Source organism: Daucus carota, chromosome 2, assembly GCF_001625215.2.
Source record: "Daucus carota subsp. sativus chromosome 2, DH1 v3.0, whole genome shotgun sequence".
Classification (NCBI taxonomy): Eukaryota; Viridiplantae; Streptophyta; class Magnoliopsida; order Apiales; family Apiaceae; genus Daucus; species Daucus carota.
In genome coordinates this window covers 37,046,834-37,168,655 of record NC_030382.2, presented here as the reverse complement: position 1 = coordinate 37,168,655, position 121,822 = coordinate 37,046,834, and the positions used below count along the sequence as shown (strand labels likewise).

General features: G+C 33.0%; 13 protein-coding genes across 20 annotated transcripts; 5 read left to right on the top strand and 8 right to left on the bottom strand.

The window, feature by feature from the left end:
• Positions 1 to 5,164: 5,164 nt before the first annotated feature.
• LOC108210233 (receptor-like serine/threonine-protein kinase NCRK) lies at positions 5,165 to 9,316 on the top strand. Of its 6 annotated transcripts, XM_017381532.2 has the most exons (12): positions 5,256 to 5,397; positions 5,690 to 5,740; positions 5,821 to 5,863; positions 6,104 to 6,234; positions 6,417 to 6,530; positions 6,730 to 6,843; positions 7,088 to 7,357; positions 7,440 to 7,681; positions 7,764 to 8,060; positions 8,138 to 8,374; positions 8,480 to 8,707; positions 8,794 to 9,316. In XM_017381532.2, the coding sequence occupies exons 4-12, from the start codon at positions 6,165 to 6,167 to the stop codon at positions 9,079 to 9,081; spliced, it is 1,860 nt and encodes a 619-aa protein (XP_017237021.1). In that variant the 5' UTR covers positions 5,256 to 5,397; positions 5,690 to 5,740; positions 5,821 to 5,863; positions 6,104 to 6,164; the 3' UTR covers positions 9,082 to 9,316. The 6 variants fall into 6 exon arrangements, with proteins under 6 accessions (XP_063943420.1, XP_063943417.1, XP_017237020.1 ...); XM_064087347.1 differs by having other exon boundaries at positions 5,192 to 5,397; positions 5,690 to 5,863; XM_017381533.2 differs by having other exon boundaries at positions 5,241 to 5,397; positions 5,690 to 5,863; positions 8,836 to 9,316.
• Positions 9,317 to 9,620: 304 nt separating this feature from the next.
• LOC108208797 (homeobox-leucine zipper protein REVOLUTA) lies at positions 9,621 to 17,939 on the bottom strand. Its single transcript, XM_017379328.2, has 18 exons — positions 16,914 to 17,939; positions 16,487 to 16,646; positions 15,936 to 16,018; positions 15,690 to 15,780; positions 15,507 to 15,602; positions 15,271 to 15,384; positions 15,098 to 15,181; positions 14,413 to 14,568; positions 14,264 to 14,338; positions 13,065 to 13,171; positions 12,756 to 12,939; positions 12,165 to 12,353; positions 11,720 to 11,800; positions 11,498 to 11,632; positions 10,634 to 10,968; positions 10,365 to 10,470; positions 10,127 to 10,276; positions 9,621 to 9,947 (listed from the first exon to the last, which is right to left on the bottom strand). The coding sequence occupies exons 1-18, from the start codon at positions 17,138 to 17,140 to the stop codon at positions 9,798 to 9,800; spliced, it is 2,523 nt and encodes an 840-aa protein (XP_017234817.1). The 5' UTR covers positions 17,141 to 17,939; the 3' UTR covers positions 9,621 to 9,797.
• Positions 17,940 to 18,621: 682 nt separating this feature from the next.
• LOC108208798 (probable cyclic nucleotide-gated ion channel 16) lies at positions 18,622 to 21,746 on the bottom strand. The gene is made up of 6 exons (XM_017379329.2): positions 21,047 to 21,746; positions 20,726 to 20,938; positions 20,293 to 20,606; positions 20,095 to 20,206; positions 19,771 to 20,007; positions 18,622 to 19,540 (listed from the first exon to the last, which is right to left on the bottom strand). Exons 1-6 carry the CDS (start codon positions 21,530 to 21,532, stop codon positions 18,791 to 18,793), a joined length of 2,112 nt encoding a protein of 703 aa, XP_017234818.1. The 5' UTR covers positions 21,533 to 21,746; the 3' UTR covers positions 18,622 to 18,790.
• A 4,028-nt stretch (positions 21,747 to 25,774) lies between these two features.
• Positions 25,775 to 40,285, bottom strand: LOC108208799 (vacuolar fusion protein MON1 homolog). 2 transcript variants are annotated; one of them, XM_017379332.2, is made up of 15 exons: positions 39,584 to 40,236; positions 38,624 to 38,703; positions 38,442 to 38,513; positions 38,307 to 38,346; positions 37,679 to 37,780; positions 35,969 to 36,090; positions 34,982 to 35,114; positions 34,802 to 34,893; positions 33,898 to 33,979; positions 33,646 to 33,710; positions 33,150 to 33,443; positions 32,979 to 33,070; positions 30,334 to 30,398; positions 27,229 to 27,337; positions 25,775 to 25,915 (listed from the first exon to the last, which is right to left on the bottom strand). In XM_017379332.2, the coding sequence occupies exons 1-14, from the start codon at positions 40,106 to 40,108 to the stop codon at positions 27,242 to 27,244; spliced, it is 1,860 nt and encodes a 619-aa protein (XP_017234821.1). In that variant the 5' UTR covers positions 40,109 to 40,236; the 3' UTR covers positions 25,775 to 25,915; positions 27,229 to 27,241. The 2 variants fall into 2 exon arrangements, with proteins under 2 accessions (XP_017234821.1, XP_017234819.1); XM_017379330.2 differs by lacking the exon at positions 25,775 to 25,915 and having other exon boundaries at positions 26,982 to 27,337; positions 39,584 to 40,285.
• Positions 40,286 to 44,136: 3,851 nt separating this feature from the next.
• Positions 44,137 to 50,381, top strand: LOC108206316 (uncharacterized). The gene is made up of 7 exons (XM_017376574.2): positions 44,137 to 44,368; positions 46,928 to 47,055; positions 47,353 to 47,389; positions 49,096 to 49,169; positions 49,262 to 49,355; positions 49,506 to 49,588; positions 50,064 to 50,381. The coding sequence occupies exons 2-7, from the start codon at positions 46,984 to 46,986 to the stop codon at positions 50,229 to 50,231; spliced, it is 528 nt and encodes a 175-aa protein (XP_017232063.1). The 5' UTR covers positions 44,137 to 44,368; positions 46,928 to 46,983; the 3' UTR covers positions 50,232 to 50,381.
• A 3,442-nt stretch (positions 50,382 to 53,823) lies between these two features.
• Positions 53,824 to 55,843, top strand: LOC108209932 (aquaporin PIP2-2). Its single transcript, XM_017381149.2, has 4 exons — positions 53,824 to 54,341; positions 54,781 to 55,076; positions 55,169 to 55,309; positions 55,414 to 55,843. The coding sequence occupies exons 1-4, from the start codon at positions 54,047 to 54,049 to the stop codon at positions 55,525 to 55,527; spliced, it is 846 nt and encodes a 281-aa protein (XP_017236638.1). The 5' UTR covers positions 53,824 to 54,046; the 3' UTR covers positions 55,528 to 55,843.
• A 6,325-nt stretch (positions 55,844 to 62,168) lies between these two features.
• On the top strand, positions 62,169 to 62,648 carry LOC108207976 (vegetative cell wall protein gp1). Its single transcript, XM_017378442.2, has one exon. It carries the CDS (start codon positions 62,169 to 62,171, stop codon positions 62,646 to 62,648), a length of 480 nt encoding a protein of 159 aa, XP_017233931.1.
• Positions 62,649 to 65,552: 2,904 nt separating this feature from the next.
• LOC108209472 (4-hydroxy-3-methylbut-2-en-1-yl diphosphate synthase (ferredoxin), chloroplastic) lies at positions 65,553 to 73,817 on the bottom strand. 2 transcript variants are annotated; one of them, XM_017380392.2, is made up of 20 exons: positions 73,606 to 73,817; positions 72,590 to 72,821; positions 71,789 to 71,946; positions 71,212 to 71,318; positions 71,029 to 71,129; positions 70,873 to 70,949; positions 70,465 to 70,584; positions 70,151 to 70,381; positions 69,833 to 69,949; positions 69,653 to 69,727; positions 69,489 to 69,566; positions 69,283 to 69,342; positions 69,122 to 69,184; positions 68,811 to 68,955; positions 68,581 to 68,719; positions 67,853 to 67,930; positions 67,619 to 67,778; positions 67,437 to 67,535; positions 67,218 to 67,322; positions 65,553 to 65,906 (listed from the first exon to the last, which is right to left on the bottom strand). In XM_017380392.2, exons 2-20 carry the CDS (start codon positions 72,789 to 72,791, stop codon positions 65,802 to 65,804), a joined length of 2,220 nt encoding a protein of 739 aa, XP_017235881.1. In that variant the 5' UTR covers positions 72,792 to 72,821; positions 73,606 to 73,817; the 3' UTR covers positions 65,553 to 65,801. The 2 variants fall into 2 exon arrangements, with proteins under 2 accessions (XP_017235881.1, XP_017235882.1); XM_017380393.2 differs by having other exon boundaries at positions 73,554 to 73,668.
• A 1,138-nt stretch (positions 73,818 to 74,955) lies between these two features.
• LOC108205716 (ruvB-like protein 1) lies at positions 74,956 to 79,960 on the bottom strand. Its single transcript, XM_017375753.2, has 12 exons — positions 79,787 to 79,960; positions 78,236 to 78,424; positions 77,616 to 77,747; positions 77,355 to 77,504; positions 76,998 to 77,153; positions 76,428 to 76,562; positions 76,264 to 76,329; positions 76,076 to 76,182; positions 75,630 to 75,729; positions 75,421 to 75,512; positions 75,277 to 75,346; positions 74,956 to 75,163 (listed from the first exon to the last, which is right to left on the bottom strand). The coding sequence occupies exons 1-12, from the start codon at positions 79,865 to 79,867 to the stop codon at positions 75,074 to 75,076; spliced, it is 1,368 nt and encodes a 455-aa protein (XP_017231242.1). The 5' UTR covers positions 79,868 to 79,960; the 3' UTR covers positions 74,956 to 75,073.
• A 719-nt stretch (positions 79,961 to 80,679) lies between these two features.
• Positions 80,680 to 85,905, bottom strand: LOC108206167 (uncharacterized). The gene is made up of 5 exons (XM_017376379.1): positions 85,757 to 85,905; positions 84,153 to 84,384; positions 83,182 to 83,357; positions 82,513 to 82,804; positions 80,680 to 81,000 (listed from the first exon to the last, which is right to left on the bottom strand). Exons 2-5 carry the CDS (start codon positions 84,308 to 84,310, stop codon positions 80,934 to 80,936), a joined length of 693 nt encoding a protein of 230 aa, XP_017231868.1. The 5' UTR covers positions 84,311 to 84,384; positions 85,757 to 85,905; the 3' UTR covers positions 80,680 to 80,933.
• A 2,682-nt stretch (positions 85,906 to 88,587) lies between these two features.
• On the bottom strand, positions 88,588 to 94,684 carry LOC108205632 (serine/threonine-protein kinase GRIK2). The gene is made up of 13 exons (XM_017375619.2): positions 94,497 to 94,684; positions 94,071 to 94,271; positions 93,553 to 93,936; positions 92,608 to 92,682; positions 92,490 to 92,534; positions 91,919 to 91,993; positions 91,587 to 91,674; positions 91,319 to 91,443; positions 90,391 to 90,486; positions 89,683 to 89,749; positions 89,450 to 89,565; positions 89,239 to 89,317; positions 88,588 to 89,140 (listed from the first exon to the last, which is right to left on the bottom strand). The coding sequence occupies exons 3-13, from the start codon at positions 93,901 to 93,903 to the stop codon at positions 89,013 to 89,015; spliced, it is 1,245 nt and encodes a 414-aa protein (XP_017231108.1). The 5' UTR covers positions 93,904 to 93,936; positions 94,071 to 94,271; positions 94,497 to 94,684; the 3' UTR covers positions 88,588 to 89,012.
• A 9,773-nt stretch (positions 94,685 to 104,457) lies between these two features.
• On the top strand, positions 104,458 to 111,861 carry LOC108205951 (probable pyridoxal 5'-phosphate synthase subunit PDX2). Its single transcript, XM_017376085.2, has 7 exons — positions 104,458 to 104,670; positions 104,757 to 104,884; positions 105,235 to 105,322; positions 105,402 to 105,475; positions 105,966 to 106,136; positions 111,327 to 111,427; positions 111,501 to 111,861. The coding sequence occupies exons 1-7, from the start codon at positions 104,514 to 104,516 to the stop codon at positions 111,622 to 111,624; spliced, it is 843 nt and encodes a 280-aa protein (XP_017231574.1). The 5' UTR covers positions 104,458 to 104,513; the 3' UTR covers positions 111,625 to 111,861.
• A 3,769-nt stretch (positions 111,862 to 115,630) lies between these two features.
• LOC108209722 (zinc finger protein BALDIBIS) lies at positions 115,631 to 118,369 on the bottom strand. The gene is made up of 3 exons (XM_017380786.2): positions 117,895 to 118,369; positions 117,292 to 117,691; positions 115,631 to 116,958 (listed from the first exon to the last, which is right to left on the bottom strand). The coding sequence occupies exons 1-3, from the start codon at positions 118,028 to 118,030 to the stop codon at positions 116,067 to 116,069; spliced, it is 1,428 nt and encodes a 475-aa protein (XP_017236275.1). The 5' UTR covers positions 118,031 to 118,369; the 3' UTR covers positions 115,631 to 116,066.
• Positions 118,370 to 121,822: the final 3,453 nt, after the last annotated feature.

The following is a 121,822-nucleotide window of genomic DNA, read 5'->3' as shown; positions in this document are numbered from 1 at the left end:
CTAACACACACTTCTAAAGTATCCGTTATAATTTTGCGCGGATACATACTTTTTCTTTCCACGGAAATTACAGATCTGATGATAATGGGGCTGTGTGTTAGATAAAACCTACCTGACAATCGGTTGTCAGACACCAAAACCCATTTTATCTGGAGTCTCTTTTTTTTTTTAGTGTTTCCTCCCTCTAAACTCCCTAGTCTGACGTGGCTTTCTAACGGTTTTATCTGGTAAAAAATCCCCAAATTTTTTTATTTGATTTATTTTGTTTGATAATATTTCTCTTCGAGGAAGGATTTCTATCTTTTTAATTAGAATTGGTTTGTTTTCCTAGATCTACAAATTGGTTGGCTCACTTTTTCTTCGGTTCAAAGTTCAAACGGAGCTTAAAAATTCGAAAATTAATCATATATTTTGTGGTTTCGAGTTTCAGATTTAGCTTTTTTTTTTTTTAATTTTTATTTGTTTTAGGTTTGTTTTTATTTCGGTTTTTGACTAATATTTTGAGATTGTTTCTCTCATGTGGTGAGAAGTTGTTTCCGCTTCTTCACTATAAGCGGGTGTCATGATTTCGTAGAAAAATTTTGTATGAAATCGCAATTCTGATTGATAACTTAAATGATAACTCATCAGGACATAATGATAAAAGTTCTAGTAATTCAATAAGAATGTATGAAGTGAAACTTTTTTTTTTTAATATATACATTATCTTTTTTTTTTTGAAAAAAAGGAGATAATTCAATAAATAATGGTCATACGGCATCTACAAGAATGATCGAGTTGAACAAACATAGAAAAAGTTAACATGCCTGTCTTCATACCCAAGATGAGACAAATAAGCGATGTTGAAATTGACGATGGTACATGTACAGATCCTTGCTCTGTGTTCACCATCTTTTCCAAAAACTCCGTTTGAGCTATCGACCATAAATGCAATTCCCGAAAAGCTTTATCTATGAATCCAAACCACTCTCACAAAAGGAGAGAAAAATCACACACTCTCACCAGGGAGAGAAATCAAACTATAATCAAAACAAACTAAAACAATTAGATCTGCACCACGACGCTTAGGAGATAATCGATCCACTCACAAATCCAAAAAGGCCTCTGGAAGCGAATAAGAACGAAAATCGAAAGTTTCGATAATATAGATCTAAGAAAACTTTCCCCGAAGATGGAGATTTATTAAGAAACTCAATGAAAAAGCAAGAACAATCAAAAACTAGCAATCAAACGAAAAGATTTGGGGCTTTCCACCGGAAACCGATGGAAGCCCCGTCGGAGATGAAAAGAGGAGGCGGTTAGAAAGAAGAGAGAAAAAGAAAACTAGGGTTGTAATATATATACATTATCTTTAAAATATCGTTTCGTTTTTTTACAGAAATAGACAATTATAATTAACTATTTGTTCAACGCGAACATTGATGTGAACACCGTATTACTTTTTCTTATTAGAATAACATCTTCGTTTTAAGGAAAAAGATCTTGCACTCCAACAAGACTATAATTGTCGAATATTTTTTGACAAAAATTATATATTCGTGACACTCATTTTTATAAAGTCTTTTTACATTGTTTAACCTATATTTTAAGCCTTATGTAAAATAAGTTTTATAACTTATTCTTAAAATATTTTTTTACGAATAAATTTTAAATATTAAAAATTTATTTAGATTTTTTTATCCCGAAATGATTTGTATATATTTATTTTTGAAAAAATAATGCTGAGCCTTGTTTTACGTATACATCTTACTGAGACATGGAAGTAACATATTTTTGTACATCTTATGAGACAAGGAAGTAACATATTTTTGTTATAACATAATAAATGACGATAAATTTTTGTGAGTCTCTATCACCTCGATACATATGGAGAGATCGACTAACATTATAGATAAAAATTTATTTTTAAGTGATGAAATTTTAGGGATCCTTTATACATTTTATTTTTGATATGAATTTTGATCTTCAGTATTAAAATTGCTAGGAGTTTTCCGATATTAGAAATGCTGAGCCTAAATGAGTCAAATATTTGTGAGCTATTTATTTATGATGATTAAGATAGTTGAATTTAGTTCGATAATAATCAAAACGAGCTCGGCTATTGCGTCTTCATTTGTTTATAGAGTTTATATATTATAAATATAGGGAATTGATAAATAAGCTCCAAATTTTACTATTTAAGCTCCATTTCAATTTTTTGTTTTACCCGAATAGCATAATCACCTATAATATGGATGAAACATTGGTAGAAAGCATGAGTAAATGTGGTATAAAATATGGAATTGGAGCTTAAATAGTAAAATGTGGAGCTTATTTATCAATTCCCTAAATATATTATTATAATAAATATTTAATATTTTAAATAATTTTATATATTATATTATATTGAACTCGAGCCAAATTCATCATATTCGAATTTGAATTTTTTTCACGAAAATTATTAAACTTTATCGAGGTGAGATTGAAGTATAAAAATTAAAATTCATGAATCAAACAAACTCAGACTTGGTTAGATGGTCCATCTACATGTTTCCATTCGTTTGGATGTATATGTATGATTCTTTCGTCGGTATATGAATTAATTATATGCTCCTCTTTGACTAAAAGACAGCATCTTTACAAAAAGCATAACTCCAAAGATACATAGCATAGCATAGCACCTAACTCAGTTAGGCGTGTGCACGGGTCGGTTCGGTTTCTACCTAAAACCGTTACCGAACCGTATATTTCGGTTCGGTTTTAAGGATAAAACCGTAACCGTTACCAAACCGTTATATCAATTTGGTTTGATTACGATTTTTTCGGTTTAATTTTTCGATTTTTCAGCTCGGTTTCGATTTTTCGATTTTTTATGCTCAATCCTAACCTCAGTGTTCTTAATCACTGTTGGTTTTGTTGATAAACCAACTACTAAATTATATTAAAAACCAACATTTTTAAAATTGATCATAAATATCATAGTTAATGAAGATTTTTAATATATATTATATGTAATCATGGATATTCAATATCAAACTTTAACGAATCTGATCATATCAAATTCATGCATCATGTTATTAGGAGCTTGTTTGAGCGCTTTAAGTTATTTTCGACTTTAAACTATAAAATGTATGTTTGTTTAATAAATAAGAAATCAGATTAAAGTTAGAAATAAGCTATAAACTGACTTAGAGTCAAAAGCTGGTTTGAGATAAAACATTTTTGGTCACTAATTTTTTTTTAAAAAAATTGATAAAAATTACTCATAAGACATATTCCCTGTGTCCCATTCAATTTTATACGTTTCTTTTCAACTACTCGACACACATTTAATTGCTTTTATAAAATATAGTTTCGTGACTTATTTTTGAGATTTTTTTTTCTGAATAAACTTTTTTATCTGAGATTTTTTTTCTAAATAATTATAATTGAATATTAATTTTTAAATATAGGTGAAAATTCAGATTAAATAATACCAAATTAATTTAAGTAATTAAATATACAAATTTAATATCCCAATATTATAATGCATTTTTTATAATTCAGATTAAATACACTCGAATTTTGGGAATGAAGAAAAACTCATATAACCCTGAATTTTTATACACCTCTTCAATTGATTAATTTCATTTTATATTGATATATGTAACTGAATTTATTGTCTCTGCATCCCACTTTTTTGTGTTCCAGTTAAAATCCACATATATTCTATTATAATAAATAAGTTTAATGACTGTTTCAAAAAAAAAAGTTTAATGACAAAATTAACCTATCATAAATCGAACTAAGAGAGAAGAAATAGTCAATAGATAATGTCTTAAAATCTATAATTAATAGCATAAAATATAAATGTCAGAATTTGTGGTCCTTATGATTTACATTTTTAAAACTTAACAAACCGACAGTTTATTACTATCAGTCTAAAGTTGCAGATACATGGCCCAATCAATTAATAAAGGCTTCATTATATTTTACATTTTCCTACTTACTAAATATAATTAAGATCCATCTTTAATATAATATAAAACGAAAAGGCCCATGACTATTTATTTGCCAGCTAAATATAGGGATCATATTATTTAATTTAACTGGAAAATTGATTATCTGCAGTTAGTTGACTTGATCCAACGCCCAGGATTTGATCATACAATCACCAGTCCCTCTGGTGCCGACAACCGACACAGAGATGATGGGTCACAAAACAGTGTACAGTTATCAAAATACTATAAAGTCTTCTGTTAACGTTAAATATTTCAAAAAGATAAAGCACACTGCACTTACATACCCTGTGTCATTGTCTTTCTTAACGTAAATATTTTCCTATTTTAGAATTTTAATACGATTCATTTCTATTCATATTCGATCGGAAGTGTTGGAATATACCTTAAAAATTTATTTTTAGATTTTTTCGTAACATCTTAATATTTTAGATAGACTAATTTCAGCATGGTATCAAAATTAGATTTGACGGAGGTCTCAATTTTTATAGTATAAAATTTATGTAAGACCTTCATGTAATATTTTAAGATTTTATATGTACTCAACTGAAAGAGTCTCATATAAAATATCTACGATATATTTCAGAAATATCATGTTTATAGTTATATAATGTCTTTATACGTGAACTCGAGATAAAATGAAGAAAAGATGCCTTGAACTGTGTACAAACAATGTATTTACTACTCTTTCCGTTTTTTAATACTTTTCATGTTTCCTTTTATCATGTTTGCCAACGCACACTTTTGATCGTTAATATCTTTAACTTCGTTTTAGTATTAAATATAAAAATTTCACTGTATTAAAGCACTCATGAATACGAATCCAACAAGATCACTTATGACTATATTTAGTCTTATAGATCAGACGTAAATTAGTAATTTGTCTCATGTTATGAAGAGTCCCGACATTTCAAACGAGAAAAGTAAATGGAAACGGAGGGAGTACAATTTTCCAAAATAAGTAAAATGAGGGAGATAAAAATGATTGCAGAGCATAAAGCTGTGCACTGATAAAGCAGAATCAAGTTCTTGAAAAAGCTGGATTTTTCGTACTGCTGCTAAATTAGTTGGTTAAGGGGTCACTATCAAATTTGTGGGTAGGTAGGGTAGCTTTCTTTGTGGTTGAAGTATGATTAAAAATTATAATTAAATTATTATATATGCACCTGATCATTTCCATTTAATTTAATTGTCTGTGTGTGACTGTGTGTGTGGCACTACTGTCTTGGCTTTTAACATGTAACGGATTCTCATTTCTAGAGTGCTGCCAATAATAAAGAATTATTCTTGACAGGAGTGACAAAAAACAAAGCAAGATCTTTTTGTACTTTGCTCTGCTTCTGGTCTCACTACACTGCCAATGCTGCAAGGTTTTTACAGCTCTTAGCTTGAGTTGTTCTTAACCAGAAGATTTTTCAGAGTAAGTTTACAGATGGTGCTAGTTTTTATGCGTTGCTTAACTTTTAGCTTGTTAAGTAACCCGCTCGTTTAAAATCTTAAGGTGTCGGAGTAATGTCTAACGCGATCTTATACTTCGACACATATATGAATGGAGACCTGTTTTTGGTTAAAGTTTTTGTATTCAATTTTGAATGTTGTTGATGTATCACTCACTGTCTTGTGTCAATTAAAAATTTTTCGACGAAAAATGTTATATATTCATTAGGTCATATATTGCTTACAAGTTATAAGTTCCTATCAACATGTTGCAGATTTGGATGGATAATTTAGGCTAAAGACATACGCTTAGTTGAAGAAAAAAGGTCTACATCTCCCTCTTTTGGCTAAGCTCGTCGAAAACTTAAATCTAAAACTTCGCTTTAAGAAGTAATTTTTTCTTCAGAGAATTGCTCTTCTTGTATGTGAAAGTAGGAGTTAAACAACAGGTACACTTCACATACTATAAAGCCGATTTTCGCATTTCTGTTCCTGATTATGTTTTGCTAATTTTCTTAATTTATACATGGTATTTTTCACCAACAAGTCACTGCAGAAAGTCTTTTTGAATGATATGATATGCCAGACTTCTTGCTTTTCTTTGTTAGCTGAACTATTCGTGGTTTTTTTAACTTGAGGAAATCGCTGTCTCCCTTCTATTGCCTGATATGTGATGGAATTTTTTGTAGGTTTCTCCTGTCAAATTCTTGGTCATGCAATGCCGTACTTACTCAAATTAAGCCGGTGGATATGAAGTTCAGAGTGGAATTCCTTGTTGCCTGTCTTCTTAGCTTCATTTTAATTCAGCCTAGTATTTCTGGTTAGTACCAAACTGTGTTTTTGTGTATCAGAATATTTTCTAATTGCAGTATTATTTCAGCGATTTCTTCCAATACTGTTCCAACTGATTAGTGAAAATAGGAAAGATTCAAGCTTCTTGGTAGACTGAGATTGCTGTTCTAACTAGTAGAATGACACTAATTATAACTTTCTCTGTCGCAGAAGAACTTTCTGATGCATCTGAAACCAAGTGGGCGTGTACTTGTTCAGCTCATGAAGGCAACAACAGCTTAGCTGTTTTGACTAATTGTGCTCCCTCATGTGATTGCACTCCTGGTATACTTCTCCTTCTGCATAGCATCTCATGTAGACGTTTTCCACTATCGTTACCATTCTCTTTTATTCTGGATACCTATAAGTGAGATGGTGTGAGAGAATGCATACATCAAGTGCTAACTGAAATTGAAAAGGAAATTTGTAATTTTGTTTATTAATTCGTGTACTTTATTAGCAAACTTTGTTTATTTTTATCCAGTTGTGAAAGATTCAAGTGTGGGTAAATGGGTTTGCATCTGTGCTGCTGATAAACTACCTAGAGTGACGAATGATCATGATGCCTTCTGCTTTACTTCGTGCAATTGCAAGTCAGGTATTCTTATATTACGCCACCTTGAAGCATTACTGATTAGCGATTTAAGATTTTATGTTCTAACTATAATGGTACTCCCTGTTGAAATATAACATAAGATTCATTTGGGGTCTTCCTCTAACACCTTAAGATTTTAGATGGACTGGTTCTTAACATAGTATCAGAGCTCAGGTTCACGGGAGTTTTCTATTATTCAGATATATATAGTGAAGCTAGTAAACGAATATCTCTTGCTTCTCTGCAGGCTCTGCTAAGGACACAGAGTTTCCAAAGAGAAGAGTGTCCAGCAAAGTAGTTGTGATCATTCTCTTGCTATGTGTTGCACTGACAACTCTCGCCATAATTGGTTCGGTCATGTGGTATTTTTATAGAAAGGAGAAATGTTCAGAAAGATCCGTCTTCTCTTCTGACAAGGATTCAACTTATAACAGTACAACCAACCTGATAAGCCACAGAGCTTATTCAATGCCAGAATTCAAAGTCTATATAAGCTCCCCTGTCAATCCTGTTGTAGGTATATATATGGAATTATAATTGGCTGTTGTGCTTTTTTCTTATGTAGAAAATGCAACAAGTTTTGAATTACTGCTGTGCAGGATGCATGCAGAGGGCTTCATTCTTATTCAGAAGCAAGGACGGAAAGATACCCGGGACACTTCTGCAGTTTTCATATGCAGAATTGGAGAATGCAACAAATAAGTTCTCTGAATCGAATTTAATAGGAATGGGAGGAAGCAGCTATGTTTATTGCGGTCATCTCAAAGATGGCGGAACAGTTGCAATCAAGCGGATGAAAGCTCAAGAAGGGCCTAATGCAGAATCTGATTTTCTGACAGAGGTGCTGGCTCAATCTGCCTTCTATATCAGAAGCTTTTTATTTCTTAAGGAAATGTAATGATTTTTTGTATTTGTGCTGTCAGATTGAACTTATATCGAGACTCCACCACTGTCATGTGGTGCCTTTGCTTGGCTTCTGCTCAGAAAATCAAGGAAAGCGCGTGGAAAGGCTACTGGTATTCGAGTACATGCCCAATGGAAATCTCAGAGATTATTTAGACGGAGCTTCAGGAAAATGCCTTGACTGGGGTATAAGGGTAGCCATTGCCCTCGGAGCTGCTAAAGGTCTGGAGTATCTCCACGAAGCAGCTGCTCCCAAAATTTTGCATAGGGATGTCAAATCTACCAACATTTTATTGGATGAAAACCACAGAGCCAAGGTAAAGAGGCGTATATTTCATTTTGTTTTTAAGAATGGTCAGTCGCAGAAATTTAAAAAATTTTGGTATATTTGCAGATAACCGATCTAGGTATGGCCAAGCGTTGGATCAATGATGGTGTACCTAGCTGTTCAAGTTCTCCAGCCAGAATGCAAGGGACTTTCGGCTACTTTGCACCCGAGTATGCAATTGTAGGAAGAGCTTCTCTGAAGTCGGATGTTTTTAGCTTTGGAGTTGTCCTCCTTGAATTGATAACTGGTCGGCATCCCATTCATAAATTACCCGAGAAGGGGGAAGAAAGCCTTGTCATATGGGTATGGAAACTTGTTTAAATTCTTAAATACTTATGGCCTAAGGGCTCAGCTTTCTTGATCATATGAAATATAAGTTATAACATCGTGACCACGACCTCATTTTAGGCGACTCCTCGGCTGCTAGATAGCAGAAAAGTGATTCTAGAGCTGCCTGATCCACATCTACAAGGTATATATCCAGAAGAAGAGATGCAGATCATGGCTTACCTAGCAAAGGAGTGCTTGCTGTTGGATCCAGACTCTCGACCAACAATGAGCGAGGTGGTTCAAATCCTGTCAACTATTGCCCCAGAAAAATCTCGAAGGAGAAACTATTCTATAAATCTTTTTCAGGTATAACAACATAGATCTCAAATGACATGCTTACATAACTGCTGAGAAGTGTCCATGTTAAATGTGTTAGTTTATGTATCTGTCAGAGCTCCTCTAGCCGCGGCCTAACACATGAGCCTGTCAACCAGGTGCCTCACAATCTACATGAGGATGTTCTTGAGGCTGAGGAGCTTGGACTCATCACATCTGATAGGTGGTCACCGCGGAGTTCACTTCCCGTCAATGTTTCCCATACTCTCTGTGTTGTGAACAAAGAGATATTAACAGACACTGGTTCTCTGCGTTCAAGTCTGCAATCACAGGACGAGGAGAAGGTAGATTTAACTGAACCCCGGTTCGAAACCTTCAGCTGCTCCAGTGTGAGACTCTCGTGATCATGAGTATCCAACTCGAAATAAAAGAATTGCTGCAGAAGTGGCTCCATGTTCATTGTTTTCTTGGAGGATCAAGCCGCGAAGAATGCCAATGTGATTAAGATTTGTCAGTTCATTTTGTTCAACATACAATTAAGATTTTGACCTTGTGAACTTGAATGCTTCCTTCTGTATATGTAAATTTGGGTATTACTTGGACAAAAGTACATGATGTAGAGTCTTGATTCCAGCTCAACTACAAGGTATATAGTAGGATCATCCACATATGCAAGTGTACATCAACTAATTCAGGGGCGTTTTGGTTCATGAGTGGAAATGAAAAAATCCGGAATTAGAATAAAGGATATGAGAAAGGGTAATCCAAACACCAAATGGGTTTAAGGTTCCGATTCAGGTTAACCAGACTCATTAACCATGAACCAGTCTCCTGCGATCCACATAACCCACATCTTGTTAAGTAAGATCAACTTCTGGTGAAGAGGCAACCTAAACTCTACTGAGACGGATGATAAACTACTAGATTTAAATTACTCATATACTGACCACTAAACGGATCTCATAAAACCGAATATTAAAGAACTGAAAACCTCCCTGCAAATATTAATAATTACAAAACTTCGTTACTAGATCCATTTTTCTTCCCCGTTCGCAAATACTCTAATATACTCTACTTAAGCTCTGGCCTATCCAACATGAAAATAAAATGATACAGATGGTCACACGAAAGACCAGTTCACAAAAGAGAATGCAAGGCAGTGGACGGTGTTCTCTTCAGCGGCTAGGACCTTCCAAGCTATGGCTTGTTCGAACGAAACATGGCGTCCCATTGTTGACATGCAGATCCCACCGGGCAAGTAGGCACAACCCTGAGAATAATTACAGATGACTTCAATCTCATAAACTCTTGTAACAGAAACAATTGCACTGGTTAATTTATTATCTATCACCGCCTAGAGAAGTAGAAGGTTTTAGTGTTTACTAGCTATCATCTGGGTAATAAGTTAAACTTCATAACACACAAGAACAGAGCGGAACTTATCATTACCTGCTGCATAATCTTGGCAAATTCAGAATTGAAAGCCTTGCGACCAGTGTCATCAAAGATCTTATCTAGAGTAATATCCTGTAGAGCCACTAATGTGGTCTCCAGCATGTCCAAACCTGCTTGATTAGCAAATATGAAGACTGGCAAAGACTGCAACACAGGAAAGGAAAGATGAGTACACATTTTAAACAGAACATATTTCATCTTAAAAACAATACTGTGGCAGCAAGTTCCAAACCTTCAACGAGCAGCACAATATAGCATCAGGATGATGCCAAAGATTTTTTAGCGAGGTATCACCGCCTACAGAATCAGAACTTAGCAAATCTGTCCCGAGATGGTACCTGAGAAAAAAGATTACACAAGGGTGGAATGAAACAGAGGAGAAAACCTCATCACGAGTGGGACTGAATCTACAAGGAATTAAAGTAAAACTCCCTAGTTTACGTAACGTGGATTAAGCATGCATTTCATCTTAACAATACGAGGTGCATGACTATAGTTTACCTATGGCTCTGGCAGATCCAGTTGGCTAGTGTTTGAGCTTCTGGAGCACCAGGAGACACTGTTGGACCTGCTGTAAGGCTCATTCCTGATGGAGATATGGCCATGGCAACCCTTTGCACAGACGATACCACACTCCGGACGTACTGTCGAGCCATTGTGGCAACATTTTCTGGTTGATTGTTCTCATAAGGAAATTGAAATGCAATAGTTAGCACCGATCGCATATTGTAGCATGCAGAAGAGTCACTGGCAGCATGGTTAGCTGCAGGACCCACTTCAAGACTGGAAGCCAAATCCAGGGTACGATTTGTAGTTATACTGTCCTGCACATCACCCTGAGAAACAGACTTGTTATAGGTCTTCAGCAAAAAAGATATACAACTGCTTGTATGGATGTAACAATGTCAGATCAAGAGTGTTCATTTAAAATGCAACTGGTTCATATTTCAGATGCACTAGGAAAAGCCAATTTAATTTAAAACAACCTGCACATGTTGCAGTTCAATAAGACTACAGTAACCTTGAAGGAAGAAACTGAGCACAAAAGCATAGTGGTGATGTAAAATCAGTCATCATGCACACGACTATCAGTCTGAAGCAGGATTTAAGACAAGCTACTGTTATGGTTTCGTTTGCTCAAACAATTCTAACCACATAAATACACACATCAAAACAAAATTACTCAGCAAGCAAAAAATCTCCTATACGAAGCACTAGGTAGATCTGGCACAAAGATAGATGAGTCGGTCTGTCAAGCTAAAGTCCTTCAAACTCTCCCATGACATGTAACAATACGTTATAAATACACAAATCTTTGACCGAAATAATACAACAAGAGATGCTGAGAACAAGTTATAACTCAACTGATTTTGATTCAAGAGGAATAATGCGAAAACCAGAAGGGAGAAGGGGAGCATCGTCAGGAAACATTTCATCGATTGGAGCAAAAACAAGTTCAGAGCAGGCTCCAACAGCATTCTCATCAACTCCACAACATAGCTACAGAAGAGAAGATGTCAGCATATCTCAACATCCTCTGCAGAGGTGTCAAAAAAAAACCATGTAACCATAAGCATATTGCAGTACCTGCAAGAGATGGATGTCCCTTGACATAAAACTATCTTCTTGACCCAGAGGATGACCTTCAAGTCGGATCACTTCAAGCATCTAGGACACAAAACAAAAGATATAATATAGCATTGCACTTGATGTATGATATGTGAGAGAGATAAAAAGAAGTAGTAGTTTCTCGCTTTCAAAAAGGTACAACCACAAATTAGAAGTAAGGTTCCTTTATATAGAACTCATCGAGTTCCAATATATTTTTAGCAGTAAAAACTTAAAGGATAAACTGTAGGAAATACATGCACCAAACACATATGTTGTGCGTAAATAATATAATTTAGAGGACGAGAATAGATGTTTGCCCTCCAAGGAGATATATTAATTTCTCTTCTCATTGTTTCTGGGGTACAACAATGTCTAACGTGTATCGTAAAAGAACAGGAGAAGAATGCAATAAAGAGCATACCTCTTCATGTTCAATTGTTTGACCAAGAGGCATAATAATCTGGTTTCCTGTAAAACGGGTTGGCCTCATTTCAGGATATGCATAAGAGCTGCCTTTAAGCGAAGCAGCAGAATATGCATCAATATTGAAGTCAGCCCACTCTGACCGATGTTCTCTTAGAAAGCGCACCAACACTGCAGGAGGGACATTCTGACGGGAAAAGAAGCGACACATAAGACCTCTATATATGCAACAAAAGCCATATTCTATTATTTGAAATAGTCTACTTCAAGAATGTTGCATATTGACCACATGACACCGAAGTTGTACCCAAAGCTCTCAAACATACTAAAACACGATATATAAACACAATATATATTTGAAAGTGACCCATTCTTACTACCAATTGCAAGCAGAATCATTGGAGTGTTCATTCATCATGAGGATGAATACTGTATCATATATCACCTGATAGACTATATCTAAGAGTAGCTACCACCATTATCTGAGAGTAGCTACTACCATGACCAAACATAAACTTTGGGATGACTTGTCTTAAGAATGAAACCAAACAAAGTTCTGCAGTTATATCACTGTGAGACCGTGACTCACCTGGAGCAGCATTGACGCTTTTGCACAGAGAACGCCTCCGACCAAGGAAAGTGAACTAGACAGATCAGAAGTACTGACTAGGTTTTTCGCTGAATTCACTGCAACAATCACATCTTCAGAACCTTCACAGTTTATCACTGACCAACCATCATCATTGAACCCATTGATAGCTTCATTGAATCCTCTAGATGATTGCAAAGCAGAACAAAGATAAATACTATATTCAAGGGATCTGAATTTACTACTTTGAATTGTAGCACTTTAAAAACAACTCAATACGATCAAAATTTTTTGAAAAATAACAATTACCTGCTTAATCGTTGGCTAAAAGTCCGAAGAACAGCTGGTTGCCTCCCCATACCATATATTACCTCACCGCTGGTCTCCTGGGCTATTTGTCTGATATAGCGCAATGCCTACAAAGGAAAGGATAAATTCGTCTCATCAAATATTCTAACTTTAGAAGGTTCATTATTCGTATAATATGTCGTACTGCGTTCTCACTCACTTACAAATGGTCCGTGTCAAGGTTCTATTGTTCTTCTGGTTTAATTTAGTTTTAATCTGATCTCTTGGCTTTTAATGACCACCTAACTATCTATTACATATATATATATATTCTGTTTTTAGTTGGCTTTTCCTTTCGAAGAGGAGTACTTCAGAAGCCACGACAACTTAAAACAAGCATTAAGCTCGTGGGCACCCAACATTTTCTTTTTTCCCTGTGCACACTGCACAGAACAAAGGGACAAACGTCGTCGTTACAATTGTAGAAGGGGCGCGTAGCAATTAATGAGCAATGTATGTGCATTAGGCACATGCTACGATTTCACAGTTCGGTACGCAATGCGCGCTTTCTTCCTCACAAAAATACCAAATTAAAAAACTGGGTGCCCTGTCTTATAACAAATGTTAATAAACAAAGATAAAAAAACAAATGAAAACATGAATCTTCGTCAGGTGTCTTAACTTCACACACTGAAACCATGTCACACTAAAATCAAATCAACGGTAGAGATATTTGGCAACACAAACTGGAGCATTTATAAGGTGTGTCGTCAATTTATTGTTCCCGAAAGCTAAAGGGGGGTAAACAACTTTTTACATCTCACGCAATGCGTGGTTTTTGAACAACAAAAAAAAAAGTAAAACAAAATCGGCCGCCTCACTTCTTATAAAAAGAAAAAAGAAAAAATAACTATAGATATGAATAAATCAAAACATATATCTTTTACAAGGTGCCTTAAACTTACCAGACTGAATCCATGTCGGATTGGAATCAGATAACATTCAACAGTAGCAGATATTTTTGGCCACACAGACTAGAGCATCTATGATATGTGCTGTCAACTTAATAGTTCCCAAAATTGCAAGGGCAATAAACAAATTTGCACACACTTCTTCCATTAATAAACTACATGTCATATGTTTGCAAGATATTTCATTTAGAAGCATGGAATGACTAATGAAGCTGAAAAAATTTGTATATAATAAAAATTTTCACTCACCGTGATTGTCATCCTCTGCGCCACGACTTTTGACGATTCATAAAGCGGACGTAACACCTCTGGTACAGTCCAAGCCTGAAAAGGCAAGTAAGTGAGAAAATTATTTGCAAACAAGAAAAATGAACAAGCAAATCTTTTGGGAACCTAACCTGGAGATTTAAGTGATCGACAATATGAATGATTGATCCGCCACCATCACATGGACGAACCAAATAACCACTTGGAAGCATTTCACCTCTGACAAACTGAGCAGAAGCTGCTGCCTGTGGACCAGCACCAGACCCAGAAAGTGATCTCTCGCACACCTAGTGAAAGTATGGCAAAGAGTACATATATTAATTCTCATCATATATAAGATCTGCACCCTACACAAATTTTTAGAACCCAATATTAAAGACAAAACAGTTAAATGGAATCCTAAGCTAAAGGTGAGCAAAAGCACAATTGAAACAGCTGCCTCTGAATATGAGTAGAATAGCTGCCAAGCAACTTGTACAGCAGCACCTTCACATCGAACTTGATTAAATCAAGTTGACTCTAGCATCATATCTTAACAAATCCTGAAATTCTGTAAGATATAATCCCTGGTTCGAACCAAAATGACAGTCATACATACCACTTTGAGATCAACATCTGGACTAAAAGGCCCAAAGCTAATAATAAGGTAAGTAATTGTAATGATCAAAGGGTCCTTTTTATTCCATAAAAAAGGGGGAGAAACAATTCAAGCTCCTTAAATATACATATACAAGTAATACTCTGTCCAAAACCTTTTCAGCAGAAAGATGCAAAATGGTATTGAAAGAACTTTTCTAGGTAATTAAAGTTGCATACCACAATGCTTCCATTGTCTAAACTTGTGGTGTATCTGAGGGTCCAAAGATCCCGTGCAGGAGCCAGTGTGGTCGGAGCATATATCTGAAAGAATGTAAAAGTTCATTTATTAGACAGAAGAATAACCATATACTAGAAATTAAAAAAAGGTACGATATAAATAAACTGCTAACCTGTGTGTACAACAGTTCAATTGTTCCTCCATTTCCAGTAGGTAACATAGTAAATACTTCATGCCTCCGACAGTCACGGAACCAAGCTGGACGATCTTTGAGGATTTCCACAATCTGTAAGAGTAAAAAGATCAATAGGTGACATCATTACTGATCATCTTAGTACAACATTAGCATGCACTTAAACATGTGTAAAAAGAGATTATTGTGATTAGTAAATAAACCTTTCTGCGTACCTTTGTAGGCTCTAAGCTTACTAAACCACAGGCTCTAGCTGCCACTCCACTGCAAGTATGTGATATAGCAAAGATGCCAACTGAATCCGGACCAGGCTGATAAGAATAAAGATGATTACTTAAATGGTAAAAGTCAGAGGCAAAATTCAACTAACTACACATGTTTCATATCAGAATCAAGACCTTCATCCCAGGCATCTGGACCCAATCGACAGCAGTTCCTGTAGCCTTCGAAAGGAACTCTGTCAAGGTCTCCTCTGCGATCGATAGGAGTCTGCTTAAAACATCAATTTAAAAGAACAACATAAGTTATTTTTTTTTGACAAAACAACATAAGTTATTAGTATCATAGAATATACAATCTTATCTACAGAAATAAAAAACCTAGAAGAGAACCAAAGAAGTCAGGCAATTAATGTACAAAATTACCCAGCAGGGTTGTTCGCGTCCCTGAGAGAATGTTGAGGGGTAACCGCGGACTCACAACTTAAATCAGTAGTTACAGACGGTACCTGCATCAGTATTTCAACAAAATCTAATAACTGAACACATACAATGTCAGAATTATATAGTACTACATATAGACAGCCCTTTGGCAACAATATTTTACATTAAAGAAGACACGATTCTGCTAGTAACTTGTTATCAGACAACAAAAATTTGCATATTGACAAAATTTTACTCTAAAAGTATAAAATATGTGTGGTAATAGAAAACAATTATAATGAAAAACAAGATTTCAAAATTCGTAATAACACTGACGAAAACCACTTGAACATGTCATTCAGCTACAAGAATATATTCATAATATCTAAAACATCACTTATCTGAATGCAGCTAAGCTTATGCTGAAAAACACACACAAAAGGTTCTAATCTACTACTTATATGTTTTCTACTGTTAACCTAATGAGGGCAATTACCAGAAACAGAAAATTTTGAAAGATAAAATATAATTTATAACCGGAAAATTTAACATACAGTGTGCAATTGTTGCCGCATATATCCATTTTCACACACTAGCTGCGAAACTTGCTTCTGCAGGCGATCATTTTCCTCCATCAACAGCTTGTTCATAGCACTCAATTTTCTATTTACTGTTTGAAGTCTCGAAGACTCCTTCCTCTGCTTCTCCCGACACCTACATAATCAAAAACAGCAACTTTTTTAAAATTCCACCTACTCTTTATAATCCTTGTTCCAAATCAGATAAACAATTCCAATTAAACAAACACAGATCTTCAATTTCCAACAACCCAGTCGAAAAACATAATCATGAATCTCAATCACGACTAACATGTGCATAAATTACCATAACCAAAAACACAAAAAGAAAAAGCCAAATCAAATGACATAAAACAATAAAAAAAAAAATTCAATTCTCGTAATTGTGTATGTATGTATATACCTTCGATTCTGGAACCAAACTTTGATCTGCTTTGGTTCGATATTAGCCAGAATAGGACATTCCCGGATCAATTGCTGGCGACGCATCGAGCTCGGTTTAGGACACTCCATGTAAACCCTTTCAAGAGCTTCAACTTGCTCAGCTGTGTATCTAACATACTTGCCATTATCCAAATGCTTAGTAATACTACCCTCATTACTTTCCCCATGAGCAACATCCATGGCCATTCAACTCAATTCCCAAATCAGAGAAAAAAACCACCCAAGAAAAAAAAAAGCAGAGAAAATATAGCAGAGATCAACACACACATACACACATAAAAAAGGCACAAGAGGCAATAAATAGACCACAGAAATATAGAAAACAAGAGGCGGTGGATGGATAAAAACAAGAAATATGTAAGTATAGCTGTATGTATGAATAAAGATTGGATTTTTATGCAGGGGTTAGCAAGAAGTAACGGTTGCAAGTGATATCATGATGAAGAAGATCAAAGGGTAGTGAGTAAATCAAGCGAGAAGAAACAAAATCAGTTACTTTCTTTTCTACTTAAAATTGGGTAAAAAGTAGAACCAACAAAGTCATTTGCTATAAATACAAGTGCTAGTGATGTAAGAGTGTGTGTATATCCAAGAAGTACACTGAAAACAGTGCAGAGATTAAGGGGTCGTGCTCCAAGAAGTTCCAAAATAAAGAAGATATGCAAAAATGAAGAAGGGGTTATTTTTATTTATTTATATTAATTTGTGGTTTGGTTTTCTTTTTGAGAGAGAGAGAGAAGTGGAGGTGGGGAAGAGCATTAAGTATAGTGGATCTTAGTTAGAAAGAGAGAAGACCCAAGTAAGAAAATTCAAGAATAGGGGGCATGCTCATGCTGGAGTCGAAGTGGAGGATGGGAGAGAGAGAGAGAGAAGGATTTTCGAGAGAGAGATGGGGATGTTTGTAAACAAACAGCAGAGAGAGATGATTTTTTTTGGACAGGAGAGAGAGAGAGATGATGACTGGTACTCGTTGTCATTTTTATTTTATTTTTTAACAATGACTGTGCAATATACTTGTTAAATAAGTTTTTTAGTGGAACTGTGGAAGAGAGAAATGTACTGGCGCAGTTTAAGTTCCATAAAATAATTTTATTCAAAATAAATTTCCATAAATTAATTAATATACGAAAAATATCAGATACCTTAAAAATTATTTTAATTTTTTTCTTAAAATTTAGTAATAATATTTTATTAATTCACTCATATTAATAATGATGATATGCAAATAAGTTACCCAATTAAATTAATTATTTGTTTATTACGTTATTCAATAAAAAAGTTTGTGACAGAATTTGGAGTACATAACATTATTATTGATTCAGTGATAACTGGAAATTGATTTATATCTACTGAGATATTATAAAATATTCTCAATAAGAGATTTCTTTAGGACTAATTTTAAAATAAAATTTAATGCATTATATGTACATATGAAATTATTTTTTACCAAATGTAATCAATCATAATATTAAATATCTTAAATTCTGTATCAATTTTTTGTTAAATGACACGATAGTTTCATTGTTATTAATATGAATGAAACCGATCAGAATCATTTTAAACCCCTAACATTTTTTTAAACTTATGTGTCTACATTACATTAAAATCTCAGATTCTTTCATGAAATATACATGCATTTGGTTTCTTTCCGATCAACTCTCGACAGTAGACATCTAATAAAATTAAATATATTATTGTGCCAAAAATCCTTAGACAAATCTCTGATAATTTTTACCTATGTACAACAACAAAATTATGCCCGAATCTTACAACATCGATAAATTTACATGTATGCGTAATAACTGATCGAATCTCTTGACGCACCCTAATAACTGATCAATCATACCCTCCTGCAGAAAAATCAGGCTCATCAGGCTTAAACATCTTGGGCATCTTCAAGCTGGGGTCATCAGGATTAACCCTGGCAAGCTTCTGGTCAACCCCTCTTCTAGTGTTCGTAGCAAATTGTGAAGCCAGGATCGTAGCTCCAAGATGCTGCTCGTTTCTATGATCCTTTGATGAGCCTTCACTTTGTTCACCTTCAAAGTCATGATTCTTCGCAGACTCTGCCATGTATTTATAGTACAAGCTCTCTTTTTTCATGAGCTCCTCTGTTAAGACCTTCCTCTTGTACCGTCTCCACGCGACTTGGATGAAACAAGTCCCCCAAGTCCTCCACTGGTGCGAGTAGTATCTGAAAGCATGCTGGATTTTCTTGCTGTGGAGACGCTTGAATTGTTTTGCGACGAATTTGAGGTCTTCTGCTCGTAATGCGAAGGCTTCGACTTCGGTTAGGCACTTGACGGTTCGGGTTGAGGAGGGGAGGTGGTCTGATGAGGGGACTAAGGCCCAGGTTAGGAGTTCTTCTCCGCAGAAGTCACCGGGTTTGATTGTGATGGAGTTGAAGAATCCGGAGCGGCCACCGTTTGTTGTGGAGCTTTCTAGTTGGCCTCTGATTATGAAGAGCATTTCGTTTACTGGATCATCTTCGCGGATAATGTAGGTGTCTTTCGTGTTCAGTGAGGGGACCAGGTGTTCGCATATTGCATCCAAGAGTTGATCGTCCAATTGTGAGAAGAAAGACACCTATGTAATACACGACACGAGTAAGCACGCACTAACTACTTTTTACTTGGACAGAAGTTTTTAATTAACAGAGATTTTCTGCATACAGGGGTGCATCATTATTAATGAGATTGGAGTTAGCAGAAATCCACCAACTAACTAAAAAGTGGTTGTTAGTGTCTGTCGGTTGGTATACCGTACAAAATCCGTTTTTTGAATTTTTAGCCGTGTTATATATGAAATGGACTCACTTGGCGGACGAGGGCAAGACAGAGATGCCTTTGGATACCACGTTTAAGATCCAAAGGCAAAGATTTTACGATCTCTTCCTCATCAACTCCTCTTGTAGCTAGCCACTGATATTGAATGAATCGCCTGACACGATCTTGCAGCTCCTCGGGTAATTGACGGTGCCTCATCCATTCCTCTGTATCACTTCTCCTTACACGCCATTGTTCAAGTCTCGCGCTTGTGGATTGCATATAGGCCTTCATAATTAAGCACATTGGCGCGAAATAAGTTACAAATTATCAACTTAAAGCCTAAGTTTATGAAGTTTTGCTTGACTGAATTACCTGCATGTTGCCAATCAACAACGCGAAGAGAACCAAACCGGCAATACAAATAAAACTACTAAACAGATTCTCCCCTTTGTAAGTACCTGTCATTAAACCCTGACCATATGAACTGCATATCGAGAATCGATTTCAGTGATCATCATAATGGCTGAAACTAATTCATCATCGGAGAAGAGAAAACTAAATACTATATACCTGAGATTTTTCAAGCCCCACCAAAGGCAGTAAAAGAGTTTAGGAATAAAATTCTCCGAAGAAACCTCCTCCACAAAGGCCTCAGCAAACATCCCGAACTGAAAATCAATGGAATTTCCGCGAGGATTACAAGTAGTCATGAGCTTAGTGGTCTGTAACCAAGCATCCCGTGCAGGGCCTTCTGCAATTGTACAATCAAGAAATGACAATTCGCAAGACGGAGAGTGTGTGCCATTCCATTCCTTCTTACATTCCTGCTTCCAGCAGGCATACTGTCGCTCAACGGATAGTAGATACCATACGGCTCCAAGAACCTGAACTGACACCAATTTCAAATATTGTTCCAACTTTCTCAATACTGAAAATCGGAAAATTAACAGAGTTGATCCTCATAATAGATGGTTTGCATTAGTACAGATAGAAATTTGCTTACGTGACTTGCTAAAACATAAAGCATAAGATTATAGGCTGCTCCTGCCCAGGAAGTCTGTGCTAGAGACCCCGAGGTTTTAAGTATTTGTCGCGTTAAAGGAAAAATAGACCGAATCCGTGGAATGTACTGCAGCATTATAGCCAGAGACAACGAGTGGTTATCGCGACTAGCCGTATTATGTGTGGTTGCTGGGATCACAAACCAGATCAGGATCTGTCAAAACAAGAACGATTGTTTAACCTTAAGGCTTAAACCAAAACTTTTAAACAAAAAATTTAAAAAAAGGAGGATTTTAAAATTTTCTGAATAAAAGCAGAGTACCTGAGGCAGAGGAAATGAAGCGGCTAGATCAAAAATAAAGTCAGTTTTTAAGTACCGAATGGCAATGCTTCGTGGATCCATGACAAGCTCTCCCCTTCCAAAAACCTTAGAGTCTTTCGCAACATAAGCCAACCGAAACTTCATGGAAATGTGCATAATAGAGAAGATATCAACGACAGAGCGCCAGAAGGTGAGGAGGATCCGCATGGCTAAGTCCATGCTGATGCAGACCGACTCCGCGGTGACAGAAGGAAGCAGAAGGTAGAGAGGGTCCAAGAAAAGAGAGCCAATGCTGGTGAGCAGAAAAAAGTAGTTCCATCTCCTGACCATATCGCTTCTAGGGTCCAGAATTTGCTTCCACCAAGGGGTGGTCTCGCGATCGTAAACTAGCAATGATGGTTTCGGAATGCTTGCCAAGAGCTTTGCTGATTGTTCTAGATGTAGGTTTTTTCTTGCATTCATCTTTAGTGTTTTGTTTCTGAACATTTTAGGATTTTTTTTTTTTAAAATGAAATTGATAAAAGATGGAGTTTGTGAAGATTAAAAGGCCTCAGCAATGTTGCAGCACGCATGCATGTGTTAAGGATTTAAGGTATGCATTATGCATGCATGTTGATAATGAAGAAAATATGAGAACAAGTGATAAAGCTCGGTGGTAATTACATGCAATTCCTATTACAGTTCTTCTTCTGGGATTTGTGGATTGTTAATTGAAGATGAACAAGAAAATGATGGTAGCAGAGAAATATTTGCTTCCACTATTTTTGTGCGTAGCCATCAAATTTTCAGTTGGAAAAAACATCATATTTCTGTTCATATGTATCTGTTGTTTTCGTCATTAAAACTTGCGTATTTGAGTTTTTTTAAATACAATTCATATGATATTGCTAAAAAAAGATGAAATGGGAATTAGTGATCAGTTTTTATTAACTGTGAGTTTGAGCTAATTCCAAAGAAATGATAATCTTAGTCTACCTATACCGTTAATCACATAAATTATTTTATGAACATCTCTAAAATTGATCATCAACAACACCACACCTCTCCTAACGGCTAAAACCAATCCCAAAACGTTAACATGGATCATGGATCATCGATTATTTCTCCTTTTTCATGAAATTATATATTTATATAATTTTAACTTGAAATATATTTTAATATAACTAATCATTAAGTGTTATTTTAAATAAATTATTTTAGAAACAATCATACACCACCGAAAATTTTCTGGACATCTCTACATCGATCGGAAAGAAAGGAAAACGTCAGAAAGGAAAAACGGTGTGCGTCAATTTGTACCATTGACTCACTGTTAGCTCGTACATGATGCTTTTTCCCTTCCTTCCCTTTGTCCCCCGCGTTCCCGTCTGTTTCACATGCTGTAACTTTCAGCGTTCGTTTAGTTTCCAATATTAGTTTTTCTGTCACATACTCCCTTCACCTTTTTTTATTTGTTTATTTTGATTTTTGATCGGTTAAATTGATTATATTTTGGTTGAAATTTACATATATCATATAATTGAAAAAAATAATAAAAATTATACCATTAGAGAATATATTTTGTCTATTTTAATATTTTAATATGCAATTTTCGGTTTTAAAAATAATAAATAGATTCTTCAAAAAAAAATAATGAATGGATTGTTTATAATGTATAGTCAAAAATTGGTCAATTTGACTTCTGAAAAATTAAAATGGACATGTAAAGGGGACGGAGTAGTGTTCTTTCGGTAAGTCTACTGGGAATTATAAAATTTTATTTAGTTGATATTTAGAAATTAATTTATCCTAAAATATAATTTTATGCGAAAAAGAATTCCGCCGCTGCTCCCCCGTTTCTCTGCTCGAGCTGGAGCCACTACTTTTGACAATAAAAAATAAAATAAAACGCCAGTGCTTCCTTAACTCCTCTATGTCCTGGGCTCCATTTCATAATGTCCAAATCACGGCCCACCATCTTCTCATGGGCCATACATGTCCAATCCGGACCCACACACAAACATGGTAGCGTAATTCCATACAATGCACAACATTGCTTTGATTTAGTTAGTGTCTGTGGTTGGATTGCAAGCTGGACCCTACCACCCCTAGCCAGCCCAGACCCATTAATTTACTGACCCGGCCATTCCCATTCATAAATTTACTGCCACATAAATAAATTAAAAAAAATAGATTTTTTTGTCACCGAACTTATTATGTTTTTAGAAACTTGCCACTCAATTAATTTTTTTTTCCTTTTAGTCACTGATGTTAGGTTGAGAATTTTTTTTGCTAGGTTCGGATTCGATTATTACCATTATATTAATTTTTTGTAGTATTATTAAAATATAGTGATAACCTGTAATATTTTGATGATTTGATATATGTCTATCTTTATATATAGTACTTTTATGTACCCAAGATCGTTTATTTTCGGTGATAAGAGTTAAACACGCATTTTACAGTTTCTAAAAGTGTACTCTTATAAATTATTTTATTTTATCTTCCGAATAAAAATTTAGTGTTTGAATTTTTATACGCAAAAAGAAAATCTCATAAATCATCGAAGATTAAGTTTTCCTCTCTATTTATTTATCTTTATCTTGAAAATTATAATAAGATAAAGTTATTAAAAATTATGAGGATAAATTTAAGAGAGATTTTAGGCTGAACTAGGTGATTGAAACTTTAATAGTGAAAGATGATGCATCGTATCACTCAATTAGACTTTATTTTATCATGGAGAGCATAAATTATTTGAAGTCATTGATTCCATACTGATGATTTAATGAATTTCTATAATTCTAATTACGATTTTTCATGATTTTAATATTATATCACCTCATTTTATGTTATTATTACTATATACAAAGATATAAACATACATCATATTATCAAAAAATTATATACTATCACTATGTATTAATGATGCGACAAAAAATTATCACAATACTAATAATCATATCCGAACCTAAGTTAGTGACTAAAGACAAATCTAAACATAACATCAGTGACTAAAAGGAAAAAAAATTTAGTTGAATGACAAGTTTCTAAAAACATAATAATTTCGGTGACAAAAAAATCTATTTTCCCTAAAAAAAACAAGACAGAAAGAAATAAAAAAGCCCAGCATTGCTTGTTTAGCACACTAATGAAATATGTGTGCAGTACACTCTTAATTCTCCCCCCTTTGTTTATATTCATTGGATGGTTTGACAAATCTCTCTCAGTTGTTGAATTGCATAATGCATGTTATGTTGTGTTGTTTTCACAATAAAAGCTCCAAACTACATCTGGATAGAGATGTCACTCTGTTTCATTGGTGGTTAGACTTCTTGTTCGCCCATCTTTAGCTTCCATTCACATTTTCGCACTACCAACCGTGTGTTATAAAACTTCGGTTTTCTTATGTTGTGCCATGAGCACATGCTAAGCGCGAAAATTTTTGTGTTTAGAGATTTTGATTGGTTCTTACTTCTTAATAATGTTGACGACCCCTGCAAATATACCAACCACATCAATCAGAATGATCTAAATACAAAAATTTCCACGCTTAACATGTGCCCATGGCACACACTAGACAAACCCATAAAACTTTACCTTGTTGACTAATCACTTTTAGAAAATGAGTGTAATTTATTTCTTAAAAAAAATGTAAATGTGAAATAGCATACGTATAGATTTTGTTTCACTTTTAAAATAAGGCACATGCATATTTTACCGTTTTGAATTTTATTTCAAGAACGGAATACACACATGCGACTTTATTACAACCTATTACCCATGCATGAATGTGGCGATTAAGTTTTATTATCCCACAAACATTGTTGGTTTGACGTTTATTTTATTTGCTGGATAAGTTATGCAAGTGCTTTTCGGTAAAGTACAAGAAGAGTATGTGTTGTGGATGTAATTACGTCACCATCCATGTTGAAAAGAGCTTATTAGAAAGCTTTGAGCCCGAAGTCACACTAATCAATGTGTGACACATACAATTGTTTATTAGGTAAGAGTCGATTTATATCTATGTCCTCTCAATTATTCACAACTATCTGGATCAGTAATGTAGGTGTATGGATTCAAGTAGCTGAATCTATCCTATCCAGAGCGGCACTAACATATCTTATAATATACATGTACATTATATAGGTGTAACCATCAAATAGCATGACCAAGTTGAGATGATAACCACAAAATCTAAACAAAGCTCAACGGTGCATATTTGACTGTCCATGCAAAGGCGATTGATCTCTCACTAATAAAATGTCAATCCGGTCATAGTCTTTTTCAAAAAGGGAGTCAGTCAAATCATGCCTTCCAAATCTAAAATACATTGATCCAGATACAACTTCTTAATTATTCTCGAAAAATCATGATTTCTTGGTGCATTTGATAAGCATACTTGTCTTTATAAACTGAATTAAAGTTTCCATGCTATTCGACGTGAAACTGAAATGTTATGGTGTAGGTTCGAGTACACACAAGCAGGGTACAGCCATCATAGACGAGCTAAGGGTACAACCATAAGTAAATGATTGGAAGAGGCCAATTATTAGCCTGGCAGGAGAAGATGAACATGATAAATGTAGTACGACGACCAAAGCTAGATAAGCATGAGCCAGACGTAAAAAAGAGGCCAGTGTTATAAACGAAAGACTTGCTATTTACATGTATAGTATTTTTCAAATCTTCAGTACATTGATGTGGAATGTACATCCATCGCCCTTTTGTTGACTTTACGCATAGAGATATCAGGATATTTATGCGTAGATGTCAGGTTGATGCTCAATGCATTGGCTACAAACAATCAGGCACGCCGCATTGAATTCAACTTTGAGCATTTTCTTCAGAAACCAACATGCCGAAAGGGTGAAACTGAAACTGAACAACCTGCAGAGTGTTTGCATATATAAATATAAACGAAGCGGTACTCGTTTGGCCTTATCTACAACGTAAATGCATTTGTTACAAAAATAGAGCCTTCACAATATTGCACTTGGCAGACAATGTTTCAACCAAAATATACATCTATAGTACACCAAATGTCCACCTGCTCTTCTCTCCCACACATCGGAGAATTTCAAATTATATTTTCCGTTGAACTGTTTATCAACTGTCTGTTCCTTTAGAAAACTTAAGTTTAAATACAAGTCATAATCTACTCTTAAAATTGATGTAAAATCTGGAATAAAACATAACCCTAATCTCTTCCGGCTCCGGCTCCCCAGAACACAATCCTACAAAGTATATACAATTTGGTTTATGTCAATATAAGTTCTGTGGAAGGCGCACATTTCCCCTTGTGTTCTTGACAGATCTTATTTAAGCAGACTTATACTCTCAAATCTCAATTCCTCTCCTACATCTAAATTCCTTCAGAAAAAATTCTCACAAATGTTAATCTCCTCCCTCTTCATATTTTTATATTCTTGACCTACATATTATATCATCCAACTAAATGAACTGCCGGAAGCCGGAAGCCGGAAGCCGGAAGCCAGAAGCCACAAGAATCTGATGTTGGTCAAAGTAAACAGAAAACCACTGCACCATCATGCATGATTATTTTATATTACATGAAAGTTGGAACATTAGGTTTTCCACTTCTGCAGCCTAAAGTGACCAGAAATATTAGTGTACAGAGTTGGTGAACATAAAGCTGCCAGATAGTACCCAATTCCACAATAGACAACGCTCAACTTTTTGTTGCCCATAATAAAAAGTGAATATATATTTAAAAATCAATATATTACATGTTTAATATAAGTGTAAAGTATGCAATCTATATCCATCATGAAGTACTGGAGATGGAACGTCATATATCTTAAAATTGAAAGAAGCACAATTCACAAATTGGCCAGTTCGAAATCAAGTAGCCACGCTGCTACTGCTATTACATTCCTTGTTATAATTGAGACTATCCTAGGACAGATTATTTAGTACGAATCATCACAGGATATTATGCAAGCTAATCCTGATTGTACATAAACAATTCAGGTCTTCTATTGCAAAATTGTAGGTTGGCCTCAATGAGGACTCATAAATATACCTAGAGATGGATTACAGACCTAAATACAAGTAAATGTGAAATACATCTGATGGTACAAACATTTAATGAACTAAAAGATTGATATACTACGATTGGCATAAAATTGCCGTGTTAAAATCTTATTCAAAAATCAAAACTAGAATACAAAAACACATACTTTTCTGGGAACGTCACCATGAAAAGGGGCTTGCTCCCAACAAAAAAACTTCATTCTCCACATCTTTGACCCACTGGCAGACCCGGTTGCATGTCTTTATAGCTAGTGCCTACAATCCAAATTCAATAGGGTTTAGCAACACCCAGTTAGAAGTCAAAAGCTACAGAAAAAATTAAGCTCTGGTTTCCCAAGCTAATCGTTCAAAAAACATATCAGTTTTTATCAGAAACAATAAATGGGAATAAAACAGATTATTAAAAACATGTACGTTCTTTTTCATTGTAGAATTTGAAATTTTATAAGTGCAGTCCTTCAAGTAATAAAAGAACTATAAAAACCGTTCCACGTGCTAAGCCAGGGATGTTTCTTCTTTCTATCTTGTTCTGTTCCAATTTTAAACCAGAGATATTCCTCCCAAACACTTCGATTGCATCATTGCAAAAGATGAAACTTGCTGGGAAGTTTTGTGAGTAAAGAATGTGAACCAGAAAAATTGAGTATCACATGAAAGTGAGATGTTCAACCTAAAATTCAGTCATCGGGTAAAAGATAGGATCTTCTGATGTAAAATGATTGATATTCCGATTGACAATTCATTTGATATTCAATGATAATATGCAATGATTGGTAGTTGGCATGATAAATGTTAATATTTTGATTGATAAACTCCGACACTAATTTATGTACAAGTAAAGAAAATTAATTCAGCAGGTGAAATGGTTTTTCCATTTGGAAAGAGATAAATATTGAAATGAAGATGCTCAAATTTTAACCAGAAACCAAGGTATTAGGGCACTGTGGACTGTGCCACTATTGGACCTTGAAATTGAAATATTGATATGGCAACCACCACTATAGGACAGTGTTTACACATAAACTTGTAACTCTACAAATATAGGCTTTTGCTTAAATGGAAGCCAAAATAAAGATTGAAACTAGAAACCCTCTCCCTCTTCCCCAACATTGACCCCATCCCCGCATAAACACAAAGCCCAATTACATATGTATGTATGTATTCTGTTTTTCATTTTCAAATCATCACTCCCTCACTCTGTCTCTCTCTCTCTCTCTCTCTCTCTCTCTCTCTCTCTCTCTCCAGAGTTATATCATCCTTTCTATTTACAATGCACTAGTCATACAAGATATCTAAAGGATTTGAAATGAAGAAGATGCTGAATTTCTGGAAGATATGGTGGAGTTAATTGTGCAATGTGTCAGTTACAAAACCGAAAGGGAGGAATTGTTGGGACAAAATATCTCGGTACAAGTATAAATTGAAAAAAGTTTTGCAGGTTGAGGTTGAGGTAGGCATGAATAAGATATTAGAGTGTGTAAAGACTAAAGAGTGGGTTATCTCTCCAATATCACTCAGTTACATGTATGTGGAGAATCGAGTGATCTCTCGAATATCACCTAGTTATGTGGTCAAGGATTTATCTATAAAAAAATTAATTAGTTATTCTAATTATAAAATCTCGTGGCAGCCTGTATATATATAATTCTATGTATATATTATATACATAAAGAGGAGGCCATACCAGGTTCATAACCGTTACACCACCTCTGCTTGTAATTATGCATTCTCTAGTTAACTCAAATTGGGTTCCTGGAAATTATTGCTCCCATTGGACCATTTGTATGTCCTTTTCCAAATATTAGTTCATGATCATCATCTGATTCTGCCTTTTACTGATTTATGTCCAAGTAAAATTGACTGATCTTCAACTTCTTAACCTTAGTAATTGTCTAATATAATGATAAAAAAACCTGCGAACTGAGGTCGTCATACTCCAACAAACAGCTAAAAACTACAGCAATGAGAATCTTATGCCCTTTGCCCTCCATTTGCAACCATATCATTTTCAATTAACAGGCATCTATGGACAGGTTGGTGGATGATGTCTGTTCTGAAAACCCCCAACCCCCCCCCCCCCCCCCCCCCCCCCCCCAAATAAAAAAAAACACAAACGCACATTCATTTCAATATTAGGTCATCTAAAGTATTTGAGAGGATTCAAGTTCTTGATTCTATTAAATTTTTTGGCGTAATATCATGGATGTTGGAGCTTTTCATAATTCATTAGAAAATGACAAGTCTTTATTGTTAATGTTTTGTATTATCTGTCCTGTTTTCGTATGTGTGATTTTCCAGTAGTGTGGTGTTACAGCATAAATCGAAATTTATGGTGTATCCGGATTTGACAAAAGAAGAATCCAAACTCATTGGCCCAAATGCAACAAATTTTTGGTGATGCACAAAGTCCAACACATGCCCCAAAAGATTATGATTTGCAGATTTTTATCATTTTCATAATAGGATATTTGTTTTGTTTATTAATAGTATTATTCGATAGGTCTTCGATGCTTATGTCTCTTATAGTTAATATTGTTCGGTATGTGTAACCTCCATTCCAATTCTCAGGGTGTTGCAAGTTGGTTCTGATTTTGATGCCAAAGGGTCATTTCTCGTAGGAGTTTAAATTTAATAAAAACTAGCCACAAACTTCAATGTGAGACCAAATCCAAAACAAGTACTGGTTTTTGGTTTATACGAAATTGAAAGATTACCTCAAATCCTATCAAAAATCTGAAATGAAATCCAAAATGTATATATAACATATAGCCACTAATCACTATAAAACTCTGTGGGGGTCGGATAACTTATATAAATTAAAGTCATTTTTCAACCTAGCTATATCTATCGTTTTCATTTGTGCCTGGCTTGCATTCGACTAGATAGCTGCCGACTTCTATTTAACCCCGTAATATCCCTCCAGGGCTTTATTTAACCCAGTTACCATTATATATCTCTCGGTCGGCTTGCTTGATGGGTAGCCAAACCAAAACCCAAAACTACATATATGCATTACGTATTATATATTTCCAACACCCAAGGAGTGGCCTGATAATTCTGAAAAGAATGGTAAAAGTTTTAGAAGAGTTTGAATTTGAGGGTTCAAATCCTGAAAAAGCCAAACATTTCTCGGAAGCCACCTACCAGTGCAAGCACTCAGGTATTTGGGTCTAGTAGGGTGATCCACACAAACCACACCCGGGGTTCACTTGTAAGAACTATAATTACTGTGTATAAAGCAAGAAACATACCTTGTCTGCTAGAGGATCAAATGCTGCATAAAGTTCAAAATCCTGAGTAACCCAACAGAGTAAAACTGCCACATACAGAAATAATATATTAATTTTTAATTAAAATTATTAAAGTGGAAGCAAAGAAACGTATAAGAATTCATATAGAAAAGCAATTAAATTTAGTCCATTAAAGCACAATCTGGGTGTAGGTATCCAAATACACATTCACCACTTCAAGTCCAAGCAAGGTTGTATATGGCCCTAAATTAATAAAGATTCTTCAAGTCACAACCCTATGGTTTGTATCAACAGTATACTATGCTATATGAAGTTATAGTACTAGAACTCTCTAGACAACAAATGAAATTGATTCTAAAATAGCATTACGTTAGCCAAAGATTTTGACCTCTACTAAGGAGGTAAAATAAAGTAAAAATCATGTAAGAAATAATATAAAACCATCAGAATATACAATAAGTACTTTTACATTCCGCCAAGTAGGATTCTAAATGGATAGGAAGACACTTTCTAAAGGTCACAATAGCCACGTTTCTATAAGCGGGGATTGGAATAGTATTTAATTAACTTTTTATGATAAAAGCGTACGGATGGGATATCATGACGGGAAGTCATCATATTATGATTCTCATGTAACTTTATGTTGTAGAGTGCTGGTTTTATAGTAGTAAGTAGTAACACATTTTATATAATATTAACTGTAAAATCTGATTGTATTTTTTTTGTTAATAAATGATCGAATTAAGTCCTAAATTATCTGCAAATGTACACATCTGCTTATATTTATGTTATGTTCACATCCATACCAGTTACTTTTTATATTAAGAGAAAATAGAAGGAAAATGGATGATATATAGGCTGTATCGCTTGTGTTCTACATGGATAATCAATGATGCCAGTTATTCACATATGTTTTGTTGCAAAAAAGCTTTGGAAGCAAAAGTTTGAAAAAACTGCGATTTAAGCTATTATCAAGAAGATAACGAACCTTGGGGAAAAGACTGACCAACTACAGCTGTATTATAATTATACAATAATACTATTTTTGTTGTTTTCAGATCCCTGTCGTTTACTATTACTTTAATTTAAATCAGTAATACTTGATATAAGTTCGATCATTTTTAACTTTCAACTCCAAAAATCTATCTTATTAACTTTTGTTAAAGCATTTTCTAATGATTCAAAATAAGCAACAATTATTGTTGTAGTTTATATATTTTTTAATATATTGATTGGAATGTATTAGGGCCGCGCTCAAGAGAGAACCAATCCTTAAAATAGAATCTTAGAACCACAAAGGTTCTTCTGCAGAACCCAAAATTTCAAATAGTTTTTCACGATCTAAATCTAAATACATGTCTTTTACATCGTTGCATGCGTTCAAATTAATTTCGAGATATAATACATAAACACGACATTTTTTGCATGTGCAATTCTACTGCACCCTAATTAATACTAGGAATAAGGCTAAGGTTCTAAGGGTTCTTAGGCTAGGGACCATAAAATATATGTTCCTCTTAGAACCCTTGGCCTAAGAACCCTTAACCTTATTCCTAGTAGCATAACTCCACATACAAAAAATGTCGTGTTTATGTATTATATTTTAAAATTATTTTTGAACACACACAACGATGCAAAAAACATGTATTTAGATTTAGATCCTATAAATCTATTTAAAATTTAGGGTTTTGCAGCAGAACGTTAATGGTTCTAAGGTTCTATTTTAAGGATTGGTTCTCTCTTGAGCACGACCTTATATTAGTAACAGCTCGAAATTAAAATAGATAATTAACTATATCATATATAATTGTTTATCTAAAAATAATTGTCTTTCTTACTACTAGTATATAAATAAATGAATCATAAAATCGAAAACACATCCTTGCATCAACCCACAAACATAATTTACGCCTTGTCGTACCCAATTTATGTAAATTATCGTGCCACGTACCATATCGACTCACAATCCGTGCACGATGATACATACATTGGAATCTTAGTAAGATGACTAAATAATGTGTACTTAAGGCGTGCTAATAGTAAGGTTTTCCTATAGTACTTGTTATCGCATTACTTCATCAAGCTCAATATTCTCCAAAATTCTCAATAATAATTTATTAATGATCAACTAAACTCCAGAGTTAATTATTTCCTAAAACAGGAGATACTGCCGCGTGCCTAATGATATCTTGCGAGAGTGGTGCCTCTGCTTAATATAGTGCCAGGTGGTGAGATCTAAGAAATCTTAGATAGGGAAAAGATAATTAGTTTATCAAGCAGGTCATCAGGTGTCCAATGAGAGTCTAATGAGTGGCCTGGGTGCAGAGAAAGAAGAAGCCCAGTCAAGAAACGTTTTCTAAGAATTTATATATCCTCAAGACTTTGATTGGCTACAATTAAACGTGTAAGTTGAAGCCTACAACATCAAGTTTCATAGCTTCATAATGGCAGTGACTGAGCCATTGAGAAAATGACATTATGCCATGAGACTGTAAAAGATTCAGACAAAGGACAAGTTTACATCAACTCCGAAGTAATCAACAATTTTGTCATAATAAAATTGTATCATGCTGTCGAAAAACTAGCAGTTCATGTATAAGAAGTACAAGTAAACTTAAGTTTATCTTGGAATATGAGTTCTTTACCATAGTTATTGTCCCTTCTAAACTGGGTTTTGTGCGGACCAAGTTCTCTATCATGCATTGACGTATACAGCTTCTGATATGCTCTATATAATCTGACAAAAAAGACAAGTGACACGATTAACAGAAGCTTCTAGAGAACATTGGGCATAGTGCAAGTCACTATCATGCTACCTTTTCTGTTGTTTAGGAGTATTAATTGGTGATGAGAACTCAGAAGATACATATTGATCCAAATATATACTGCGGTAAATGAAGTGCCAGAGTCCGCAAGGACCACCTAACAGTGCCTTACACCTGTCTGCAGAGTCTGGTGGAGGTCTAGGCTGACCTAAATGAGATGACAAAGATCCAGAACGAGGGGATGGATCAACAGGCAAATCCTCAACATGCATGCCACCATCCAACATCGACCTCTGAGCTTCATTAAGAACATTTGACTTCAGAAGGACCATCTCGATTCGGATCCTATAAAAAGAAGTCAACACTGGACAGTTATAATTAAACGAAGCCTCGCCTTCATACAAATAATTAATCACAAAACAAAACCAGTCGTGAACATGACATTCACGTTTCACATGGAAAATTTAAAATACTTGAAAGAGGATGCAGTGACCATTATATGATTCAGCAATTCATACAGTAGATTGACAAAATCAATTAAATATACCTCCAATCTTTTAGACGATAAAATGCATCTGGATTAGCAGTGAGCAGCATTAAATATGTATCAGCCTGGTACAGAAAACTAAAAAACTTAGTACTTGTATTAATTTGTAAAAATAAGACACTTTCTCCGCACAACAATAATAATAATTATTATTATTATTACTATTATTATTATTATTATTATTATTATAGCTATAATTAAATAAACGCTCATTATGCCTGAGAAGATGATCCTCAAATCCAGCATACTCACATCAAGATAATATACATATGCATATAAAAATGCCATTGGATTGTATCTCGGAAGACAGATTGGGGAGAAAGATTCTGATGTCCTGCAATAAAACAAAATTTATGTAAGATGGACTATCCTATGAGTCATAGATTTTAGAAGGGATTATAAAATAATAAAATTAAGACAGAAATCAATATGGAAAAAAAAATCTTAACATCACCAAGACACACGTCAGACTAACAAATATGTGGGGCTGTACCTGTTCCGCGGTAGAGATAGTAAATTTTAAGATTTAGAGGACCTTCCAGGGAAAATTATGCAATGATATACGCAGCAGATTCGATATTGACCCGGATAAAAATGACAGAAAACAGAAAAGGATAAGTATGAAAGAGCAAGCAAAAAAATCCAACCATCTGAGCGGAAGATAAATTGGTTGGATTTAACAAATAGCAATTATTAGGCTGAAGCTATAATTTTGGACACCATATATACTGGTTCAGATCATTACATATATTTTATGCACTAATCTTCACGGTTTAGATACCATTGAATACAGATACTATCTAATAAAAGACGTACCAAATTCATATTGTACGCAACTGGGAGATAAAGTGGACTTAATTTGTATTTCATCAATAACTGTGTATCCCATAGGAAAAACTATAAAAGCACGGGGATCATGCAAATATTAAGCACGCAGAACCAGCAATTACTACTCACAGATGTGTTTTGGTAGTTAAAATAAATGGGCCATAAAATCAAAATTTGATCATTTACCTTGCTAATACAGTTAATCAAATATTAAAACTGGCTATACTTCTTTATCAATTATCATATAACTTAGAGGTTGTGCTTTTGAAAAAATTCAACATACATTGAAGGAATTTGAAAAATGAGCACTGCACTATATTTTACTTGCCTAAATGATTCAGATGACATCACAAAGTTGGCAAGCAAGAGCATATCATCAGGATGAAGAGATGCTTTTTGTGCCCCAACCAGACTGATGACCTGCATTTGAAAATGAATTCGGAAGATGCTCTAACCCTCAGAATAGCATTAAAACGATTAACAGGGAGTATATAGAAGGGGGGGAAACCTTGTGTTTACACATTAATATTGCGAAGAGGACGCCTGACTCAGCAACATCCTGCAATATGGCACCAGCAGCTTGCCTTGTTGGATAAGCAAGGGGAAGACAAGAGTAGGCATGGAGGAAAGTGGCGGGGTTCCTAAATCAAGTATTAGCTGATCTTCTTAAATACAAAAGTTATTTAATCCCAAAAAACTGGCAATAATAGAACATAATTTGTAATGAGTACACTAGCTGATTTCACCAATATTTGAATCCTATACGTACTAATTGTCTATGATTAATGGGTGTCAGACCCTATGAGACTTAAATTTAAAATTAACAGAGATTAAAATAGCCTATGTAGTGCAAAGGCCTAAGAGACTACATATCATAGATAGAACAACAAAAGACTTTAAGTTTTTTAATATATCACTAATTCAAATAAATTTGTACTTCTGATGTCAACATATTAGGTGGTGACCTGCAACAATCTTGGCTAATTTAGAAAGGACTTTTTTAGCAAGTTTATCTAAAAATAGCTTTAGGTTCTTAACTCTTATACGCTGTTGGCTCGTTCAGAAATAGCCAATGATTGTTCAAATACATTGTCCCTTCGAAAAGGTATTAATTATAATTATATATTCACTAACTGGTCACTGAAAACCGAAAATTAGGGCAGAATCATGTAAATCATTTAACTTGAAGATAAACTTTTGAACAATTATGATTACATCTAGCAGACCCTTAATTAAATTTGTAACTAGCTAGCTTTTAGAAGTTTATAGAGCATGTACACAACAATTGGGGTAAAAAGAAATTGGGATTACAAGGTACCAGAAAACCAAGTCTTGATGTGGTGATATGGCACAAGATTTGTACTACAAAATAATTTTGTTTGGATATTAACTAATAGGAATCGATGCTAATAAAAATGATATAAAATTTATTTGATGTTTTTTTCACATTCAAATATCAAAATAAGGACCACAGCAGTAGAGAAAAGAAACATACCAACTATATGAGTGGATGAGAGAAGAGAATACAGCATCTGTTCCCCCAAGCAAAGGCGTCATATCAAATTTAGGATTCTTCTCGAAGCATCTATTTATAGACTTTGTCAGAATAAGTATCATCTGTATTGATAAAAGTCAAGGCAGTAAGAAACTACCATCCATCTCCTGCATACATGTGTAACTAAAAACATGTCCACTTTCTAGTATAATGAAAGCATTTTGCTATTAAACTTACGCAACATAACAAATCTATTCCAATTCCAGAATAATACACTGCTATACTAAAGATTTAATTCTTTTGAATACAAAACAATTCATTTTTAATTTATTCTATTTGCTCATGTAAAATTTTATTATATTTGGGTTTTTGAAAATTTAGAAACATAGAGGCATGAGCATTGTCATATATGTCATAACACATCCAGGAGGGAACTCAAAGGTTACAAAAGAAGACAGCAAGGACTCGAATATAGCAACACGAGTACGTGGATTCGCCAACATAGAGCCCTGGATGCGGTATGTGGCACAAATTATACATTAATATGTATATACTCTTTTTACATGCATATATAGAATTTGTATATTTTAAGTTTTTTAGCCACTCAACTTCATTAGTAACAACTAACAAGTATTAAAGTTTTGTCCATAATATTTATTTTGGTTGTAAATTGTATTGTTAAACATAATGTTTAGCATGTCAGATTTTAAAAGTATTGAAGTACAAAATGGGTTTAAAATTTAAATCATTGTTTCAGAATTTATCATGGCTGACGTGGCAGGTGTCACGTTAGTACTTGCTGGCGTGGAAGTGACGTCATGCTGACGTTGCAGTGACGTTACAGCCTGGGTGGGCCCCAGTGCTGACGTGGCAGCTTGGGTGGACCCGGGTGCTGACGTGGCAGTGGCGTCTGGGTGGGGTCATATTACTGACGTGGCATTTGGGTAGAAAGTGTAAGTTTTGGAAAATTGATGACAAAACTAGGGGGTGCATATTGTAAGTTTTAAAAAGTAGGAGGAGATATTTGATCATCTGCAAACTAGTTTTTAGGTTTTTAGGCTAATAGTGGTTTGTATTTGAGCATCTCCCTATATATATATGTGTGTGTGTGTGTGTGTGTATTCGAAGGCTTTGAATTTAGGGTTAAAGAATTTAGGATAAAAGCAGATTGGGTAGGGTTTTGGGGTGGGCTGCCTCGTTGGGCTTGTGGCGGACGTGTTGGTGCCCCAAGTCCAGCGCCATTTTGCATATTGACACGCAAACTGACGAGTTAGACACGTACTTAGCCATGTCTCCGAGTGGGCTGCGACATGCATTTGGCATTACTGTAAAATTCAACTCACTTAAAGTTGTCTCTCAGTTAAATGGAGCTTAGATAACCCTTAACAATTTTTATTTGGAGCTCATGGCTTCACAAGCTATGTTTTCATTTTCTTGTACATAATTTTTAAATTACAAAAAAGCCCATATGCTTATGAGGAGCCATCGAGGGGAAAATGTTCTTCACTCATTACTTTAAATTTAGGTTAAGAACGGAGAATAAAAGAAGAATCATAGGTCAGTAATGGGTCCACTTATTATTGGGAAAAGGGTGAGAGGGTTGTAGTGGCTGCAATACCTTATTACTATATATATTTAACTTTACTACTTCAAAAAATGTAAACACTAATTTTAGAAAATGTAAGGAAACATGTGGGAATGAGGGAGTACCTGGCCATAAAGAAGTTCCAGTTGTTCATTGAGAGATTCATGAGGTTCTTCTGTACAGCTTATGCAAACTAGATATATTGGTCCTTTAACAAGAAAAACCACCTGAAATGCGAGGATATTTTAACACATGAGCTTTTATCGGTCAATTTAAAAAACAATACACATATCCAGCCATATACTTTATCCCCAATCCCAATTTGCAGGCACTGTATTCCAAAGACAAAACGAATCACCTTTTACAGATTATCAATTACATATAAACACAAGGCATTTTAAGTTCACAATAACCATTACTGCTTCCTAATAATCCACGTTAAAAATAGAAAATGGCCACTGTTCCTTAAATTAAGCATGCGATGAAAGAACAATAAGAACATCAACTGGGAGCTTCTGGAATTTAATTGATGGCTTCAGTACCTCATAAATTTATTTATAGAAAATCGACACAAATCAGTTGTCACAAAATTTTAAATCAATAGTGTTGCACTGCCCATTTTCAGGAAAAAGGAAAAGTAAATGATGAGGAATACTTTCTGTTTAAAAAAATTTACATAGTTCATTTACTGAAAATAACATATATATGTAGCTTTTTCAAGTTCATTAAAGTATATGCATGATATTAACTGACCTGGTGTTTTCCTGCCCTAACCAACTTCACACGATCACCCCTGAAAAGAGAACAGCATAGGAAACTGAAAATGCATTTTATCTACCTAAAACTCAAAATATAATTTTAAATATTAGCAGGAACTATTGGAAGTACCCATTCTCCACAAAGGAAATGATGGCTTGCAAAGTTGCTGAAAATCCTGCTAGTCTGTGTTCATCTCCATATCTTCAAGTAATTAAAAAAGATACTTATCAAGTTCATTAATCATGAAAAAAATATAGAAACACAAAAACTACATATGTTGGTGCAGAATCTCCCAGAAGAAGATTATAGACCTCGAGTATATTGGTTTTCCAGAATGGCTTAATACAAAGAAATGCTTTTTCCTTTTCCTCCATGATACAGAAGCATCATCCTGCATTTCAGTAATGAATCAGTGACTAAAAGCTGCATCATATACACCATATTAGATAATTTGCCAACCTTATTGATAAGAGATCAAGGGAAGTAGGGAAGAAAAAAAAAGGAAAAACATTCCAAGTTCTAAACACAACAAATTCATTTCAATATGCCAGTATCTTAATAGAGTTGCGGCTTATAACATCTTATCAAAAAGCTAGGTCTAAATGCACAGTGGCCGTGAGAAAAACCCCTACTCTTAGGTTGCCATCACAAATGGAATATAAATGGGGAGAAAGGAATGAGATCGGTACTCTTATTCAGGGAAAATGTTTATATTTTCACTACTTCCCTCATACCTTTCCAAACAATTTAAACTATAAATTTATCCCACCAACTTTGGGAGGAATGCTCCATTCTCCTTCTTCCTTATTTTTCATACAATCTTCACCGTAAAAAATTTCTCATCTCTCATCATTGTCACTAGTTTTTTTACATTCTTTCTTTCTCAATAAATTTTGTTCATAATATTTCATTCCATTCCCTCCTCATTCTGTAATTTCCATTCTCCTGTGGACACAACCTAGTGAAGAAATGTAGAAAGATTCTAATTTTTAATAAATACGGAGTAATACAATTATTGAAGTAATGGAATTGTAATTACAAAACTCCATGCTTAAGTTCCTAGTTCTAATCATGCTTAAACCTTAAGTCCTAAGCTACTTCTATAAAGCACAGTACTATACAAATAGGCACATCAAAAACCCAGCACAATGTTCATTAAACTTCCGCTTAAAACTAACACTGCATTTCTACATAAAAAGTTCTAAAACATATCACTACGTAAATTAACTGAAAAATTAAAACAAAAACATCAGATAGTGAATCAAACTCACTTCATTAACATGTCGTTTCCCTGGAACCCACTCCGAATCCACACTACCCCCAAAAGAGCCACTCCTTATACCTCCCTCACCTTGATCAACCTCATCACCACTAATCTCCTCGATACCGGAACCACTCACACCACTACTACTACTCGTCCCTTTCCCGCCCGCATATCCACTACTACTCGGACTCCCCTGCCCTTCCACTTCCCCTTCCACATCCGAGCTATTCCTCCACAACACTCCTTCCCCTCGCGACACCGAATTCTCGACTTCCACATCGGAACCAGACTTCTCAACTGCTCCTACTTCTTCCACTTGCGAATGCGCATCGGAAGGCAATGTATCACCGATTCCGTGATGAGGAGGTGGAATCGGGGGCTCCGGGAGAGGGGAATTGCGGTGGTTGAGTGAGATTGAGGTTAATTGACCTTCAATTGCGTCGAGAGATTGGTCGATTGAGGTGCTAGGGTTAGGGTTTTGATCGGTGGAGTCGTGCTCTGATGAGGAGGAGTGAGCATCGTCGGATGACATTGGAGTGAAGAGAGTTGTGTGTATGGGGAGAAATCGAAGAAGTGGAAGCAGAGAAGAAGGGTAGTTGAGAGAAGGGAACAAGAATTGGAGTGTGTGGAATTAATATATTCGGGTCAAATAAATGACCGGGTCGGTCTCATCGTAATTGTTCAGCTATATTTGATGGGTCCGGGTCCAACTGTTTTTGTTAAACTGGGAAAAATTCTATAATATTTGATGACTTCGCTGGACCTGGACGGAATAATGATGTTTGTAGCGAAGTTCAGTATGATCGTAGCCGATTGTATTGAAAAATGGGGGGTTGGCCCTAAATAACCAAATTTGGGGTGATAATGCCCCAAATATCAAAATACCCAATAAATGGCCCTCACTAACCATTAGTGACGCACATGGTGTAGCGTCTTGGTTTTTTTTAACCAAAACGCTACATCGTGTAGCGTCTTAAGTTTTGTTTTTTATTAATAAAATAGAAACGCTACTTTCAAAAGCGTTTAGTTTCCGTGGTTTTTGTTCAGAGGGGACATACAACCAAGACGCTAGACTTCTAGCTTTTTTTTTTTTATTATTCATTTAACTAAACACGCTAGTTAAACTTGCGTTCATGTTAGTTTTAAAATCAAATGGTAGCCGCACTAGTGTCTGGCCTATAAGTTTAAAATGCCAAAATTTCTTTTTGTCCTAAACCCTAACCGTCAGTCAATTTAATTTAAAGTATGAACTAATTATTCTATAACACAAACCTAAACTCTAAATGTTAACGATTGTAAATTTATTTATTCCGCCGGCGTCTCGGCTTCAGGGCCTTCGGCCCTTCAGCCTCGCTTAATTAGGGTTTAGGCTCGAGGGAGTAGGGCCTACCGGCCCTACACCCTCAATCCTAAACCCTAACCGTCGGCCAATTTTATATACAGTACAAATTAATCATTCTGCAACCCAAACCTAAACCCTAAATGTTAACGGTTGTAAATTTATTTATTCCGCCGGCGTCTCGGCTTCAGGGCCTTCGGCCCTTCAGCCTCGCATTAATTAGGGTTTAGGCTCGAGGGAGTAGGGCCTACCGGCCCTACTCCCTCCATCCTAAACCCTAACCATCGGCCAATTTAATATACAGTACGAATTAATCATTCTACAACCCAAACCTAAAACCTAAACATTAACGGTTGTAAATTTATTTTTTAAAACTAGTGGCCCTAAATTCTCAATCCTAAACCCTAATTATCGGTCAATTTAATTTCAAATATAAATTAATTGTTTTAAAATCCAAATATGAACCCTAAAATATTAATGACTGTTAATTTACGTTCTAATTATTATTTTATTGGGGGTTATCAAAATTATTTTTAAAAAAGCAAAATGAAACAAAATTAGTAAATCACATATAATAATAAACAACCAATTAATTTTGAAGGAGCTGGCCAATCACATAAAGAAGCACTGTCATATATATTCTCGGGACATCTTGGGCTTGGGCCTAATAAAAAGTAAAACGTTACTTCTTGTAGCGTTTACATCTTTTAAAAAACTGTAAAACGTTACACGAAGTAGCGTTTTAGTACAAGTTCAAGACGCTACTTCAAATACGTCTTTACTTGTTATTCAGGGCCAACTTTTTAAAAATGGTTGTTTTGGGCATTAGTTTGGTTAATCCGGTTATTGAGGGCCTTTTTTCTGAAAAAAATGCCCTCTTCAATACAAATATCACGTTTAATATCCAGAATATCATTTTTCGTTAAAATAGCTCTTGATATTTTTTTTAAAAGAGCTCTCGATATTATTTATTATTGTATATGTAGGTATATTTTAAACAAACAGCAACATGCTATAACGTTTTTCGTCTTCTAAAAAATAAAAAGGCTAGAACACGGTTGGATAACTCAAGTGGTTCAGAACTTCTTTTCTGTCTTTCCAGAACCTAGGTTCGACCCCGGCTCACCCTAAAATTTTATTAGAACCAGAAGTCACTTGTAAGGCTATAAGTCATATTTGTCTAAAAAAAGGTTATACGAAGTAGTGTTTTCTAGTTTCATGTAGACGCATACGCTACACAAAGTTACGTTTTATTAATAATTTCGGTTTCACATTTGGATTTTGGAATGATTTAAATAAATGTCCTAAACCCTCAAGTCTAAACCCTAATTAATTGTATGTTTTATGGCCGTGAGGCCCTGAAGCCTAAGAACCAATTTAATAAAGTAAATAATTTGAACATAAGTTAATCGTTGTTGATATTTTAAGGTTCATATTTAAATTTTTGAATAATTGGTTTAGGGATGATTAGAGTCTAAAAGCCCTGAACCACTAATAATGGATTTCAGTATCGTGGGGAATCTAGGAACCAGTTTAATATTTATACAACAATAACGGGAATCACTGCATTATATAGCGGTTGGTTTTAAAAGGATAGACAAAATTGCTTATGATGTGAAAACGCTACATGATATAGCGTTTTAATATTTTTACTTTTGTTCAGAACGCTACCTTATGTAGTTTTTTACCCTCAAAGACAAGGCGCCGATTCGTCATTACTGAATGATATTAATAACAATTTATTTAGAAAGTAATATTCGGGATACTAAAGTATAATTTTATGTCGGTTGAGGCCAACACCTGATTATATTAGCATGGATGGAATGATAAATCATTATAATTTTTAAATTAATTTAAAGAGTACTACAATTGTGAAACTAAAGTTTTATCTTTTTATCAATTTAGAAGTTTACAAGAGAACTAGCCTATATCCCATGCCATGCACAGGCGATTTATAGCATTTGTAATTTTATCATATATATTTTAAATTTAACTGGAATACGAACCGATCATACTGACCGAAATATCAAATGCGTTTGCTTAATTGATAATAAACAAAAGTTTATTAAAACACATTAAGATTAAGGAGACTCAAAAAATAATACCGACCGGCTGATAAAACTCGACCGAGTAAAAATTTATTAATATTTCAGTTTTAATAGAATAATATTAATACTAACAATATATAGTATAGTGTGCATAAATAGATAGTATATATCTATGATATTATTTTTAAAGTGATAATATGAAATAACTAAAAATAAGATTAATATACTAAGTTGAAACATATCACCTGTTGTGTATTTATAACCGTATATATAATAATATTATCGATTTTACATATCTGTTGCCTGTGTTATTTTTAGAAAATTCATTATTTCAGTTGGAAATTTGAAAAAATAATGTGTATTAGTTAAAAATGGTAGTTGGTATGTTGTTCAATGTTATTTTTTGAAAATTGAGTTTTTTTTAGTTAAAAAATATAATAACCTTAATTAAAAAGGATAATTGATTGTATAAGTAGGTCCATAACTCGGCTCAAGTACCGACCGACCGACCAAACTTTTAATTTTTCGACTTTAATAGTACAGTATCGATGTAAATTTTTCATGAGTTCACTTAACTTGTGAACGATTCTTTTCCCCTTAATTTAATATTATCTTTTTCAGTTTTATTATATTAATATTATTTATAAATTTGTGATGTTCATATCTTTCTCATAATTTTGACCGTCTTCCGACAGTGTTGTGAAAATTGAGAATCAGACTCAATTGATGAGGTAACGGAACAAATTATTAATTGAAAATTATTCAAATTAATAAAGAATTAATCAGATGATTAATGAAACAATCAAATATTTAATCAATTCAACAAGTTACAAAACAGAAATTAATTGATCAATAACATTTCTGGACTCGCGATTTATACGATCGGCGTATACGAGTTCTTCCTCATGTCCTTATTATAAGGACCCGATGAGTATAATGGAGCTGTTTGGGTTAATTTAAAAGAAGTGACTTATTGTTTATAGTAAAGAAGTGGAGTAGAAGTGAGAAAGAAGTAAGTTAATAAAGTGTTTGGAAAAGAAGTAGAAGCTTGAGAGAGAAATCAGCATTCTCAGCTTCTACTTTTTTACACAAACGGGTCAAGAGGTAGGTTCTCCTTCCCTCAACCAAACAGGTCCAATGTAATTAATCAAGAAAATGTGAAATTAAAAATTTCCTCACCCCTGTTAACCCCTCCTCACGTAAAACAACCATCAACTACCCCTGCCACTCCATTCCATTCAATCTGCTCCTTCTATTCGATTCAACCCCCTACTCTCAATTTGAATAAAATCCACTCCACCGCGCACACTCCACTCCGCTCCGCTGAATTGGATTGCTCTGGTTAGGGCTGTGATTTGCTCTGGTTAGGCTTTGAATAGCTCTGCTCTGCTCGCTAAATTCAAGGGTGAGTCACCGCTTATCCCTCTCCCCCACTCCCATCCCTCTCTCTCCCGTCTCTGAGTTGGTACACAATCAAAAGCAACTTTTTATTCTACATGTATATAAGTTGATGTCTGCAAAGTGTTCGATGATGTAATGCTTCTTAGAATTTAAGATACTAAAATCTGGCGCTATCAATTTCCCTTGCTTATCGCAATTTAATATGTGCATAAACATAGTAATTATCGCAAATTCCCCCTGCTTTGTTCGCAATGCTTGCAGTGTCAATTAAGTACTGATTAATTCATCGTTTCAATTTTTTTGAGGAAATTATATTTTGGGGCGCAACAGATGTTCTCCTCACATAGTCACATGTATACTAATGCCTCTTTCGTTTCCTGTCGCTTGTCTTTATACTGGGACAAGGAGTTTGTCATAGATTATGACTGAAAAAATCATTCCAATGGCGGATAGGCTGTATGATGAGGCTGGTGGGATAACAAAACTCTGAGTGATGTTACGGTCCATTATAGTTAGAGGTGGCAAAATGGTTTTGGTTCTCGTAAAATGGATTTAGTTTGGATAGATGAACCAAAACCATTTTTAAACCATATATGAATAAATGTGGTTATGGTTTTAGTTTGAATTATGGATAAACTAGTTTAATAAATAAAAACAAGTATCATATAATGAACAAAAATTGAAGTGACAATATATGAATAGTATCATATATTTATGTTTGTAGACATATTAACTTGCTGAGAAATTATTAAAAAATATATATAACCTTGGCGTTAATATAATCTGTTTAGTAGCCCAGTAGATTAATAATATGTTTATGCCTTCGAGTTTTTAAAACCCAAATCAATAAAGCCCATCCCCTGTTTCTTTTGTTTAAAACCATACACCCTTCTTTTCGTTTTAAAAATCAGCAAACCCAGTTCCTTTTATTTGTTTTTCTTGCTGTGTGTATTTCTTCTATGCGAGTTAGTTAGTCAAGTCGTCATTTTCGAGTTACTGTTCTGTGTGTTTCTTCGAGTTCTGTTCACCGAGTTGAATGGGTTTGGCTCTGAGTTGCGTCGATCAGTTTGTATGTTTGTTTTGTTTTAATTTGTGTACTGAATCAAGCTGCTGTTTAGTGGCAAAATCCCTCTTCTCCGTTGTGTGTTTGATTTGAGTAGTTCCTGAGTTATGCTACGAGTGTGTAAAGTGTAAACTGAGTCGTTGTTTGCGTAGCTCTTTGAATCTATTTGGCTGTGTAGTTTTTTTGTTTTGTTGTCCGAGTTGTTAGATGGCTGAAGAACAATAGTGTGTGTAAATTGTTAAAATGGGAATTGTGAGTTTATAAGAAATCTTTCAAAAAGAGACACAAATGTGGTTAGATCCATATTCTATGAGAAATGTGAGACTAGAAACCAAACCAAATCCATTTTTCTAAATGTGATTTCATATTGATCTTTGGTTTGGACTAGTTTAATGGTTTTGCAACCATATTGCCACCTCTAATTATAGTGCTTTGTCTGTTCAAGAATGTTCACTTCTGTGCTACACACATACCGAATAGTAGAGAAGTTAGCCAGATTGGAATTGTCTTGAGGATGAGTTTCGGTTCTTCAACTGTAGTCACTGTTGTGCGTTTCCATGGGATTTCTTGTTTGTTTGTTAGGCTGTAGACTGAGGCTACAGGGATAACAGAACTCTGAGTGATCTTGCTGTCCACTGTGGTGCTTTTTCTGATAAAGAATTTTGACGTCTGTGCTACATACATACCGAATGGTAGACAAGTTAGCCAGATTGAGAATGAGTTTTGGTTCCTCAACTGTAGTCCCTGTTGTGTGTTTCCATGGGGTTTCTTGTTTGATTGTTGGGCTCTGCTTGTCCTCAATTATTGCAGCCTTGTCAAGAAATCTAAGGACATTACAAAATTTTCACTCTCCATGTTAAACATAGATGTAGTGTTCCTTAGGAATCCTGAGGTACTTATTCCTTATATAATTGAAGTACGAATTCGAAAGTTTTAGATTTGTATAGTGGGATTTCTTATGCAACTTAAAAAATTAACTTGGCTTACCTAAGACCCTATGTGGGCATAGAAGCCTTACTTTAGTGTTTGTTGATTTAGGGACCTCATGCAATTGATCTGGGCTAGAAGGAAGTGACAGCTTTCTCAGTTATCGGAAACACATCATTAGAGATAGGGAATAAACAGAAACACAACAATAGAATTGAGCTGAAAGACTTTTATTCCTAATAAAGTACATTATTTACTTATTTCGGGGCGTCACTGTTTTTTTCTTCCGTCAAGTGAGTGATTCTTTTAGGGTTTCACGTAATACAATTACATACTGCAAACTTCTAATTAATGAATGGCTATTATCCATGTAATTTGTAATTTATAAAATATATATTACTGATACATCTTTGCTTGATTTTGTGGAGCGTTTTGTACTACACAATAATTGCATATATGTATGATATAGCCCTGTTCAAATGTCGAAGTAGCTCTAGTCAAATGATCTCTTGTGAAGTGTACCGAAAATTTCACATGATGACTCCGCAATTTGTTATGTTTTTTTTTTTCCAGGTGGAACATATTAGAGTCAATTAGGTTTTCAGGTTTTGAGCTTAAAGCGAGAGTGGATGTTTACTAATAATAGGAGACAAGAAGAGCGTACCGGAAAATATGGAACTCCAAGAGTGCAGTATCTTCAAGTATGTTTCATAACTTTTTGGCTTAGTAACATCTGTGTTTACTGTCTTATTATTACAAATGTGGTTGCGCTTCAAGTTTCTCGTTTTTTATCACTAAGAAACGATTTTCTATGTGTGAACTGCGTTTGTCATACAGAGATGTAGGACGACAGTTTGTAAAGTGATTTGCGGAAACAAAATTATACTTACTTTATAATACTACTAAATCAATGTCGTTTTTGTTATTGATTATCATACTTGGACCATGGTAATCACTGGCATGCTTCAATGACATCATCTGTTCCTTTTTTGTACAAGGATTTGGTGACTCAGTTTCAGAATGCTTCAAGTGAAGGTATTTTATGTTAATTCATGACTGTGTATTGTTTGTCATACTGCTCCAGTGAAAATTTTTCAAACTAGATATAAATTTTAAGGTTTGCATCAGATATCAATTGGCAGTATATGTTTTGTAAGATGAAATGTATTTTTCAATGTTTTAAGGATATATCCACTTCGAAAATTGGTTTATAATAATGAATTTGAATAGCCATTTCAGGAGTTTCTTTCTTCTCATATTTTTTACATCTATTAATATATTTTTAAATTAAGGTAGTTAGTTATGGTATCTTTTATATATCACAAACTTGATATATATATAAAAAAAATTAATCTTGGGTTACACTGAAGATCTCCAATTCAAAGTAGCAAAGTACTTAATTCTTCATGTAACTGGCTCTTTACCCTTTGTTATTTGATGACAGCAATCCTGAAAATATATGCCATCTAAGCAGAACCAAAAAAAGAGGAGAACCTTAACAAGATGAAGCACACTAGTGACGAATTTATTTCTTTTGGGGAACTCTCATAAAAAAAAGCCCTATAAAAAGGATATAGAAATCCACTAGGAATTGCTTATGTCCTTTATCTCATCCCTGCTGCAACGATCTTGAAACTGAGAATTTGATAGGCATTTCTGGTTCTTAAGTAGCGTCTAATATTCTTATCACTACCAAATTATACTGGTTGGCGGTCTTAAAATGTACCCTCCTTTATTTTGCTCTGGTTAACCATTTTCTTTAACCGTATATATTCTCAATTTTTAAAGCTTAGCCGTGTATATTCTGTTTTGGTGATTTTTGATATCTCAATGGCAAAGTGGTGTTAGACGTTGTTAGGGTGTGGATTTACAGATTAATTTTTGTAATAAGCACCTCAATGCAAAGCTTCTCATAAGAACCATACTAAGACTGCCAAGAGTGTATAATGTCATTTCAGTTGCTTGGTACAATCTTATTACAACCAAACTTTATTGGCTGGTCATCAGAAATGACCCTCAAGGCCTCAACATCTTCCATTTCTCACTTCTTGTCAGTACTCCATCACTCTCTATATAAATGTACATCTAACACATGCACACCAATGCAAACACACTACACTCACTAGTCACTACATGACTAGCTCGTGCCCCGTGCAATGCACGGACACTTTTTAAATCTTATAAATATTTGTTTCTATTATTCTGATCATATTATATTTTATATAATTTTTCTGTATCTATTCAATAAGAGTATTAGGTTCTAATAGCAGTCGGCTTAACCAAAGCCTCACGACATTTATTTTCTCCCGATTATAAATATGCACCAAGTTATATCTTGTATTCATGAGTATTCAGGCCATGATCTTACTCCTAGGTCCTGACAACCACGGATCATACCATATAAGTCCTTTATGCTAATGATGTATAAAATATAGAGTTTATAGTTACGATATTTGAGTTGCACGAGTATGGCTGAAGGACAGTTCAAAGGACAAAAAAACATCTCCGATGTGATAAACAGTAAACGCAAGACCAGTCTCAGGTGTATATGGCACCATTTGAGCTGGAGCTACTTGGAGATCATACATAGATGGTTCTCCTTGTTGCCTTGCATTCTGTAGCATTTGATTTAAAAGTAAAAGCACATTAGTTAAACTTGTGAGTGCAGAGTATTCCCATTTTGGTCAATATGATTATAACTGGTCCTTTACAAATGTCCTGGTCTACACCTGTGGTTGCAGAGACAAAAGAAAGAATTGCTGCCAATTTAGCGAACTTTGCATATGATCCTTACAATTACACCTATTTACGCCAGGTCAGAACTCCCATGTATGCAGTAATTTACTTTGACAAACATATCTGTCTTTATTTTCTGCTTCATAATAAGGTACTTGTGATTTTAAGCAGCTTAATGTTTTGGAACTTTTCCTAGACTGCATAACAGAGCCCAATGAGAAGCTTGTAGAGTTTGGTGTTGGCGGCATTTGCAATTCTTGTGTTGGTAAGTTACCAATTTGGCCCATTACTTATTCCATGTACTCACTCTACACACTTTTTTAATTACCTATGTCCAAGAATCTGATCTTAATAGTGGACTGGATGCTATCTCTTTTTTTTACATATACCCTACCTTACTAGAGGTTTGTTACAGATCCTTCAAATGCGGCAGTAGTCGCTCAATGCAATGGAATTCCGCTTATCATCAAGTGTTTATCAAGTCCTGTCAGAAATACTGTAAGGGGGTTTAAATTTCGTTTTCATATATGTATAAACTTTGTGCGTCATTATCTTAGTTGTGGTTCAATTTTTAGAATGTAAATGTGGCTCAGTATATGTTATATCATAGGAATTTTCTGTCAGCAAGATTTAAACAAAATGCAAATTATGACATGAGTAGAAACTGCTACTCCGCTAAAGTACTTGATGGAACACCAAAATACCACTGGCAATCTATTATTTAATATACATTGCCCTTGAACCTCCTAGAAAATAGAAAGTCACAGGTCTTCTGCAAGTTGTTAATCAAGTACCTCTCTCAAGTTATTTAATATGCAATGACACTTAACATCTGAATCTTTCATCTGCTTCCAGAATTAATAATGTGGAAATTCAGCATTTTGCTTATATATAGCAAAGAAATTCTATATATGGTTGTGCTGTACAAGTTTGGCATGCTTAAATGGTTAACTGTTTGGAGTTACATTTGTAGGTTAATTATGCTATCGCGGCGCTCTACTATATCTGTGATGAATCAAACCAGGAAAATGTTCTGAAACCAGAAGTGGTGGATGTCGTTAGAAGGTATGCTGCAGCCAGTTCAATTAGTGTGAGCTTCAGAAATCTAGCTCAGGCATTTTTGGACAAGCATGTCCGATAGGCACGGAGACACAAGTGTGAACTAGTTTGAAGCTTGCAAGTATGTCTGTCTTTTAAGTTGAAACTTGTAAGTAAAATTTCATTGGCTGAGAATAGAGGCCATAAAGCTGAAACTCAAACTCCAGTTTCCATCACAAGTATTATTTTCTCATTTTGTGGCAGCTTCATTTTTTTCAAAGTGAACCTTTAATGTTTAAGTATATATTCTCTTGTGTTTGAAAAACTTGACAAATGACACAATCATGAAGATTCTCTCAGTTGCGGGTCGGTGATATCTGTCTTGCTCTTGCTAGCGTCTTCTGGCGCACTCACTCCTTAGTACCCACAGTGGCAAGTGGAGTCTGGAGTGTGTTTTTGGATACAACTTCCACACCCCAAACTACCCCCAAAGTTTGTAGGTTGAATAGAAAAAACACACGATATATTATATAGTATATTTTAATCTACTGGAACAAGTCGAATGCAATGTCATTGTCATAGTTTGGCAGCAAATGCAGAAAATAAACTTCGTTAGAATTGTAAATTTGGGTGCAATTATGCATAAATATGCATAAATGCACATTTGATGTAAAATTTGATACATAGATGCATTTATACATTTTTGGTACCCCACGGTTTATCTCGTATGAGAGAGAAACGATTCATGCTTACAGCATATAGGATTGATACGAAAGTTAAAAAACTAGTTAAAATTTAAAAAAGTTATTAAATTTGGAACTAGTCCGGCATTTGAGTGCAAGTTTTCTAACCCAAAATTATTTTATAGTATATACGATTTTTTTTGTGTAAATTTTATTACCTAAATTGAATTCACTAAAAAGTTACAGTATCTTTTAATAATTATTAATAATATACATTAATGTCTATATATTTTTAAAAAGAAAAACAGTATTAGGCTCTTCAAATATTAGGAATGAAATTTGGAAGATATGTTTTGATGTATGCTTTTTTTTAATTTATTTAATAATGCCTCTCTCTTCCGCAAAAAATAAAGAATATTTTTAACTTCACAAGACGTGAGCACTTTAGTTATTCAAAAAAAGTAAATTAATTTCTAGTTTTCTTTTTATTTTTTACACCTAAGTTCATTCTTCCACTATTTTGTGATGCTGAATTAAGTTGAAAAAATGACTACAAGATTGGAGTTTTAATAGGATTACGAGTTAAGAGTCATATTAAATTACTAAAAATTATTACTAGATAATCTAATTTTTTATTCGATTTGATTATATTACTTAATTGATTTTACGTTTTAATATACTTCCGGGCATGACGTGCATGAACTAAACTTGAGATGACTAATAAATGTTACGCTGTATACCCGAACTTCATACGCAAGAGAATTTTCTTTTGAAATTTTTTGTTTATATATTATACTCGAGTTTTTTCGAAGAGAATAGAAATAGAAAGAAGTTTTCTAATTTTCTTTTCGAATAATATGGGATGACCGGGAAAGAAATTCTTAACTCTCAGATGTATGGAGAATATTTTCCAAAACTTCCTCTCTCGCCTTCTTCACCTAAAAATTTTCGAGCAAAGTGTTACTAATATTGAGTGCATATAAAATGTGTTCATTAAATATTTGGCGGTGCGCATTTCTTTTTGGATTTTATAGAATAGAAGGTCGGTACCTACCTGCTATGACGACGTAACTGTTCGTGACATTGTATAACGAGTAATAATATAATTTTAATGACTTGTAATTAGAACTAATTTAATTTGATAATCGAAAATAAACACTCAAAACCGATAGATATTTGAATAGCTTTGTACTGTAAATACGGGTTGAGAGTAGCTCACTGCTAGAGCTATCCGTTTGTTGTACATGTACGGTAATTAATCCAAGAGCAATTAAAAATAAAATAACAACAATAAAATTGATAAACAAATTTATGCGGATAGAGCGTGATTTTTTTGTTGGCTATATTTCTCATATTTGGTATGTCAACTCACTTTTTAACTAAGGTTTTTATATGGGTGGAGATGATGCCGGTAGTATTTCAAGAGAATAAATATAGGCGGTAGTATTTCACGAGAATAATAATTTAATCCGACAAATATTTGATCCCAAAATTAAAATCAAAATTTATTTAATCTATTTTTTCAATTTTGATTTGAATTAAATCATATTGTCCAAAAATTATTGTTTTGCATCTTATTTGTTAAGTTAGACATGAATTATACAATCACCCCCATCTAAATTAATTTACAAGATTGACCCAAGTACATATATAATCAATCCTCCAATAAAAAGATAATTAATCAAATTAACATGTGTACATGTAAAATGTAAAATTCAAGATGCATGTTCTGACCTGACACGTTATATATGTATAAAATCATATTAAAACTAACAATGATTTTCTGTTCTAAATCTTTCTTCTGAATAGTTTAACCTATCTCTAACTGTATAAAATAAATGTAACACACAGATACAGAGAAAATGTGGATGTATGTTTCTAAAATCTAAACAATGACATATTCGACTATGCATCTTGCTCTTATCATGAATAATCAACCTCCTATAAGATGTATCCAGACGATTTTATCTGTCAAATTTCTCTCTCCATTTGCTCTGTGAAGCTTCTCTAATCATCCAGCATAATGACAACAGTGAGCTACTATTTAATACTGTATTAGTTAATAATTATGATAGCTTTGTGTTTGAATTATGATAGTGATAATATTAACTATTTCGCAGCTATTTTTTTTAAATTTTTGCTTCTGTGCCTAGCAAGAAAGTGATAACGTTCATCACTTAATAAAATACTACTTTTCTGTCCCCTGCATTAATAAAGTACTCTAATTTTAGAAGCTTATAGACTAATCAAAGTTGTTTACTTTTACGTAATTAATCAAGGTATCATTTAAATGGATTGGGACTATACTACTAGATGCATGGCTCCAAAACCGTGATAAATTCTTGCAACAATAATTTGATTATTTTTAAGAATTTACAAAATTCTATATTTTAATCTCCCAATTTCCATATAGGACACATAATGCACAATAAGAAACATAAACTTCAAATAAATTTCCAGAAAAAAAAAAAGAAGAGAAGAGAATTAAATATGAAACTAAACGATATTATGTCGATTCTTTAAACGTAATATAGAATATATAAAAATACACTATCATTTTTTAATTCTTCTTTTCTGAGAGTAAAATTATAAATCATAGAATTTTATTTATAAAAAAAGTTTTGAAGCTATTAAACAAAGTAATTTTATACACTTTAAATTAATGAAAAAAGTCGGAAAAATACGTAGATAACGGAACGGAATATGTATATTACTGACAATTCATCGATTGAAAATAAAGGTGGAGACATAGTGGAGGTCATAATCAGTCAAAGTTTAGCAAAACAAAGTGTGCATGCAAATATTATACTGCAACATAACGAACGCTCACCGCAGGTCCTACTTCCTAGCCCGATAGGCCTCTCTTGGCCACAAAGTTTTGGAACACTTTATACCATGTTTTATGATCTCTTTTTAAACATGACGATTTATTGCAGACCGTTCCGAAATACTTCGATAGCTCATAAAATTGGATTCTTGTTATTATTTGTGGGCGGCATAAAAATAAACATTTATACGCCTCGCTCTTAAATTATTTCCACATTATTCCTCCACTCTTAATCAATCATCACATCATTAACCAAACCTTCACCTCCCCTCCCCCACCTCTCTCTCTCTCTCGATCTCTCTCCACGTCTCTCGACCTATCTCTCTCCCTCTTTAAATACTCCCCCACTCTCTCCTCTTTGCTTCATCTCACAACACTAAATCTCTCTACACTTGCATAAAAATATATATGGGAAAGGACGGAGAAGTGGCGGAGCAGAGTGGGTTCTCGTCCAAGGACTACCATGATCCGCCACCCGCGGCGTTTATCGGCACTGATGAGCTCACCAAATGGTCATTCTACAGGGCTTTGATAGCTGAGTTCATAGCCACCCTTCTCTTCTTGTACATCACTGTTTTGACTGTTATTGGGTACAAGAGCCAGTCTTCTACGGACCAGTGCGGTGGAGTTGGGCTTCTGGGCATAGCGTGGGCCTTCGGTGGCATGATCTTTGTCCTTGTTTACTGCACTGCCGGCATCTCCGGTAACTACATCACTTTTCACTCTTTCTACTTAGATGTTACTTTACATATATATGCTTTTTATACACCAAAAGTTTAGAAATATTATTTCATATAGTAGGATGATACAAATTATTTTAGACAGGAAAATAACGCCATACCATGCCTAAAACTTTGTTAGGATCAGGATTCTAAAAATTCTCGATTTATTTAAAAAATTCGATTATTTTTTAAAAAATTTATCGACTTAGTGATTACACTCTGATTCCACTAAAAAATATTATTTACACAAAAAATCTTCAATATATTTAAGAATTTTAAATTGGTAGGTTAACTGATTAGTTACGAAGAAATATGTACATCGATGAATATAAAGTGCAAATTGTGAATAAAAGGTCCAAGTTAAGATGGTCTTACTATAAATGGAATGTGAGAAATTTATAACAAAGTGATATAATACAGGAGGACACATAAACCCAGCGGTGACATTCGGGTTATTTCTGGCGAGGAAAGTGTCACTAATAAGGGCAGTGATGTATATGGTGGCACAGTGTTTGGGTGCGATCTGTGGGGTAGGGTTGGTGAAGGCCTTCCAAAAGTCTTACTATAACAGGTATGGTGGAGGGGCCAACGAGCTGGCTGATGGTTACAACAAAGGCACTGGCCTAGGTGCCGAAATTATTGGCACTTTTGTTCTTGTCTACACAGTCTTCTCAGCCACGGATCCTAAGCGAAATGCTAGAGATTCCCATGTCCCTGTAAGTAATTCTTCAATTTTTAATAAATATACACTATTATTTTTACTCAATCGAATTTTGTTCTTATAGTATAAATTGTTGGGATTTATTAGGTTCTGGCTCCCCTGCCTATTGGATTCGCGGTGTTCATGGTTCACTTGGCCACAATTCCGATCACTGGGACCGGTATCAACCCTGCTAGGAGTTTCGGAGCTGCAGTTATCTATAACAAAGAGAAAGCCTGGGATGATCAGGTAAAAAAAAATTAGCATATATTATTTTCCAATTTTGATATCAATTTGCATATAATATCATTTGTTCTGTGTCGATTAAATTTTTGACGATTATTTGTTTGCAGTGGATATTCTGGGTCGGACCCTTCATCGGTGCTGCCATAGCTGCATTCTACCACCAGTTCATTCTCAGAGCAGCAGCTGTCAAGGCTCTTGGATCCTTTAGGAGCAATGCCTAATTAATTTAATTATCTTTTCTTAATTCACCAGCAAGGATGGGTTATCGATTAATTGCATTTATCAGTACCCTTAATCAAGGATCGAAGAAGTCTGGTTGAGCAAAATGTGAAATTAATTAGAGAGGGAAAGGCCATGGAATTGTAGATATATGTAATTCATGATATCTATGCTGTATTTTCAGGTTCCGCATGGTGTGTGATCATATTTTATTTTCTTGGCATTTTTAGATTTTCTTTGTTCTCGTGTTAAGTTTTAAATCAAATATTTTGTACTGGGACGGTTGTTCATAAATCAAGAAGATGGTTTGTTGTTTAATGTATCATCTATCTGAGCATTGATGTGTGGTTGCCTAATTTTGGATCAAGCATCTGTCCTTTTTTCTGCTTTCAGACGTAACTATTTATGATTTCAAGTTTCAGACCTCAGTAGCACGCAAACATGATATAACACATTCATGGAGAGAGTTCGAGAATTTAACACGTATTTGGTTCATAATTAACGAGCTCAGTTAACATAATTCAGTTTCATACAATATTAGTCTTTCGATTAATCATTATTACATGGAATAAATCATGCTCTTCCTATACCGATATCTATATTAGAATAAATTTTACTCTTCCTATACCGATATCTGTATTATCCCCATTTTCATTAATTCTTACTTACATACCCTCCATTCTAATTCTCGGCATCAATCCAAACGCTCCATAGTCTCTTCACTGCCATCATGTGATGCCCCAAATACTTCTAGTATAAACGGTGATATTGTTAGAGGTCTTTTTCTTTTAATGGAAGAAATTGTGTTGGGTACGTTGTTCTGAGTTCTGTTGTGTGTCTGTTCATTTGAAGCATTAATCTTATCTTCAATGTAAAGTTGTACCTCGCCTTTGCATGTGCCATGATCTTGGATTTAAGATCGTCTAGCTATATATAAAAGACTTGAAGGCGGGGGATCGAAATCAATGTGCAACAATATACTATTAATCAAGTATACGTTGCCCACATGTAAGTATGTAACTGCAACAACATATTATTACATTGTATTTTTTATATCGAATATAAATGATTTTAGAGACCCTAATACCAAGTATAGACCTTGTTTTGCTGTCATAACTGTGTTCACTAACGAATTGGATTATGTTTTTCATATGAAACTGCCTGATAAATAAATTTTATTTATTTTTTACATTTCTAGATACCTACGGAACTCTAATCGAAAACAGCTCAAAATAGCTTCTTACAAATTAACTTTTTGAATCACAATCATAATTTCAATCCGCTAATTATCAAATATCAAAATTAGAAGATTCTTTGATCAAATCTTTAATACGGTCAAAATCTCTAGTTTCTCTTCAAATATCTAACTTCCGAAGACGCCATTGATTCTTCTGGTTCAGGAAAAAGAAAAGAGCTTATCTTCTGTGTATGGCAAAGGAAAGACGATACTGTATATGTGGTATGAGATGAGTTTCTTGGTGAATGTGATGAATAATAGCAATACAAACCATCTCAGTTGGTTTGTGGTCCTCATAATAAAGCAAAGTACTAAACCTGCGGTGCTATCAAGATGAAAATAATCGAGTTGTCAATACATATAGATGGAGATAGAATGAGATTCCATATGTTACAGGAGATTGGACATGTTACGTGTATATCATTAACGGGAGTTGATGATAATCATTATATAAATGGTAGAATTATATATATATGACATGACTAAACAATTATTGAAAGAATAAAATAAATAATAAATTGAATATCAAAGTACAAATTATACTGGTTTGTACGTTACTCGCGTTTTGGGCGGGATATAAATTACTCTCTCTATTTAAAAAAACCTTTCTCGTTTGAAATGTCGGCACTATTCATAACATAAAACAAATTACTAATTTACGTCTAATTTATAAGATTGAATATAATCATGAATGATCTTTTGGATTCATTTTTATGAGTACGTTAATACGGTGAAATTTTTATATTTAATAAAAAAAATGTGTGTTGGCAAACGTGATAAACACAAACATGAAAAATATTTAGGGACAGGACGGAGCAGTAAACGTAAAGAGCGCAAGTAATGCTGATTGCGGAGACTAGACTACAAATTCAGTTTGAGCAAGCTCGCAAGGTGAACTTATTCCGAGGTTCAAAGATTTTGCTGGCACAAAACACATGGATTAATTATAGAATAGACAGGAATATATTTACGTGCAACACAGAAAAACACTCAATATTTCTAAATATGTCGTCCATAATTTATACTAGAAAGGATAATCTCTGAAAACTAACCAGATGCTGACCGTAGCTCTCTAAGTGTATTTAAAATTTTCCACCACTAAAATACGTGCTCGATACTCGATAGTTCCTTTTGTGCGTCTAGACTCTAGACTTATTTTGTCAGTGTGTTGCATAAAAAAAATTATAGATCAAATTTTTATTTATAAATAAGAATCTGAGAAATTTAAAATCTTACTTCTTCTAATGCTTTTTTATTTAAAAATTGATTTTATAAAAATTTATAAGATCATTAAGAAAAGTTATTTAAATATTCAATTAATAACTTTTGTATCTGATAATTGTATATATTAAAAAAATTGTCTAAACACATAACTAGAAGTTATCTTTCAATTGTAGGTAACTTCTCATTTACGAGTAATAAATAATTTTATAATGTTGAGTCTAACTATCTAGGTCTCTTAAAATCCGTTTTTCTCAATTTAAAATTATGACTTATGACTGAATATGACTTAATTTGATAAGCTGGGAGTTTAAAACGTCTATTAGAATAATTTTAACTTATTAATGACTTATTGACATATTGGTTATTAAATATCAATAATAAAAATAAAAGGGATTTTTGTGTAACTTATCACTCATATGCAATTTTTATTGAAAAAAGTTTACAAAAATTAAGTCACCGTAAAAAATAATTTGAATTAACTTTTGACTTTAATTTAGTTTAAGGTTTATTCATGACTTAAAAATCAATTTCTGACTTATACAGCTTTAATTATATATAACGTTAAAACTCGGTTTAAAGCCGAGACAAACATGCTCTTAATATCATGTAAAATAGTAAATGTAATATTGACTTAACGTGATAAACTGAGAAGTTAGAATATGTGTTCGGATAATTTTGATATATTAATGACTTATGGAGTATTAAAATGTAATAAGAAGCACAAAATATATTATTTTTTTTGCCAAGAGAAACACAAAATATTAAAAAAACTAGATTAGTGAAAAAATATATCAAACTAACTTTTGATTTTAATTTAGTTTATAGTTTAATACATGAATTTTTTTAAAAAAATTAAAATAAGAAACAATTCTAAGCGATAAGGCATACACAAAGTCACAAACACCCTCATTATGGTAGGGTACTCCCTCCGTCTCATAATAGGAGTCGTTTTGACTTTTTACACGTAATTTGAGGTGTAAAAAAACATACTTACACATTTTTTTTTCAAATTTTTTTCTTTGAATAAATATAATGATGTTAAATTTTTATTTGAAAAATAATATATATATATAAATATTTTATGCACATCAAAATACGTATAAAAATTCAAAAGCGACTTGTACCGAGGGAGTAATAAATTTGGCAGAGTTTCCCTTAATACCGTACGTGATTAGAAACGACTTTTGCACATGGGCTTAAATTCGTGGGAGGCATTGGTAGTTCGTAGAGTATATATGCTTTTTGTACCCAATCTTGGGCTTGGCTAATAATCATGAGTGGACGTTTCTAAGGAACTACTGTACTTCGGAAATTAATATAAGCCAAGTTGGGCTTAAGTCCGTTTTGACACCACGCATAATTAAAAGGCAGCTAGGGCACATTAAAATTAGCCCATTATCGTGGAGCTGCATCTTCCCACGCACTCATTTAGCAGACTGCGTTTTAAATTCGTCAATGTTTGAACCGCGCAAAATCTGAATCTTGTCTTCACTCTTCGTTCTTAGATTTTTTTCCCTCAACGAGATGACCATTTTCTTATTCAACCAACTAACCGTTAAAAATGTCATTGCAAAAAAAAATCTATGCAAATTAATATTTTGAATATTCAATCTTCTTACTATTCGTAGATTTAATACATCAACAAGTCCCATTTATTTTTGTTTGAATCCTCCATTTTGCATTTTGAAAACGGTTTCAAGTTATGTATTACTGTAACACACACATATATTAAAATTAACTTTGGATACCCTCTAACAATATCAGTTAAAATGATAAAAAATATTGATCATGTTCCGAGCATCTCCAACCCTCTATAATTTTTAACTAAGATTGATTTATATAACTTATAAATAATAATAAATAATAATTATAGAGATTATTATGTAAAAGAAAATCGACTCAATAAGACATTAGTTGTATCAATGATTTTAGCCGGCTTCTTTTTGTTGACTATATTTGATTAATCTCTAGAGACTTGTGCTAATATTATACATATTATAATATCATATTAAAATAATATATTTCATTTATAACTTAAAATAATAATAACACCCGACAATAAAAGACAACAGTAAATGATTTTAAAATATATCCAATCGAAACAAAAGTGTCTTATAACAAATTTTCTTCAACATCTTCAATATTAAATTTGCTGAATTTGTAATATATTTTGCTTTGATGGTGTTGCCTATATTGATTGACTATATTTTAGAAATTATATGTTGTTATAATTTCAAGTTGTTATAAATAGAATGTATCATTTTAAAATGATAATAAACGATACATAATCGATCTTTATCTTTAGTGATCAATCAAATATTGCCAACGTTTGAGCATCACCAATGATGCTGGTTAAACTGGACATATAAAAAAAATTTGTAAAATTTATTGAATTCGTAAATTTTGCTTTAATTGTACTGATATATTGATTGACTATATTGAAAAAATTATATGTTATTTTATAATATTAAGTTGCTATAGTAGAATGTATCATTTTAAAATGATATGGAATCTTAACTAGTGTAATCAGAGATTAAACAAATATAGTCAATGTTAGAGCATTTTCAGCCGTATTAAATATAAATAGTTGGTTAAATTGAAGACATTACGTAAAACACTGTGCTTGTACCGACTATATTAATGGACTATGTCTTAAAAATGGTATGTAATTATTATATATCAAGTTATTATAAAATGAATATATATTATATTAATATTGTGATAATTGATACTCCTCCGTCCCATTCAATTGTATACTTTTTTTTCTTCACTGCTCGACACACATTTTAAAACTGTTATAAAATATAGTTTTATAACTTATTTCTAAAAATTTCTTTTTTGATTAAAAGTATAAATGTTAAATCTTTACACAGAAAAGAAATCTTTAAATTAAATTGCAGAACTATATTTTGTTAGAAATATTAAAATCCGTGTCATATCATCGTCTCCAAATATATACGGCACTATTGGCCGGCACAGAGGGAATATGGAATTTTGCTCGAGGCTGATGACTGACTCCTTCATTTCGATATAACATGATATACGGTTTTTTTGGGTATATTCATGGACACATACTAAGCGCGCGCGAAATTTTTTAAGTTTAATTAATTTTGATTGATTCTTATATTTTAATATTGATGAACCCTCTGCATATACAACCACACCAATCAAAATATCCCAAATATATAAAATTCCGAGTTTAACATGCGTAGTTATTCTCTTCGTCACAACTAATAGTGTACATTGGGGATGAGGACGTGACACGGATTTTAAAACTTCAATAAGGTACTCCCTCCGTCCCTAAATACTTTTCCTGTTTGTACTTTTCACGTTTGCCAACACACACTTTTGATCGTTAATATCTTTCATTTCGTAGTAGCATTAAATATAAAAACTTCACCGTATTAAAGTACTCGTGAATACGAATCTAACAAGATCACTCATGACTATATTTAGTTTTATAGATTAGATGTAAATTAGTAATTTGTCTCACGTTATGAACAGTACCGACATTACAAATAGGAAAAGAAAAAAGATACGGAGGGAGTATAGTTATGTAACTTATTTTAAAGAATTTTTTGGGGTATAAAAATATAATATTCATATTTTTATACCAAAAAAAGTTTTTTTTTTGAAAATAAGTTATAAAATCATATTTTATAAGAGTCTTAAAATACGTGTCGAGCCGTGAAAAACAAACGTATATAATTGAATGGAACGGAAGGGGTATATTAATCAATTAGGACTGAAATTTAAAAATTATTTTTGATAAATATAGCTTATAATGACGTTATGTTGATCTTTTTAATAAGAAAGTTATTGATCTGATCTCAGCATATCTGCATCATAAATTAACTGTTATGTTACCACTGATAAAATTTGATTCAAAAAGTACAAATTTAAAAATAAACTCAAGTAGTAAGTATATTTTGTGCGAGGTATGTAGTTTTCACTTTTCACCTAATAGTCATCCCTTTCTAACGCAGTAAAAATCTTAATTTCGTTCTTTTCATGATTACTACTGCCGCTATATTACTGCACGCTATATATCATATACAGTGTCCCCATTCACAAACATTACTACAGTCCTAGTAGGATCCCAGATCTACCATCCCATTTCAAAAACTCACATCTCTCTCAAACTTCATCTACACTCCATCTCTCCCAGATCTCTCTCGCACAATGGCGCCTCACACATCTCTACGCAATCTCTCCCTCTCTCTCCTCCTCTCTCTGCTCTTCATCCACTCGACTCTCTCCGCCTCCGATTCTCCCTCTCCCTCTCCACAGCCTGACATCTCCTCTCCCCCCTCTCCTCCTCCATCTCCCCACTCCTCTCCCTCTCCCTCACCGTCTCCTTCATCTCTCCATCACTCACCTCCAGCACCTCCTTCTCCGGCGCCATCGCCGGCCAATTCCACCACTCCTTCTCCCGCACCATCTCCGGTCTCCGACAACGGCGTCAGTCACGAGGATCAGAACGCAGTTGTTCCGAAAACGTCGTCGTCGAGTGGAATGAGCGGCGGACAGAAAGCGGGAGTGGCGTTCGGAGTGATCGCCGGCGCGTGCGTTGTAATCGTCGGTGGAGTGCTGTATAAGAAACGTCAGAATAACATTCGGAGATCTCAATTCGGTTACGCATCGAGAGTCGAAATGATCTAAATCAGAGCTTCATGTATACATACAGGTGACTGTATGTATAGGTATGAGTTTATAAGAGGAGGATAAATACGTATAGATTGGTGAAGATTGATAGAGAATCACGGCGGCTACTGGTTTCATATTCATTCTTTATTGTTGTGTTTGTTTTAATTAGAAGAAGATGATGATGAATATACACTATTGTTAACACTATTGTTATTGCTATTCATACAGATAATGATGATATTGAAATTTACTGTTTTACTGTGCTGAATTTGTGTTTACTCGTTTTTAATTGACCTGTTTTCTGCTCTGTCTTGACTAACACAGTAAGATCTATTTACATTGACTCAAGTTTGACAAAGCTTCGATTGTGCTAATTGTCAAAAATGTCATACTTTGATTTGAGTTCTACTGCTCCCTCTGCTAGTATCATTTTAGCACATTTTTAATTTGATTTATTTATCAAACCGCTAAAATATTTTATGGGTCCTGTTCCTTGACAACCGGTTGTTAGATAAGGGTTATCTAACACACTGTACGGGGGCCGTTGGATTTATATTCCAAGGGCTCAGATTCAATTTTGGGTTTTTAATGTATCCGCGGTTTTTTATAGCGGATACATTAAAATCTCAGATTGGATCTGGGCCTTTGAAATATAGATCTAACGGCCCCCGTACAGTGTGTTAGATAACCCTTTATCTAACAACCGGTTGTCAAGGAACAGGACCCATATTTTATTATAGCATATACTCGGAAGAGTTTGTTCTGTTATCAGTATACCTGAATCATGAGCAATAAGGACGTTAAAAACTACAAGCGAGGAGGGGGATTGAACCTGATATGGGAGTTTCAACCCGATTTCTGATTCGGCACCCTTACTTCAAGAAGCACTGCCCATAGGCCATAAGCATGCAGAAGAATTAGATTGGTTAAATTTTGATTTTGCCCCAAGTTAAATGACCTCGTCGATTTTAGACACGTGTCCTTTGATCATAGTTATATAGTCTACTAGTTCTGTAAAAAAAAAAGGTTATATAATCTACTATTTTTTTGCAAATAAAAGGTTAAATATGAATTTTTATCTATAGAAAAGGATTTAAAAATAAATTCAGTACCATCTCATTAATATAATTTAAATTGCGCGGCGAAAATTACTAACTCATCTTGTGACGGAGGGAACACGATTGCTCACATGTAACCAAATTTATGCCTCTGAAGCGGGTAAATAAACGACGGGTAATCTGCATTAACGTTTTATGTGAATACAACTATACAAGACTACAAGTAGAGTTATTTGAAATTGTAGATAAATGTCTCAGATGGCTATTATATTTCATCCTTTAATACATTCTACCGTTGTCCCATTGAACCATTCATGGTTGTCACTATTCGCGGCCTGCACAAGAGACCATATCCACACTTATTTTTCGAGTTAATTAACTGGTTCCTCACCAAAGTCATCTTTGACCATTCTACCATAAATTCTTTCCCTATTATGGGACACACCACTGTTGAATTTTTTTCTCATACTTGTGTAAATGAAACTTATAATTTCTACATTCCATGCATAAATAAGTCGGCTAAATCTCGCCAACTTTGTTTGATATGGACAATCGTCACTACTCAGTACTAGGGCCCCGGCTGAATCCTCAAGCTACCGGAACCAATCGTATTCTTATAATACAGTAGCAAGTCATTGCCATTTAACTTGATGCAATGGCCTGGAAAACTCTAACAGGTCCCTGCACCAAAGGCAGCAATTGATTTGCTGCAAGTAGAACGCTGCACTTGTATACAAAAAATTTTATGAACTATAGGAGCTAAAATTCATGGTTGCTCAGTGCGTCCTCGTATGAATTTTTAGAGATGAACAGGTCTCTTTGAGACAGACAGGATACATAACTTTTGTGCATGTGAAACATAATTGTTTTCAGTGACTTGAATAAAAGAGAAGAAGCTGAAGTAGCGAACACCGATACTTGACTTGCTTCTGCATTGTGCATTTTTTATACATAAATTTAAGAGATCGATGGCCTCAGGATGACCTCAGATTGTTTTTCTTTGATAGAATGGAGTGTACGTCAATTATCGAGTCGAATAAAATAAATTATAATTGCATGTTCGGGTGAATATACAATTTAAAAATATTTTGAAAATAACAAATATAAATACAAATACTTATTTTTATGCATTTTCGTTAAATTATTGACTCCCGCTTCATCATGTCCCGGTAGAGCAATCATTTGAGTTCTGGATCCTGCGATTTCATAAATTTTTTTATCAATAAATCAAGACTCCCGCTTATAATCAAAAAATGAAAACCTCTCACAAAGAAGAGAAAATAATATGAAAATATAAGTCACAAATCAAAATAAAAACAAACTAAAAACAAATAAAAGCAAAAACTTAGAACTGATAGTCGAAGACTCGAAGCACAACATAGACAATTATTAACTATCGAAGTACCCGATAATCTCCGCTTGAATTGAAATTAAAAAAAAAAAAAACGAAATTTAAAAAACCTATATACGTCTTAATTCTCATTAGAGATTCAATGGATTTTTAAGATATTCGTTACTAATGATATGCATATGCTTTGATTATGACATGTTGATAATTATTTTGCAATCAAAATAATTATTTCAAAAATAACTAATCTTTATATTTGTAGTATTGTTGAATTGATGATTTGATGGGAACTGGCGATGTTAAAAAAATTAGTTGATATGTTGTGTAATCTATTATGACATACCACTAAATTAAGGAGGTATCTTATTTGACAAATTGGACACAAAATTTTAATTCTCCCCTAAGACTTTGAATTCGTCAGGACTGGTCCCGACTCTTGCACCTGCATTCTTTCGTGGCGAAATGTATTTCCGTCAACTCGTCAAGGTTTTAACTATTATACAAACATCATAGTTTCTGAGAAGATCAAAAATATATATTGCTAGTTGCTGAGAAGATCAAAAATATTTCTGTAGTATCCAACAATCATCATGCTACTAAATGAAAGGACATGTAAGCTTTCCTCAAGGACATGTAAGCTTTCCACAATATAGTTTCTCTAAGCTATAGAAAAGCTTTGTAATACAAACAGTAGCATTGAAAATACCATTGTGGCAACCTTTTTTTATTCATGATTTTTAGAATAATACTGCACACTGTATTTTACTCTTCTTCTGCAGCAGGCTCGACCCAGCGGCCATGATCCTTTATTAGCTGTATCAAGGCATCAGTTGCTTGCTCCATTGCAATTGCTCGTTTGACCACCGTCTGAAAATAAAATATAAATTTAGGATCAGACATTTACAGCACTCATATAATACCATTGTTAGAATATGATCCTGGTAAGCCCTCCTCCTAACACCTTAAGGTTTTAGGAGAATTGGTCACTTAACATGGTATCAGAGCCAGGTTCGCGGGAGACTCGAGTTCGACTCCCTGTGACCCCCAATATTCTCAGAATTTGTTAAGGACACGAAGGCAATGTTATGCCCCAATAGATGGGCGCCCGTGATCCACTCTCGACCCATAAATGGGCTTTCGAGTGAGGGGGAATGTTAGAATATGATCCTGGTAAGCCATCATAGGATCTTTCTGATGAGCCTATATATATATATATATATATATATATATATATTAAGAGAGATGGAGACTGCAAAATCATATGCATCAAGATCAGTCAAATTTTTCATGTTTTCTTTTGTGCTAAATAATGATCAGTCAAATTCTAATATGCTATACATTGCCCACTTCTGAGGCATATATTGGAACTAAGAGAACTCATTAGAAAAGGGACATAAAGGGATGACTGAATACAAAAGGAACATAAAAGGCTATATCCAAAATGGTGCTTATGTATCTTGCTAGAAATTAAATAACCTAAAAGCAAAGCCGACCCAACTATTGGACATGCCTTTGGTATTTCCATCATATCCCATCAGTAAAGTAATATAATCTCCAGCATTTAATATCATCAGAAAAACATAGTGAAAGTTTTGGTAACAAGCACTAGCAGAAAATAAAGCTGATCAAGATAATTAAAACGTGATTCTCTCATGGAAGGTGGAAGGAGGCAAGGCAGGATATGACATTGCTCCCACTACTAGGATGCTTAGCAACAGGTTCATAATTATGTTACATTTTTGGGGAATTATCAAGTACCTTTATGCTTTCACGTATATAGGTAAACTTGGTGAAGCTGAAGAAGAATCACCGAATATGAATATATAAATAAAATTTGACCTATTCCTCAGAATTATGACAAGAATAAAAAAGTATGAACAATGACTTGGTGACTGGTGAGACACTGAGACTTGGGGACATCCATCCATTAAGATCCAAACTAATATATTAAATATGATATACCAATCAAAACAACTATATGTGTGAAGCGATATGATCCTCGTAAGCCTATAACCTAATACCTCTAGATTTTTGGAGAATTGGTCACTTAAAATGGTATCGAAGCTATGGTTGTGTAGGGACTAGAAATCAAGTCCCAGTAATCCCCCAATACTCTCGTTTATTGAAATTGTAATATCTGGAGGAACCAACAAGGACTACAGAGCTGTTTCTGCTTACCTTTCCAACATAAAGGTCAATCTTTCCCGGAGCACCACCAACATATCCAAAATCTGCATCAGCCATCTCCCCTGGTCCATTCACAATGCAGCCCATGATTGCAATCTGTAGCGATAAATAGGAAATAGTGAATGACCACACATATATTTGCCTAGATAAAAATAATTGTCGGCTAATCATCATAATTGATTTATCACTGGGGACAAAGATGGTAATTACCGAAACACCAGGCAAGTGGGATGTCCTTTCTCTTATTTCTGCACTTATTTCTTGTAAATCAAATAAAGTCCTCCCGCAAGATGGGCAGGATACATATTCCTGCGGTTCATGTGAAAACAAGGGAGTAAGATGATGATCCTTAGCATCATATTATGCTATTCTTGTTCCATTTTAATACCTACCGTCTTTGTGTTTCGCATTCTGCAACCTTGTAGCAAATTGAAAGAGGTATTTCTAAGAAAATCAAAATCCTGATCTGGAGCTTCTAATAGGATGCCATCTCCAAGACCATCTACTAATAGAGATCCAGCATTCGCGCCAGCGCCTATAACTAAATCATCCCTGCAAAATCATAGAGGGTATTTCAATAAAACTGTATTCACTGCTGCAAGAATTAGTCTGGATTCCATTGTTACCGGTGAATCCCTTTTGGAAACTGTATGTGATGAATCACAGGGAAGTTCAAAGAATTTTCCGAAAGATACTCAAATAGCCTGCCATAATTTAAACAATAAAGTGTCAGGACCTCCAGTTTGGAAGAGCAGATAATTTGGAATTTCAGATATAAAAATAAGTCACAAGACAAATAATTGTATAATATATATAGTCTATCCAAAATAAATTCCGCCCTTCAGACTATCAAAGCATTGAACTAGCAGAAGCCACGTGTTGCCAGTTTAAAATGCATTGCATACACAAAATATAGGTCATTACTTATTACCTCCTTTTATGCCAACTTTAACCAGTCAGCTTAAATTCAAGATAAGATCCATTATTCCACTAGTCCTTTATAGTCATAAGTCAAAGTAATTAGAATTGTGATTATTTTAGTTCGAATACAACATCAAATCTGCTAAAGTTTCATACTTTATATATTAAACATGAGATAGCCATCCAACGCCAATGTAGGATGTGCCTTGAGAAAATTCTTCCACATATTATATCATGACAGTGGGTTCTTAAATTTGTCCCAAACTTGAGTTTGTATGGCTATGAACATATATATTAATCTGTTTAGTATGCCTGTGCAACCATGTTCATATGTCACCTAACTATCAGGCTTGGTGAATGGTAATTTTAATAACCGAACCCCTAATAAGTGAGATTTAGCATTATTATATTGACAAGTCATTAACATCCATACCTCCTGGCTGCTTGTACTCTGCCAACTTTTTCTTCTGTGTGTGGTAGGTCATGGAACAACATGGTAGCATCAATGTCCTTTAGAAATTCCAGCTCTTCAACTGGCTCATCACCACGTACTGAAACAACTATTCGGGTGCCTAACAACACAGTAGTGATAAAGTATTATTGATTGCTATTTATCAATAACTCCACTTGCGGGAGCTTAAAGAGATTAGCTAGAAGGCAGACCTTTGGGCAAAAGTTTGTGTGCACCACTTGATAAATCCTTAAGAGTTGCCAGGACAATAGCATTAGGCAAGGGCTTTATGAGTTGTTCTGACAGAGGAGCAATCACTCCCATGCTTACATCTATTAACCTTTTAAGAGCTAGCCGCTGATGACAGCATAAGGAATAATATCAAGTCAATTAACACTGCAATTTATACAAACAGAATGCACTACTACGATTTATGAAAAGGCACTAATTGCACATGTGTTATCCTTATAATCAGAAACCTTTCATTATAATAAATATCAAATAATTAATGTGGAGTCCTTACAGATTCATTGTCATCTAGTGCTGGAAGCTCCCTCAATAAAATTGAGTCCACAGTTGCAAGGTCCTGAACCAATACCAATGTATTTAATTAGTACGAGCTTATGCTGCGCAAGCAGTAGGTGTGTCGTGTAAAAATTTTGCAATCAAACATAGAAAGCAAACCTTGAATGGCATGCCGACAATGAGTTTTGCGGCTAGTGATCTGTAAAGGAGTTCAGGTGTCTGGACAACAAAAATTCTTTTATGAGGAAGCTCAGAGAGAAAAATTAAAACAATGCCAAACAAAGAGAAATACAGGCAAGATCCAGCATGAAAGTAGTCAATATAAATTTTTGATTAGTATGTATAAAATAACAATGCTATGCTACCTTTATCTGGTCCAAGGAGACAGACATGAGAACAGAGCCATCTCGGTGGAGGGCACCTCTATAATCTACCTCCTCGCCCTGCAATTAAAATCGAACACAAAAATGTAAAACTTCAAAGCCTATTGCTGCCACATGTTAAAATAGTTTCACATCCTTATTCTGACCTCTTGTTGCACTGGAAGTTGACCAGTTCTCCGTTGAAAATCAAAATAATGTCTGTGCTTTTCTTCGAATGGTGCCTAATCAAGCATTTACCAAATTATAATACAATAATATACACTTCTAAGAGGTTTAATTTTAGATTGCTTGATCAGAGAATTCCAAGACATAATTGTTATTCTTACCACGCCTTGCTGCAGATTTGCGGCCCTCATACCAAGATTAGCCAGCCTCCTGCAGGGGTCTATTTCTTCCATCGGAGACTCTGTGAGAGACACCCTGATTGTATCTCCCAGACCATCCTGCATATGAAGTTGGTCATATAAGCGAGATTACAAAATCATGATATTCCACTTGCCACACAGCCTATAACGTTACAAGTCTAAAGAAAAATTTTGACCACATACATTATGATGAACAATTTATTCCTTTTACAGTTACATTAATATATGACTCTGCCTCACTGAATTAGTTAGTATACAGTTTGCCATTTAGAAACCAACCTGAAGAAGTGTTCCAATGCCAATGGCAGATTTCATCCGTCCATCTTCTCCCTCACCAGCTTCAGTAACTCCCAAGTGCAATGGATAATCCCATCCCTGAACATACATTTCAGCTAAAAGTAAACGATAAGCCTGGACCATGACAACTGGGTTGCTTGCTTTCATTGAGAAGACAAAATTATGGAAGTCCAGCTTCCTACAAATTCTCGCGAATTCAAAGGCAGATTCAACCTGTTTTGGATGTAGATGAGTATGGTGTCAATAAATTGAGCACAAATACAAAAGGATAGAGCTCCCAATAAATATCTACTTACCATTCCCCTAGGAGAATCACCATAGTAACTCATTATACGATCTGAAAGACTTCCATGGTTTGTCCCAATTCGCATGGCCCTTCCATATTTTTTACATTTCTCAACCAATGGAGTAAACACCTGTTATTATACAGAGAAAAAAAAATCACTGAGACATGTGCATAAAGTACATGTATCCGCATCATCCATGAGCACGGACTGCATAACTTTATTCCCCTCACACACTGAATCAGTGTTAAAACACAAGCGTTTATATTTCCACAAAACGCATAGTTTATTTTCATTAACTGTGTGCCCCGAGAGGGCCAACTTCTCATAGAGTGCTATTTTGGATAGTTTTTCTTCTATTAATGGTAATTTTCTCAATATAGCATAAGCACATTTTCCTAAAACTGTAAGGGATCTGACCTGCTCGATATGCTCAAGTTCCTTTTGATAGTCATCGTCTGTGTACTCCAGTATTTCAAACTGAGCCCGCCTATCAGCTGGGAGAGCGTTCCAAATTATATTAAGAATAATATAAATTTGTTGCATTTAACAAAAAAAACCTTTGCAGAAATATACCAAAGTTTCCTGGGTTCACACGAATTTTGTCGAAGCATTCAGCAACCCGCATTGCAACAGGAGGGGCAAAATGAATGTCTGCCACCAGAGGGATGTTATAACTGCATAAATAGAATATTAGTGACTCGAATATGATCTTATGGAGTGTATTCATTGAGCAAATATGTAATCAAAAGGGCTTACTTTTTTTGAACAAGAGAATTTTTAATCTCAAAACATGCATCTGCTTCCTTTTTGCCCTGAACTGTTATACGGACTAAATCAGCTCCACTATCAGCTATCCTCATTACCTACATTTCAGAAGTTTTACCTGATAATCAGCATTTTCTTAAAAAAAATTGTGTTAAAGATGAGATATCAAAACATCATTAAATTACTGTATCGATTTTCCTTTTCCCTTTTAGTATGCAGCATCAGGTCATTAATCTAATAAACTAGAAGTTCCATTAATGCAGCACATTTATCGTAACATGTTAGTGCATCTGTGATCAATTACATTTCACCATCTTTACGTCTACCTTTGATAGCTTGTTTCACTCAAATGGGTACAAAGTATGAACATATTAAAAGATATTGGAAACTTGTCGAAAGGGAATAGTGAAATTCAAACAAAAATTGTCAACAAGTACATATGACAAGAATAATCAAGAAGAGAATATATGTAGGACAAAGCTGCTAGCTGAACTTTATTAAGCTAGGAGAGATGTTGGGCATGTTATATTAGAAAAGCTATAGTAAATAAGAAATGGAGATATATAACCTGCTCGACTGTTCCAGCAACATCTTTCGTGTCAGTTGTGGTCATGGTTTGAATTCTTATAGGATGTTCACTGCCAATAGCAACATTTCCAACCATCACTGTGCGTGTTTTTCTCCTTACGGTTTTGTTTGTGGATTCACAATACTTTTGCCGAGGAACTACAATTTTTATATAAAGAAAGCAACTGTAAATGTTTATATTGTACACATGAGGCAAGCAGTATTCAAACTGCTACAATATGTAGAAAAGCACGTTGTAAACAAATATTTGTTGGAAATGCAGCTTCTAACGATGATCAGCAATAACAGTAATTCACATGGTCAACTATGAGAAGGCAAATCCTAGGAGCTAAACATGTGTTGTGAGTTGTGCGATAAGAGTTTTTATGAGTTCAACATTTTGATCACGTGAGGCAGTAATTATTCAACATTTTCTTTTTAAGTTTTCTTCTGTTTGGATGATAAATTATAACCATTTTACTTTCAGAAAACACGCAAACTATTATATATTTTTATAAAAATGACGCTCTCATAACGTTAAAGAAATACCCCCGATTAAAATCCTAATCCATAATGTTTCACGAATAGCATAAACAACAAAACATTAGAAAGGTAAAAAACTGAGCCAGTTACTTGTATATAAAAATAGATACCCAAAGAACAAACTTAGTTAAGTGATAATATATTTAATCAACCACAAAAAAGAGAATGTATGCCTCTATATTCTCCTTGAAAATCTTAGTCACAAAAGATTGTGTTATAACTTTTCTCGAATTGAAAAAAAACTCATAATTAAATATACCTAATAGAGGACTCCCTTCTGATGCAGGCTGAAGTTCGACAATCTCTGACTTGGAGTTCTTAATCACAGAAACCCTAGTTCGGCGAAACCTAACCCTCTGCGAATCAGAAAGTTTAATAAAATCCATACTTTTGGTAAAGCCAGTGACATTATCGTTACTCTTTAGTCCAGTAAATGAAGATGGAACAGATGCTGTCGCCATTTTCTTAACAATCAAACTTCACGCACTGCACTGTAACAATAACAACAGATACAGATTATTCAGTTCCAATTCATCTAAATTTTGAATGTTTGCACAACTAAAACATAGATCATAAATTACAGTTCAATATACTAATATTTATATGATGAACAAAACAATTACAATCAATAAACGGTTTCTAGCTGATCCGCTGATCCGCTGATCCGGAACTCAATTCTTACCAACTTATATTACAAAATTGAGCAACACATCAACTTTCTACACACACACACAATTATCACAAATCTCAAAATGCTCAAACTTAAAATTGAAGCATATGATTCATGAATTACAGTTCAATCTAGAAACTATTATCACCGTAAAAACAAAAGCAACGAATATCAATAATTAGTTTTCTACCTCATCAACATCAGACTGATAACCACACGGAAAATTCAGCAACACATAAACTCGCCGGTTGCCACTTGGCACACACACAACATATCATAATTAACATAAAATAAAATTCAATCCAGTTCCTCTAGATTCTAACACATCGACAACAATATATTACAATTGCAGTCTAATCTACCAACATTTCTACCGCAAAATTGAATATAACTATTCAATTAGTAGCGGCGTAGCTGATCAGAATGCGAGTCATATAAAAGTCAATTCTACAAGCAAATCACACACACACTACTAAATATTCGACAAGTAATTCAAAAATTAATTATAAAAAAAGTTGCAACACAACGAATCGAAACTTAAAATTCAACTAACCGAATGTGTGTGTGTGTGTTTTGAAGATGTGAAACAGGAGGAATGAGCTTACAGGGGATGAAACTGAGAAGCTTGGTGGCGAGAAAAATGAAAAGAATAATAACTGAATTCAAACTGAATTTATAAGAGCTACATAAACAGATTGAAAGAAATGGAAAACGAGAAGAACGTGAAACAAGACAAATGACACTGCTCCAGCATCTTTTTTCTCATTTATGCTTCCTTTTATTCTTGTTATCCGTCTCAATTGGACATTTTTTACCACCGGCCCCACACAGCCTGCTATTGTGAAATACTAATATTGTTCGAGTTGGTAGTATTTCGTATACTAATCTCTTTTAGACGACGGATTTAGATATAAAAAGAGTATATATCACAAGAGTATCCGTTATGCGTATATCTATTTTCTATAATATATATTTGAAATATATAAAAAAAACTTAAAGTATTAAAATATACAATATTCTGACAAGATTTTTCTGAAAAACGGATTAAGCGGCCGCCAAGATGAAATTAAGTCTAAACCGTTTTGATTTGTAACAAGCAGATGATTAAGCGTTTTTAAATTTAAATAGACTATTAAGTGGTCTTAAACGATATAAAACGGTCAAAAAGATCTGAACTTGCTAATTTTTGTTTAATTTGAAGATATTAATTTTTATTATAAAAAAATATAAGGATGCAAGAATAGAAAATCCGTTTAATAATCGTTAATAATATATAGAACAGTTTTGAAAGGAAACGTGAGGGTCAAATGAAAGAATAAATTGGTTAAATATTTAATATGGTCGTAAAATTGCAACTAATAATTTGAGATAGTCAACAACTTACCAACAGATCTCACATTCAGAGAAATTTTAACAACTCGACAAATCGAGAAAAACATGTTGGAGGTTTCATTTTGTCATGCTTGGACAACCCTGTTTTTTAGCACCATTTCTTGGAGAAATCAAGTTTAGATTTTGTTAAAGCTGCTGCTTAGTTGGTAAGATGAAATCAATTGTTGAAAAGTAAACTTTTTATATATTTTTCCTAATTAAAATTAATATTTATTATTTTTCTTAAGTCTTTAATCTTCTATATTCCTTCCGACGACCTTAAAAAGAAAATAAAATTACGTTATTTTCTTTTTCTCATATAAAATTACAATTTCTTTTTCAGGCTTCTTAAAAAGAAAGAAAAAAAAAAAGAGTAGTTGCTTGTCTGTTGAATCATGAATTATCGTGCATAAAACAGTCATAACCAAAAACAATTATTGCATTCGGAGGTTATAGCTGGGCAAGAAAGTGACTGATTGGAAAGAATTAAATACTTCTTAAATATTAACCAACCAGCCCAAAAAATTTCTGAGGGATTTTCAACTACTTTCAAGAGTAGAGGGTAGATTTGGTTTGGTGGCAGCTGCAGAAAAAATGAACCTCCAGATAATACATACTCCTAAATTTACTGAATGTTAGCGTTCATGTTTAAAGCAATGCCATGGGATCAACAAACGATACAATCGATTACAAACACTTTATTCAAGAAATGTATCTATCCTGCTGCTCCTGAAGAAGTCTTGCCGAAGACTTGGCGTCTAGATATAGACTACACACTTCCTCCAGATCCGCCTGCAAAAAATTCATGAAATATATATTGTATACATGTGAGGAATAGATTAGTGAATGATAAGCATAGTATTAGCTCCCACCAAGAATAACAAAAACAATGAAATGCATTGTACCTTGCAAATACCATCTCTGCCGTTCATTTTTGCTACAACACTGGCAGGGGATAACAACTGCACAGCATGCCTGCAATAAAGCAACAGTTGTTTAGAGTTCTAGACATGGGAGAACCCATAACATAACACATGAACAAAGCTAACCTTAATGATGCTTTTTGCCCAATTTCTCCCAGGTAAGCTAAACTTTCTTCATCTATAACCAGTTCTTCGACCTGTGCACGGATAGCAAGAATCTGGCAAAGCAAAGCATAAGTTGTCACTGTCAGGGACTACTCAGGGTGATCCATGATTTATAAAGCAGGTTAAACTTAAACATAGGGAAACATATACGAGAAGCTAATGCTTTATACCTTTATCATATCAGCGGGATCATATGTGTCTGTTCGTATAATTACTAGCCGGTCTAACAAATCCACTGGGATGCCATGAGGGCTACTCATATCCGTTCCCCTGATATTGAACAAACATCATGTTAAAAATTAAAATATACAAACTAAAAGTGCAATGATGCACATGCAGGCTACTTACGAATATGAACACAGTAAAAAAAACTTGTTAGCCTAAGAATTGAAGTTCAAAATCATGGCTTTGCATACCATCCATGTATGTACATCAGGTAACAATTTTTTCAAAATCTAATTTCAGAGCAACACTGGTTACCTGGTGTATGGTAAAGTAAAGTATATAAATAACTACATTGAAGTAGGTCTAAAGCATTATTGTTTTGAGAACGAAAAAAACAATAATAATTAGTTTGTTCTCATTAATATCCATGCTTAGGACAAAAGCTTCATACCTCACAGTACATATTCCTCTATTTGTAGCGAAGATTACTATTGGTGATAATGAGCTCTCCAAAGCCCGGTTTAAGTATGAAAAGCATTCCATATCAAGCATATGTACCTGTATAAAAGATATACATATATTATAGACAAATCATGAGAACATAAAATCACTGGGAAATTAAAGGTACTAGCTGATCACCTCGTCAATAAATAAGACTCCGGGAACAAGCTCTGCTACACCCTCATCAATATACCTATTAACAACCTGCAATGTAAAAAATTCACGATTACAATCTTAAAGTGTCTCTTTGTGAAGCAACCGAAAAGAAGTATACATGTCTCCAAATATCCACAGAATGGTACCTTGTTAATTTCCTGCCGTAATTTTTCAGTGATTTCATTTTTTCTAGGCTTCATCATTTGACCCATAAGAGACAATATATCTTGCCCACCTTGAGGCCGTGCATTTGCTGCATCTAGATCATGTAGTGTAACATCCTGATAAATTGGAAAAGAAAAGGTTAAATGTAACAGAATCATCAATATATTTGGCACCACGTGCTAATTTCAAAGCTATATGAGACCCAACTTACATTATTCTTACAGCTTCTTGATTAATACTCTATTACACTACATGTGGATTCCAATTTAACTCCTTATTCTCAAACTTCTTACCAAACTTACATTATTCTCACAGTTTCTTAATTATACTAATTCGACCCTTCATTGTCAAACTTCTGAGTTTTAAATATTATATTTAGTTATTCCATTGCCACTCATGCATGTCTATACCATGTCTATAAAGATAAGTAACGTCTGGCACTCAGACTAATTATCAACTGATACTTTCTTGAAAAAGTATTCCGTTAATTTGAAGATATGTTTTTTGCAACTAGAATCATAAAAGAGAACCAAGAATATATATGAGAAGACCTGAACTATCTCCTTCTTCTTATGAACCTCTCCTTTAGGCAGTGGAACATACTCTTCTGCCTCTAGGTCAAATTCTGTTGCAAATGCATCGCTCCTACCTACCCTTTTAACTGCCCCACTATTTGCTTCAATGTATACAACATCACCAACAGCTACCTGCAGGTTCTCATTAAGCATTAGAAGTTGACAGTATTATAGAGCCAAAACTGAATCTAATGATAAAGATAGCATTACAAAATGATCTAGAAATACTTTAAATCATAGAATGCCATATCCCCAAAGTTCAGAAGACGTATCAAAGTGTTTAACAGTAAGCAACAGAATCATACATGACATCCAGATAAATGAAGATGTTACCTTCTCTTTAATTATAGCATCATAAATAGTTGGATCCAGCTTCAGTTGCTTGGTTCCCTTGACAGTTTTCAACCCAATAATAACATGACTAATGCTTTTACCATATCCACCAGTCACACTCTCCATCTCCTCTGGGGAGAGTTCAGTCACCTAATTATAGCAAAAATAAATATACATTATATCGCATTATGATCAACAAGACATAAGAAAAGACTTAGTATACCCAAGAAGTAAGGGAACAATGCATGATAAAGAACTTGCCTCTCCTTCATAAACCTCCTTGTTCTCCTTGATACGTAAACCGATGGCACGTCTAAAATTTTCCATCAAAACCTCAGTTTTCTTTACTTCTGATGAATACACTTCTGATCCAACCATTGGACAGAATGGAACCTAAGAGTCACAAGTAGAAAACTTTTTTACAAAAGCCAGCTTCCTTAAGTAAATATTCACTATAAACCTATTTGTTTGCAAAACTTTTCGATTTGACTCAATTTATTCAAAATTCCATATGACCTATTCTTTCTCATTAAAAAAATTACATCGCCCTTTTTCTTGTTAATATATCAATACAAAAATAGTGGTCCCTCCACTAACTATACACCTTTATGATAACATTTCTTTCACTAGCTCTTCACATAAGATGCCACAGGCACTAGAGAGGAAATTAGACAACAGTTTGCAAGTTCCGTAATATGTGGGAAAGTGAAACAATGCAAACTAAATCAAAGCAGAGAATACAAAATTAAGATTCATATCCTGAGGGACAATTGACTTCAGGTGGAAACCACGCAACAAAGTAATATAGCTGAATATGTTGAGAAAAAAAATTTAAACTTGTAACTAGCAATTAAGAACAAAAAATTATATGAAATTTTAACCTTGCTCCCTAGCTCCTGAGATATTCCAAGTGCAAGAGCAGTCTTTCCAGTACCAGGAGGACCAGCAAATAGAAGGGCCCGACCAGCAATCTTCTTTTGGCGTATCATATCAACTACAAGGCCTGAAGCTTCTCTCGCTGCTGACTGGCCAACAAAGCCAGCAGCCAATGGTATTGCCGTTCCATTTGTCTGAAGAAAGAGTCATATAAAAATTAGAAAGTTAAAAACTTTTACAATTTAACCAATTAATCAGTAATCAGCCAAATTATACAAGCTGCAATTGATAAAAACCCAGTAAATTTAATTAGAGTGCTACGATGATTCGATCCGATGTAACAATTCTGCACTCTTGATTAGGTGGTTAAAACACAAAAAAAGGTGTGCACAACTCAAGAACTATTGAGGTATATTATCTAGGACCTTCAGATGTTTTCACAAGTTGACATTTGAATTAGTTCATCAGCTTGGTATAACACGAACGGTTTCTGATAGAAAATTTTGGCACATGTAAAAAGTCGGAGATGAAAGCAGAAGAAGTATTGCAGATTGTAATTGTAACCAAAGGTACAATGTTATAGTGTGTCTTAGTAAACATGCTGTAAACTGGTACGAATTCGGCGATAGAATTTCATCTTCCACTTCTACTATCTATGACACTTTCCTTGACAAAGCCACTAAAACTAGCTTCTGGGCAGGAAGTTAATTATCTTTCCCAACTTTATTAGGGGGAAAATAGTTCGGAGGAGTTAATATTCAAGCATTATCTACATTTCCTTAAAAATCAATTACTTGTGCAATTTGATCAATTGTTGGAGAAGTACATTCTAGTTCTAAGAATGGTTGATGACTTTGCTACACCTGATTTTAATAACTGAATCATAAAAAAAATGGCAAATACTACCGAAAAATAATTATGTACATACATTATAATACCCATTAAACACTTTATTTGATTTTGTTAAGACTTCTTTGCAGTTCCTCGGAAAGTAAAAAATAACAAAAACTTGGAACTTCAAAGCTATTTGAATGACATTTCAAGATCTTTTCCACACATATTGAGCCTTCATGGGAACAGCCATTCCACTTGTCAGGAATAAATTTTTGCGCACATTTTCCCCTTCAAGTGGAACAACAATTTTAACAGCTCATTGTACTTAACAATCTTCTCCCTGCCCTAAAAATTCAAGACACAATCTTGCGACATTTGACTCTACTATCAAACCATCATCCTAAACTCATTTTCACCTAGTCAAATTTTAGTATCTAACTATTGCTCTAGTTATTGACAGTGGGAGTTATTCAAAATTACAAGACTGACATTCAAGCTAACCAAGTGTACAAGTACCAAAACCCTAAACCCCATTTTAGGGTTGAGAGAGAGAGAGAGCGTGGAACGGAGGGGGCGAGAGAGAGAGGGAGGGAGAGGGGGAGAGAGAGCGAGAGAGCGAGAGAGAGAGAGAGAGAGAGAGAGAGAGAGAGAGAGATTTTAAAAACTGTAATCGAAAAATACCAAAAATAATGAGGAATTATAGGTAAACATGAGTTACATACCTCGAGACCAAGGCCTTTGATGTGAGTATGGGTAGCAATTCTTTGCTTCTTTGTTGTAGATTGTACTTCTTCTATCTTCATCTCTCTGTGTCTGTGTATATGTATCGCTGATTAACACTTGTGTGCAGAATGGAGAAGAAGCTCGTTTAGTACTCTTCAGAATAATACTTAAAGGAGGTGAGTACGTTGGCTTGCTGGAGTAGGGCTTAACTCGGATCCGTCTGGGGCCCAAATATTTGTTATTTTCAACGGCTATCGGCCCAACCCATATTGTTTTACCTCATTATAAATTCTCATTTCGGTTTAGGCTCTCCATCTCTTCCTTATTTTTAAAAATATTAATCAAAAAGATATTTTTTAATCAAATTATTTGGTTTAATTATAAATGTATATTACTCTAATATAAAAAGATCTTTAAACAAAATTAAATTCTATAAGATATATAAAAATAGATATTATAAGTTGTCAATGCATGGATTAGAAGATATTATATACTTAAACCAGAGCACTCGAATATTATCTTAAAATTCTTTGAAAATAAAATTATAGTTAATAATATTATTATGTGAGCATTATACTTATATTTTATATAAGAAAGATCGATAATCATTTGAGAGCACGTCATTTGTGAAAAAAATTAACAAAATTTTGGAGACAACAAATTTCTTTTTTTACTCTGAATTTGTTGATCTTGCACTAAACTCTGTTTTTGCAAGTTAGCATGCTGGTGGTAGAAAAAAAAATTCTCTCAAAAAAATAAAAAAAACTTTTGTTTCTATCAGTTTTATGTGGAATACACCCGAAAAATTAAGACTGAACTTGACAGTTGACACATTCACATGAATCATATTCGCATTTTTTCAAACTTTAAATTTAAATTACTAAAAAAACAATTATATAATAATGATATATTATTCATTCCAAAGTTATAAGACAGCCCATTAAAGAAACCTACATAGTACAAACAGAATATGGCTGTATATATAAACCTGAAAATGGAACTTCACAATATAAAAATCATAGATTAAGCTACAATTTTCAAAAGGTGGTAACAAACTAACACTTCTTCCCTGTTTTGAGGATTAGTAGACAATCCTAAAGTAAAGAGATGTATCATCAATTATTAACAAAGCCAGCATTTCTTTATTCAGGTAGCAATTGTGTCCTCTACTAGAGAATGTCTCTGCAAGACTTCAATAGTTTCTACTGCAGCACTGTCAATACAAACACAATGTCAGGAATACATGAAAAGTTAATAAACATGAACCAACAATAAGAGTAAAGAAAAGTAGCTAACGTAGATATATCACAAACCGAACTCTCTTCCATTGTACTCTAATATTAAACAGGCTTCCCAATCAAATGGGTCCAGAGGGATTTATGCATAATGATTCAGACATCAAAGTCTACTAGTTTTAAAGCTATTATGGACTCAACGCAAGAAAAGTGAGTAGGAATAGGTTTGAAAATTCAGGAGTACATATACTGATACGAATGAACGTGGGAGAAATAATGTCATTATATTCAACTTAGAACATTCAACAATCAAGTTTGTTAAAATGAACTTGTAAAGACTGGTTAACCAAACCTATATTTTAGCAAGATTATTAAGTGGTCAAGCTGCTCAATAGCAGAGAGCCCTATTAGCATCTAAATTTTCTAGATACCAAAACATAATACGAAAAGGACTTCGCAATTCGCATATATAACAAATTAACGAACTCTGGCAATTTCAGCATTGTAGATACAGTTCCATTATATTTGCTTAGTATCCTAGATTTCTTCAAATGGATGTGATCGTATCCACTTCCAAAGTCAACAATAATAAAAAAACTCGAACTTAAAAATACAATAATAATTTCAGAACTTTTAATCACAATTATAAATGTTGAAACAAAGACTACTCCCTGCATGATTTAATGAAGAGGATACAGTACCATCATGAAACTCTATACATTAAGAGCATCTCCAACCCAACACCAAAATTGTGTCACTTTTGGTGTAAAAGTCACTCCAATGCAACACCAAAATGGTGTTAAAATTACACCAAATGAATTGGTTGACACCAAATTTGGTGTCAAGTGTTCATTTGGTGTAATTTTTACACCAAATTTGGAGTTTTTAAAAATGCCTACTATACCCTCACACTTATGAGACAAAACAAATTTATTCCTTCTATGTCCCATTACACTTATTTTATCTTATGTTTTTTATTTTTCAATCATAATCATTATAAATTTTCTTCATTTACTATTTAATTCACATTTTTTATTTATTCCAGAATTTCAATAAATTTATATTCTTGTTTAAAAAAATTAAATAATTAAGTTGTTCTCTTGAATTGGTTGATGAATTTATAATTATTTATCCTTGTTTAGTTAACTTGTTAAAATTCTATGTTAAGCAATGATATTGATAATATAAATAATTTGTAAAGTGGAGAATATTCCATTTTATGTGTAAAAAGATTCTTTTTGGTGTAGGATATATGATGTTGATGGGTTGGAGTGAAATATTGAAATGGTGTAATTTTCACACCAAAATGGTGTTAAAATTACACCATTTTGGTGTTATGGGTTGGAGATGGTCTAAGGGAATCTGATCAAGCATCCTCGAGGGTGTGTATTCCTCATTCTTTTTTTAATATACACTATTATGTCAGATAATTTTGTTTAAATCTTCTATACAGAAGAATTATATGTACTCACAGAAATTCAGATGCTTACCTTCCAGGCCTCAGAATTTTGTACTTTCCTATGCTAGTAAGGTCCACAACTGTTGAACCAGCACGCCCAGATGGAAGCACCCCGCCATCATATACGTACGCACAATGTTCCCACAGATTCTGGAAGTCTTTTATGTCTACACTGCTTGGCTTCCCACTAAGATTTGCGCTAGTCAGTGCCAGTGCACTACCAGAACCCCGGGCAATTAACCTAATAAAGTTGCTATCAGGCACTCGAACTCCTATGCTGTTTAATCCAGGATTTAGTGACTTTTCCAAAATACTTGAATCTCCTGTAAAACATCCGAACTCTAACATCTGATCACATAACATAGAAAAGATAACAAGAATATACAAAGTGATGAATCTTTCGAAACTGTACTAATAGTCATGCCGACAAAGGAATAAGTTTTCTACAGAAGTTAGTGATATACTGGGCTTAAAGATAACATACTTGCAAGAAGATGTGACAGACAACACATGCTTACTATCAGTTAACATAGATACTGGGATAATCAGGCACAATACAAGTAAACTTGGATCCAAGTATGAGGCAACTTGAAACAGCAACCTTAAGTTATTTCTCTAGACAGCTAGTTATAGGATGGCCATAATTAATATCATTTCTTAACAATTCTTATATATATGAAGTGTTTGCTAAGGAACAAACCTCGCCTTAAAACCACAGTTACAGGTCCTGGAAGTAAATTATCAAGCAGGCGGGAAGGCAGATGATCTGTTACTGCAAACTTCCCTATGTCCTGTACATCCCCAACACAGATTGCAAGGGGACTTGTATGTTGACGCCCTTTAATCTCATATATCCTATTTACTGCTCCCAAAGAACTGCAATATGCCTCACAATAATATTAACCATTAGAACTATAAGTGATATGAACACAGAATTTTCCAGATATCTTATGTACCACATTTCCGAAAATGAACTAAAACCAAGGGCTGAGTCCAAACCTTAAAAAGTATGCATAAATCACATAATCAATAGTTAGAAAACTATGTTAATTGTAATGTACAAGGAGCATATAATAATGGTGGTGTTTGTTTAAAAAATAAACTCTTACAGGAGATTTCAACTTTTAAGAGGATACCCGTGCGGGAGCAAAGGATTTGGGGGATATAAAATATCTTGATTTGAAAGAGTAAGAAGTTTGTGAAGTATATGGTTTATGATAATGCAATAATCTGACGACCGTTTAGCAAAGACTTATCGCAACGTTTGTGGAATTGAAAGATCGCATGGATGCATATATGTCAACCAGAATGACCTAATAATTTTCTAAATTCACTCCTTACATTACACGTGTTCCAGTGTTCCCCTAAACCAGAAATTAATAAAGAAATATTATAGAAGTTCATTCTTGCAAGCAGTAATTGTGAAATTAGTGGAAACATATGATTTAAAGCATCTTTAAATTACCTAGAGAAACTGTGACCATTCCTCGATATAAATAAAACATACTAAAATATTAATATGCTGATCAGATTAAACCATTAATTACGTGCAGGAATGTAATACATCACAGCACGAGAAACTGAGTTTGAGTTCATGATATATATTCACAGATTATGATAAACAACAATATATTAATTAAAAAAGGTTTCCTAACCAGATAATATGCATACCACGCATCACAAGCAAATCCATAGAGGGTATCAGTAGGAACAGCTATGACCTTGCCAGCTCTAAGGGCTGTAACTGCTTCTTTTGTAAATTCCTCAGTAGCAGGACGCACCAAACCCGGCCCAAGTGGTCCGGCAATTGCTCCACATTTCCATGCCATCTTTCTTCAGTAGTCCCTCTCCCTCAATCCTCAATCAACTCAGCACTTTGTCGGTAATGCAGATCTGGGCACACCTATAACACATATATACATTAGAATTGACAACAGTCGTGTTTAATTTTTCATTCTTGGTTTGCAACTCTTTCAAGAAACCAAATCATTTATATACCATTAACTAATGGAGGATTTTTAATTTTCTTTGGATCCTTATGAGAAATCAAGCCATCTACTAAGCATAAGGTCCAACCACAGTTTTGGTCTAAACAAAATAACACAATGCAGTAAATATATATGAATCATTTTATAAACTATGCAGAAATAAATTCTACATTAAAAGGCAAATGATAATATAGAGAAACCAACATCGACACCAATGGTACCAGCAAACTGTGGTTTCACATCAATATAGATATCACCAGCATAATTTTAGTTTTGAAAGCAAAACAGCATCATTTAATCATTACATTATGTACCAAATTAAAGTCTCCAATTTGTATCAGTAGAATAACATCTATACATTGCACCCTACAACTTACAAGTTTCAAGTTTACACATTGTACAAACACATAGGAGAAAAATTGGAGACTTCTCCATTTGTAAAATAAGAATGCTATTATAGTATAATCCCTTAATGAGGCCACACACTTAATTTAGTAGTAGAGAGTTTCTTGATTAGCTCAGACTTGGTCATTTGTAAAATAAGAATGTTACTACACTAGTCTAATAAGAGACGAGTACTGGAATACATGACCATTTAATTAACATTGATTTAGGATGATTCAATTTTATATATTTCAATTCTCATCCAACATATCTTCTGAGCTTTCTTCCTTCCAAACAGTTCTTCAATCTTCATCCAACAATTCAGTCATGACCAGTACTCTCCGCCTCCGACCATCTACCGATGGCTCAACTATCACAGCCACCGCAAAAATTCTGAGAACGACACCCATATACGCATCCCACGATTGCTAATGAATGAGTATAATGCACTTCAAATGCTTGCTTCAACCAGCGTATTTAGTAGGAACAAAAGGCTACAATTCTAAAATGCAGTAAACCAGGCCACTATCCTCAACCAAGTATTTCAATCAATTCTTCAGCAACATTCCAACTCCCATTAAATAAATCAAAACTACCTCGAACCAAACACTCCCAACTATCCAACTTACAAAAAACAATCACTCTGAACTTTCATCAAACACTTAATTTCACAAATCAAAGCCTTGCTCACAATCCATTATATACATTGCTCAAACTCTAAATTCACAAATTTATCAAGTGGGCATCACTGTTTTAGATAACCATAACTTAATAAGTAAGAAAACACAAATTAATGCAAATAATAATTTCAAAACTGGCATAAAAAAAATATACATAAAAAAATGAATAAAGGAGAGTGTATAGTACTAGAATGGGTAATAAAAGCTGAAGATAAAAGAATACCTGATTCTTGAGGAGACCCAGTTCACAAATGGCTTCTCCGAGACAGTGGGAGTGGCGGCGCAGACAATGGGATAGAGCTTCTTACACACTTTATTCAACTCAAAAGATGTTTTGTCGTTCTGAGAATACAGGGGCGTTTGGGTGAGCTTAAGTGCTTATTGTTTAAAAATTAAAATAAATAAGTGGTTAGAAGTTAGAAGCAAGATAAGACTTATAAGTGATTAAAGTGTTTGGGAAATAAGTAGAAGGCCTGAAACAAAAGCTAGCATTCCTAGCTTTTTATAAGTGCTTCTTGACTTATTACACAAACGGTACGAATAAGTGCTCATAACTTATAATCCAGAAGCTGGACTTATAAGTGCTAGCCAAACACCCACATAGTGTTTTTTAAGTGGCTTTTAGATTTTCTTTTGTTTAAGAAAATCATTGAATATATATTTGATTTTAGAAACGTAAGGAATATTTATTTGAAATAAGCTCTCAAAATTCAAATTATTCTGTTAATAGGTTAGGAAAAACAGACTTTCATAAGGGAAAATGAATCATAACAAATATAAAATTTCATGTTTTAGAAAAAGGAATTAGCTAATTACTTTATTTAATTGATAAGACTAATACAGTAGATTGAGTCAAAACGATACCCACATATTTTTGTTAACAATACCCACATGTTTTTATATTTTATAACAAAGTATAGGTAATTATTTGATAAAAAAAAAAAAAGAAATCTTTGTTGTATAATAAATTAACTTTCTTGTTCTATATTCACTCAACAATTGTAAAATATTTATATATATGGAATTAGCAATAATAAGAAGAAAAAAACAATTTAATTAGGGAAAGAAACACGTTTAATCCTAAATTTTTTTATGTATATAAGATGCTACACTGTCATTTAGTGAAAGATTGTCCGTCCTACAATTTTTCACATCTAGGAAAAAAAGTTTTTTATTTTTTTAGCTAAACGTATACTAGTATCATTCGTATGTTCTATGATAATACTAGTTCAGAATCCGCGCGTTGCGGCGGCCTATAAAAATTATATTAATGATTCAATATTAATATTTGTAAAATTAAATAATTTTGTGGCTGTCTATAAAATATATATTAATGTTTCAAAATTAACATTTGTAGGATAAAATAATTTTTATACTAAAAAAATCTTGATGTAATGCCAATACTAATATATAAAATTGAAAAAATTTAAAACACAACGAATCTTAATTTTATTTGTGTTTTTTTAAAAAATTAATCATATTTTTACATTGTCACCTTCCTCCAATTTTTTTGGATTGATTGTGCACAAAAACATCAAACTTAAATCTTTAAGATAGCGGCCTATAACTACCCTTGCTTTTAACAACCTTTATTTTTTAATACCGTATAAACAACCTTCACTTAAAAGTTGCTTGAACGGAAACAGATTATGCATGCGTAATTTTTTCCTCTATACAAAGTAAATCATATAAAAATTAACAATAAATATATCCGATGAACAAAATAAATATTATAAAAGAATAAGCAACAAACATATATCACTAATAGTTAATTTATTGATATCATCCATCAATATCATGTCAGGATTATATTCTTTTCCCGTGTTTGGATTTGTCGACTCCCACATAGCGGTCTATAACTGTCTTTACTTGCAACAACCTTTATTTTTTTAATACTGGATAAACAGCCTTCACTTATCGTTGTAGAAGAACGGCACCACCGAGCTAGAAATCGAGCAAGAGAACTATCACCTGAAAAAGGTAGTGTTGTGATATTGAAAGAGAGGAGGCTATGTTCAGATGATCCAAAACCCTACAATTTATGGGGTATATATAGGTACAGAGAGACTTGTGTGCTACTTTTTTCCATAATTAAATAATCTAAAACAAAATCAGATTAAATTTTCAAGGTACTATATTCCATAAATAATCTGAAACAAAAATAATCTGAAACAAAATCAGATTAAATTTTCAAGCTACTATATTCCATAAATAATATGAAACAAAATCAGATTCTGAAACTTGCTTCTAATATACCCGAAACTAAAAAAGGTAGTTCTAATTTTTGATATTTTTCATCCAAATATTCTAAAAAATTAGAAAAATAGAACGGAGTGATGTGAGAGGCGCCACCTACACGCCCCTCGCTTCTCCTTTATATAAGTATATTGATTGGCTATATTTGAGAGTTAGTGGTTAACGAATTAAATTAGATATTTTGACTGGCAGATTGAATTAGCAATTTCTTGTAAAACTGTTCGATAAATAATTGTTTGATTAACTTTTTATGACACATACCAAAATCTATAATCTAAAAAACTCTTCAAAGTAACTTTTTAAAAAATTAGCTTTTTAAGACCAAACATTTGTTTCAATCCGTTAACTATCAAACACTAACATTAGCGTATTGAAATAGTCAAACCTCTGGAACACCCGATTCTCTTATTTACCCCACCTCTGACTTCCAAACACGACCATTATATTCTGCAATCTCCTCCGCGGTCCCTAGCCTCCAACCGCACACAGCTAGATTTGAGTAAGGCCTGAAAGTGACAAATTGAGACCTCAACCCTACACATGTAGATTTTTTTGGGTAAGGCCTGCAAGTAACAAACTGAAAGGAACCCTCCAAGATCTCTAACCCTGCACAGATTTGAGTTGGGCCTGACGTAACAAATTGGAAGGAACCGTATACGACTGAAAATGGACAGCAATTCATAACCTGCAAACAGATGGGAATAATATCCGCGTTTTCTGCTGAAAGAAAACGCTTTACTTCATACACTACATACATATTTCATCCAGCCAGCCATTCTGCATTCAATAGTCAATACATTATTTCCTGTGTAAGAATACAAGCACATTTCTTATAGCAACATATCACAGGCCCCAAAAGACAAGGTTGTGTACAAATTACAGTAATCCAATATAAGCATATCCGAAAGTACACTCAAACTAACGCTGTAGCTTTGTACACACTACAAATCAACCAGAATTAGGAGGGAAAAACATTGTATTCTCTAACGGATTCCTTGAAAATTTATCACCTAATAATCTGTTACAACTATATGTGCAAGTGATTATCAATAGAGTCAGCAATCTCACAATGCCAAAACCTCAAGCTTTAACACATCTTTCCGAGTAGCTCAAATTAACCAGGGAAGGAGTAACTGACTGTTGCTATACAAAGAGGATCTAACAAGTTAGTGTGTATCTGTCAGAAACTTTGTACTGCTCAAGCAAAAACTTGGGTTCTGCTCTCATGGCATCATTCCCCTCTGTATACTATTTCGTTCGCACCAACATAGGTATGGTGGGATTGGTCCCTCTTCTGCAACAATCCAAGGATGCTCTGCAACATTTGCTAGCGACATCCGCTGATCTGGATCTGCAAAATGATTTTTATTAAGTGAAACAAAGAAAACAATCTCAAGGGAGAGAGAATCAGTAAAACTAGTTGTCAAGAAAGAAACGCATGAAACAGACCTTTGCAAAGGAGCCCCTGTATTAAATCCTTAAGCAAAGGGTTCATATTATCAGGGAGGAACAGTTCGTTGGAAACAATCTGGATAGAAATGGAAAGATGACTTGGATGAGACTAGGCCACATAATATGAGTGCAGAAGTAATGTAAATCTTTTCATTATAGTCACAAGGACGTTACAGATATATCGACACTGGAACATAGCATTCCTCACCTTGTCATATGTATCATGCAGATTATCTCCAAGAAATGGGTAATTACCCAATACCATACAGTACAAGGTTGCTCCAGCTGCCCAAGTGTCTGCAGCTTTTCCATGATATGTTAAACCTGGAAAATAACAAGGGCAAATGACTACTTTAGTTTGTAATGTATTTGAGACTCCAATACATCTTAGTATTGACTGTTCAATTCCATTTGTATTTCACACAAGGAGTACTGTCGCACCTAAGCAACACTCTGGAGCAGTGAAAACAGGAGTCCCAGGTGAGCGACGAAGCACATCATTGTCATCCTTCATATAACAAGGCTTAATTAGAAGACGAAAACAAGCCTCATGCAATTGTAAACATAAAATTGCGACAACTGAAAGAACATTGACACTGAAAATTTTACTCTATTTCAAAGGAAATTTATACCAAAGCGAGGACCCTTCCTTTTTTCTACTCAGTTGACGCGTTTCTACATAATTCTATCTTACACGTACTGCTAAAGTAACCCTCTCTCAACGGCGTAATGTAATACTAATGTACTATGCCAGAGTGCAGTAAAAGAGAATTAAAATGTCAGTGGATGACCGCGCCAAAACTTTGTAGATCCTCTGTTCAATTTCAGGGGTAGGGGCTCTTTTTCAAAAAACAACACATATCTAGTCTGGTCTAGAAGGTGTGCGTATATTACAACTCTGAGCTCTTAAAATAAGTCGGAAATTCAGAAAATCATGCAATCTAAGCTTAAATTTAGCTATATTTAAAGAAAGAGTAGGCCAATGTTTTTTCAATTAATCATCCGCTCCAAGAGTAAAGCAACTTAGTATATTGTTATTATACTAACAGTTTGCACCTCATAAAAAAATCATGTAACTACTTGAAGTAGATAGCATACTTGATGATTATGCTTAGCACATTAAGCAAAAAACAGAATATAGCTCAGTACCTCAAAAACCTGGCTGACGCCAAAATCAATAATCTTTACTGTACCAGAGCTAGTAATCAATAGATTGTCAGGTTTAATATCACCGTGCACAATATTCTGTAGTCCAAAGCAAAAAAAAAAAACTTTATGACTGGTAAAATGAGACATTATGATAGGTTAACAAACATCGTACAAAAGAATCAGCATATAACAGCTTACTGATCTATATAATAGAATATACAGCAATCAAAATGCATGCCAAACTTGAAAAAATATCAAAAATATAATATTTTCGTGGCATTATCTGAAGGTTTTTATTCAAAGGTGCATTGCAGGAGGCCACAGACAGAAATAGAATATTGAAAGTATAGAATTGTTAGTTTTAAAAGGGGCATCTCAGCCTTCCATCTTTCTAAATTGTTGTTTTATACTTCTGCTAAATGCAATATTGAATGCAAAAAATAGAACTCAAACCATGTAACTGTGTGAATGGAAGTAAATTGAAATTATATATGATATGCATTAGCATATATCAGAGATATAAGAATGCCCATATAAATTGGCACATGTGACCATAGTTTGGAATATTAAGTTACAAAGTACAAACCATTATATTAACGACAAAAAACTACAGTACATATAGGCATGTTGCTAGAATTCAATTTTCAAGCCTATCGTAGGACATAGGAGTTAATTTAAAACCAAATATTAATAAAAATAACCTAGTACACATAAATTTACTATAAACTATTATAAATAGTTGACTTTCATTCTCAAAGTACTACATGTCTAGGAAGTTATTCTGCATAATAATCTTTAAAAAGAGAAGACGTGGCATTGAGCAAATAGGTCAAGTAAATAATGTCATTATGTTTAAAGATTATGTACTAAATTTGGTGATAATTAATTATAAAAAAAAAAAAGACAAAGTTAATCTACCCCATCATACATGAGCATGGAGATACATCAAGCCAGAAACTACATCACGGAAATACTTCCGGGCAGCAATTTCTCCACAACTACCTGGTGGACTCGAACCCTCCCAATCCCATTTTCCGTCAATGTATTCGAGAACTGACCAAAACAAAAGATAAGACTTACTCAGGGATGTTGCATTTGTGAGCCATGTGCGTTTGAGGGGGAAGAGAGAGTGTGCGTGTGTGTGTGTGTGTGTGTGTAATATAATAGAGACTGAGAAAGAGTAAGAAAGTGTGTACCCATGTAGAAGTGATCTGTCGTTGGGTCGTCAATTACCTCCACAAGATTTACTATGTTTGGGTGCTCCACTATTTTCATAATTAGAACCTTCAAAAATAATTCAACTATTAACTATATAATGAAGATAATGCTAATGGAAACTAAGCATACAAGTTATCCAACCAAACATAAGCATTAGTTCATTAAATTACATCACAAAAAAAAATAAAAAATGCTTGGCTAATAGAGTGATGTTTGTAAATAAAGCAGAAGTAAACATATGACAAGGCAACTAAAATAAAAAAATTGCGGATACAAGGACTACAGATTACAGAAAGCTACAGAATGATACCTCACGTAGAACATCTGTCATTGCCGTCTCTGATGGTGCTACTCGCAGCTTTAACAAATGAGACTTATGAAAGGCCTACAATTGTAAAGTGAACAGTAAATACATGTATTAAATCACCAAACAAATTCCTAAAGACTGATATTTCCTTTTCCAGTGTGCAATAATGTCAGGAGCAGTGACTAGTGAGACGGAAACAGTTTCTACTTCAATGTGAAATTAAGCTTCAAACATTTCTTTTAAGTATTTTCTATCACTGCAAATAATTTTGACATAGTACTGCACTACTGCTATGTGCTTAATTTAGTTAATCAATCTTCATTACATCATCATGATGAAACGAAGACAAATTCAAATAGACAGCCTAAACCAGCCTCAAGGTAGATGAATACTAGAAAAAGGAATGATTTAAACATTTGGATAGCAGGAGCATAGAAGAAAAAACAAGATCTTTAATATAAGCACACTTTACATCAAAAAATATAATCAAGGAAAAAACATATGATAAAAAATTTAAAAATGAAATAGCATATTCTGAAGGATAATGAACACTCTCATGAGTGAAGTGAGCTACCTTAATTGCGTAGTGCTTCCCGTCGATGCTGTTGCGATACAGAACCTGTTCATATAAGAAAACTGTGAAATATTATCTCTTTTAGACAGATATGAAATAGTATCAGCCCTGAGCTTACCACTTTCCCATAGCCACCAGCAGCAATCTTGCGCACATATACATACTCATTAACCATCTTGTTCCCATCGTCATCCTAACAATTATTCAAAAAAGTAACAGCGTGAAAGTTCAGTGTTACTGCTTTAAAATCAAAGATGGGCATCTAGTAAAGGTATTGATAATATATAAGAAGAGATATGCTATCATTTTGTTGCATTTAAAACCTTAAAACTATATTACGCAGAAGAAACACATACTAACATATATGATGATTGATGACTACCAGTTACACAGAAATAGCTTCAGTGTTTAAGTTGCAAGCTAAATAATTGATGCTAACAGCCAAGAGGAACCAAGTGAAAGGCTGCTAAAGCTATTTTAGCAATACCATTTCAAATGATTCTACGAAGGACACTATCATTTCGGATACTGTAATGTGGTTACTAAGTATTACATAGATTATTACATAGATTAAAATAAAAAGCTCAAACTTATTAAACCAAGAGCTGAAATTTTTGAAGAGAACACTGACAGACACTATATTGGCAGTTTTCGGGCGGCAAGTCAAGTGGCTTAGCTTCTACTTCAGCCATATCAAGGCTACTTTAATATGGTTGACAAATGAAATCACAAATTACTGCAAACATGACACACGAAACTGTAACTTTTTATATCGATAGATGTCAGCATGATAGTTATGTAAACTTACATAAGCTAAATGTATATATCAGTTACTAATTTCAGATCTGCTGGACAAATATTGAAGATAAGAACATGTAAAATGCACACCGTCAAAATAAAACTACCATGTAAGATAGTAACTATCTATCAGAACTTCAAAGAATGACGCAGTGCCCTTGTTATTATTATTCCTTTTGCTAAATAATGCAGTGTTTTTTATACAAGCATGTCTTAATGTAATTCCAATATATGTTCAAAATCTAATACACCTTACACATTTTACCTCTGAACGGATCAATATGTAAGTGTCCTTGACAGGAAACTCCCTGCAATGTAACCCCTTTTGAATTCTGTAATGTATAATCTCTTCAGCTCGTTTTACCAGACTTTGGAAATCATCGTCGCCATTTCCAGAATCTGTTACGTCGCCATTAAGATCATAATCACCTTCATCTTCTTCAACATCGTCTTCTACATCTTCATCCAACAGCAACTGCTGTGAAGTGTCAGTGTGATCGTGGTAGCAATTGTTGTGCCTCACTACTGTTTTGGACTTTCTTCTAAACGAGAATCCGAAACAATTGCAACAACCCATCTGGATCAGTCTCCCTACAGTATATACTTTTCCCCACATATAACCTTGGCTCTTGAAATATATCAACCAAACCTAAGAACAAAATCACTAAAAATTAACCCCATACAGAACCACCCCAATTGTTAAAACAATTCAGCAAATACTAACATTTCACGATATTCAACCACAAAACTAAGCTAGAAGCCATTGAAAAATCAAAATCATACCCGAAAAATGAGGGATACAAGCTTCACCCAAAAAATAATCAACTCACAGCTCCAAAGGATGCCATTCGGAGACGTAAAAGAAACAATCAATTAAACTGATGCCATTCCAATTCAACACCAGCATCTCGAAAACTCCAGCTTAATACCAAATCAGACAAAACACACCACTCCTTAACTTTTAAGCCAGCAACAACCTTTGACCTATTCCAACATGAAACAAAACACCTTTACAATACAAAATTACAACAGGCATTAAATTAAAAACACAGATCATCAACATTAAACAATCATTAAAAAGGTTGTTATGTAAGTCTCTAGAAACATCCAACACAGCTGACATGTGACAGCAAATATACATACACATATAGATACAACATGTGTTTATGAACAGCTAATGAATCGTAAACAATTATCAGATACACGCACCTGTAGAATTGTAAATGAATTTAAAACCCTAGTTAATCGTGATGTTATCAACCATACAATTGTAGCGATCAGAATTATAGTTTAATTATTATATTTATGATATATTAAGAAAAGGAAAAAGATGAACCCTAATTTGCAATAGTATCACGGGACAGCATATACTTTTCCGATATTTGAAATGGAGAGCTGGAATAACGTTTTATTATTTTTATTATTATAATCTATCAATCCAATTGTTTATAGGAGTATTATCTTTGATATAATTTTATTCTGCCTTTTTATCTCATTCCTCGACAAAAAGGTGGATGCTTTGGATTGTTTAATTTTACTTTTTAAAATTTTTTAGTCAAGTTCTTTCACTCATTTTCAAATCCTATATTTTAGAGTTTTTTAACTAGAAAAAAGATTTATTTTATTTTTTTCTCTTGTCAAAATTTGGAGATATGACTTAAAAAAATTAATCTTTCTTTTTTTAGCTCTAAAGCATAGGCACTAGTATAAACTGAAAATGAACATATCGGAATTCAGAAAAATATTTTTTCATTAATATTATTTAATTGCGAAAAATATTTTATAAAAAATGATGATAAAAACAATAATATATACAAAATGTGTAATTTTAAATTTCATCACGAAATGTGTAGTTCTGTCTATCCTTATTAATTGTGTTGAATATTGTTGAGATGTTTGCATCTTTTCGTTCATCCAACAATCTTAAATTTTCCGTTATTAACATACACACTACATAATAATGAATTAAAGTTTACTAGAAGACTTTATAATATCTTAGACTGTCATAGGTTAGAAATTTGTTAGTGGAACGAAAATACGCAAACACCGTCCAAAAAAATAACATAATTAACTGAATTGACAAAATTATATATCATGTGACAACTTTCAAAAATTTGATATTTCAATTGATTGTTCTTTAACTTTAAAAGTGATGTCACGATCGGCACACAAAATGCATTTTAATTATTATTTAATGAAAATTTTATACAGTCATATCGCTTCCATTTATACACATATAAGTTATACTAATTTCAAAATATTTATTACTTTTTATAAATCTATATCGTGTTATTAAATCGAACATGCATAAATTTTTTTGTTGACTTGTAATATGATGTCGTTCATTATAATCATGAAATTTTCTAAATCAAATTGATTAGAATTATTTGAATGAAATTTTTTAAACCTCACCGATCATAATATTATTAAAGTAAGAGGTTCAAACTCCACTAATAACGTATTAAATAAAATATTCCAAAATATCAATGAATAATGTTCGAATATTGTAGATAGTACATTAAAATAATATATATCATAACAACTCACGCAGGACAATTTAAAAAAAAAAACAAAGAAAACTATCATAACACTGTATTTTTCATAAAAAATGATTTGTTAAGATTATAATTTCAAAATTAAACACTAATTAAACATAATATATGAAATCAAATAACCGAACTTATCCAAATCATTAATATTAAATATTATATAATCCAAAATAGAATCTCTCTCGCACACACACATATATTTTGCACGATTAATATTATATAGAATCATGTTATTTTTAATCTATATTTATTGTTAAACATGTTAGATACTATTATTATTCATCATAAAAGGTTAATTAGCTTAAAATTAGAATTTAGTTCAAGTTTTAAATGAGATTGTATATGCGATTCTAAAGTGTTTTTCTTTTGTTCTTATTTTAGGGTCTTCTTCGGTGAGCAATACCTCTCATATATATATATAGCGAGGTTCAAAAAAGACCAGGGCTTAGGAAGAGAACCGAGAGACCATAAATCTGACCATCCATTATCAGTTGATCCTATGGCCTAAATTATATACGCATTAATCAGTATTTATACTATCTAGCAGTATATGTAATAAATTATGTATACATACATCACATTAATTCAATCATGTATTTCCATATACAAAACGATTGCATTAAATATTGTCTACACATTTAATGGTGGACTTTTATATATTTCCATAATCAAGTTATTTCAATAAATTCATGAATCTATATTTCCATATTCAAGTTATATCAATTATCTTGCACAATATCTTATTTAATTAGTATCCATATATACTTCTTAAATCATTTATATCTATTTTTCATAACCAAGTTCATCAGCTATACAACTCGAGACAATCAAAATCGGACCCATCACTTTAAGAATCTAACACATTTTGTGAACTTCCCATAAAAAGCCTAGTTATGTATTTAATATTTTATAAAAATTATTTTAATTTAGATCTCTTATGTGTTCTATCAAGTGATCTATTAATATAAATAATATTTTGAGGGTTAGTTTTTACTCAAGTTTATTATATCTTGTCACCTTCACCCACGTATCAATTAACAATGAGAAAATTTTATTGTGTTTTCAATGAACACCTTAAAGATTCTTGTTAAAAAAAGTTAATAAATTAATATTCAAAAATTATAATTAGCCAGTAAATATATTATATATAATTGTAACAAAAAATGAGATTTTCTTCTTTAAACCATAATAGTAATAAATACAATAGGTTTTGCAGATATTGCTAGTAGAAACTTGTAGGTATTTATTGAAGTTTTCTTTTATTTTTTAGATATTAGTATGTAATTATTCTTATCGACTTCATGAACTAGTAATGGAATCTCTTTTATTGTGTTCAATCCTTAGTAACAACTTTTTAAATCCTTAATAGAATTTCATGTAGAGAATTGAAAAAGTTGCTCTTAATGATTTAATGTCTTAATTTATATGGAGATTCTATAAGATGTTTATGATAGTGATGAAATATATAATAAAACACTTTAAAGAATTCATTGAACGTTAATATTAAGATTCCCTTAAGTGTTTTATTAGCAAAAACCACATAAGATTCCAATAAAATTTATACTAAATATTTTGATATAGATTTTACACTAATGCATCTGTTAAAAGAATCTTAATAAATATATGACTTACAATAAATTATATCAAAAATTTATTAGTATTATTTGCTTTAAAAAATTAAATAAAATTATTAGTATATGAAACACTTAATGCATCAATTAGAAGAATCTTAATATAACATTAATATTCTCTTAAGTGTTTATTAATTTTAAATATTATTTTTAAGAACTTATGAGACTCATAAATGTATGACTTAAATAAATTAGAAACACTTGATGCATCAATTAGAAGAATCTTAATAAATATATGACTTATATGAAACACTTAATGCATCAATTAGAAGAATCTTAATAAATATATAACTTAAATAAATTTTATCAAATATATTTTACTTTTTTTAAAAATAACATATAATAAAATCATAAAACATATATATGACTGATTAACGAAACACCTAATAAAAATTTTAATGAGAAATTTTTATATAATAAATGTTCTGATAAGTTTTTTAATGAATTTAGTTTACTATTTTCTTTACGAAGTGTCAAATATAATTTATTGTTACAATATTTTATAGAATCTCAGTTCGAATTTAAGAGATCATATAATAAAATTTATTAAGATCGATAACATGTTTTATTACACAGATTTGCAAAGTGTTTTACTAAAATTTAATATTTTTATTTTTGTTTTTGTTTTAACAGCTGTCCTACTAAAATTTACTACAATTTTTTAGTCAACTAAATGTTCTACTAAGTGTTTATAAAAGTGTTCTAATAAATATTATTAGAGATAAGTTTTTTTAAAAAATATTATTCTATTAACAGTTATAATGTACATTTTATTAATGACCTAACAAAAATTTCAATGTGTCATGCTTTTAATATTATCTGTTAAGTGTTCTACTAATTATTAACAATTTAGTAAGAGATCAACATAATTTAATTATTATCATTTTTGTTATATAAACTGATCCAAGATATAGTATTGCGTAAATATATTCTTTCCAAATCTGAAAAGATAAGAGCACAATATCTCATTTCCAAAATAAAAAGATTATTCAATCACTACATAAATGCATAATATATCCTTTCCGAATCTGACAAGATCATTAAATATCTGCATAAAAGCATATTATTATCTTCCATAAATACACAGCTTATACAGATTTGAAATTTAAAATATTTCCTCCATTAATAGGTATAATTACAGTATTGCTATTTTAAGATGTATTCAACATAGTATATTCAACATAGTATAAAAATACTAACTAATAGATGGTCTAGATGGAGTCTCTTGGGTCTCTTGATAACAAGGGTCTCTCTAGAACTCAACTCTATATATATATATATATATATATATATATATATATATATATATATATATATATATGCTCATGATCAAATAGAAACCAATTTTAAAATAAAAACTAGAAACCAATACAAGTTAGTGATATTCTCAGTACAATTTAGTGATTATCTCTTTAGGATTTAGTGATCTGTGCTGCAGAATTTAGTGAAAACTCAATCTCCAGATATTAACCAGCTTAGAATCTCCAGATCTGTTCATGTTTTCGATTCAGATGGTGGTGATAGTGGTGGAGATGGTGGAGGTGAAGGTGGAGATGGAGGAAAGATGATTGTAGCGGAGGTTTGGGCGGCTTGAAGTAGGGGGTTGGAGCGTTGCCGGAATAGTGGCGGCTCCGCCTTTGAAGTTGAGTCGAGGTGGAGAAAGAAGTATGAACGAATCTGAAGGAGGTTGAAGCGGCGATTAAGATGGGCCTGGTGAAGATGGAGGTGTGGAGGTTGTGTTGTTAAAGAAATAATGGAGGTGGAGGTGGAGATGGAGATGGAGGTGGTGGTTATGGAGGGGGTGGGCGGCATAGAGGTGGTAGTGGTTATGAAGGAGGCGACGACGGAGGTGGTGGTAGTGGAGGTGAGGTTGGTGAAGATGGAGGTGGGTTTGATGAAGATGGAGGTGGAGATGGGGTTGTTTAAAAATTTAGTGGTATTTGCTTTAGGATTTAGTGATATTTCAGTTTGGTTTTTAGTTTCTTGGATAAGGAGGTTTCTATTGGAGTAAAACTCTATATATATATATCATCAATCAATATATATATATAAAGGAGGATGCGAGAGTCTCTAGGATTGTTCGATTCAGTTTTCTGATTTTTCTTGAATTTCGGAGAGATAATATAGTTATAATTCAAAAAATCATGTTTAATAATTCTAAAGGTACAATTCTTTTTCTATTGCGTAGAGTCTCTAGGATTGTTCGATTCAGTTTTCTGATTTTTCTTGAATTTCGGAGAGATAATATAGTTATAATTCAAAAAATCATGTTTAAGAATTCTAAAGGTACAATTCTTTTTCTATTGCGTTCCAAAAATAATACAATTCTTCTTCTTATTTAGGAATCATAAGGGTAATACAATTCTTATTGTTAATTATATATTAATATATGACTTATTAAAATCTTAAAGTCCTAAACAAATGTTTATACTAATTATAATATTTTTTATTAACGATATGTTTAACGGAAACATGACTCAAAATAATTTTTATGCAATTATAATATTAATTCGTATTAAAATTTATAAAAAAATATTCTTAATTAGTATTGTGTTTGAGGGGAGGGCGGTCCAAATTAATTTTTATCTAAATAATAAAAAAAATTATTAGTATTATGTTTGACGGGAAAACGGTTAAAACAATTTTTTACCTAAGTTATAATGTATTTTTTTTATTAAAACGGGACCATGACTTAAATTAATTTTTATCCAATTATATCTTTAACTTTATCATAATTATAATAATTTTTTATTTGTATTGTATTTGACGGTAGGGCGACTAAAACTAATTTTTTATTAGTATTGTGTCTGATAGGATGGCCACTTAAACAAATTTTTATACTAATCACAAATTTTTATACTAATCATAATATTTTTTATTAGTGATATGTTTAACCGGAACATGACTCAAAATAATTTTTATGCTATTATAATATTAATTCGTATCAGAATTTTTACAAAATTTATAACGCCGCCGCAAGGCGTCTCTAGAATTGTTCGATTCAGTCTTCTAATTTTTTTTTTAAATTTCGGAGAGAAAATATAATTATAATTCAAAAATATGGTTCAAGAATTCTAAAAGTAATACAACTCTTTTCTTATTGAATTTTAAAGATGATACAATTCTTTTTCTTTTTTATTTACTACTTCTTATTGAATTCTAAAGATGATACTATTCTTTTCACTTTGGATTTTAAAGGTAATACAATTTTTTTCTTACTTAAGAATCCTAAAAGGAGTAGGATTATATTTATTTAACAATCATAGATAAAATACAATTTATATTTAGGATTTTTTTTTTAACGTAGGAACCCGCAGCCGCTGCCCTTCGGGTTATTTGTAGGGTAATACGTACGATTTTTATTTTCGATTTAGCCTTAAAATTTTATTTTTAATTTCGTATAGAAAATTAAGGGTTATAAAGATATTAATCATTAAAAAAACTAATAGTAAAAAAATTGGGTACATAAAAGAATAATAATTTTTAACTAATAAATAGGAATCATAAAATAAAAATAATTAACAAAAAAATAGGTTATATAAAATAAGAATCATATATTAATTTTATAATAATGTAAATGATTCTTAATTAGTATTGTGTTTGACGGGTACGGGAGACGGCCCAAACTAATTTTTATCTAAATAATAATAATTTTTCTATTAGTATTATGTTTGACGGGAAAGTGGCTAATATAATTTTTATCTATGTTATAATTTTTTTTTGTTAAAACGGCGGTTCCAAATAATTACAAAAAAAAATAGGATATATGAAATAGGAATCATATATTGATTCTATAATAATGTAAATGATTCTTGATTAGTATTGTGTTTGATGGGCACGGGAGGCGGCCCAAACTAATTTTTATCTAAATAATAATAATTTTTCTATTAGTATTATGTTTGACGGAAAATGGCTAATATAATTTTTATCTATGTTATAATATTTTTTTGTTAAAACGGCGGCTCAAAATAATTTTTATCCAATTATAATTTTTAACTTTATCATAATTAGAATAATTTTTATTAGTATCGTGTTTGACAGTATTGCGACTCAAACTAATATCTAAATTATAATATTTTATTATTAGTATTGTGTTTGACAGGAGAGCGGCTCAAATTAATTTTGATTTAAATTATAATATTTAATTTTATCATAAAAATAATAATTATGAATTAATATTGTCTTTCATGAGAGACCGGTTCAAACTAATTTTATTATTAGTATTGTGTTTGACAAGATGGCCATTTAAACAAATTTCTTTACTAATTATAATATTTTTTTTATTAGTGATATGTTTAACGGAAAGATGACTCAAATTTTTATGTTTTTATAATATTAAAAGTAATACAATTCTTTTCTTATCGAATTCTAGAGATGATACAATTCTTTTCTTTTTTAGTATTTCTTATTGAATTCTAAAGATGATACAATACTTTTCTTATTTGGTAATCCTAAAAGAAATAGAATTATATTTATTCAAACTAATTATAATAATAGATAAAATACAATTTATATTTATTTGAATCATCTTCCCGTGAAACATCTCATTAATAAAAAAATATTATAATTAATATAAAAATTTGTTTAAGTGGAGGATGCGGGCGTCTCCAGAATTGTTCGATTCAGTCTTCTGATTTTTCTTAAATTTCGGAGAGAAAATATAGTTAAAATTCAAAAAATAAGGTTCAAGAATTCTAAAAGTAATACAACTCTTTTCTTATTGTATTCTAAAGATCATACAACTCTTTTCTTATTCAGTATTTCTTATTGAATCCTAAAGATGATATAATTCTTTTCTTATTTGGTAATTCTAAAAAAATAGGATTATATTTATTCAAACTAATAATAATATATAAAATACAATTTATATTTAAGATTTGTAAAATAATATGTACAATTCTTATTTTCGATAAGATATATTGAATATGTAGTTGAATTTTATATATAAAATTCGACAAGATATTAGTACATTCTTTTACTTATTTAGGAATCATAAAAGAGTAGGATTCTGTTTATTCAAAGTAACAATTATAGAACAAATATAATTAAAAAATACAATTCTTATTTTTAAAAGCTATAAAAATTTTCTTTCAGAAAAAAGTTATAAAAATTATAATTTTATTTTATTAATTTTTTTCAAATTATATATTTAAAAAATAAAAACCAACATCTTCCAGAATCTCACATTGTGTTCGTAGCTAAACTCACGTCGTTCCATAATGATCAACAAGAAAATAAAATCTCTATCGTGAAAACATCTTTGACATCTTCGCAATCTCACTCAGATAGTATGCATGGACTTACAACCAATCTCGACAATAATTCGGTTTAGTTTTATAATTTTCTTGAATTTCGAATAGAACATAGAATTTTAATTCAAAAAATCAAATTTAAGGATCTTCTTATTTGGGAAACCTAAAAAAATAGGATTATATTTATTTAAACTAACAATAATAGATAAAAAACAATTTATATTTAACATTTGTAAGGTAATACATACAATTTTTATTTTTAATTTAGTCTTATAATTTTCTTAAATTTCGAGTGAAAAATTAAGGATTGTAAACATAATAATCATTAAAAAAAACTAATAGCACACAAATTAGAATAATAAAAAGAATAATATTCTTTAACTAATAAATAGGAATCATCAAATAAAAATAATTAATAAAATAAATAGGATATATAAAATAAGAATCATATATTGATTTTATGGTAATCAAAATGATTCCTGATTAGTATTGTGTTTGACTGGCACGGGAGGTGGCCTAAACTAATTTTTATCTAAATAATAAAAATTTTATTAGTATTACGTTTGACGGGAAAGTGGCTAAAATAATTTTTTTATCTATGTTATAATATATATATATTAAAACAGGACCACGATTCAAAATAATTTTTATCCAATTATAATCTTTAATTTAATCATAATTAGAATAATTTTTATATTTATTTAAACTAAAAATCAAAGATAAAATACAATTTATATTAAAGATTTGTAAAGTAATACGTACAATTTTTATATTCGATTTAGTCTTATATTTTTCTTAAATTTTGAATAGGAAATAAAGGATTGTAAAGATAATAATCATTAAAAAAACTAATAGCAAAAAAAAATTAGAACCATAAACTAATAATAATTTTTAAATAATAAATAGGAATCATAAGATAAAAATAATTAATAAAATAAAATATGATATATAATATAGGAATCATATATTGATTTTATGATAATGTAAATGATTCTTCATTACTATTGTGTTTGACGGGCACGGAGACGGCCCAAACTAATTTTTATCTAAATAATAATAATTTTTTTATTAGTATTATGTTGGACGGGAAAGTGGCCAAAATAATTTTTTTTCTATATTATAATATATATTTTTCAAAACGGGACCACGGTTCAAAATAATTTTTATCCAATTATAATATTTAATATTATCATAATTAGAATAATATTTATTAGTATTGTGTTTGACAGTAAAGAGACTCAAACTAATATCTAAATTATAATGTTTTGTTATTAGTATTGTGTTTGATAAGGGACCGACTCAAACTAATTTTGATCTAAATTATAATATTTAATTTTATAATAAAAATAATAATTATGGATCAATATTGTCTTTGACGGGAGGCGGTTCGAACTAATTTTATTATTAGTATTGTAAGGATGACTAATTAAAAAAAATTATACTAATTATAATATTTTTTTATTAGTGAAATGTTTAAGCGGAAGATGACTCAAAATAATTTTTATGCTATTATAATATTAATTCATATCAAAATTTATAACGCCGCCGCGAAGCGCGGCTTTTTTCACTATTCAACTCTAAAATTGAAAAAAAGGTATACTATCATATTATTTGTGACGGAATTATATTATTTTGATTTAGCTAAAAATTGCTTGATTATTTAAAATTAGTAAGAATATATAATGTTTTTTTTTTTAAACAAGGATATATAAATTTAAAAAAAAATAAGAACAAGAACACCCGTGCCAGGCAGAGTCGTAAATTCAGTGACGCAAAAAAGTAAAGTGTATATATATGATTGATGCACAGGTGAACACGATTCCCTTGTGGCTGCTCCAACTCTTTAAATCCCCTGTTAATCTCACCATTTGTTTGTTGTTGTCTTGTCCGAACACACAAATGGCTGTGGGTGTTCTTGCTTTACAGGGATCTTTTAACGAACACATAGCAGGTATGAATATATAAACACATACATACATACACTCACCCCTTTAATTTTCTTTTTATATCTGTAATTTTGTTAATGGGTATTAACAGCACTTAGAAGAATCGGAGCACGAGGTGTGGAAATAAGAAAGGCAGAACAGTTACAGAATGTTACTTCTCTTATTATACCTGGTGGGGAAAGTACCACCATGGCCAAGCTTGCTGAGTTGAATAATTTGGTGTGTGCCCTCCCCTTTTATTTACTTAATTACAATCCGGGTCTAATCTCGAGTCTTAATAAAAAAAATTGGGTTTATTTTGAATTTTGATATTACATAGGCTCGACTCAAATGTAACAACTTGGGTAATATATGGGCCCAACACACATATCTGTGCTTTGATGCGGGACTGAGGCGTTACATGTATTTGATGTGGGACTAGTTTGTTACTATTGCTGTTATTATGATTTTATTATTATTAATTTGTGCTCCGTGGGCAATTAAGCTGAAGACTTTTAATGTAAAATGTGATATTTTTTGACCTCTTTTGGGTATTGTGCTTGATTTTACGTTTTGAATGCTATTTGTAGTTTCCTGCTTTGCGGGAGTTTGTTAAAATGGGGAAGCCAGTTTGGGGGACTTGTGCAGGTCTTATCTTCTTGGCAGACAGAGCAACTGGTTTGTATTTTTGTTGTTGTTATGTATTCATTAATTTATACTGAAATTGAGATTGACAAAGTGTGGTGCCATCTTTCAGGGCAGAAAATCGGAGGACAGGAATTGATCGGGGGCCTTGATTGTACCGTTCATAGAAACTTCTTTGGTAGTCAGGTACATATCTCTGTAGCCGGAAGGTAGAAAATTGTTTGAATGTACAGAAGTCAAAGTTTAATTTCTTAAATGCTTGTTTCACAAAGTTATGTTATAGTTCACTCTTGTAGAAATTTTTATTTGGAGCATCAGATATATATAAGAACATTATGCATGTCATATATTGTTGCACGGGCCACGGACAAACATTGAAATTGTTTGAAGGTAGTATCACATTTTAAATTCCCTTTTCCCTAATGCTCCACTTTTATCCATTATTCTAATTTGGCAACTTAGCTGGGTTTATGGTGATGTCGTATGTGGTAGGTTTATATTATGTGTTCGTATGTGGTAGATTTATATTACGTGTTCGTATGTCGTATGTAATATGTGGCAGGTTATATACCTGCATTAGTTATTGTATCCAAGCTAAAATTGTTTTCCTCAATGTTTCGTTTGGCTTCTTACCTGAACCGGAGCTTAGGTTTTAGAGTAAAATAATTTCATGCAGATTCAGAGCTTTGAAGCAGAGCTCTTAGTGCCAGAAATCGTGGTGAAGGAAGGTGGACCCCCTAGTTTCCGCGCCGTTTTTATCCGTGCCCCTGCAATACTTGAAGTAGGACCAGAAGTTGAAGTGCTGGCGGATGTCTCCTACCCTTCTGACAAAAATGTTAGCCAAGAGGTTGGTGCTTTATTTTTGTTTTAAATCTTTAATAATTGTTTATATAATTAGTTGATACCCCTTGATGCATAAACTAAATACTAATTTGTATGCATTGTGGGATCATTCTCCTCTATATGGACATCAAAGTATAAGCTATATTTGTGATATGTACAGTATCTATGAAATGTTCTTCTATGCTTATGTCCCATGGGTTTCTTTTTATAATCAAGAATCTATTCTTATTACGTCAATTTAAAAGATTATTAGTGATTAGCAAACCATCTTTTTAGTGTGTGGTAATTTTTTTTTCACTTCTATCTATATCTTTGTAGTTTCTGAAATATCATTTTTCTGTCTTGCATATATTTGCTCTAGTCATTCATAAGGAAATTAATAAGAAAGAAATGTTTGGTGAAGAAAATGAGAAGTAGGAATGATGAACCTATCCTCACATTGCTGGGATTGAGAGGAAATTGAAAATTATTAATTTCAAGTCACTAAATAGTACGAATTTTGTTCCATCCCTACAATTTACTCCGATGAATTGGAGCATGGCTTGTAAAGTTTACAGAGTTCTCAAAACGAAAAAAGTAATGTTACTTTAGTGTACACATAACCGTTGACTGTTGCTTATACTAGTGGTGTCATACTGCATAACTTAATAGAAGCGGACACTTAGGCTTTTAAAGTCATATTAAGTGCTCAACTCAATGAAACTGGAATGAAACTGGATATTGGATAATGATGTACATATATTTATATGTACGAGTGACTTGCTTAAAGAAAAAGCGATGAACTCTTCATAACATGATATCATTTTCAAAGTAACCTGCCACATGATTCTTTGTCGATATAGATTGTCCTTGATGATATAGTTGTCAACCGAGTTCGTGGATATTTTGTGCTTTCACTACACAATTTACGGGTACTTAGTTATTCTAGAATTTTTATCAAGATTCATGTAATCTCTAAGTGTAGTTTCTATGATATGAACTGTGGAAAAGAAAAGATGGAAATATGAGTCTATGCTAATATATTCAGTACTATTATCTATGTTACTCGGACTCGGGTATGGGGTGTTGGACACAACACGGATCGATCCGTGTTGGATTTGCCTACTTTAAAAAATTTCAGACACGGGGACACCGTCCAAAATTTGGACACGGATACGGGGACATGACAATTTTTTAATAAATAATATATTTTATATATTCATAACAATTATCAAAAAGATCAATTAAATAAGTTTCATTCAATTCTTATGCAAAACAAATTGAGTTCCATGCTCAACAACTCAAGCCATTAAAATCACAAACTTAAAATAATTAAATGTTCCAGTAAATAGTAGTAAAGCTGCCACATATTCGTGCATCTTCATTCTTCAAATGTCATTGTTTCAATCTCTGCATCATTTAAAAATAATTCAGCAATTTCCAACAGGCTATCTTCTTTATAATTATCCCCCTCACAAAACAAATGGAAAATGGTAAGTACATACAAATAAATTGCATAAAAATTGCCTGGAATGTGAATGTACAAATTAATCATACCAATGTCCCAATATTTGGATTGTCCTTCCATATATTCTCTCCCCTTTCTTGAGAACAATCTGACATTGTTGTGAATATACACTAGGCTCTCCGTTGTTTCAGTAGCTAATCGATTTCTTTTAACACTTTGAATGGCTCCATAAGTGCTCCAATTACATTCACAACATGATGATGCCGATTGTGAAAGTAATCTAAAGGCAAGACCTTGTAACAATGGCTTGTATGAACCATAACTAGCCCACCATGACATAGGGTCTTCATCAAATCTTGACGCTATGACATTGGGCTGACTAAAAGAATCAAGATCACATGAAGAAGAACCAAATTCTTTAAAAGCTTTTTCAAGGTCATTTGGATTGTCAAGTAGCCTTTTAAAACAAAGTTCCCTATTCAAAGAAACTCTTTCCATCCTGATCTGGTGCTACGCGGTGATCACCAAGACCACCTCCATTCAACATTGTTGGCTATAATATTTTGGGACAAGGAAATGTGCCAAATGTGCCAAGCAATGAAGTGGTGCATTATTTTTATTCCACCTGTCTTCTAGTTTTGTTGAATAGCATCAAAAAACACAGATTTGCCTATCAACAAATCTTCATTCTCGTAATAAAAAATACAAGCATGTACATCCTCAATCATAATGTTCCACATATCATAAATATAATGTAAGATACAAGACTCCTAATCCGCAACCCTAAAATATTTCATCATAGACTCAAAATGGTCTACTTTATCCCACCATGTATCACTTACTAACCTGTCTTTATTTTCTCTGGATTTTAACTCATTTACATTCTTCAAATCGCCTTTTATTTTTTTCCAATCAAAATCCATTACTATCTTTTCTAAGGCATCTCTAACTTTTCTAATCCTGGTCAGCATGACATGTGAAGCAAATCTAGTATCCGCCACTTTGAGTAATTTTAAATGCGAGTAACGACCAAAAATTGTCCGGGGCAAGTTATGATTTAATATAAAATAATTAATATCATGCGCCTGGGTGACTAAATCTTGTATCCGTGCAAAATGAGTATAGTAAGCAGATGATACACTAGTTTATACATATAGCCTTAATTGTCAAATTTAAACAGTGAACCACACAAGGAGTCAAAATTTTTAAGGAAACTTACTCTCAACCATAGCACCATCAGCCTTATAGTTTGAAGCATTGTTTGTCACTATCTGCACCATATTAGGCACACCAACTTCTTCAACAACTTCTATGAAAATCTTTGCAATGCTTATACAGTAATAAATTATTGTTATATTTTTCCTTTCACTTTGATTCTAAATTTGGGTATATATTCAAACTTATACAGTAATAAATTTTATTGATATAGATAATTTTTTTCTTTGATTCTAAATTTGGGTATATTTAGTCTACAATTTTACAGGAATAAATTTTATTGATACAAATAATTTTTACATTTATAAAGTTTAAATAATTTACTTTTCTTCAAAAATAAAATTTTATTTCCGAAAAATAAGTTGAGTTCAATCAAATGATATTTCATAATATTATTATTAATTTTATTTTTGTGAGATAATAATTAATTAATTCGTAGTACATATTTTATAGCGAGATATGTACGTAGCAGTTTGTGTAAACTTGGAAAATGTAACTACACAATCAAGTAATGAACCATCATCATAACAGGCTAACAGCTGTATAATTATAATATTTTTAAAATAAATTAGAATAACAAAAAGGTAGGCACGTGATCTGCTCATATTTCCTTCCAAACATCCCCTCTTCAGTCTTCCCTTCGTTTTTCAATTGCCACGGCTTAAAACCAGATCTAAAAACTTTGAAACTTGAAAGCAAACACATGAATCTCTCTAATATGAATAGAGAGTCGATTTATATCGAAGACCTGCAAAATCCTGCGGCGACTTGCAAAAAACATACGACAAGCTTCAAAATTTTTCCGGCTACGGCAATGACGGGTCTGATTTCACACACACGAATTAGACATGTATCTTGCGTTACGTCCCGGGTCGTGTCGTGTCGACACCGGTACAGCCGCCGGGTCAGAGTAACGGAGACTATTGTAAGCGGGTGTGAGTATATTTGGTTGGTCACTCAAAAATGACTGTTAGATCATTGAGTAAATAAAAGACGACCATTAGATCTGGAATTAAAGAATATTTTATATTCTAACATGAAAACTAAAGGCTTAAGTTCGAAACCCATCATTAACATATCTAAATTAAATATTTATATAATTTGTTCTAAAGATACGAGGTGTATGACCCAGATTCCATCAATCACATATTGTTATGTAATTTATATTATAACTACGTGATAACTAATTTTTACTATCTAATTCCCAGTTAATTGTTTTACATTAAATTTAACTTTATTTTGTTTTATGGTTTTTTTAATAATATTTTAATTATATAATAATTATTTTTTAATATTTAATTTTCAATTAGAATTATAATCTAGTTTTTACATAAAAGTAAAACTTAAATTGTAATCTATCATTTGCATTAGAATTTGATTAAAATTATATATAATTATTATAACAAAGATAAAAAAAATTATGAAATGAAATATATAAAGAGAGACTCTAGTAATCGTTATAGAAGGATATTTCTGTGGTAATGGGAGTGTTATAAATTGAGTCTGTTTATTTAGTACATGCTCTGCAGTATGCAGCTTAGGATTTGCATGAAAAACATCCATACTGGGAACAGGAAGAATATTATATAGAGAGATATTTTCAGCTTATCTAACATCTAAGCAACAATCAAAGTTATCTTCTCCTTCTGCCATTCGCAGTTGTTTTTCCCAAGTCTAGGTAGCAAGTGCACAAAGACTTTGAAGAAGAGACTTTTTTTACCCGAAACTATGTTAAGAAGGGAATGCTTCGAATATGACTACAGTATGCTGCTGTAGCTTACCAAATAGCACATTCTTCTAATGATGTATAATTGGCGCGGGTTTCAGTGGAGGCTGTTTTAGTGATGGTACATCAGTCAGCTGTTACAGTTTTGCTTTGGTATGCTAAGAGGCTGCTGTATAGATCTTCGGGTGGTAGTTTGTTTCCATTTCTCAGGTGTGGACTGCCTAGACTGATTCAGCTGCCCAGCCCTTTTTACTCACCCAGAACTCTGTGTTTGCACCTTCCACAAATGGGTTTAGCTTAAATGCCCATAATGCCTGCGTGGGCTTTATGTGTGGTGTTTTTCAGGAATCTTATTGTACTCAACGAGCAAGATATTGAGGACAATTTAGGTATAAGTAAAGGTATTCAAAAAAAAACCGGGCACTATTTTTTGTGATAAGGTAAACTAAGAAGTTTGTGATATACAGTCTGCTACTTACATTTGATAAGGATTCTAATAAAAATATGAATAAGTTGCAAGTATTCCACCGCAATTTAATGAGGGCGTAATGCCTCTTGCAATACATAGTGCAAAATCATTCTCAACCTTTATGTTTGCGATATACAAATACTCCGGAAGCTAAAATACAAATGTTTAGAAGATATCTGTATAATTAAAATCTACTGTATATTCCAGTCTAGGAATCCTGTGAAGCCATCTCAAGTTGTTGCAGGGCTTGGACTCATTAGAAATAATTCTAAACTAATTTTGGGGGGTTGTTCTCAGTTGACATATCTATGTTATCTTATGGTTTAATTTCATGCAGCCGGAGGATGCTGAGGTTCCAAAGAAAGCAATCGTGGCTGTTAGACAACGGAACATACTAGCAACTGCTTTCCATCCTGAGCTGACTGCTGACACTCGATGGTACATATAATTCTCACAAGCAAGAAGTTAATTGTTTATGAGATGGAATTATTAAAATGCATGTTTTTTATAGGCATAGTTACTTCTTAAAGATGACAGCCGAGGTTGATAACGAGGCCTCAAGTAGCATTATCATCCCCTATGGAGGCCACCAAAGCTATGAGCAACCCAAAATTGATCTTCCTGTTTATCAATAGTAGCAAAATACAGAAATAGGGATGATGGAACGACCTATGAAAAGGTATTTCGGTCAAAATCAATGTCTTCCCTTGTATCTCCCCAGACTTTCACATTAACACTTGCCTTTAATCGCAGTAGTGTTTGTTCTCTCTTCTTCAGTTAAAGTCGTTCTGTATCTGGCACCAAAGTATTAGGTTAATTGCGCAGATGTACATAAATTTGGAACTTTAATCCATGCCTTTTTTCATGATTAACTTAGTTTCATTATTCAATTCCAAATAGCAACAAGCACCACTTTTCAAAGTTATGTAATATATATAATAACCTGAAGGTGAATTTAGCTGCAACTCCATGCAAATTTTGTATTCTTCTGATCTCATCTGATCAATGATGAGGGAGTAAGATGCATCCCTTAACAATGCAACGCTACAAATGTAGAATTAATAAGTAGAATTCTTACATGTTTGCCCTTTTAGCTTTGTTGATATCCATAAATATCTCCAAAGGGTTCCAGAATCAGGTCCTGTTAAGTATAAAATTTACAATACTGAAGAAGCTATATATACAGTTAATTATAATTTGTATATTATTTGTAATTGTAGTGTATATTTAGTTCCACGTGCATTCTGTGCATATATCTATGTCAAGACTCAAGAGTATTAGAATTCTTGTAATTGTCTGGCGTACTTATATTTTAGTGGACTAATCTTGCACTATATTCATATTAAGTTGAGATAGAGGCTTGTTAATGTATTGTCAAGTTATCTAGTACTCCCATCAAATATCGCAACCTCAATGACTTCTGCTTCATTATTGAGTTTGAAGATAAAAAATACATTATATGTAACAAAACAATGTATTGCTACAGTTAATGCAATGAGGTTCTCAAATCTCAGCCTGGTCGCAAAATCACTTCTGTAATCTGGAATTCTTGATCTTTTAACCTATAAGAGGAATAGAGGAGCCAAAAAAACAAAAAAAAATAAAAAATTAGAGGGATCAATTACAGCAGAAAGAAATGAGTATAGTAAAGGATCATGTTATATATCCAAGCCAGCAAGTAAATTTATAAATCAGTTTTGGTCTCAGTCCTTAGATCTTCTCTATTAATTTATGAAGTAGAGGGGTGTATTGGATTGAGATTTTAAAGGATTTTTTTGCATTCATGAAATCCGAGGGTATTCGATTGAGATTGTTTGAAATCCATTAAAATCTTGAGGTATTTAATTGGGATTTTAAATTATGCCACAAAATCTGATGGTATTCAATTGAGATTTTAAATTATGCTTTAAAATCCGATGGTATTCAATTGGGATTGTTTAAAATCCATTAAAATCTGATGGTATTCAAATGCTGATGGATTTTTTTTCATTTCATAAAATGATGGATTTTGTGGCATTCTTCAGTGTATTTTAAGTTTTTTGAAATCCCACCAAATTCAATGGGATTTTGAAGCATTGTACCTAAATCCCATCAACTCTACGACATTTCATCAAGAATCCGCACAAAATCAAAATTCCATACAATCCATTAAAATTCATAGACTAAAAACAATGAATTAAAATCCCAATCGAATACACTCCCGTAAAGAAGTCTATCATGAAATGAATGGCCCATATAATGAGTTAGTTTTATATGGGTCCTGGATGGCTGTGTACAGGTTATGCACCCAATGATTTTCTGGGTGGTGGATAAAAATCCCGCGACCAAAAAATCACCACCTTCGCACCATATATCCCGATGACTTCTACCCTTCCAGAACCTACTTAGTGCTCACCCAACATCGTCTGCTAGGCCTGTATCCAAGGAGTGTGATTGTTTTAGTTGATTTTGTGTTTACTTTTCTGATATTAAGACTTGCCTCGCAACGATATTTATTTTTCATCATTTGCAACTTGTTATGTAATTACAATTACAACATATTTGTGCAAAATTTTATTTATGGTTGCATATATGGTTGCTAGGCGCTAGCAATTGGAGATATGATTCAAATACAATCTCCGTATTTTTATAATTTTATTTGAAAGATAGTATTTTTGTAATTTTTTTTGGCAAAAGTATTTTTGTAATTTTTTAAAAAATGACATTACTTTTTAAAAATACTTTTTAGGTTTAGGTATGTAAAAAACCCAATTATATTTATATTACATTTGAAAAATATTTTTGAAATATATAAGCTGCATAAACCGTATTATATTTTTGTGTTGTGTGATTTTTGTGTTATATCATATATGATGCATATGCGGTTTAAATTTTTTTATCAAACCACGTGCACATGTTGATTCAAGATTTTAGAAAATTATTGCACCAGGAACGCCTCTATCTAAAAAAAGAATGTCTAATATTTGTCAAGTTATAGTGTGATATTAATGAAATATGTAAATACATGCCATTTAAATAATAAAGCTAAGTTAATTATTGGAGACTATGCAACAATATTATTTAGGGTATTTATCCAAAACACTATTTTTTGTAATTATTTTTACGATTTTACTATCTTCTGAAAATAAATTACGAAAATATATACCGTTCAAGTGAATGCTACTTCAGTATTTTCGTAAAAGAATATATCAAATTGCAAACGATAGCTTGATATTTCCGGCAGGTAATCCAATCGTTTAACATATACAAACATTAACTTTTTCCACTCAATTTACCCCTTTTAATTTTCAATTTTTCACCTTCATTTTCGCACAACACTTCATTAAAATCATAACTTTAAACCCTACAAATCGCAAATATGAAAATAGACCCGCCCTTCTTTATTTCTTTTTATCACTACTGTCCCTTTTTGCTTCACTTCAGCCATCGAAGATGATGTCAAATGTCTTCAAGACATCCCATCTTCATCCACAGTGTTAGAATATAAGATCCTGGAAAAGGCCATTCTCTAACACCTTGAGGTTTTAGAGGAACTGGTTCCTTGACATCTTATCAGAGCGAGGTTGGCAGAGGACTCAGGTTCGATCCCTGCCACCACCAATATTCTCACAATTTATAATGGCACGAATGGCAAATTAATGCTCCAAAGATGAGCGCCCGTGATTGTCCTCTCATCGGAGTTTCTTGCTCGAATGAGAAGGAGATTAGGCTTATTAGTCTTCAACTTTCGGCTATGGGTCTCCCCAGAACCCTATCAGAATCATAACTTTGACATTTATAAAGAAGTTTTGAGTTGATTTTGTGATTGTTATTCGTTGATTTCGTGATATTAGTACTAGTCTTGCAGATGCTCTAATTTTTCTACAGTTATAGAGTTGCTAGGAGTTGCAAATATAATTGCAAGTGCAATTATTGTATTTTTGCAAAAAAGTTCAGGAAAATAGTAGTTTTGCAATTTTTATTTGGAAGCTAGTATTTTTGCAAATAATTTTAAAAATCACACTAAATTTGCAAAAAAAATTATAGACTTGGTTATTAATGAAAGCCCCCTATATTATTTATACAAAATTTATTAGATATCCGTGAAACTTATCACTTTTAAAAAATGATCACATAAGAGAATTTATATTCTTGTTATAATCATAGTGAATCTTCAATAATACTATCATGTACAAGATTTTGAAATGATATACTAAGATTCATGACTTAAACACTTTTAGGATCAAACAACAAATATAAATTCCGTCACATTATCTAATTTGATGAAATTTCATATAATTATTAAATAATATCAATTAAAAATTATCGATGATAATACATAATATAGAAGTTTATCTAAAAAATTACACATCAGTATTAAAAAGTATCTATCATACTACTGAAGTGTATAAAAACATGTATATAATTAAAAATGTCAATTTATATAGAAATTAGGACTAATATTTAATATTAAGATTTTAAAAAATATATTAATTATTACAATACAGAGTTATTAAATTTTCCCATTCACAAGTCCCCAACAATATAAACATGCGACTATATTACATGCACGGATGCTGCACACTATAGTTCAGCAAACCAACAAAGACCAGAGGTGTAGATAAGATCCATATATGGTCCAAATAATTTAAGACCATAATATTGTACCAAAATAAATGTAACTCAGCTGGTAATAACAATGTCAAGTGTTTGTTTTGTACTCAGACAAATCCCATATTAAAGAGCTAATAACAGTACTTGCTTAGTTGCTTGCTAATGAATGATGCAAAACTTGAAAAGAAGAATGTAAAAATAAAAACAAATTATATGTCTTTCTACAGATTTGCTAATTAAAGCAGCTTCAGAGACAGTAGCAGAATGCAATCACCTCTACTTTTCCCAGCCCTTGTGATTGCCTTGTCGCTTCATATCCTTTCTTTCCAGCATATCCAGTTTCAAGTGGGCCCAAAATTTCCTGACAATTCACAAGCACAAAATTTACACACACAAACACATTCAAGTACGTGTATGTAATCATGTATCTTGCATTCAAAAACATGATAGCTCAGCTCTAGCTAGCTAGCTAGCTGCAAATAATTCAGTGAGTTCCAGTTGTGGTACAACTGTACTGCTCTGCTAGGTCCATTGTGGAACTCATTGAACCAAACTTAGCTTGTAGCTCTTGTTGCAAGAATAGCCTCCCACTTTCTAATTCACTGTTATTAATATTTGAGCCACTGTTGAAAATATTTTGGTTACTATTATTTTCTCCCACGCCGAGAAAATCTCTGGTCAGCCCTCCTCCCAACTGATTATAATTCATCGAATTTTCGTGGATTTGTTTTTCTCCCATCATCATCATAAACCGGTCCGAGGCCCTTGCCGCATTATTGTGATGATCACCCATCAGCATTATGGCTCCTTGATTGAGAGAACTGAAATTGTGTGCATTGCTTGACATTGTTGAGTTCATTAGGCCAAATGAATTCGCCAGCATCCCCGGGGAATTGCTCCTTGTAGATCCCATTGTCGCGGCTTTTTGTAGCAATGCAGTAGCCGACATGTGAGACTGGCTTGCTTCTTGATGATGATGAGTTGGAGTGGTATTGATATTGTTGGCGTAATACATTGAACTCATGTTTCCACCGGTGTCTTGTTCTTCCTTGAGTACTAATCCATACATATTGTTCGGAATCTGTTGGACTAACTCAGGAGCTAAGCCTCCCGAATTCGAGGCCAAGAAGGCATTAGGATTATGATCCAACCATAATGGCAACCTTGATTTATTTCCATCCAGATTGAGCTGCCCGGTTTGATCATCCACTGATCCAAACATACCTGAAAATTGCGCGCTTCCATTCGATTGAAGATTGTTCATATTCATCATCAATTCATTCCTCAAATGCAAAGTATTGGGTGCAGGAACTCTTGAAGCTGTTTCTTCAGCTAATGCATCACAAAAGGCCCTGTGTGTAATAAAGCTGTCCTTCCTGTTTGATATATACATGAATTATATTATAGATGTATAGTCATATACATGTTCACACAAACAAACAAAACTCTAACTCCCAAGCCTGACCTCCATTTATCTCTTTATAGATCTTACACAAACTTTAGAGATACACATAGTACACATGAAATATAACAACATGCACTACCATAACCAAGGTTTTCCGACCGAAATTTTGGTCGGTAAAGACCAAATATCAGTCGTAAATAGGCCGGTTTGTTGTAGTGGTAATTAGCTTTTTAACGACTGCAAATCAAGGTGTTAGGGATATAATCATAAATTTAAAGGGACAAAAGGAAAGAATTAAACGTACCTAGAGAAAAGAGTGCCACAATCACATTTGTACTCTCTAGTCCCACAAATCTTACTATGAGCTTTCCAATCCGACTGAACTGCGTATTTCTTGGAACACTTGTCACACTTCCACTTCTTCTCGCCGTGTTTCCTGCTGTAATGCTTCTTGACTCCGGTGAGGTCTCCGAGGGCTCTCGAGGGATGGTGATGAACGCATGTTTTTTCCGGACACAGGTACACTTTCTTCCTGATTACCTCTTTGGTGTTTCTTTGTTTCAGCTTCCACGGCAGATTGTGGCCTCTCCTGTGCAGCTGCAAGTTCTGATCCCTCTGGAAACCCTTGTTGCATATTTCGCAGACGAATCTGTTCGTGGCCATCAATGATGCTGGTGATAGTGCTATCACTTCTGCATCTGGATCTGCAAGATTTGTCAAACAATTATACTCCTATTAATTAAGTATGTCTGCAAGAGAACACGGATCATTCGACTCCCTTAAATTTGACCGACATTAAATTTGACCGAGATGCGATGATATAGAAATGGATATATGGATGGACACACACCACACACATGGCACACATATATATAGATAGATAGATCGACACTAGGTACCGACTTACCAGGGGTGCCGGGAAGGCTTCTCTTCCTCTTAGCGGTTGCAGGACCTGAAATAGGGTTAGGGATAGGGTTTGAAATTGGAAGTGGCTCTTGAATGAAGCCACTAAGCGATGAAGAGAGATCTTCAGGAGACAGCATGCTGGACCTGAATCTCAACAACTTACAAAATTAATTCACAAAAAGCTTGAGCTAGCTAGAGTGCAGTAAATTTACAATAATACAAAGCCGCCGGAAACGAGGATGTTTTGGAAATATGCATTGATGAGATGCAATTACAACCCTAAGGTTTCCTTAATAAGCAAACTGAGCTCTAAGCAATCTCTCTCTCTCTCAATCTCTCTCCCCCCCTCTCTCTGAGCTCTTCTTCTTTCTCACTTTTGTTTGAAAGTTTGGAAAAAAAAAAATTGAATGAAGGGTAGCTAAAAGAGAATATCTCCCTCTCTCTAAACTTATATGATATCTACAAATGTGAATTTTCTTTGATACATGTATTTCTCCCTTTCCTTATCTCACACGGCTTCTTTCCAAAGTCGGTCTGCGATAGACCCTTGGTGGACCACCTCTCTCTTTTTTTCAAATTTGTCACACACTTCACTTATACTAATCAAATGTTAACACTTAATTGGACTTGAGACTGTTTCATGATTAAACTTAATCTCCTCACTACCACTTGCTAATGTAACTCAATCTCATATGTTAATACATGATTACCGTCAGACGGTGATAAGATAATCTAGTGATAAAAGCTTATCTATATTTCAAATCTCGGTTCAGAGAGATTTGTCACACAATGAATACTCCATTTTAATTTACCAGCATTACTAATCACTACAAGACAGTACAGAATCACAAGTCTGATATAGTGAACGTGTTAAATATGAATAAGAAGAAGAACATGGAGGGCTTCTGAAACTGAATTTTACTGCTGGTAAATGAGATATATATAGATAAAGATGACTGTACTGTAATTTGAGAATCAGCAGTAAATTACTCCCTCCGTCCCTATTTATCTGTCCACTTTTAACATATTCACGCATATTAAGAAAATTTAAGTTTGATAAGAAACCTCCATCAATACTCTTATTTAATGCCTTAATTGTAAGAAAATACTAGTGTGATTACTCCATTATCCAATACAAATTTAATGAATCATTGAATAATAGTCATGATATTTATAGCTAGAAAAACAAAGTCAAAGACTCCTCAGGTGTTTAAATGAAAAATTTTGCTTTGGTTATATAAACGGACAGATAAATAGAAACAAGATTTTACTTTCAAAGTGGACAGATAAATAGGGACGGAGGGAGTAATTGTCTAGGGCAGTACTAGCTACTGTATGAATAAGTGGAGGGCAGGCATAATTATGTAAGAGGGGAAATGATAAAAGTGAAAAAGATAGAATCTAAGTTTGATCTGTAAAAGGAAAAGAAATAAAGAAAGAAAAGGCAAAAGACTTTACAGCCACATATTTCATTAACGATCAGGTAAACATGATTATGCTATAATTGTTACTTGGACTAAACAAAGCAAAGATGTGATAGGTTTAACAGGTGCACTAGGATTAGTATATGTGAGCAGTAGACTAGTAATAATAATTTTATATATGTAGCTAAGCAGCCGTCCGTGAAGTCCTGACTCGATATTGGATTGAGTGGACAGAGTTAGGTTGGTATGGTTGTGGATCCCACGTATGGTAATAAGACTGAGATTAAATTTTAGGAAGGTAATAAGCTGCTAAGAGAGGAGATTGGACTGACTGTGTTTGAATCGTTACAACTCAGTAAGTTAGAAGGGAAATATTTGCATGGAAATGTACCTTTTCTAGCTGGAATTGGCTTTCGGACCAGATCTGTGGTATTCATCCCACGGTGCGTCGTGCGCTGTAAATTCTAGAGTTGAATTTCGTCGAACATAGTTCGTAGGAGTAATATTATACTGAGTCGCCTGAACACCGCAACAGCAATGAAATTATTGTGAAGGTCAATTGTAAAGCTACCATTTTCGAGATTGATTACTCGAGAAGCAGTTTCAAAAATCCTTGGATTCATTGTGTTAAGCAGCCTGGGAACAATGTGGCTATTTGTTTAGCTTGTTTTATTGTTTATCAACTTGATTTCATTGTCAGTTGGGGATTTGTCCCGACTAGACTTGTTTTAATTTAATGGAATGAATTTGCATTTTATCAAAAAAAAAATATTATAATATTATTTATTTCTTAAATGGGATTTTGGATAAATTAAAGAATTTGAATATTTTGGTAATTTTGATTTATTAACGATTTATGGGTCACTAAAAATATAATACCTCTCCATCCCAATTTATTAGTTTTCTTTGATTTTTTGTGATCAAATTGACCAAACTTTCACGGGTAATTAGTAATTATTTTTACACGATCATAAAAATCGAAAAAAATATATTTTAAAGTAGAATAGATGTAGATTCTAGTAATATATTTTTCATAATTTTTTCTAATTGTTTTTTTATATATGTAAATTTCAGTCAAATTTGGTCAATTTGACCATAAAAAATCAAACAAAACAAATAAATTGCGATGAGGGAGTAGTGAAAATAAAAGTAATTTATAGATAACTTATGACTTAGGGTTTATCAAAAAATTTAAAAAATTAAGCCATCGGAAAAAGTATCTCAAATAACTTCTAACTTTAGGTTAGTTTCTGACTTATTTCTGATTTTAACCCGATTTCGACTTGTTACACAAACAAACATCTTTCAGATTAAAATTGGACACCGCTTTAAATTCCGGCTTTAAGTCAAGACAAACAGGCTCTTAATTTACCACTTGCTCGAAATTCATTCTCAAGAACTTAAAAAAACTATGGGACTATTTGAAAAAATTTTAAAAAAATGATTTTTTGTTTAAGAGAAAAGATTTCTTTGATCAAATCCAAAATAAAAGTAAAATACATGTTCATAAACAAGCAACTAGATTATTCTAGGAAACCCGATCTTTATCTCACTTTATCTCATTTTCAAATGACTTTCATAAATTCAAAATTTTCTCTTTTTTTTTTTGACAGAAAATACACTTGCTCGTATCGATATACGCCAATACTCCGAGGAGTTTCTTTCATTCAAAAAAGCTTATCATCTAACCGAAAGACATGAAAATGTCTCCGGAAGTTTAGACAATATGACCTTAATGTCCGAAAAAAAAACGTCTCAACTTGTAAGACCACGCTACCTGAAACAAATACGATTCATTAATAACAAAAAAAATAATAAATTTAATAATTTAAATCATTATAGTTTATCAAAAGATGGTAAAAGTGAATGAAATGATAAATATAAAAATAATTCGACAATAAAGAAGATAATATAAGAAAGAAAACAGAGATAATATATATATATATATATATATATATATATATATATATATATATATATATATATATATATATATATATATAACCAAAGGGAGACCCTTTGGCTAGATATATAAAAAATAAATAATTACTAAGAATAATTAATGATAAAAGTATTAAAATATAAAACTGTAATCTTCAAAAAATATTTAAAATTTTGAGTAACCAATTAAATAAAATGTAATAAACAAGCTAACAAAATGGCACTGAATTGCCGGTTATTAGGCTAAGAATATACGCCATTAATCATGCCCACCCATAAATGGTACAAATAAAAGCCATCAATCAAGACTGAAATTCAATATACACTGGTTAACATATTGCATTAAACTCTAATTAATGAGAATTAAAGCATTTAGAGCATATACAAACAAGCAATTATTTGAGAAAAAATAAAATTTAAAGATTAACACCAATCAAATGAGTTAACTTACCATTTAAAATAGCAAAATTTAAAACTGCAATAACTACTATTAAAGCCAATTTAATATAATAAAAAAGTGCAAGAAGCTTACCAATTTTACAAAGCAAAACCTAAAATCATGCA

What these genes read in the sequence shown, in the direction of transcription:
- LOC108205716 (XM_017375753.2), bottom strand. Translation starts at nt 79,867, where the DNA reads ATGAAGATAGAAGAAGTACAATCTACAACAAAGAAGCAAAGAATTGCT. An exon ending in CTCAGGAGCTAGGGAGCAAG is followed by an intron (nt 77,748 to 78,235) that starts GTTAAAATTTCA and finishes TGTGACTCTTAG; the next exon opens with GTTCCATTCTGTCCAATGGT. An exon ending in GAGTCTTATTTATTGACGAG is followed by an intron (nt 76,183 to 76,263) that starts GTGATCAGCTAG and finishes TCTTTTATACAG; the next exon opens with GTACATATGCTTGATATGGA.
- LOC108208799 (XM_017379330.2), bottom strand. Translation starts at nt 40,108, where the DNA reads ATGTCATCCGACGATGCTCACTCCTCCTCATCAGAGCACGACTCCACC. An exon ending in ATTTCCTTTGTGGAGAATGG is followed by an intron (nt 38,347 to 38,441) that starts GTACTTCCAATA and finishes TTCTCTTTTCAG; the next exon opens with GGGTGATCGTGTGAAGTTGG. An exon ending in TGGAACTTCTTTATGGCCAG is followed by an intron (nt 36,091 to 37,678) that starts GTACTCCCTCAT and finishes TTATCAATACAG; the next exon opens with ATGATACTTATTCTGACAAA.
- LOC108208798 (XM_017379329.2), bottom strand. Translation starts at nt 21,532, where the DNA reads ATGTTCAGAAACAAAACACTAAAGATGAATGCAAGAAAAAACCTACAT. An exon ending in TTTATGTTTTAGCAAGTCAC is followed by an intron (nt 20,607 to 20,725) that starts GTAAGCAAATTT and finishes GTGTCAGTTCAG; the next exon opens with GTTCTTGGAGCCGTATGGTA. An exon ending in TGTTGATTGGCAACATGCAG is followed by an intron (nt 20,008 to 20,094) that starts GTAATTCAGTCA and finishes TTAATTATGAAG; the next exon opens with GCCTATATGCAATCCACAAG.
- LOC108209472 (XM_017380392.2), bottom strand. Translation starts at nt 72,791, where the DNA reads ATGGCGACAGCATCTGTTCCATCTTCATTTACTGGACTAAAGAGTAAC. An exon ending in CAAATCTGCAGCAAGGCGTG is followed by an intron (nt 69,728 to 69,832) that starts GTAAGAATAACA and finishes ATGCTTGATTAG; the next exon opens with GCACCATTCGAAGAAAAGCA. An exon ending in AGAGTACAAGCAGCCAGGAG is followed by an intron (nt 67,931 to 68,580) that starts GTATGGATGTTA and finishes AAATTATGGCAG; the next exon opens with GCTATTTGAGTATCTTTCGG.
- LOC108206316 (XM_017376574.2), top strand. Translation starts at nt 46,984, where the DNA reads ATGTTTACTAATAATAGGAGACAAGAAGAGCGTACCGGAAAATATGGA. An exon ending in CAAGAGTGCAGTATCTTCAA is followed by an intron (nt 47,056 to 47,352) that starts GTATGTTTCATA and finishes TTTTTGTACAAG; the next exon opens with GATTTGGTGACTCAGTTTCA. An exon ending in TCAGAATGCTTCAAGTGAAG is followed by an intron (nt 47,390 to 49,095) that starts GTATTTTATGTT and finishes CTGTGGTTGCAG; the next exon opens with AGACAAAAGAAAGAATTGCT.
- LOC108208797 (XM_017379328.2), bottom strand. Translation starts at nt 17,140, where the DNA reads ATGGCCATGGATGTTGCTCATGGGGAAAGTAATGAGGGTAGTATTACT. An exon ending in TGCGGCAACAATTGCACACT is followed by an intron (nt 16,019 to 16,486) that starts GTATGTTAAATT and finishes ATACTGATGCAG; the next exon opens with GTACCGTCTGTAACTACTGA. An exon ending in TCCAGATGCCTGGGATGAAG is followed by an intron (nt 15,603 to 15,689) that starts GTCTTGATTCTG and finishes TATTCTTATCAG; the next exon opens with CCTGGTCCGGATTCAGTTGG.
- LOC108209932 (XM_017381149.2), top strand. Translation starts at nt 54,047, where the DNA reads ATGGGAAAGGACGGAGAAGTGGCGGAGCAGAGTGGGTTCTCGTCCAAG. An exon ending in CTGCACTGCCGGCATCTCCG is followed by an intron (nt 54,342 to 54,780) that starts GTAACTACATCA and finishes GATATAATACAG; the next exon opens with GAGGACACATAAACCCAGCG. An exon ending in CTAGAGATTCCCATGTCCCT is followed by an intron (nt 55,077 to 55,168) that starts GTAAGTAATTCT and finishes GGGATTTATTAG; the next exon opens with GTTCTGGCTCCCCTGCCTAT.
- LOC108205632 (XM_017375619.2), bottom strand. Translation starts at nt 93,903, where the DNA reads ATGTGGGGAAAAGTATATACTGTAGGGAGACTGATCCAGATGGGTTGT. An exon ending in TGCTCCAGAGTGTTGCTTAG is followed by an intron (nt 89,566 to 89,682) that starts GTGCGACAGTAC and finishes GTTATTTTCCAG; the next exon opens with GTTTAACATATCATGGAAAA. An exon ending in TGCATGATACATATGACAAG is followed by an intron (nt 89,318 to 89,449) that starts GTGAGGAATGCT and finishes ATTTCTATCCAG; the next exon opens with ATTGTTTCCAACGAACTGTT.
- LOC108205951 (XM_017376085.2), top strand. Translation starts at nt 104,514, where the DNA reads ATGATTGATGCACAGGTGAACACGATTCCCTTGTGGCTGCTCCAACTC. An exon ending in TTTTAACGAACACATAGCAG is followed by an intron (nt 104,671 to 104,756) that starts GTATGAATATAT and finishes GGGTATTAACAG; the next exon opens with CACTTAGAAGAATCGGAGCA. An exon ending in CTTGGCAGACAGAGCAACTG is followed by an intron (nt 105,323 to 105,401) that starts GTTTGTATTTTT and finishes GCCATCTTTCAG; the next exon opens with GGCAGAAAATCGGAGGACAG.
- LOC108209722 (XM_017380786.2), bottom strand. Translation starts at nt 118,030, where the DNA reads ATGCTGTCTCCTGAAGATCTCTCTTCATCGCTTAGTGGCTTCATTCAA. An exon ending in AAGCCTTCCCGGCACCCCTG is followed by an intron (nt 117,692 to 117,894) that starts GTAAGTCGGTAC and finishes CAAATCTTGCAG; the next exon opens with ATCCAGATGCAGAAGTGATA. An exon ending in TGTGGCACTCTTTTCTCTAG is followed by an intron (nt 116,959 to 117,291) that starts GTACGTTTAATT and finishes TATATCAAACAG; the next exon opens with GAAGGACAGCTTTATTACAC.
- LOC108210233 (XM_064087347.1), top strand. Translation starts at nt 6,165, where the DNA reads ATGAAGTTCAGAGTGGAATTCCTTGTTGCCTGTCTTCTTAGCTTCATT. An exon ending in TTCGTGCAATTGCAAGTCAG is followed by an intron (nt 6,844 to 7,087) that starts GTATTCTTATAT and finishes GCTTCTCTGCAG; the next exon opens with GCTCTGCTAAGGACACAGAG. An exon ending in AAGAAAGCCTTGTCATATGG is followed by an intron (nt 8,375 to 8,479) that starts GTATGGAAACTT and finishes ACCTCATTTTAG; the next exon opens with GCGACTCCTCGGCTGCTAGA.
- LOC108207976 (XM_017378442.2), top strand. Translation starts at nt 62,169, where the DNA reads ATGGCGCCTCACACATCTCTACGCAATCTCTCCCTCTCTCTCCTCCTC.
- LOC108206167 (XM_017376379.1), bottom strand. Translation starts at nt 84,310, where the DNA reads ATGGCATGGAAATGTGGAGCAATTGCCGGACCACTTGGGCCGGGTTTG. An exon ending in GGATTTGCTTGTGATGCGTG is followed by an intron (nt 83,358 to 84,152) that starts GTATGCATATTA and finishes GGCATATTGCAG; the next exon opens with TTCTTTGGGAGCAGTAAATA. An exon ending in AAAATTCTGAGGCCTGGAAG is followed by an intron (nt 81,001 to 82,512) that starts GTAAGCATCTGA and finishes TTGTATTGACAG; the next exon opens with TGCTGCAGTAGAAACTATTG.